General features: G+C 38.7%; 4 protein-coding genes, 2 long non-coding RNA genes and 1 other non-coding gene across 9 annotated transcripts in view; 3 read left to right on the top strand and 4 right to left on the bottom strand.

Annotated features, from left to right (window-relative positions):
* The window catches only part of LOC118662718 (speckle-type POZ protein-like), a 1,539-nt gene extending 1,091 nt beyond the window's left edge, over positions 1–448 (bottom strand). Inside the window, exon 1 of the mRNA XM_036321448.1 lies at positions 1–448. This exon is cut by the window's left edge and continues 1,091 nt beyond it. Within this exon, the coding sequence (XP_036177341.1) occupies positions 1–448 (448 nt within the window).
* A 15,411-nt stretch (positions 449–15,859) lies between these two features.
* UBTFL1 (upstream binding transcription factor like 1) lies at positions 15,860–17,074 on the top strand. The gene has a single exon (XM_036323992.1). It carries the CDS (start codon positions 15,860–15,862, stop codon positions 17,072–17,074), a length of 1,215 nt encoding a protein of 404 aa, XP_036179885.1.
* A 21,466-nt stretch (positions 17,075–38,540) lies between these two features.
* On the top strand, positions 38,541–38,646 carry LOC118665520. The gene has a single exon (XR_004970639.1). It is a non-coding gene; the product is annotated as a U6 spliceosomal RNA (small nuclear RNA).
* Positions 38,647–47,035: 8,389 nt separating this feature from the next.
* On the top strand, positions 47,036–87,153 carry NAALAD2 (N-acetylated alpha-linked acidic dipeptidase 2). The gene is made up of 19 exons (XM_036324718.1): positions 47,036–47,199; positions 48,036–48,147; positions 52,662–52,848; positions 55,801–55,902; positions 56,588–56,713; positions 59,242–59,428; positions 64,491–64,584; positions 65,802–65,900; positions 70,013–70,098; positions 70,377–70,496; positions 70,591–70,673; positions 72,810–72,873; positions 73,772–73,839; positions 76,104–76,195; positions 77,336–77,426; positions 79,000–79,264; positions 81,339–81,420; positions 81,571–81,663; positions 86,735–87,153. The coding sequence occupies exons 1-19, from the start codon at positions 47,118–47,120 to the stop codon at positions 86,922–86,924; spliced, it is 2,223 nt and encodes a 740-aa protein (XP_036180611.1). The 5' UTR covers positions 47,036–47,117; the 3' UTR covers positions 86,925–87,153.
* Positions 71,882–78,011, bottom strand: LOC118664533. Its single transcript, XR_004970352.1, has 2 exons — positions 76,292–78,011; positions 71,882–76,173 (listed from the first exon to the last, which is right to left on the bottom strand). It is a non-coding gene; the product is annotated as an uncharacterized LOC118664533 (long non-coding RNA).
* LOC118664534 lies at positions 79,585–91,020 on the bottom strand. The gene is made up of 2 exons (XR_004970353.1): positions 90,885–91,020; positions 79,585–80,194 (listed from the first exon to the last, which is right to left on the bottom strand). It is a non-coding gene; the product is annotated as an uncharacterized LOC118664534 (long non-coding RNA).
* Positions 91,021–92,485: 1,465 nt separating this feature from the next.
* On the bottom strand, positions 92,486–115,353 carry CHORDC1 (cysteine and histidine rich domain containing 1). Of its 3 annotated transcripts, XM_036324715.1 has the most exons (11): positions 115,152–115,352; positions 110,433–110,482; positions 107,982–108,038; positions 106,476–106,633; positions 104,028–104,128; positions 103,321–103,379; positions 100,323–100,393; positions 99,279–99,384; positions 96,149–96,268; positions 95,639–95,701; positions 92,486–95,420 (listed from the first exon to the last, which is right to left on the bottom strand). In XM_036324715.1, exons 1-11 carry the CDS (start codon positions 115,213–115,215, stop codon positions 95,274–95,276), a joined length of 996 nt encoding a protein of 331 aa, XP_036180608.1. In that variant the 5' UTR covers positions 115,216–115,352; the 3' UTR covers positions 92,486–95,273. The 3 variants fall into 3 exon arrangements, with proteins under 3 accessions (XP_036180608.1, XP_036180609.1, XP_036180610.1); XM_036324716.1 differs by lacking the exon at positions 95,639–95,701 and having other exon boundaries at positions 115,152–115,351; XM_036324717.1 differs by lacking the exons at positions 95,639–95,701; positions 96,149–96,268 and having other exon boundaries at positions 115,152–115,353.
* Positions 115,354–144,179: the final 28,826 nt, after the last annotated feature.

Raw genomic sequence — 144,179 nt, 5'->3', positions numbered from 1 at the left:
GAAGACTATTGTCTCCATCCAAAAGAACATCCCTACGGATGAATTTCTTGAATCCCCAGTCTTTGCCTTGTACAAAGCTATATGCCCGGTGACTCTCCAAACCTTTGATTTCTTCTCCCTTGTCATTCAGGATGGAGAGTTTGAATTTTGCCAAAAATATGCGCTTTGGAGAAGTGACCAGAAACAGGTAAAGTGACAGGTAATCTTTGGTGTCTTCATCTAGCCCTTTTGGGTATACTCTCAAACACCATTTCAGTTGATCAATGGCTTCTGATGAAAAGGTTGAACTCTGAATGACTTCACCCACTTCCTGTGGGCAAAAGCTAAAGTTACTGATGGTCCACATGTGGGAGAATTTCACTACCTTGATCTCAGTGTGGCACCAGCTCTCAGCTGCAGGGCCACTCCACATTTCTGCTGGAGGTGGCGGACTTGGAACCCTTGACATTGCAAGTTTGAAAGTTAAACAAGATTTCCAAAGTCAGAGGACTAAGATTTCTGTTCTCTTTTCACCCACGTTAAGTCAGGAGTGGGAAGATGAAGTTGTCTTGTCCAACAGGAACTCTCTCAGAGCAGGGCCTACAGCTGCTGGTACCTGTCCTTCTGCATTCGCTTCATACTCTCTACAACATCCAGGCTTTGCTTCTGAAAATAACTGTCTGAAAGATGCACCTAAAAGATAAATGCTGTTTTGCTGGCGTGGCTCAGTTCTTGAGCCACCAGGTCAGGGTATATGGCCACGTTGCAGGCTCGATCCCCAGTGTGTGGGGCTTGCAGGAGGCAGCAATTCAGCGATTCTCTTTCTTCATTGATGTTTCTATGTCTCTCTTCCTCTCCCTTTGCCTCTGAAATGAAAATAAAATAAATAAAACATAAATGCTATCATAGTAGACAGATGCTCAACAATATCTAAGATTCATTTAATAATATTTATTGAGTTTTTGGTGAGTGCCAGCCATTTCTTAAAGTGATCCTCTAATCCACAGGTGGGGAACGTCCTGCCTGAGGTCCATATAAGGCCCCCAAAATCATTTGGTCTGGCCCTCCCAAGGCATAGGGGTAATTTAAAGGTTTGACCAAATTGCAGCAGCCTAATTATCAATAATTTCATTTCATTTTTTATGGCCCTCAAATGATGTTATAAATATCCAAATGGCCCTTGGCAGAAAAAAGGTTCCTCACCCCTGTAATCTAATGTATTTACACTTCAATATAGTCCCAGGATTAAATAAATAAATAAATAAATAAATACAAAACTAAAGCCCTGACCAGTGTGGACCAGTTGGGTGGAGCAACATCACCTGTACCAAATGCCCGTGGGTTAGATTCCTGGTCAGGGCACAAGCCATGGCTCAGGTTTCATACACATTCAAGGTGCATGCTGGAGGCAATGGATTCCCCTTTGTCTTTCTCATCAATACCTCAATCTCTCTCTCCCTCTCTCTCCTTAATTCTCTCTGTAAATAATATTAAAAAAATAAAAACACAGGAATCTCTACACTAGGAAATCCTAAGATGCAGTTCATGGAAGCATGACTGGTTCATCGCTATGTCTGATAGTCTCTCATTATGACTAGTGCCACTTCTTGGGAAGCCTTACAGTGGTTGGGATCTATTTTAAAGTTTTCAAATATAGCCTGGAACTGAAGGTATTAAAGGAATAGCAAAGTGGACCTTTATGAGTTTTTTCTCATTGACACATTTTTTTTAGGTTAATGTGTATGAAGATTCTTACATGCATACATTATGTGAAACATTTTAGTTGGTTTATGATTTCCATAATTAGGGAAATCTCTTTTATGACCTAAAAAACACCTAGTGGCAATATGGTACTAAAATAAAAAATAATGAAATAACTTATTATACTAAATATCACTCTATTAAAGTGCTCCAATTCCAGATATTTGAAATATTGATGTCATTTCAATTAACTAGGAAATCTACTTCTCTACTTAGAGAAGATCCCAGTAATTGGAGAGGTAAATTGAAAATATTTGTAATAAGATAAAGTAGGCATTTTTTGAGCTATTTACTCAAAAAAATAAAAACATATTTATTCTAAATTCCATACTCACCAGAGTCTACTATGAGTGCTCCCACCTCGGTGAGTTCTGTGGATATCAGGGTCAGTAGGAATTCTCTTCACTCAACTGGCAGCTCCAACTTCAGTCAGTCTACTCTGAAGAAGTGATGTGTCCCCTGCATCAGATGGGCCTTTTATATGACTCCCCTTAGGCCACACCCACTTGCTGAGATTGGCTAAAATCTACAAAAGGAAGTGAACACCTTAAATGGATTATACAGATTATAGTTTGATAGCTAATTAGGGTTACAACACATAGAAAACACCTGGGGGCTGACACCTTAACAGAATGTAAATGTGTTTTCTGGTAAGAAACATGAAACTTTTCAATATGCAATACAGTATTAACTGTAGTCACTATTTCATAGACGCTGTAGAAAATTATTTTTAAAAGAGGTGCCATGCTACCTGTATTTTGTTGAAACCCATCACAAGTTAAGAAGTTATTGATGCCATATGAATTATTTTCCACATTATCAAATGTTTGGGAATTTAAGTCCTATTTTTAAAAATCTATGAAGATAATGTTGTGAGGAGTTTAAGAAGTGAAAACCTAAGTAACTCTACTTTTAAAATTTATGGAAAAACAAATGTAAAAGCCATCAAAGACCACATATTCTAGAAAGAGGCGCAGCTGCTGCCCTCTAATTCAATGTACAGGATTGTAAACCAACGGAAGGGTCATTGACCTGCAAGATCCCAAAATTAATTAATTTTCAGAAAATTATCTCAAACAGTTATCAACTTGTTGCAAGTCACCCACATAAGCTTATAGCAGAAGAAGTTTCCTTTTTTCAGCAAAAATCAATTAATTCTGTGGGCAGTGTGCCCTCCTGTAGTGTTGTTACCTACTGCTGTCCTGCACAGAAACTTCTCCAACACTCACTTGCACTGATATTTCCTAGATTTCTCATTCTGTCACAGAGCATTTGAACATTCTATAACCCAGGCCCTGTAATTGGTTATTACTTCAGATAATAAATAGACATCCCTAACCGGTTTTGCTCAGTGGATAGAGCGTTGGCCTGTGGACTCAAGGGTCCCAGGTTTGATTCCGGTCAAGGGCATATCCCTTCCTCTCTGTAAAAAATCAATAAAATATATTTTACAAAAATCGTGCACCTATGGATGAGGACAGTGGGTGGGGAGTGAGGGCGGAGGGTGGGGCGGGAACTGGGAGGAGGGGAGTTATGGGGGAGGTGGGAGAAGAGGAACAAATGTAATAATCTGAACAATAAAGATTTAATTTAAAAAATAAATAAATAAATAGAGCAACTAGTCTGGCTGGTGTGGTTGAATGGTTGAGTCTCTACCAATGAACCAGATGGACTTGGTTTGAATTTTGGTCAGTGCTTATGCCAGAGTTTCAGGCTAGATTCCCTTAGGGGGCTTGTAGGAGGCAGCCAATCACTCATTTATCTGTCAACATTGATGTTAGTCTCTCTCCGTCTGCCCTTCCTCTCTCTGAAATCAATTTAAAAAAATATTTATCAAAATACATAAATATAGTAACTAAGTTTTGCTATGTACCATAATAACTTCTCAATTCCCTTAGCCCAAACCCAATCTTCAAAGGTAAGGCAAAAGCCCTAGAATCTGCAGATTATAGTTTAGTGGAAATGATAAATGAATGCACAGAGAAAAAAAAAATTCCTAAGGGCTCAAATAAGGAAGAGGGATCTGCTGTGTACAACTAAAGAAGAAAATGAAAAGCAGATGACTGAACTGAGGATCCTTCCCCCTCATCTTTCCCCAGAAAAAGTCCCCAGGAAAACAATGACAAAATAGGTATAAAGAGGCTTGAATCCCTGCTATGGCTAAGAATGAGAGGGGCAATAAGCAGGAAATAGCTACTCCGCTGCCATGTGCAAGCTCGAAAACATTGGACTAAGCCTTCTGATGGTGCTCAGCCATTCAGCATAGGCCCTGGAAATAAGAGGTCATAGGTTCATTCCCTGTCAGCACACATGCCTGGGTTGTGGGCTCCATCCCCAGTGGGCAGTGTGCAAGTGCAACAAAACCAAAGATTGCCTCTCATCACCGATGTTTCTATCTCCCTTTCCCTTCTTCTCTGAAATCAATAAAAATTTATTAAAAAACAACAGAATTTCTGCTGTTACCACATATATTCAACACTATAATGGGTTCCTATTCAATACAATTAGACACGTGAAAGAAATAACTCTAAGAGGAAAGAAAGCTATAATAATTTATATTATTAGCTCAGCATGATTGCATAATTAGAAATTTTCCTGAAATCTATAATTAATGAAGTTAGGAAGAAATGAGATCAGTGAATTTCTTCTAAACAAACAAAAAAAATTGGAAAGGAAATTTACAATTCATGTTATATGCTCAGAAACTGAAATTCCTAAAATGAAATCTAATAAAAGTTATATAATTCTGTGTATATAAACTATAAAACGCTATTGAAAAAAAAACAACAGAGGAAAGAACTATGAGTCCTGTAAATGGAAATATCCCATATTCATGGGTTGAAAAACATAATATGGTCACTATGTCCAATGTCACCAGACAGACCAATACCATTAATGATTCAATAACTTAAAAAATGTATGTGCATATACATGTGTATGTAATGGGAAGTTGGTTTTTAAATAAGTCTGTGACTAGGACTCTTAAAAGGTGTTTTAGTCAATAAAGGAGAGACACACCTCACTAAAAATGAATTAGTATTGTAGGCATTATCACCTCAATTACTTTCATATCTACATAGCACACATATAACAGCTTCCATATTATGGGGGGGGAATATTTGTGTAAAAGAAGAGATAAACTGTCATAGTCACAGGGTATAAAAGTCTGTCTAAGACAGCGGTTCTCAACCTGTGGGCCGTGACTGCTTTGGGGGTCGACAGACCCTTTCACAGGGCCGCCTAAGACCATCAGAAAACACATATATAATTATATATTGTTTTGTGATTAATCACTATGCTTTAATTATGTTCAATTTGTAGCAATGAAAATACATCCTGCATATCAGATATTTACATTATGATTCATAACAGTAGCAAAATTACAGTTATGAAGTAGCAATGAAAAAATTTTATGGTTGGAGGTCACCAAAACAAGACTAGCTGTATTAAAGGGTCGCAGCATTAGGAAGGTTGAGAACCACTGGTCTAAGAAGATATATCTCAGCTCCCCCCACCTCCCCCCGCAAGCAGTGACCTTGATTTTATGTAAGATAGGGTACCCCAGGCAGCTGCAGTGGATTTAGAATCTCAATAAATCACAATTTCATTCTTTATTCATCAGCTACCTAAAACTTTTGATAGGTTTAAAAGGCCTTTGGGAGGTGATTAGCTTATGAGGCTGGAGCCCTCATGAATAGGATTAGTGCCCTTATGAAGGAGACTTCAGAAAGCTCCCTCACCTCTACTAATTGTTAAAACTGGAAAAGAAAACAGCTGTGTATAAAACAGGAAATAGGACTTTCCCAGAAACTGATTCAGCCAGCATATTGACCTTGGACTTTTCAGCCCCCACAACTGTGAGGAACACATTGATGTTGTTTATAAACCACCCAGTCTACTGTCTTTTTGTTATAGAAGTAAAAATAGGCTAAGACAATGTCCTTGGTAGCCATCCATATATCTTCTTTAGTGAAGTGCCTACTCAAGTCCTCTAAATTGTACAATGATCATTGGATTTTTGGTCTTATTTTGAACTGTAAGAGTTCTTTGGATACAAATCCTTTAAGATACATATGTATTTAAAATATTTTTCTTTCTATTTATGGGTTATCTTTTTGCTTTCTTAAAACATTTAGAAAGTGAACCAAAGCCCTAGTAAGTGTGGGGTTTGGGGGAGGGAATAGATTTCAGCTTGTCTATCCAGGCATGCCACCTCCACACACACAAACATATGCATGTACACACAGCAGCTCTCCTTTGGCTGAGATTCCATAGTCCTGTCCTGGTTACTGCAGAATGGAGGAGCCAGAGTGGGTCTGTCAGGGTCTTGGCTTGCTATGACCTGATTTGTGGTCCAGAATTTGAGCATTGTCAACTACCACTCATCTCATCTATACTTAGCGTTCTGCCACCCCCACTTGAGGATGGCCAGCCCACCTGGAGGTTACTGAAGGGATGTTAAGGGGGCTGGGACTCTCTGTGCATGGAGAGTTATGATGGTTGTTGGTGGTATTTGCTTATGGTATGTAAATAATCTTTCAGTTTAAAAAGGCTAATATGTCATTCTATTATTAGTTAGTTCTGTGGATTACAGTTATCTTTTTTTCTTGTTACCTAATGAGACTGATAATAATTCAAGTTGCTGTTTTTGTTTTGTTCTTTTTAATTCTCATTTGAGGATATTTTTGCATTTTTTTTAGAGAGTCACAAGGACATTTTTTCATTGATTTTTAGAGAGAATGGAAAAGAAAGAAAAAGACGGAGAGAAATATCTATGTGAGAGAACACATCAATTGGTTGCCTGCTGCATGGGCCCCAACCAGGGTCCTGGCCTGGGAGGAGCTAGCATCCCAGGTAAGTGCCCTTGACCTGAATCACATCCCAGACTAACCCAGTCCAAAATCCAATGCTCTATCCACTGAGCCAAACCACCTAAGGTGCTTGGTTTCTTTTTTTGAAAAATATTTTATTATATGTTCAAATCCGTCTACTGGTAAATATTGAGTATATCAAGGTGAAGTTAGTCCCTGGATCCCAGAGGAGCCATGGAAGGGAACATGCATCTCTGAAATCTAGCTCAGGGGCAGTGAACCTGTGGTCCAGGGCAGGTCACTGCCAAGCTTAAGAAGATAGGTACTGTCCCTGGTCCTGCATCTAGCTACTAGTGGGGTCCAAGAAATCCAGCTCAAGGCCTAGATGGGGAGCAGGGCCCTCTGGTGTCCTTGGAGCTAACCAGAGAAATCCCCATTTCCCTGAGCTCTCCTGCAGGGAGTTACCTGTAGGTGGGGCCAGGAACAGAGAACCCAGCTCTTCCAGGGGTAACACCTCAGACACTAGTTCCTGGGACTTGTGAGAGGAAACAGCTCCCATTGCCCAAGGACTGGCTCTCAAGAGGTGCTGAGGAAAGCCCTTAGGCTCCACTAGCCCTGGAAATTGTTAGGAGCAGCCATGACTCAGGGACCAGGAGGGACTTTAGGGAGTAAAATGAGAGGCTTTCCAGGAGTTTACAAAAGGCCAGGTGTAGAAGGGACTGGTGGTAGCAAGGAATCCTGGAGCCTCCTCAAGAGACTGCACTCATTATAATGAAAAAGGGGAAAGGCCAAGAGAGAACCTTTTTATTCCCAACTCTACAGTGTTTTATGTCCTATAGCTCTACAGTAATATATCCAGGCCTTTCGCTACGTAATTTTCATGATGAATCTTCCATATTCTTTTCTTCCAGGTCAACTTAAAGAATGAGTTTGTTTATTTCTCTAAATGTTTATTATTAGATGACTTCTGTTTAGACATGACTCCCAGAAATCCTACTCATATGAAGGTAAAGCAGAGGAAAACCCTGTAAACACGCTGCGTGGTGTGACTGGAGAGGAGTCGGTAGGAGATGGGAGCTTAGAGAATCAATAGGAGACTGTTGCAAAGGCGAAGTAGATGAGGGAGCATTAACTAGCTGGCCTAGCAAAGGGAGATATGGTGGCACAGCCTTGTTGCCTGAAGGGCATCAATAGGATGCAAACACTTCCCTGGGGGTGAGTGGGGTCGGGGCAGAAGCTCAGAAGTACCAGGGAGCACAGTGAGTGGAGGTGTGGGCTGCAAAGGGGCTCAGGGTTCCTTCTCTGTTCCATCCCTGGAGATACCTCAGCCAATGGGAAAGCACTGATAGGAAGAACCCAGTAAAGATGGTGAGGAAGCCTTGGGAGGCTGATGGTGATGATGGCCTGATGTGGACAGGAAAGCGCAGCTCAGAGCTGGAGAGGGGCAGGCACCAGTGCCTGCAAGGCCTCTGAGCAGAGCTCTGTGACCCCCACACGGCCCTGAGCGCAGGTTAGCCCCCTGAGCTCCCCCAGCACAGAAAGCCTGCAGCTGCCAGGACGCCAGGGCAGGAGTGGGAGAAATGCCCAGGAGGCCGCTGAGCCTGACTGAGGTGAAGAGCAGGAAGCAGCAGGTGCCCGGAGGGTTCTCGCCTCCCCCGGCACTCTCCATGGAGCCTGCCAGTTACAAACCAGGAACCCAGTCCTCAGAAAGCGGGGAGCTCAGGAAAGCCCCACTCCCAGCAAGCAGGGCCCTGGTGAGAGGTCACAAAGGGGAAAGGCAAGCCCAGGATATGTGTGCCTGTCACTGCCACCATGGTTTTCTTTTGTAAACTTAATATTGAAAGTATTAAATATGTCCTTTTTTCCCCCCCATTGAACCCCTCCAGCTTGCGCCAGCCCGCTGCCCAGGGCTTCATCACCCTGTTGTCTGTGTCCATGGGTTATGCATATATGCCTACTAGTTCTTCGAATGATCATCACCCACTCACGACCTTCCCCTGCTTTCCCTCCAAGATTCCACACACTTTTTCATGCTTCTATGTCTCTGGATCCACTCTATTCATCACTTTATTTTGATAAATTAGATTCCACATATGACTGAGATCATGTGATACTTATCTCTCTTGAATGGCTTATTTTTCTTAGTGTAACATTCTCCATTACCCTCCATGCTGTCTCAAAGGGTAAGAGATCCTCCTTTTTTCACTGCTGCCTAGTATTCCATGCTATAAAGGTGCCACAGCTTTCTTATCCACTCATCTACTGATGTGCACTTGGGCTGTTTCCAGATCTTAGCTATTGTAAATTGTGCTGCTATGAACATAGGGGTGCATACATTCTTTCTGGTTTCTGGTTTCTTGGGATATATTCCTTGAATTGGGATCACTGGTCCAATGGCAGTTCCATATTTAATGGCAGAGTCCATGAAGACAGGTAAACAAGTGCATTCCTCACAGCTTCATTATTGAGTCTGAAGTGGGTATCAGTGCAGTCAGAAAGGAGGAGATGGAACCCCATCCCTTTGCTGTGCTCTCCTCCAGAATCTAAGTGCTCTGAGGGCACCACTCACCCTGTGTTCCTCAACAGCCTCTTCCACGGGGCCGTGTCTGAGAGCCTGGTGCTCCTGAGCGCTAGAGCAGTGCACACAGCAGGCTCCTGTCGTCTTCACAGAAGATCTGCTTTGTCTCCTCGTGCAGCCCACACCCATTGTCCTCAGGGCTCAGGAATTGCCGCAGACTGGCTTTTCTGGCAAATGGAAACCACATTTTTCAGGATAATAGTGGTTTTGAAGATTTTCTGCTCTGATGGTTCCCTGCACACAGGACAGCAAGTAGAGCTTTCTCCCAGGATACCTAGACACAGGAACAACAGCAGCTGTGCCCACAGCGCAAGGTGACTGGGTCTATACAGTAATTCAGGCAGATGGCACAGGTGAGCTCTTTAGGGAAGTTTTGTGGGAGGTCTGATCCCATTTTTCTGAGGGAAGAAAATCAGGAGTTTCTTCCTCTGCCCTGGAGACACAAAGGTCTAAGCAAAATGTGACTCAATGACTCTGTGTCTAGAGCAGGACAGGCTTTGTAGGCATGTGACACACATGGAAAGCAGACCCAGGAAATCACACAACCTGGAGAAGCCATTCTTAACTATTTAACCAACTCCATCCCCCTCCCGCCCCCTTTTCTTCTGCATAAAGAACAATCCCTCTTCTGCTCATCCTTCCTTTGCCAAATAGCTTGAGTTTCAGGCACTTCACCCAAATCTATAGCTCCAGGTGCTGGGTCCTGAAGGCTCTAATATCCCAGCTAACACTCAATGCCAGTCACTCACTTGGCTCAAGATATTTGACTTTGATTTTCATTATGTCATGTAATTTCAAGCAATTTAACTTTAATTCTATCCCAGAACTATTTTAAGCTTTTAATTTTGATGAACTCAAACTAATCTCTCTTTTTTTGCTGTTACATGTGTTTTGTTTTGTCTTTTTAAATTGATTTCAGAGAGAAGAAGGGAGAGATACAAAAAGAGAGACATTGATGAGAGAGAAACATTTATTGGCTGCCTCCTGCACATATCCCAGTGCAGATGGAGCCCACACCCTGGGCAACTGCCCTCACCAGGAATCCAACCAGTGAGCTCTGGGGCAGGGGTTGATGCCCAACCACTGATCCACACTGGCTGGGATGGACTAGTTTATATTTCCTTAGTAAAGAAAATTCTTGTACTTAACTGAGGAAAAGTTGCTGCTAGAAAAAGTGGTTAATAAAAGAAGGAAAAATGGCCTTTGGCTTTATTTTGAACAATTATGGCCCCCAGGACAGAGTAATTGTGCTTTTGGAGTTCAAGACTATTTTTAAAAATCATAACTGTACTAACTTACTAACTTCATCTACTTTAAGTATATATATGCATTTGTGGCAAAAGGTTTAGAGTCAAGGTTGCAATTCCCATTTCTTACAAAATCTCTGCATTCCCACAGTTGGTTTATTTAGTGAGAAATATATCGAGGATGGGATGCATCCAGGTTTAAGTAGCAAGGTTTGGCAGAGTCCAGATAGGAATTATTCATTTAAAAATATTCTTCCTTTGTCATTTTTCCCCATTGATGTGGGTTTCCATCTTGTTACAGTGAGTCATAAACTAAGTAGTTAAAGGAGACCAAAGTGATTTTCAGAGTAGCTGCCTTGGGAGCAGGCAGCAGGCTGGATAGAGGTGGGTGTCAGGGAAAGTTTCACTTAAGGACTTGTGCAGGGACACCCAGGTGGTTAATTTGACTGTTAATTTTAACAACATGTTAACAATATCTATGATGTCAAGGCCACAGCCACAGCCACGGCCACAACCATGGCAGGACATAGCAGCTATTTTTTCTTTTCTATGATTTCAGAGAGGCATAGAAGGGGAGAGAGATAGAAACATTAATGATGAGAGAGAATCATTAATTGACTGCCTCCTGCATTGCCTCCCACTGGGGATCAAGCCTGTAACCCAGGCATGTGCCTCCACCCAGAATGGAGCCATTACCTCCTGGCTCATAAGTTGAGGCTCAACCACTGAGCTATGCTCCAAGCACCAGAGCAGCGATTTTAGAGCAAGGGGATACTATTTGTGATCTCAGGGCAAGAGTTTGATTCCTGGTCAGGGCAATACCCAGGTTGCGGGTTCTATCCCTGGTTAGAGTGAATACGGGAGGCAACCTATCAATCTTTCTCTTTTCTCTCTCTCCAGAATAAATAAAGATACTATTGGGTGAGGTTTTGAAAATAAAGAGTAGTGGTCAAGGTATTCTTACATTAATATATGACAACAGCCCTGGCTGTTTGAGCGCACTGGTTGGAGTATCAGCCCAGGATTTGATTCCCAGTAAAGGTCAAGCATGTTGATTGAATGTTGATCCTCTGCCCTGCTCTGGGCATGTAAAGAAGACAACCAATCTATGTGTTTCTTTCAAGTGTATGTTTCTCTCTCTGTCTCTCTTTTTCTCGTTATCTCTCCACAAAGGGCCATTGATCAGCAAATTATCCCAAAATTAATTCTGGGAAATTTATCTCAAACATTTCTCAACATGTTGCATGTCAACTATGGAAGCATATGGATGAAGAACTCTCATTTTTCAGCAAAAATCAAATAATTCTGTGAGAGTCTGCTCCCTGTAGCGCTGTTACATGGTGCGCTCCCTTACAGGGACTTGTCCCAACAATCACTTGCACTACTGTTTCCTGGATCTGTGATCACGTCACACAGAATTTTAAAATTCTATAACCTTTCCATCTCATTCCTTCCTAAACAATAAATATAGTAAGTAGCCCAGCTGCTATGACTCGTGGTGGAGCGTCAACCCATGAAACAGGAGCTCAAGATCTGATTCCAGGTCAGGGCACATGCCTGGCATTCAGGCTCAACCTCCAGTAGAGAGCTTAAAAGAAGAAGCAGCTGATCAATGATTCTCTCTCACATTGATGCGTCTATCTCTCTCTATTTCTCTTTCTTCCTCTCTCTGAAATCAATATGAAAATTGATTTACAAATTAAATTTATTTACAAAAATAAATCAGTAAGTAAATACAGTAACTAAGCTACATAGAATCTAAAATAAGAAAGGAATCTCAGGTTGAGTCATTTGCCCTTTTGTTTTCTTCTTCAGGTGTACACAGCAGATTCTTTATTTGATGTTCTGATTTTTTTTTTAATTTCTCTGTGCATATATTCATCTTTTCTACTAACCTATAATCTCCAAATTCTAGGGGATTTGTCTTACCATTGAAGCCTGGGTTTTGGGAAGGAGAATCAAGAAGTTACTATGGTACCTAGCAAAACTTAGTTATGATGGTTTAGTTATTTATTGATATATTATTTATTTTTATAAATTTAGCTTTTATTGGTTTCAGAGAGAGGAAGGAAGAGAGAGAAAAAGATAGAAACATCAATAAAGAGAGAGAATTATGGATGGGCTGCGTTCTACAAATCCCCTACAAGCCAGCATCTCAGGTATGTGGCCTGACCAGGATTCCAACTGTGACCATGGGCAGCCTGCCCACAGAATTATTTGATTTTGGCTGAAAAATGAAACTCCTTCCTCTATATGCTTACGTAGATGACTTGCAACATGTTGATAAATGTTTGAGATAATTTTCCCAGATTTAATTTTGGGATCATTCCTAGTCAATGACCCTTACCTTAATTTACAATCCTACTCATTGAGTAAGAGGTCACGTACTTCACCTCTTTCTAGGTTATGTGGGCTTTGATAGATTTATTATTAATTTTTCAATAAATTTTAAAAGGTGAGTTTCATTTAGATTTTCACTTTTCAACTTTCCAGCATGGTTAGATTATTTTCATTTCATATATTTCTAAAAATCAGACCTAAATTTTATAACTTGGATGGTGTGTGTATCAGTGATTATTAATAGTGATAGGTGACAACAAAATACAGGTAAGCATGGCATCACTATTAAAAATAATTTTCTACAGCATCTATAAGATGGTAACTATAGTTAATAATACCATATTTGAAAGTTTCATGCCTCTTACCTCAAAATACATTTACATTCTGTTAGGATGAAAGCCCCCAAGTATTGTTTTCTATGTGTTGTAAACCTAATTGGCCATCCGACTACTATCTGTAATCTATTCAGGTTCAGACTGGTTACTTCCATTTGAAGACATAAGCCCATCTCAGCAAGTGGGTGTGGCCTTACCTGGGGTGGGATCATATAAAAGGCATATCTGTGCAGAGGCCACTTCACTTCTTCTCCAGGGGAAACTGACTGAAGTTGGAGCTGCCAGTTGAGCACAGAGGTTTCCTATTGACCCTGATATTGACAGAAATTCCAGAGGTGGGACCATTCTTAGTGCACACTGGTGAGTATGGATTTAGAGTAAATATATATATATATATATATATATATATATATATATATATATATATATATATTGGAGTAAATAACTCCATGCCTTCTTTCTCTTACTACAAATATTTTCGATTTACTTGTTGGAGTGCTTGCATCTTTTCTAAGTAGATTTCCTAGTTAATTGAAATGACAGCAATATCTGTGATTAGAGCAATTGTAATATATGGATATTTGTTGTAGTAAATTATCTGATTATTTTTTTATTTTAGTACCATTTGCTACTAGATATTTTAGTTTTTAAAAGCGATTTCTCTAGTTTTTGAGCAATTATGAAAATCATACACCACCTAAAATATCCCACATAATATATGCATGTGTCTTCATACACCTTAACCTAAAAAGTGTTCAATTAGTTAAAAAAAAAAAACCAAAACCTTGTAAAGGTCCAATTTGCTATTTTTTGTTTTTTAAGGCTCATGTGGCCAGTTTCTGATTTTTTTTTTCCTTAACAGGCACATTTTTATTTTTATTTTTAAGTACATTTTTATTGATTTCAGAGAAGAAGAGAGAGGGAGAGTAAATAGAATGATCAATGATGAGAGAGAAACGTTGGTTGGCTGCCTCCTGCATGTCCCCCACTGGGGATCAAGCCCACAGCCCAGGCATGTGCCCTTACCTAGTGGTTCATAGGTCAATGCTCAACCACGGAGCCCGGGCCGGGCTGATTGCTGTTTCAAAAGGAAAGGGGGAAATAATCCCCGTGGGGAAACTAACAAACAAAAACAACCAGCAAGCAAAAACCAAACCAAATCTGTTAAGCCCTTTCAGTCCTGAACCTGTTTCATTTTGGCTTCCTGAGCAGGACGGAGACAACTTAGACAGCCATCCCAGAGATGAGAGGATTTCAGGTTCTAGACCAGAGGGAAAGACTAAATTGGCACTGAAGGGCAGGACCTAAATTCAAACACAGTACCATTCGAAAGAAAGTAGGATGTAGGGGCAGGAATGGGAGTAGAATGTGGGAATATTTGCCATATGGATGTTTAAAATCAATGCCAGGAATGAATTACAAAGGGGGAGAGGGGTAAATAGATGATTCCTGAAATTCCAAAGGAAATTAATCGAATCAATGAACTGTCTTCCCCACTACAAAAACCTAATTAGGGTGGAGCTTCAGGGATCCCTATGTCAATGTGTCTCAAAAGCCAGATTCATTCTGTTTGGAGGCATTTGAAGTTGCTGGAAAACTCAGAAGGTTACTGCTGTCTTTGGGTACAAGAACACAGAGAACACAGAACTCCTGACCTGACTGGGTGGGGGATCCTATAAACATTGATGAGATCAATTATACAATCATAAGATTTGTACACACTTATAAGTAAATGAGTTCTTTCTTCTTTGATTAGAATAAATAAATAAGCACATGTATAGTATTTAACCGAACTATCCATAGGCCTAAGACTGTATTAACAAAATGTAATTACATAATGAAAATTATATAATTATTTTTAGTTTACTCTTGAGCTATAGAATTTTGATCTGTTATTATTTTGACATTTACATAATTATTTTTTTAAGTTATGTTCCTTGTGCATACAAATTGGGATATCTAGAGGGAAAGTTATATATTTTGGGTACTTTTATAATTGGCATGAAACCTAAAGCTTAATTGGAAAACCTTGTTGTAAAATAGTAAAAGTGACAGATGCTTAAGAATGAAAAAGAGTTAACCAAATAAAATAGTGGATATTCCATAATTCTTATTCAGTCCTTGACATTTGAGGAAAGAATCGACATGATTCGTTAGAAATCAGCCATTCCCCTGCACTCCAGATAACCTACAAATTCACCATTACTGCAGGTTCAAGGTTCACTCACAGAAAAAGACCTCCGTGGAATGCATGTCTCCTTGGCTTGTTTCATTTTATTTCAAGCCCGTGCCTTCAGTCGCAGACAGCTGAGCTGCACTGAGAAGGTGGCCACACTCAAGGCTCTAGAGAGCAACAGTCCTCTGCCTTTTCCACATTTCTCTTTTCATTTTAAATTTTTTCTTCTTCCCAAGGCTTTTTTTCTTACATTGAGCCTTGAAAAGCCAGTTATTATTCTATTTAATACAGGCCCTGGTGAAATCTGGCAAAAGGCAGGATAGAATGAAAGTTAATATAACTCTTTTGAAAAGTGCAAATGTAGCATATGGAAGGTAAACCTAAATTTTGCTTCAGAGGTAGGCAGGCCATTTTTTACTTATTTTTTTAAGGCAATTTAATTGTATGAAGGACATATCCCGAGTGAGTTCTGATTTTCTCATTCATTCTTCTATTGCTCCTCAGAAACATAGAACTCACACTGCAGAACTTCCAAAATAGCTCAGCTGCTAAGTCTTAAGCTTGAAGACTTTTGAGTTTCTGCTTTGGTGTTTGCATAACTGGGGCCTCATAAGTGACCCAAAGTCCTAGAAATGGCATTGAGTAACAGCCGAGACCAATGGCCCAAAGAAGACATTGTGATGTTACTGGACCTCATGAAGAATATTCTCCCATCCAATGACAACCACACATTCAAAACAACCCAGTCACATATGGACTGGGGAAAAGTAGCTTTTAAAGGTTATTCTGGAGAAATGTGCAAACGCAAGTGGTTAGAAATTTCTAGTAAGATAAGAAAGTATCGCACTTTGACAGAATTAATCCTGGAAGCTAAGGAACTTGTTAAAAATTCTTACAAAAGCAAAAAACTTAAGAACCATCCAGACATGCCCAAGAAGCCCCTGACTCCTTACCTCCGCTTCTTCAAGGAGAAGCGGCCCTTGTATTCCCAAATGTACCCCAAACTCAAGAATCAGGAGCTGACCAAGGTCATGTCTGAGAAATACAAGGAGCTCCCAGAGGAGATGAAGATGAAATATATTCAAGATTTCCAGAAGGAGAAACAGGAGTTTCAGGAGAAACTGGCTCAGTTCAGGAAAGACTGCTCTGAGCTAGTGCAGAACTCCAAGCCATCTGTTGTCCACAAAAGGAACCCAAACAAAGCCCCCAAGAAATTTCAGAGAAAAGGGAAAGAAGTGAAGTCTTCCCAAAAAAACTATTTTTCTGAGTTTAAATCCCATGGAGAGCCCAAGAAGCCCCCCATGAATGAATTCCAGAAGTTCCACCAGGATTTGTGGTGGAGTAGGGAGCTGCAAGGCCTGCCCCAGAGGGAGCGCATGATGGAGATTAGCAGACGCTGGCAGCACATCCCAAGGAGCCAGAAGGAGCATTATAGGAAGCAGGCTGAGGAGCTGCAGAAACAGTACAAGGTGGACCTGGAGCACTGGCTTAAGAGCCTGTCTCCTGAAGAGTATGCTGCCTACAGAGAGAGGACCTCTGGGAAGCGTAAGAACACGAACATGTTTGGAGGCCCAGACCCCAAGATCATCAGGACAGATGTGCAGTCTCCACCAGCACAGACTCTGCCAGGAGGGCTTACACAGAACCAGGGGCCACGGGCTCCCAGGATGGCATCTTCAGAGACAAATAGGGACTGTCCTCATTGCTCATGGGGATCTGAAGAAAAGAAGGAACATGGGGGAAAGGCAGAAAGCAGCAGCTCCTCAGACCCCAGCAGTAGCGATGAAGATGACAGCAGCTCCACCTCATCTTCCTCAGGAGACACCTCTGACTCAGACTCCAACTGAGCTTTGTGCATTCCTGGATGGCGGGACAGAGAACTTCCCAACAGAAGTCTTTGGCATCTACGTACATTGAAGGGCTCTTTTCCCTGTCCCTTTTTATTGCTTTGCTTCTTCCTTCCTTTCCCCTCCTCCTCCTCAATACAGAGTAGGATGGGTTGGGAAGCAGGGAATTGGGACAGAACTCTCAATATCAGGTCCACACACCTGGGAAGAGAGGTTCCTTCTGGAGAAGAAATATGTGTGAGCCTGTATTGGGTCCCACTACACCATCAGTACCACTACCCCTAGGATCTCCATGCAATGAAGGATCTTGAAATAGACAGTGAGATGATTGGGCAGCTGTGAGGAGCACACTGCACTAGACTGAATATTTCTGAAGAAAGAAGTTGTGCTTTCCTCATTTTCTGTCTGCCAGAAGTGGTCGGGGGCCACCGTGAGCCTGTGACGCCTACATTCTCTGCAAGAACTCTACCTCTGGACTCTTACACTACATCTGGTGTGAGAAAGGAGTTGGTCATTCTTAATGTGAGAGTGGGCAGCATCATGGAGCAGGCAATGTTTATACATGAATGTTGAACTCTTACATCTCTATGAGACTTTCTTACTAATTTCAACTAAAATTATATTTCCTAAGGTTAGCTATTTTCTTTGAATGAGGGCCTCCATGGAATAAGTGTTTTATAATTTGGGGCACTGCTGCTCTAAGTAGTGCCTGCATTTGTTCTTGGCAAATCCCAAATTCCTTTTTGTTGCTTCAGGTTCAAGTGAATCTCTTATTTAGCTTTCAGGGTGGATAGGAAGGAAGGAAGGAAGGGAGGGAAGGAGAGAGAGAGAGAGAGAGAGAGAGAGAGAGAGAGAGAGAGAGAGAGAGAGAGAGAGAGAGAGAGAGAGAGAGAGAGAGAGAGAGAGAGAGAGAAAGAAAGAAAAAAAAAGAAAAGAAAGAAAGAAAGAAAAAGATACCTGGATAGCTCTGGCTGCTGTCCTCAGTGGTTAGAGCATTGGCCTGCACTCCAAAGGGTCTTGAGTTCAATTCCTGATCAAGAGCACCTACCTGGGTTGCAGGTTTAATCCCTGCCCCCTCTTGGGGTGTGTTTGGGAGGCAATCAACTGATTTGTCTCTCACATAGATTTCTCTCTCTCTAAAATTAATGGGGGGAAAATCCTCGGGTGAGGATTAACAACAACAACAAAAATTAGATAGATAGATAGATAGATAGATAGATACATAGATACATAGATACATAGATACATAGATACATAGATACATAGATACATAGAAAGATATAGGCGTGTAAATATACACTATTCTGTTTTACTGGTCTGCCTGTGAATTACTGTGGCAGTACCACATTGCTTTGATTAGTTGGTTTACTGATGTATTTGAAAATCTATTTAATGTGAGATTAAATTAAATCCTTTCCCCCTGTATATTCCTGGCTATTTCCATATTGTGTTCTCATGAATATAAGCTTGATAAAAGTAATTGCATCATTTTCATATGAAAACCATCAAGGTTTGAGCATTTAGATAATCGCATATCTTAGTGAATTATTATTAAGTGTTTTTCTAGATAAAGAGTACACTTTAGAAAATAATGGCAGCATTAACATGTTTTATACCTCTAATCCTTTCTCTTTCTAGAAGTGTTGGTTGGAATATTCAGAATAACGTTACGTAACAGCAGTGATATGTGCTTGTCCTGCTTCTGACTTTCAAACTCATGTTTGAAGGATTTGCAACTATTGAAATTATGCTGATTAATATTACATTTAAAATAAGCTATGCATCCTATTCAGAAAATGCATATGTATATATATTATAGTTTTTATTACATAATGTGTATTATTATTTAACGCATCACTTCTATCATCAATAATATTTTCCTTACGTATATTTGTATCAGGAATTGGGTTATTGCATGACCTAATATTAAACACTCATCATATTCCAGAAATAAACCTGCTTTTTTTTATTCCATATTGAAAAGATGGCTAGAGGCATATTTTCCAGACATTCCTTTGCTGGGAATGTGACATTTACACAAAGCTTCTGGGTATGTTTACTACATTCACTAACTCTTTTTCATAAACTAGGTTTGAATTGTTTTCCCCACAGTAATGAAACCTGACTGGGGGTAGCAGGCTGAGGGAAACAGGGCACATTTATTACAATAAAGCTGAAGGATCTCCCCTCTCTCTCCCCTAGAAAATGAAAAGAAAATGTATTTATGGGAGAGGATCCAGGGAGGGAAATCTCTCAGAACTGTTCCAGACACCTAGACTGGGTACATTAGCACTTAGTCTCTTTCCCTTTGCATAAAATTGGAGAGGAAATGAATGTTAAGTATCAGGGAGCCATCTGAGTGCCGTGATGTGTATGGTGTCTGACAGTCCAGAGGAAGGTGGCTATCACTTGTGCCTGTGGTGCTTGAACTGAAACTCAAGGAGGAAGCAAGTTCAGGAGGGAAAATGAGGCTGCAGAGTGATTTGGCTCAAGCACTCACGCACTTGTTGATTGGCTCTCATTCATCAGGCATTCCTTTCCTTCAAGCACCATGAACTCCTGGTTTCCTGATGGGGCCTCTTAGTCGGCTCTGCTGCTTTCCCTGTTGGGATCTGCATATTCTTTTTTAAAAAATGTATTTTATTGATTTTCTACAGAGAGGAAGGGAGAGGGATAGAGAGTTAGAAACATTGATGAGAGAGAAACATCGATCAGCTGCCTCCTCCACACCCCCTAACTGGGGATGTGCCCGCAACCCAGGTACATGCCCTTGACCGGAATCGAACCTGGGACCCTTGAGTCCGCAGGCCGACGCTCTATCCACTGAGCCAAACCGGTTAGGGCTGCATATTCTTATTTTAGTCTACACACTTTTGTGATATGACCTCACTTTACATATACATCTCCACAGAAATTCAGTTCACAATGTAAAGATCTCATGGACATCTCCAGTACAATTTTCCTCTGAAACAGCATTCCCAGAGTGTCAAAACCAGAAATCAGAATCCAGAACCTGCTCTTTCCTTGAGCATCCTCTCCCCATTGATCCCACCGATCCATCACCACTTGCCCCAATGCTTTTCAGTGTACATTCAGTGATGTTCCCTCCTCATCTCCACAAGCACAGTGAAGGCGACCCACCCTCTCTACACACAAGCAGAAATGGAAATGTGAGTCTCAGGAGGGGTTTTATAGGGCCTGCCAAGCTCTAAGAGAATTTTCCTAAATTATCCTGGCTAGCTAAATTTTCTTCAGGCTTTGCTTGTTGCTAAACATAGAATGAGTTATAAAGACTGAAGGAGCACTGACCGGTTTGCTCAGTGAATAGAGCGTTGGCCTGGGGACTGAAAGGTCCCAGGTTCAATTCCAGTCAAGGGCATGTACCTTGGTTGAGGGCACATCTCAAGTAGGGGGTGCGCAGGAGGCAGCTGATCGATGTTTCCAACTATCCCTCTCCCTTCCTCTCTGTAAAAAAATCAATAAGATACATTTTTTAAAAAGAGTGAAGGAAAAAGTGTAATTCTACAGTTGATGATTATAAATTTGTAGACAATTAAAATACTGAAGGGATATATTTTTAATTAGCCTTATTTTTTGGAGCAGTTGTAGGTTAATAGCAAATTAAATGGCAAGTACAGAGTTTTCCCTTATAACTCGTATCCCCACACATGCATTACCTCCCCTATTGCCAACATCCCCCACCAGCATGGTATGTATATCTATTACAGCCAATGAACACACATTGACATAACATTATCACCCAAAGTCCATAGTTTTCACTATTGGTGTAGAAAAAATATTTTTTTCAATGTAACTTAGATTTTTATTCCAGCTCACCACGTTGATTTTTTCATTTATTTTTATTTTTATTCAATTTATTGGGGTGACACTGTTTAATAAAATTATACAGGTTTCAGGAGCACAATTCCGCAACACATCATCTGTATACTGTATTGTATGCTCACTATCCTCTAGGGAAAATTTTTTGTAGGAAAGTATTTTTAATTTAGCACATCAAGACTTTGACGGTTGTATCTTATCTATATACATAGTGCAGACCCTAAAAAATTTTTGTTTCCTCTTATTAAAACAAATATTAAAGCCAATTTAGAGATTTTTATTGAATTCACATGACATCTAGCATTCAAAGAAAGACTAATACTCTTATTGTCTATAGATTTCTTTTCCATTTCAGTAGGATGCTAAGTGTAAACACATGCATTTATTCTCAAAGTTCCTGGAGATTTTTCAGTTTTCTATGAATGACATATTATACTTATTTGGACAATTCTTTAGCAGATTGTGTCACTTGCCTTCCCTCTTGACATTAAATTTGCAAAATTAGGTTTAAGACATGTTTCTTTTTACTTCAAATCAGCAGAAGTCAGAAGTCATCTTTGCCACTAGGTGGCGGTACAGTTTAGGCTATCAGTGATGGCGAACCTTTTGAGCTCAGCGTGTCAGCATTTTGAAAAACCCTAACTTAACTCTGGTGCCGTGTCACATATAGAAAGTTTTTGATATTTGCAACCATAGTAAAACAAAGATTTATATTTTTGATATTTATTTTATATATTTAAATGCCATTTAACAAAGAAAATCAACCAAAAAAATGAGTTTGCGTGTCACCTCTGACACGCGTGTCATAGGTTCGCCATCACTGGGCTAGATAGTGAGATTCTTAGTCAGTTAGGGCTCTGCTTGTGAATTGAAAGCATGTCTTTTCTAATTCATTCAGCACCTCCTGTTTTGAAAGCCATGTCTCCTCGCATGGGGATCAGAGATGAACGTTATCGTTTCTGACTTCCTAACACTCACAGTCTGGCAGTGAAGACTGACCAATGTAATCAGTAAGAGGAGGCATTATTTGGTTACAAAAAGCACTAACACTGGAACTGAACAAACATACATTAAAATTCTGAAGTTGCTCTTATAATAAGAATACATTGGTTAAAATAATTACCTCTTTATCATCTGTTTCCCCATCTATACATTCATAAACTGGTAATAAAATTACAGTGAGCTTTGATAACAGTAGAGATTAAGCTTAATGCTTATACAATGCTTGGCTCACAGTAGATTTATAGAAAATGTTAGGTTGGTTCTATTGGAGCTGCTATAGCAAAATATCATAGATTGGGTGGCCTATAAACAACAGAAATTTAGCTTTCACTGTTCTAGAGCCTGGAAGTCTCAGATCAGGGGGCCTACATGGCTGGCTGATAGCACTGTTTCCAGGTGGCAGACTTCTTGAGGACTTCTTGAGACTTCAAGTGAGGACTTCTTCCCTCACTTGGCAAGGGACCTCTCTGAAGCTTGTGTAAGGCACTAATCCCATTTCTGAAGGCTCCACTCTCATGACTTACACATTTTTCAAAGACCCCACCTCCAATGCCATCACATGGGGTGTTAGGGTTCAATACATGAAGTTTGGGGCCATACCAACATTAAGATCATAGTTCTTAACTTCTTTTATTCCTTGATTTCATCCATCTTCCAAATTTCTTCTTTACTGAATTCCAACAAGAAACCATTAAATAATACATATCAGATAGCAAGATAATTTATGTGAAAATGCATTTAATGAAATTATAATATACAGACTATGATAACTTATAATCTTCCTGGAATTTGTTTTCAACTCTGTCCAAAGCATCATTCCAGAAATTTAGAAAAGTAGTTCCATTACTATATAGGTAGATTTCTATAAAATAATAGTAGGAGATCCATGGTGCAAGGGAAAATGATAGCAGTACAGCACACTTTTTGAAATATAAAAATTTTACTGAAAGAAAAATTATTCCTGAGTTTGTTCTTAAACAAAAAGGGATTTGGAGAAGGAAAAAAAAGGTAGTGGAGGTGGTGTTCAGATAGAGGTAACAGCGTGGCCAAAGATTCAGAGAGAAGGTGGGCATGCTGTCTTGGAGAACAACTTCCCCTATTCCTTCATCCTGGTTCTCTCTCACACACAACTCCTACAAACCACTAAAATCCCTGGTATTCAGGCTGGAGGCATTCTTCATTTATTCATATATTTCTAAAAATTATACTTAGGGCTCTGGCCTCTGTGTGCTAGCGTTGGCTCATGCACCTCAGCTCCGGCATTACTCAGAATTCAAGAGGCACAGAATGACTCTCAGAACCTAACAGCTCACACGAGTTATTAGACCCCACTGCAGGCCTGCCAATCACTGAACTCTCTCCCCCATGAGCCAGTGCCAGTGGCCAATTCCCTGGCGGAAACACCACCGGAAGTGTTTCTGGGGAATGAACGCAGGCCTTGGGGGCAAACAGCCCACAGCGTGAACAACAGTGAAGAGAGGTGACATTTGAGGGGTAAGTGTCCGTGTGTCCCTTACTTCTTCGTTTACGTAACCCACTCCTGTGGCCGCTATGCCAAGCCTCGTGTAGGCCAGGAACACTGTTGAGGCCCCCCTTTCCCCACGCATGTATGCCCACCAGAGCCAGCCTTACAACAGATACGACCCATGCTGGGAGTCCTTGCAGGGTGGAGCCCCTCCCCCATCTTCTGCACCAGAACGCATGTACGTGCATCCTGGCGCAAGGCACCCCCTCTTTCCCAGCCCCCTCCCCGCCGACCCCCCATCTTCTGCACCAGAACAGGACAAGGCTGAGGAACAGGAGAGGAAAGAACTGGAGGAGGTGGGGGACTTCCTGCAAAGCTTCTCCAGCAAGGCCTCCTGGTCAGGAACCTCCAAGGCTGTCCGTGGTTCAGACCAGGGCGTGTGCAATGAGCACTTAGGATCTTAAAATTGTAACCGTGCAATCCATGCTATAGATCCAGCCCTCACTCCAGAAAGAATTTGGAGAGGTCTGCCTGAGCACATGTCCTCAACTTGGGGCAAGTGCCTTCATGTCCTCTGGACTGCATTTCCGTGGTTTCTAAAAACAGTCATCTTTTCTCCTAGCAAGTCTGAATGTTTCAGTAAACAATTCTGGCCATGAAATTTAGACCTGGGAAACACCATATACTTTCCCCTGACTCCATCCCTCAAGATTTTTCGAACACATTTACTGTACTAGAATGTTTTTTTTTTAAGTTTATTTCTCTAGCGCATGGAGGTTTTTCAATAAATGTTGATTTGCAGATATTTCTATTGTAAGGTTGCTGTTATAACATTGATCAAGACTTGACTGGGCTAATTTCTGTTCACAAAGCAGGTAGTATGGGAAGAATTTCATCCTCTCCTCCCTTCTTTTTCTATGATGTGCAGAATTTGAATTATATTGGAGTCTTTTTCAGGGAATGTTCACAGTCCTTTACCCTACCAGTAGTAGGACTTATGCTGCTACAGCAGGGAGTGAAGCTTGTCTTCCCAGCGATTTGGTTGCAATCCTCCGAAGTCGTCACCCTTCATCTCCATTGACCAATTTCCTAACAATCCTCTCCTCTCACAGCACAGAACACAATTGCTCTTTCAGATCATTGTGTCAGTGATTAACAGACATTTATGCACAGTATGAAAATAAGTATCGAACAAGTTTTTTAAGGGCTGCTACCATGGTTCACACGCAGATGGAACCATGGGCAATGATGAACCTGTCTTTCAAAGAGCAAGGGTGTATGTCACAGGCAGGAAACTTCGAAGTCTATGAGCAGGGCTTCCAGGCTCAGACTGGCAAGCTGGGCTGTAGGTGGATGCAGGTTTCTGAGGAAGGGGGTTGGGCATGGTGGAGAGAGATGTGGCTTTGCCTCAGAGGCACGTGCGTCTCATGGCTAGTGAAATTTTAACAACTTGGGCCAACCAGACTTGGGATGTCAAACCCTGTTAACACATGGAATCACAAGATTTTCTGCCTTCCCGGCCCTTACGTCTGTCTTTTCCCCACTAGACATAGGGACATTCAGTGCTGTCTGATGATGGCTCTCACAAATTCTGTATCTGCCAACGAATGTGCACATGTCATGTGTGTGTGTGCAATTGTGTTTAGTGGTGGAGCCAAGATGCACACCTGAATCTTTTTTTACTTAAAGTTCTCCTTCTTCTAGGAGGAGTAGCTAATAGTAGCCTAATAAGTTACTTGTCCAGGAGATAAAATAGAGGATGCCAGTTAAATGTCAATTTCAGAAAACAGCAAACAAATTTACAGTAAAGGTATGTTCCAAGTACAGTGTGGACCCAATTATCCTAAAAACTAATTCGTTGTGTATCTGAAATCCAAATTCCATTGGGTGTCTATTATTTACTAAATCGGGCCACCTATTCTTTCATTAAAATCATTCAAAAGATACTTTGAATTTTAAGGAACTGTAGAACTTCATGTTCTAAGAATCTAGCCTCCAGAAATAAAGAGGAGCCATGTTACCAGTACAAAGACAATCATTATGGTATACCCTAAGTAAAATTACATATCAAATAAGTATATTAAGACATATATTATTTTTAACCAGAGAAAAAAGCCAAGAGCATTTTTTTAAAAAAAATAGTTTGCATTTGCTCTTAGTTGCATAATACATCTCTGAAAAAATTTAAAGGAAACAGAGAACAGTGGCATCCTATGGGTAAGAAGACTGTGCTGCCAGGGCAAAGAGGCAGGCGAAAGACACGTCACCATATTTTCCATTTTGTGCAGTTACACTGTAAACTATGCAAGGCATTGCTTGTTTAATATATTACATTAAAATCAGTCAAAAGGTTAAAAAGTAAACATTGAACAATGGAATACTCTGAGAAACAAAGGCTAGAGATTTCTGGTCTTGGCCGTGTAGGCTATGGAGCCTTCCCCTGATGGGCTGGAGCAAAGGGGATCATTTGGAAGGCGGGGCCGGCTGCATTCTGCAGAGCTCCCAGCACTGGATGGCACTTGGGGCCACAGGACTGCTCCCCAAAGAATGATGTGCACACAGCCCCCCAATAGGCTGGATCTGCTGAGTCAATCTGGGTTTCAAACACTAGGTTCCACAATATCTTTCTAAGGGATTTCAGTGGCCACAAGTTCCCATTGTTGTTTATGTTTGAAATTTGTTCAGAAAGTGTAGTCTGTGTTGAAGTCAGCCAAGAGCTAGATAGGAAGCAGGTTGAAGGATCCAAACTAGGCTGATGGATCAAGAACTGAAATAAAGGGAACATCAAGTAAAGCTTTTATGCCGTGAATCTGAAAAACCAACATATAAATGGCCTAAAGCGGCACACAACAATTGTGTCATCACTAAAAACTTGAAAGGAGATGCTGGTTCTTGTCTACCTGCCAGAGCCTTCCATGGAATGCCTCCTCACCCCACCCCCACCCAGGCACCTACCTGTCGCCCCTCCCCCGATGCAGAATGTCTGGAATCCTACATTCTGACATTTAAATCCAACCTCTTCCTTCACTGGATCCTGAGTGTCTGTTGGAGCAGGTCACCTCTTGGACCTGGACTTGAATTCTCTCATTCTCTCTCAGCGGTGGTCAGTGCCTCAGCCTTCAGGAATGGCTTCAGAAGGAGGTAAGCCTATAGGTTGGAACGGGAGTTGGGGGTTGATTAGTGACCATGATGTACCTCAACACTTGGGATTAAAATGTAATACTTCCACTGGAGAAACATAGTTCGGACTGAAGTAGGGGAAGGAGAGAGCACTGGCCCCCCAAGAACCTTTCACCAGGGAAGACAGAGTTCGTGGAAACCTGTGACTGGACAGGAGGGCGCCTCAGAGGTGGGTCAGGATGACTTCAGGGGAAATGTCTGGGTGTGGAGGCAGCAGGCACATGGATTCTTTCTAAAGGAGAGACACGCCACTTCAACATGTGTGTAGACAGTAGTGGGCTATGTCATGGTGGTGGCACAGGGAGGGTCACAGGAAAGCCTAGTCCTGTGTCCTGTTCTTCAGGCACCTGGAGTTCGCCCACAATATCTTTCTAAGGGATTTCAGTTTAGGATACCGGAGCTATTGGGGCAGTGAGGAGAGGTAGTCGCAGCCAGAAAGTTGTCCAGTGCTGTCTGTGGCCAAGTCCACAATGAAATGTCCGCCCCGAGGGCTGGGCTGGAAGGAACTCCAGCTGCTGCAGCCCAGGCTCCTCCACTGCTTCCAGCCCAGAGCTCACTTCTGAGCCCAGGGAACTTCTTGTTGTCCTGGACTCCACAGGAGCAGGGCAGCCGGGCAACTTTCACCAACATAGGGTGGAAGAGGGGGACAGTGACCTGGGTGGTCCTGAATTGTTCCCCTTCTGTGGCAAGTCAGTTCTTCAGACCTTCATCCTCTTGTTGTGTATCCTCTGTCCTGCCTTTATTTTTATTTTTTAAAATATATTTTTATTGATTTCAGAGAGGAAGAAAGGGGGAGAGAGCGAGAGAAATATCAATGATGAGAGAGAATCATTGATCGGCTGCCTCCTGCACACCCCACATTGGGGATCGAGCCCACAACCCGGGCATGTGCTCTGACCGAGAGTCCAACCATGACCTCTTGGTTCATAGGTTGATCCTCAATCACTGAGCACCCAGGCCAGGCTCCCCTGCTTTTTATCTTTGAGATGAGGGGTTTGCTCATAGTTCAAATCCCTGCTTTATAGACAGAGAACAAATGTGGAGTGTGGTTGTTTTTCTCTCAGAACACCTATAAAGGCAGATTTCTTTTTTTTTTTTAATATATTTTTATTGATTTTTCACAGAGAGGAAGGGAGAGAGATAGAGAGAGTTAGAAACATCGATGAGAGAGAAACATAGATTAGCTGCCTCCTGCACATCCCCCACGGGGGATGTGCCCGCAACCCAGGTACATGCCCTTGACCGGAATCGAACCCGGGACCTCTCAGTCTGCAGGCTGACGCTCTATCCACTGAGCCAAACCGGTTTCGGCAAGGCAGATTTCTTTTTAAAGGGGGCAAGGGGAGTAGAAGCAGGAAGATGATCTGTATCATTAGTAAACGCTTTAGGACACCAGTCTTGAGTAATTAGGGGCACATGATGTGTACCTAAGAAGCGATTGAACAGGGGAGTGGGGGATTCTTGGAGAATCGGGGGCTCTGCACATCCTCACATTTGACTCTTATGGATGCTTCCCTCGGACCTCTCCCCTCCCATGGTAACATGGCTTCAGAGGTTCTGACCCAGTCGCACCAATGTTACTGTCCCCCCAATACTGCCCTCACTATCGCATGCTCAGGGGGTGGAAGCTGGAATCCCTCACACTCCCTCTTCTTTCCTCTGCCACAGAGTGCATTGCCAAGAAGGCTGTACCCAGGGCCCAAAGTGTCCGCAGCCCCCAGCAGCCCCAGGAGACCAAGGCACCCAAGGATATCCCCCCTGAGGCTGTGGAAGAGAACATGGATGTCAAGGATGGGCTGGTGGAGCTGGCCCCCCCAGCCATGGGGGAGCCAGGTGGAGAAAAGGAAGAGGACAGAATGGAGCCACAGCAGGAAGAGAATGGGCTCTCCCTGGACCCAGAAATGCTGCGTTACATTGACAAGCTGTTCTCCCAGGACGACTTGATCAACAGGGTGAGTTGGCTCCGAGCTCTGAGGTCTACAAGATTCCAGAGCTTGGCACTCCAGCACCCAGATCTGGGTTCTGCCCAGGAGGATTGGATGAAGCTCTGTTCTTTGTTCCTGAGCTGGGTGCATGCATGGGTGATGGGTGTGTCTCTTTGTGCATGTGTGTATGTTGTGTGTGTGGTGTGTGCTTTCAGTGTGTATATGTGGGTGTGCCCTTGTGTTTGTATGTGTATATATTCCTCTGTGTGTGTGCGCTTGGAGCTGATGACCATGAGTAGTAAAACACTCACCTTGTGCAAGAGGATAGGGTGGGTCTTTGCTTTTCTACTTTTCCTCCAGGTCCTGCTTATACCTTCTTCCTTCTGTCCCAGGTGGAGGAGGTCATTCAATCCCGATTCGTGGCACAATTACTTTCCTCAGATTCGCAGTTGGATCTCGTGGCTCTCGCTAAGGAGTTGCTGGAGCTGGAGGAAGGACTCGCTCTTATATGGGTGAGTCAGGGGATGAGGGAAACAAGAAGATGGGAGGGGGGCTTCAGGTGGGCCATGGGAGGGAGGGACAGATGCCAGGTGAGTTAAAGGAGGAAAGGTCCCTATGTGAGTCTTGGAGGGAGGGACTCCAGGTAAACCAGGGCAAGGAGCAGCTCAGAAAAGGGAGCACCTGACTCTGTCCACCCCAGTGCTGCCTGTAGGCATGGCATACCCAGGGGCCAGCTCTGGGGTGGGTGAAGTGCAGGAGGACAAAGAGGAGAGAATTGTAGACAGAAAAGGATGACGGGAAGAAGAGGATTGGGGGCCCAGAAAGGGAGAGAAGGACACAAAGCTGGGAATATGGCAGAGGGATACAGAGGAGAGCCACATGTCTGTTTGGGATTTGAATCATGGTGTCCCCCTTATCACTCCTTCCCCAACACCACTGTCCCATCACCCACGCTCCACCTCCTCTCACATGTGGGCAGAGCATATCACTGTCCCCCTCTTCCTCCCAGCTGTTAGAGAAGCTGCGCCTGGACGAGGAGGAGGAGGAAGAGGAGGAGGATGAGCAGGCACCCCAGAGTGATGGTGCACTCCAATGTGACTCAAGTCCTCCTGAGTCTGTGGCCAGCCAAGATGCCCAGAGAGATGACCACGGCCCCCAGCTGGGGGTCAGTGGCAAAGCCTGCCCACCGGAGACTGACTTCAAGGATGGTCAAAGGCCTGGTCATGCAGATGTCCACCTGTCCAGTCTCCAAGCCTTTGCTGCCCCTTCAGGATGTCTGGAGTGCCCACCCCTCGGGGCTATATGCCCTCCCTCTTCTCCCCAGAGTCCCAGGCGCACTGACTCTGGCCTGGAACCCAGGGATGTCACCATTCCCAGGCAGATCTCTCCTGTCAGGGTGACCCGCAGGCGAGTGGACAGGTCCAGTGAGAAGAAGGGGGACTTCCCCCACCTGGCCTTTACCTTGGCCTCTCCTAAGAGCCTGTCACCCAGTGCTCTCTCTCTGAGTCCTGGCCCCGCCTCGGGCCTTGCCTGCCCTGGAGGTCGAGGGTCCCGGAAAGCTGCTCAGTCCCAGCCTCCAAAGAGAAAGAGTGAGCAGTCTGTCGCGGGGAGGGGGAGGAAGAGGAAGAGGTACTGCAGCCAGCGTGGAGCAGTGGGGGGCCCCTCCTGCCCCCAGTCAGGCGACCCAAACTAAATGGGACCTGGCTGTGCCCCAGAGGAGCCCAGGGCTCCTTCTCATTTCAGAGCTGATCCTGGCTGTTCTAGGGACGTGGGAGGGTGGGAGGGTGGGAGGCTGGGAGGGAGGGCATGGTTGTTAGGGTGGGGGTGGGCCTGGGGGTGGGGGTAGGATCAGCACCTTTGGGACATTGTATTTCAGTTATGAATAAAGATGGTTGTGTTTGAAAATGCTTGGGGGCCATTGTCTTTGTCGAGTCTGCGCTGCTCCTTAGAGAGGGGACCCAAGAGGAAGGGAATGTGGGAGGTCAGGGCATTCTGAATTCACAGGTGAGCCTCAGTCCCTCCTTCCAGATTGAGAGGAATCTCCTTCCGCCTGCTCCTGGCAGCACATGGCTCTCTGATCCCCAGCGACCCCTCCCATCATCACTTCTACTCCCAAGGCCAGGCTAGACGGATGGGGGGCCTACCGGAAGCAGCCAGACAATGGGGCCCAGTGCTTCTCAGCTCCTCCAGGGTTTCCTGTGTGGGTGGCCTGACCCTAGACCAAAAGGCTTGGCCCCAGGTGATGGACTGTCTGCCTCTGTGCCTCCTTACAGGGGAAGCATCCTTTAGTCTCAGTGGGATGATCAAATGTGGAGGGAAGTGGAGGGGTGAGGCTGGAACAAGGGGGTGACAAGAAAGTAATGATGACAAGCCTGTTAAAGCTGTGGACTCGGGAAATGACAGTGGCGGGGGGAGGGGGGAGGATGCCATGTTCCTGTCTGGATTTCTGTGTGGGAGACTCTTGTCCAACTGAGAAAGGAGGACCCATCTGGTGTGGCTGGGGGACTAGGCTCAGGGACAATGGGTCTTCAAGGCCACCCCACAGTACTGTTCCTTCTTTTACAACCATGGCTGGACTCGTGTGTGAATAGATGCCAACATAGATTTCTATTCCCGTGGATAAAAAAGTCCTACTAACAAACCCAGACCCGGTTTCACAAGCACAGCAGGGCCAGCAGGGGCCCTCGGGGAAGAGTCGCACCAGACACAATACTTCCGGAATTGTTTCTTTGTTACTAATGTTGTGGCCCCACCGCATAACAAAGAAACAGAATTTCTGGAGGACGAGGCCCAGAAATCAGGATTTTTTAAAGATTCCCAGGTGATTCTAATGTGCAGCCAAGGTTGAGAACCACTGCCCTAGGCGTACATTACGTTGCATTTCTGGAGTAACCTATCGCTCTCACCTGATTTCCATCGCCTGATTCTACCTTACATTCACCCAACCCCATTAACAACTTGGGGAGGTGTCCCTAAACACGGCTAGGAGAACCTGTGGCCCTGAAAACATTCTGAGATGAAGCAAGAACCTCATATACCTGTGGGGGAAAATATTGCAACTGTATTTTCAGTTGTGCAGTATTGATTTTATTTCAGTAAAAGAGCCACAAAGTACATTAAACCTATACAAATAATAATAAATTAAACCTAAAATAAATAATTGTAGGCTTCCTCACATTAAGCCTACCCCTGTCCCAGCCCAGGGGAATAGAAAGGTAATAGGCAGGTTTCCCAGTCTGTTCAGGATGCCACAATCACTGCAGAAAAACCCAATCCCTGGCTCTTTACCAAAGGGTCATTCCATATGGATCAAGATGTATGTCTCACTCACATCCTGGTGAGATTATTTGTCTGGAATCAGACAAAGTATCCAAAATACAACTGCAGCATCACAGCCCCCCTAGCAAGCAATATATGGCCATCAAGGATACGACAGCTAAAGCTAAGTCTGATGCTTCCCACTGTGGCCACAGCAACATCACAGCTGCTAGCAGCTCTGCGAGCAGCTCTGTGAGAATCAGTCACAACTTTCCCAGGATCACACGTGATTTCAGCAGCGGACAAGGACATGGTCACTGGAAATAACTTGCCTCATGGTAATGTCATCACTAATACCCAACATCGGCTCTTTCCTCTCAGAGGCTCCTGTTTTCTCCTTTCACTCACTATGATCGTTTCTATGTCTCATTGTGTAAAAATGTCTTCTTTGCAGGTTCGAACACACTCACACTGGTGGTGTAAACACCTCCAGCTGTGTAAGTGTGAACGCATGAGAAAATGTGTCGTGTGTCTACCCACTGCTCTATGACTCCGTGAAACAAAGAGGAGACATCCTTTTGGTATACATATTGCCCACCCTTTTAGTTTTCACTTTTCTCAAACAGTAGGTATCTTACATTCAGCATAGAATTGAGTTTTGCGTTTTAATTGGACAGTATCTTTTTGTTCTTCCTAAGAGAATTGAGTGCATTGACTTGGATTCCTGTGAATTCTGTTGGCATTTATTTGGGGTATTTTACACTGTGTGTTTCATGCACATGTGTGTCTTGCACTATCTTGTTTGCATTTGTTGCTTTTGTTTTACTGTTGAGATATTTAGGCAGGTTGGCTTTTTGTTCTGATGGCTGGCTGATCTACTTCCCTACACTCGTCACTTCCTTTAGATAGCAGTTACTGTCTCCAGCCAATGTTCCTTGGACTCTCTTTCTTTACCCTCCCATGTTCTCCTTCATCCTCCAGTTTGATATCATACCAACATTAAGTGTCTCCCTTGGCAGCAGTAAATATGCCTTTGCTTCCACAAACAACTCTTTGACTTCCAGGCATAAGAGATGGACCAGTCAGAAAGCTTATTCTACAGAATTCCTTCTCTTTCTCCTTTTCTCCCATTTTTCATCCTTCTGTCATTTCATTATCAGACCACCTGACATTGCACTCCATTCCTTCAGCTAGATCCTGCACTTGTTGTCTTCTTAGATTTGAAGTTAAATATATTCCAGGCTCACCACCTCCACACTGAAGGGAGGAAGTTGTTTTGCTTTGTTTTTTAATACAGGATAAAACAATAAAAAAAGTACATGCCCATAAAATAGGGGGCACGAAAGAGAGCAAATGAGGGAATGAGTTCGAATGCGCTCTGCACTGGGGGGGATAGCACACAAAGTGTTGGCTCTAAGCAGGAAGGATGGTGGAGTATCAACAGGTGAAGTTAATAGCTTTTTACAGGCGGCAGGACGTGCTGCCCCCAATAAAAAGCTGAGCAGACGCGCGCACTGGTGATATTTCAAATCCACGGGCCGACCCAGCGGTAGGAGTTTGAGAGAGCTCTTTTAGCACTATTTTCCTGAGAAAATATTAGGTACTTTTTGCTGAGCAACTGTCTGTCGTGGGACAGGTCTGAGAAAGAGAATGATTGGATTAATAACAAGAGTTAGAAGATTTAACTTATTGAGCCAAGACTTTTATTATTTATTTCACATTCATGGCTTCTGGTCTTTCTGGAACCTCAAGGTAAGGAAATGACCTGTGCTTGAATTTGCTGAGATCTGCCTCCCCCACCCCCACCCTCCCGCATGTGTAATCTGGACATCTCTTTTCTTGGTCCTTGTCCAACTTCATAACTGACTTTCTGAAGTTACTCCTCAGGAAAGGGCTTTGTTCTGGAAGTGGTTAAATCGGTGAGTTCATGGGGCTGCAGACCACCACTCCGTCTGCTTTTGCCATCCTCTCTCTCCCCTAAGGAGCTGGAAGCCTCAAGCCCTCCTGGCCTCAGCTGCTCTCTCCAGGCCTGCCAAGCAGAGCTCCCTGAACTGGGAGGAAGGGCGTCTGTTAGCAATTGGATTTCTAAGTTTCAAGGGTCCCAGAGCCTTTGGGAACCCTGTGTCCTTTCCTTGTGTCCTCCAGGACAGATGGTGGCTCCTGTGAGTCTTTGTGGATTAGCTCTACTTGCTCAGTGTGGGGTTCACGGGGGTGTGGGGCTCACGGGGATGTGGGGCTCACAGGGGTGTGGGGCTCATGGGGGTGTGGGGCTCACGGGCTACCTCATCACTCTGTGTTGTCGTAGGTGCTGCCTTGTTATCCTACTTGCTCTGTAGGGTTTGGTGGCAGATTCGGAGACATTAAAACTTGGCTGCTGCTAACACATTGCATAGAATCCCTATTAACATGTTTAATGTATGTATGGTTTGAGCCTATCCTTTTCATCTAAGCTATTTGACAGAAATATGAAAGACGGCCTCCTTATATTTCTACCTTTGTAAAAATACCAGATTTTTCATTGAGATGTTATGCGAACAACATAAATGACCCAAAAAACAAACCCATCACCCATTCATTATGAACTGAAATACTATGCAGGTGTTAAGAATGAGGGAAGTAATACAAATTAACATGGGAGTAACTACACTAAATTAAGTAATTTATACTTTTTAAATAACGTCATTTCATTCAACTTAGTTATTTTTCTATTGTGTGTGTGCGTGTGCATGTGCTTTTATTATGTGTGTGGACTCATGGAACCACCAACATAATCAGGATGCAGAATATTACCATATAAGGATCCTTTGTCTTAACCTTTGTAGCTACAGCCAACTCTCTCATTCTTTCTGTGTCTCTAGCCCCTGGCAACTACTCTGATAAGTATCTATATGATTTTGACATTTCAGGAATTTTTTAATAAATAGGATTGTGCGGTATGAAACCTTTGGAGACTGACTTTTAAAACCCAGCATAATTCCCTTGGTAATCCATCCAAGTTTTGCCTGTATTTATACTTTGTTCCTTTTTGTTGCTGAGTAGAATTTCATGGTTTGGTTTGTTTGATCTTTCACCCACTGACAAAGATTTGAGTGGGGATATTATGAATACAAACTATACACACTCATATATATGTGTTTGTGTAAACATAAACCCATTTTATATCTCTAGGATAAATGCCAAGAGTTCAATTGCTGAGTTTAGCAAATATTTAGTTTTATACGAAACTTCCATATTCTCTTCTTGCCAGCATTTGGTATTATCATGATTTTTTTGTTTTAGCTATTCTGATAGATGTATAGTTATATCTCATTGTGGTTTTAATGTGCATTTCCCTAATGGCTAATGATATTGAATATATTTTCCTGTGCTTATTATGAATATCTGTGTAGCATTCTCAGTAAAATGCCTAGCCAAGTCTTTGCCTATTTCCTAATTAGATAGCTTGTTACTTTTCACTGTCAATTCTCTCCATACTTTACATATAAGTTCTTTGTAAAGTATGTGGTATGCAAATTATTTTCCCCCTATGCAAATTATTTTTCCCCCAGGCTGAAAGTTGTCTTTTCATCCTTTATGGGTCTTTCTCAGGGCAAATTCTTTTACTTTGATGAAATCAAATTTTGTAAATGTTTTTATCTTTGTGAATTGTGCTTTTATTTTCAAGCACAAAAATTACTGCCTCGCCCCAAGTCCAAGGATATTTCTTCTATTTTTTTTTTAATAAAAGTTTTATAGTTTTACATTCTCTGATCCATTTGAATTTTTGTTTTAGCTGTGAATTTAGTCAAAGCTCATTTTCCTGCCTATGGATCTCATAGTTCCAGCTGGCTATCCTGTCTCTTTCTTTTTTTTTTTTTAATATATTTTATTGATTTTTTACAGAGAGGAAGGGAGAGAGATAGAGAGTTAGAAACATCGATGGGAGAGAAACATCGATCAGCCACCTCCTGCACATCTCCTACTGGGGATGTGCCCGCAACCCAGGTACATGCCCTTGACCGGAATCGAACCCGGGACCTTTCAGTCCGCAGGCCGACGCTCTATCCACTGAGCCAAACCGGTTTCGGCTATCCTGTCTCTTTCAATTGCTTATGCATCCTTTTAAAAATCAGGTATATTTGTGTGTATTCTTTACTCTTTAACAAAAAGAAAATAAAAAAACAACAAACCCTTAATATTCACCAATTATGGAATGTTAACTTTATTTTAGAGGGGATAGTTCTGAAATTAGAATAAAATACCTTCACATGTCAAATTGGTTAATATGCATAGCTCTATTTCCTTTAAACATATTTAAATGAAAACAATTCAAACCGCTAAAATTACCCAACCATAAGTAATAAGAATATATTAAGTCAAATTGTTTAATTCTATGCATTTGAATGTGTTCAGAAAAGTCTATTTTAACCATAAATAAGCAAAATCTTAGTGTTTTTGTTTGTTTGTGAGGCTGGAATTGACGCACTTTGTGCCAATACTGTCCATTTCAGGTTATTATGAAAAGCAATGAGGGTGTGTCATTCTTGCAAAAGCCATTTTCTGCTTTCTCAACTCCTCAAATGCGATGCAAATTTAGAAAGCCCCTTTTTCCCTTTCTTAAAACACAATTGTAGATATTTGCATCAGTGAATTATTGTGTTTGTGGTAATATATTTAAATATGTTTTGGTAATATATTTGAATAGTTTAATTTGTTAAATAATTTGTGTCAGATATTTTTTAAATATATTTTTATTCATTTCAGAGAGGAAGGGAGAGGAAGAGAGAGATAGAAACATCAATGATGAAAGAGAATCATTGATCGGCTGCCTCCTGCATGCCCCCTACTGGGGATCAAGCCCACAACCCGGGCATGTGCCCTCAACCAGAATCGAACCCAGGACCTTTCAGTCCACAAGCCGATGTTCTATCCACTGAGCCAAACCGGCTAGGGCTGTGTCAGATAATTTTGATTAAAACTAAAACTACAAACCAAGCAGGGTGTGGGGTTTTGTTTTTTCTTTCTTTGAAAAATCAGAGTGGATTCTAACAGTTATGTAAAAGCTTTTGGCAACTAGGAAGCTGAGGAGGTCCCAGCCTCCTGGAGGACTTTGGGTCTCACTGTACTCCTGGCTCTTGGACCCTTCCCATAAGCCCCTTGTACGGACACAAAAAATTCCTCCCACCTTCTAACCTTTTCTGCCTGGGCTAATGATGAAATTAAAATGAGATATATTAACAGAAGAATATGGCCAAAGGTGATCGACGTGGATATTTGAGAGTGCCATGAGAATAGACCACAGACACACTGGGCAGTTGAGGCTTGTATTCCACCTGGAACCAAGGAGAAGGGGGTTTGTGGTTTGGGACTTACAAGGGCAGAAATGCAAGTCATGTGGAGGTATAAAAGCACATGTTTGGTAAATGTCTTCTGAGCTACTGTAACACTGGGGCACAGAGAGGAACTGAATCGAAAGGGCCTTGCTAGGTTCTTCCCTGGCTATCACACACCAGCTCATTTCAAATGGTAGTTATCTGCGATGAGATCACCCTCCTGGAGCAGTAAAGGGGAAGGTCAGAGGGTTTTCCAGAGTCTTTTTTTTTTTTCTTAAAAGTAACCAGCTTTTGCCGAAACCGGTTTGGCTCAGTGGATAGAGCGTCGGCCTGCGGACTGAAGGGTCCCAGGTTCGATTCCGGTCAAGGGCATGTACCTGGGTTGCGGGCACATCCCCGGTGGGGGATGTGCAGGAGGCGGCTGGTCGATGTTTCTCTCTCATCGATGTTTCTGACTCTCTATCTCTCTCCCTTCCTCTCTGTAAAAAATCAATAAAATATATTTAAAAAAAAAAAAGTAACCAGCTTTTAAGAATCAGTATCCCAAAGAAGCATATTTGCTCTTAGCAAACTCTGCTCTCCCTCCCACCCCTCCTCAATAAAATGGTTTGATCTCAGAAAAAAAAAAGTTATATAAAAATCTAAAAGTGTTGCCCAGCCAACATGGCTCAGTGGTTGAGCATCGACATATGAACCTGGAGGTCACAGGTCGATTCTTGGTCAGGGCACATGCCCAGCAGGAGGCAGCTGATGGGTGATTCTCTCTCATCATTGATGTTTCTATATCTCTGTCCCTCTCCCTTCATCTCTGAAATCAATAAATATATTTTAAAAAAATATCTAAAAGTGTTAAAAAGATTCCAGTTATGTGTACTCAAGATGACAGATGTGTACTCAAGATATCGATGTATTTTGAGAACTTGAGTCCCATTGGAGTTTGTGTGTTTTTGAGACCAGAATCTCTGCAAATGAAAGTACATTTAGGTCACCTGGGTACCTTGTCAAACTGCAGATCCTTACTGAGGGAGGCCTGAGGGTGCTCCCAGGTAATGCTGATGCTGCTGGTCTTTGACCAAACTTTGAGTAACATGATTATAGGCTAGTGGTTTGCAGCTCTAGCTAAATATTCACCTATGGAGCTCTTAATTATGCCAGACCCTGGAATCAATACAATGAATTTAGAATCCTTGGGATTAGGCTCCAATCACTGTCATGTTTAAAGTGCAGTCATTATGTTTTAAAACGGAGAGATCCAGTGTGTAGGGAGAAGCTGGCATCTCTTAAAAATTACAAGGATTAGTTCTGTCTCTGTCCTACTCTTGGAAACCTCAAATGAATTTCAAATTTGGGACAGAGGTAGAAACCAAACCAAAATAACCCTGAAAACACCCAACACCAGAGGACATTGGTAGATATTTGCATACAACATGACCCGTATGCCGTGAAGTCAGTTTCCTCAGAATATTAAGAGTAAAGTCTTAATAGTGCTCGCTTCGCAGCACGTATACTAAAATTGGAATGATTCAGAGAAGATTAGCATGACCACTGAGCACGGATGACATGCAAATTCATGAAGCGTTCCATATTTTCTTTTTAAAAATAGTAAAGTCTAACAAATAAGTCAAAAGCTATCGTGTTACTGGTTCAAAGTCCTTGTGCCTGATGCTTTGAAAGGCCAAAACTCAAAATGTCAAAGTTTGGAGCAAGGAAATGTTTCCTGATTGAGAAGGTGGGAGACTCAAATTCATTTTAAGAAAGTAGAGAGTGCAGACGTCTTTAACATCAAGGGAAGGGGGAAACGGGAATGGCAAGAAGTGATTGATGAACCAAGGGGGAGATTTATCTATGTTGTTATCTGCATGAATTTTTATTGCAGAAATAATATTCCTTTGAAAGGATATACCATAGTTTGGTTAATCATGTACCTATTCATAGAAATCTCAGTGGTTTTTCACTTTGGGGATATAACCAAGAAAGCTGCTATGAACAGTCATGTACAAATCTTTGAATGGACACATGCTTTGATTTCTCTTGAGTAGCACTTTGGAGTGAAATGGCTGAACCACAAGCTATCTCTGCTTGTTGACAGCACCCGGTTTGAGCAAATCCCCATTTCCTTAGACCCTCACTCAAATTCCTCAACCAAAGCCCAAATCCTGTAATATGTGTTTTTTTTTTCTAATATACTATTACTGAGACATCTCATGGTTCCCCATTGTAAGTGTGTTTCCTCATTGAAGAAAGTCATAAACTCAACTTAATCTATTGTAGGTGTGTTCTGGTGGGCTGGGGCTGAACTGCCTTTCCAGGTTTCTTTTTTACTTCATCTAAATTGCCTAATTTATTGGCAGAAAGTTGTTTATAATATATTCTTAGTCTTTATTTACTGTCTGTAGAATCAATAGTAATGTCACCTTTTTAATTCCTGTATTGGTCATTTGTATCTTCTCCACTTTTTTCCTGATTAGTCTGGCTAGTGTATTGATCTTATCAAAGATTTTGGTTTTGTTGATTTTTTCAGTTGTTTTTGTTTTCTATATCACTGATTTCTGCTCAGATTGTTATTTCTGTGCTTTGGCTTACTTTGGGTTTAATTTCTTTTCTATTTTTCTTTTTTGTGTTGTTGTTGTTCCCTGGGTTCTTGAGGTGAAATCTGAAGTCACTGACTTGAGACATTCCTTCTTTTCTAATATCGAGATTTTAGTGCTATAAATTTCCCCCTTAAGTGTTGCTTTACTGTCATACCATAGATTTTGATATGTTTCATTTTAATTGCGTTTAAAACACCTTGATATATCTTTTTACATTTTTTTTCTTTGAATCATAGGTTATTTAGAAGTATACTATTTAGTTTCCAAATAATTTGGAATTTCTTCATTATTGCTTTCTAATTTAATTTGTTTTCAGAAAATATATTTTGTGTGAATTTTCATCATGTCAAAGTTGTTTCAATTAGTTTTATGGCCTAAAATATGGACTATCTTGCTAAATGTGCATAATCGAAAAGAATGCTTAAACTGCTGTTATGGGGTGGTATGTTCTATGTTAATTAGCTCAAGTTGGTTGATAGAGTTGCTCCATCTTCTATATCTTTATTAGCTTAATTATTGACAGAGATGTATCAAAATATTCTATTATAATTATGGATTTGTTATTTCTTCTTGTAATTCTATTATTGTTTGTCTCATCTATTTTAAAGGTCTTCTCTTAGTGAATCAATGTTTATGATCATGTGTTCTTTTGATGAGTTCACCATTTTATTCTAAAATTACCTATTTAGTACAATAAAAGAATTGGAAAAAAACTTTTTACTGATATGGCAGGAAACACAGTAAAATAAAAAATTTAATAAATTTTTTGCCATAACCCAAAATATAATATATATATACCAAAAAATAAAATGATGTACCTATCTCTGCCAATGTTTTTTGTTATTAAATATAGTTTCTCTGATACATCAAAAAGCAGTTTTGTTATTTTTTTGGCTTAGTGTTATCAAGTTATATTTTTTTAATCCTTTTACTCTTTAGCCAAGTTGTCTTTATATTTAAAGTGCATTTCTTCTTATAGGCACATATAGGCTAAACTTTTATTATTTTTTGTATGTCTTACTTTACATATATTGTAAATTCCACACTACACTGGTATTATCATTCTTTAAACAGTAAAATACTTTTTAAAGAGACTTGAATATAAAAATGATTAATTGCTACCAGCATGCTCAGCGGTTAGAGCATTGGCCCATGTACCAGAGAGTGCATGCCTCCTGCATGCCCCACACTGGGGATCGAGCCTGCAACCCAGGCATGTGCCCTGACCGGGAATTGAACCATGATCTCCTGGTTCATAGGTAGGTGCTCAACCACTGAGCCATGCCGGCCGGGCTATCCTATTCTTCAGTATGCAAGTTACACTTGGATTTTGGTTCTAGCTTAAAGGATTTTTATAAAATATCTTAATGACATTCTTCTTTATGGAAAGAGACTTCAGGGGGAATAAACAAAATGTCTATGTCAGTTAGAGATTTAGTCTCGTTGTGGAAGGATGACCTGTGTTTCAGGAATTAGGACAGAATGTTGTTTAAAATTTTGATCTTTGCGAAAGTCAGCGAGTATTCATAGAACCAGTTATTTCACATTCTTTGGACCACACCATGTGGTTCTCTTACTCTGTCTCTTCTTCCCATGATCCAGTCCTACGTGCAAACCAGAGTGTACAATAACCACCACTTTAAGCAAGAGCATGAAGGTTTCTGATGACCTGAAAACCTTTCACTTGCTCGCCAATAGCCTTGCTTTCTGGGTCTATGACAAATAAGGCGTTCTGCATGAAAGCTGGTAGTGATAGGAGCTTGGCAAGTACCTGGCAGACTTTCTCAGGATGGTCTGAGGTTTAGAGAGAAGAGAATAAGCACTGAATTCCAAATAATGGCAGTGCAGTTTAGGGAACCACTGGGCTGATCTTTATTGTGGAGATGGCCTGCAGAATAGGAAATAACGCTGCTATTGTCATGAGTTGTTTTGTTCTTGGTCATTCTAGCTGGCCAAGAAGATCTAGCTGTTGAAAGTGTCTCAGCTCACTGGAGTGAAAACATGAAATACTTTCAGTTCTAATAACTGCCTCTAATTATACAATTTGAATTCTGTTTCCCTGCTGTTTGCTTTGTTAGGGACCCTGGGACAATACTGTGGAAGGAGCCCAGGAACGTCCTTGGCCATTTGTCACTTACCAATGCCTCCTCCATTGGCAGACATGTGGATGTAGTACACTCACTGGGAGAGCACAGTAAGTAGCACGGGCCTCCCTTTGGGATTGTCTGGTTCTTTGTGATGCTGGTGACCGCTGCTGATGTGGTGGTTTCCTGGTCTCTATGCATTGGGTTGTCATGTGTTTTCCTTCCCTCAAAGGGAGGCAAGATTCAAAAGCTAGATCAAGTGGGTTTGGTTGCCAGCTTCCAGAAGTCTTAAGTATCATTGTTTTTAAGTTTAATGAGAAAGCTTTGAAGGATTTTAATAATACCCCGATCTGGAAGAAAACTCTACTAAGCCAGAGATGGTCTATATGTGAGCAAGAGTGGGGCCAGAGACCACTGGCGGGGGGCATGGGGGGGGGCGGGCAATTACAGAAGTCTAGATTACAGATGATTGTGCCTGAGATTAGCGGGATCCTGGTGAAACAGCTGGATTCAAGCAGAGCCAATAGAACATACTGGTTTGTTGGATACAAGGTGTGAATGAAAACAAAGAGTGAGGGACCGGAGATGCACCCACATCTACAAAGCAGACATTACTGTAACTACAGGAGGTGGGAGAGCTGCTTGGTGGGAGAGGCTCACTGGGGGCAAAGATGAGAACAGAAAGCAAATGATAATAATCAAAGGTAAAGAACTTCCAAAGGAAATACATAGTAACAGACCATTGGCAGAGCAAGGTTCCATCTTTCCTCCCTGACCCCACAAGTCCCCATGACGTGGACATTTATCTGGTTTGAGGGAAACTGGTCTCATCAAGTGAGGGTAGGTGCCAGGTCAGATGGAACAGAAAGCGGGCTATCAGAAGCAAGATCAAGAATCTAGAGATTTATGCAAATTCTAAAGACACTGAAAGTCCACAGGGACTGAGGATGCAAATGAGACCAGAGATGAAAGAGCTGGAAGAAAAAGCATGAGGGCCCCTGACCATTGCACTATCTGATAAAAGCCATCATGGAAAATAGACTGAGGGCACATGCTGATAAGGAATGAAAAACATTGAGCAAGAAAATTTAGTTTAAAGGTCAACCCGTAGAACTTACCATTGCCAAGTTTCCACCTGGAATGTGAGCATCATGGTACTCACGTACCATGTCAACAGGAGGTCATGGGTGGCGGTCTTCTCTCTGTTTTACAGTTTAACTTGGGGGTGGAGGGTGGGGGTGAGGTCTTTACTAATTTACACATTTACTGTTGAGTAGAGTAATTGTGACATCAGAAGGAAAATATCCAATCATGGTTTTGTGCTTTTCTTTTGAAATTTCTCCTCACTCTTATTAGTCTTTTACATCTATACTCGTGTCTTACTTCTCACCTGCTTTGTAGGTTATGGTATATTGTACAGTGTCCTAACATTCTAACATCTTTAAGTTTCAAATGGATTTTTGGCAGTTTTGTGACCTAGGGTTTTGAAATATTCAACGGGAACACATCTCTTCTCATGAATCTCAGCCATGTTAACATCAATCTTTCACCTTTTCAGAAAGGGGACACTGCTGCCTGCATGACCAGATCATCATCATGTCACCTTGTGACATCATTAATGTCTGGATCATGTCTGGATCCCCGCAGTGAGCATCCAGGTGATCCCTCTCTTATGAAAGACATGGCAACATCGTCAAACAAAATATGAACGTTGACACCGTTAAACATCATTCCTTCTTTATGAAATCTTAACTACTGGTATGTTCGTTAAGGAATTCACCTATATTGCTTTGTTAGGCCACGAGTGAAACTTTGTTTTCAAATCTCCTGTGACCCAGTTGATGGAATTTTAACTTGAAAGTTACAAGAGGGCCTCTCTCAGGATGTGAAAAGGGGGAGAGGTTATGTAAGAGCAGTTTATGTTTGTGAACGGAGAAACTAGTTCTGTCATGTGAGAGCTCACTGAATAATGAGCAGGTCAAGTGTGTTAAGTAGTTTTATTGAGAGTTGCATTTTCCAATACCAAAAGGTTCTTATACACGTTTTAGCTTTGAAGGAAGGATTGAAAGGGGTTGGCATAAGTCAACAATGGTGTTTTGTTAAATGTGCTTATAGGAAGCAAATATTGTCCAAGGACAAATAATTAGAAACTGTGATAGCAACCTTCTGTTATAAGGTGAGTTAAAATAATGTATCATCTGTATCTGTATTAACACAAGGCCAAAGATGTGCTGAACTGGCTAAGTGGACATTTTACGATGGATTGGCAAGACAACGATTGTAGATGCCACCTACTGAGGCAGCGACAACCTTCACATTTAAGGTAATATTGCTCCACCCTAGAACACTTACCTTTAATTACATATTCAGTATTTGCCTTCTCATTGTACCATCGGCTTCCTAAAGGCAAGGATCAGATTCTCAGAATTTTTCACTTCTGGCCGGCGGTAGCCTCTTAATAAATATTGACTTAAGAATAACCTACCTTTAATTTGGGAAAATTAATCAGCTTAGAAAGCTGCTAATTAATACACCAATTTCTTCTATTAACCCAACTTTAGCTATAAAATTGAGACAGGAGTAGGAAAACACAAATTTCACCAATAACAGTCCTTTTAATCAGTACTTTCTAACTTTCTGCAACAAGCCTTTGAATCTAGAGATGGTTTTGATCAGCCTTTTGAGAGGAATGTAGCCAATAACAGTATCCCATGGGGAGCAGATAGAAAAGGCCAAGAGCCTAGAAATTAAGAAATTATATAACCAATCCACCAAAGTTATATGTATAACACATTTTTTTTGAATCCTGACACACATGACATTTGAGATTGTTTGTGGCATTGAGGAGACCCTTGTCGCCCGACTAAAGTATTTTGAAATCAATTAATTCACTAACAATATTTGTTTCAATGCTAACAATCAGGCATTTCACAAAAGTGCCAAGAGAAAAATCATCAGATATATTCATCAACAATTACAGTGCAAGAAACAAGAAATTAGACTCTTCTGGAAACTCCTTAGGAGCAAAATAAAATGCCTTAACTTTGTTAATCTAAACTAACAGGCTGGGGTGATGGGCCACAAGCATTTCTCTGAGATCCAAAAGAACAGCTATTTAGGAAGCACTGATTCAGGCAGAAACCCAGATAGCATTCTGATTAGGGGGTGAAGGCAAGGGGTTTTTATGAGAAAGGGAAGAATAATCACATTAATAGAAGGGAAGGCATTTCTATTGGTGCTAATAAGCCAAGGAAGGAATTTCTATAGGGCAGATAAGCTAAGTTATTGCTTGGCTATACATAGTGCTGCTGATTCTAAAGGATGTCTTTAACTTTCGGTCCTGTCGTCAGACTGTCTGCTTTGCAAACAGTGGTTTGGAATACCATGTAGCTTTGTCCCAGTTATTCTGCTCACTTAAAACATTTCAAAATTTGAGGAGTGAGATGGGTAAGGCAGTTCCTCTAGGTTGGTGACTCCAGCTCCATTTTAAGGTGGATCCATTTACATATAGTTTTTAAAGTATGGTTTTATTGATTTATTTTAGAGGAAGGGAAAAGGATAGAAACATTGGTGAGAAATATTAATGACCTGTGATCTGCTGCCTCCTGCATGCCCCCTACTAGGGATGGAGCCTGTAACCCCGGGCATGAACCTGACCAGGAATCCAGCCAGTGACCTCTGGTTCATGTGTCAACACTCAACCACCAAGCGACGCCAGCCAGGCTGTTTATATATTTTTCACAGCTGAGATCATCAGGGCTTGGAAAATGCAGCAGAGACTGGGAATGTAACCACAGATATACTATCTCTCATAACCCACTCATAGGCATTTTTCCTTTGGCTGCAAAACTGCTTTCAGTTGGATATGAGGAATCCAGTCGGGACTTGCTAAAGATTTCCCCTAGGGCAGCGGTTCTCAACCTGCGGGTCGCGACCCCTTTGGGGGTCTCATGACCCTTTCACAGGGGTCACCTAAGACCATCGGAAAACAAATATATAATTACATATTGTTTTTGTGATTAATCACTATGCTTTAATTATGTTCCATTTGTAACAATGAAAATACATCCTGCATATCAGATATTTACATGACAATTCATAACAGTAGCAAAATTACAGTTATGAAGTAGCAACGAAAATAACTTTATGGTTGGGGGTCACCACAACATGAGGAACTGTATCAAAGGGTCGCGGCATTAGGAAGGTTGAGAACCACTGCTCTAGGGTGAAATGGATGGATTTGGGAGTGCTATTTACAGGGACCTTCCTTGTGCAAACTTTCTAAAACACTTTTGTTGTTGTTGTTCAAAAAACTTACCTTACTATAAAGACAAAACACTTTTATTTATTTTTAAATATATTTTATTGATTCTTCACAGAGAGGAAGGGAGAGGGATAGAGAGAAACATCGATGAGAGAGAGAAACATCGACCAGCTGCCTCCTGCACACTCCCCACTGGGGATGTTGCCCGCAACCAAGGTACATGACCTTGACCGGAATCGAACCCAGGACCCTTCAGTCCAGAGGCCGAGGCTCTATTCACCGAGCCAAACCAGCTAGGGCAAAGACAAAACACTTTTAAAGAGAAGCATCTGTAAACGTGATAGGTGGGGGAGGACAGAGAGGGTGGCATTTGTTGAGACCCTCCTGCCAGTGATGGAGCAAAGCACTTGCAATGGTTAATCTAATTAACTTGAACCCACAGTACTCCAGTGGGGTAGGGACACGCTCCAGTTGCAGAAGGAACGGAGAAGTACAGGAATCTGGAGACCTGTTCAGCTAAGGGGGAAACAAAAGAACGCAAACCTACCAGTTGTGAGTTGATGCCTGAAGGAACTCCTATGTGAGACAGTGAAGCAGCCAGCACCCAAAATGCTTCCCAAGTGTGACCCGTCAGAAATTAGGACAGAATCCGGGGCAGCAGGGTAATCCACAGGGAAGGGAGAGCAAGTGGGACTTCGGTGCATTTCCAGCTGAAACTCAGCAATGCCTAGAACGGGGGTGGCACAGAGGCAGGTCAGCAGAGTGCCTTAGGCACCCAGTAGGACACTTTCAGAGCTCCCACGGCCGACTTTGCTGCCTGGAATCAACAGACTGGAAGTTGCCTGCCAACCTGAACAATGTGTTTCCCTCCCCTGCAGAGCATTCTCTCTCCCTTGGCGGCCCCCTGGGGAACGAAGGAGCCAGGAGTTGCAGGGAGCAGGCTTTCCCTCCTGGATGGGGGGAAATGGGGGGCGGAGGCAGAGCCTGGGCCAAGGTCCACAGTGGCCACGCCCCGCGGGAGCCTGGATGCTCAGCGCCTCCCCACGCGCGCTCTCCCGGTTCCTGTGCACCCTTGAGGCTCCTTACAGCAGCCTGCGCTCCAAGCTCAGCCGCGAAGAGGCCATGGCCAAGTCCAGGGGCCGGCTGTACCTCTGCATGTGCTTGGCTGCAGCGCTGGCCTCTTTCCTGGCAGGATTCATGGTGGGTAAGTGTGCAAACCCCAGCCCCCAGCCCCCAGCCCAGGGCAGCTGCGGCTCTGCAGGGAAAACGGGGTTGGACTGTGCTGGCCTCCTCCCGCCTGCTGAGCTCATCTCAGTCCGGGATGGTGAACTCGAGGAGTTTCAGCCCAACCGGAAGCCTAAGGGAACGCAGTGGGCCTTCCTAATAAAGTGACCGAAGTCCAGGTTTATTAGATGCTCCCAGGGTTCAGGGTACTGATAAGAGCTGTTTAGAGCGTCACTCTCCGCAGGGATGAACATGGAGGTTTCCGTTACTGGCATTATCAATGAGTCACCCAAAGCTAGTAATTAATGTGTGCAGCGCTGCAAAAAGTGCCCTTCCCCCATCATTGATTAAATAAAAATTTGTGGAATGCTTCCTGTGTGTCTGGCATGGTGCTAAGAATTAGCGCCGCCCCCCCCCCCCCGCCCCCGCCCCATCGCGCTCCTTGTCCGTCCCCCTCTCCCCCCCACCCCACCCCCGCCAGAACAAGAGGAAGGCCCAGGCCTTGATATCTAACGTGGAAAAATGAAAACAACTTCCCTGATATAAAAACTCTTTTTAACCAACTCAAAATTGCATTACACAGCGGAATTGGAAGGTTCCCTGCCTTTAATATGAATATTTCTGTAAAGCTCACCGAGATCTATTTCTTACTTAGGGAAGGGCTATATTTGGCTCTAGTTTTTATAAAAGTCTAAAGTAAGTGTGTGTGCGTGTGTGTGTGTGTGTGTGTGCGTGTGTGTGTGCGTGTGTGTGTGTGTGTGTGTGTGTGTGTGTGTGTGTGTGATGTATATGTGCCTATGTGTCTTCTCCCCTCAGGCTGGTTTATTAAGCCTCTCCAAGAAACAGCTACTACCCACCGCTATCATCAAAGTGTGCGGTGGAACCTGATATCTGAGATGAGAGCTGAGAATATTAGGTCATTTCTTCGGTAAGTTCGTTTTGCATATTTGATCTTAACAATGAAGTGTTTAAGATATTGCAGAGTGAAGAGTATACTGAAACTGGTTGTACTCCCATGGTAATCTTTGTGTAAAGTTAACAGGATATCATCGCCTTCATAAAGTGTCCCTAAACCACTATTAGGATGCAATCTATTTGACTGTGGCAGGAGTCTTTCTGTCCTGATTTCATCTTCACAAAAAGTTAGCTGATTGCTTTATTAAGAAATGTTTCAACTTCATGTAACTTTGGGCTGCAACTGAATGTTATTCTTTGTTCCTTGGTCCCTGGGTTTAATCAGCAATGTTATTTAAACATTATATTTTGTCAGGAAGACTTAACTGGTTGCAAACTCTGACTTAGAGGGAAGGAGGTTAAACTTTCAGAATCTCTCTGCCACAGATTAAACCTCTCTCCCATGTTGCAAGTATAAGTAATACAAATAGGACAAAGTGAAAGCAAAAAGATCAGTGCAAATCCTCCGGTTTGTAGCATGAAAAAGAGTAACATTTGAGGGAGCCATTTTGAACTCCTTGAAGGTAATCAGCATGACAGTTATTCCTATATTCAGACTCTTTCAAAGGATACTGTCATAAGAAATACCCCAGCTTTATTGAAGTATAATTTACATAAAGTAAACTGCTTCCATATATAGCCTGCAATTTGAGAGTATTGACAGATGTAGAATAGACTCAAAAAACCACCACCTCAGTCTCAATACAGAAAACGTACATCTTGCCCTTTGCAGTTTATTCCTCCCTTTACCCTTGGCCCTAGACCAGCCGTGGGCAAACTATGGCCCGCGGGCTGGATCCGGCCCATTTGAAATGAATAAAGCTAAAAAAAAAAAAAAAAGACCGTACCCTTTATGTAATGATGTTTACTTTGAATTTATATTAGTTCACACAAACACTCCATCCATGCTTTTGTTCCGGCCCTCCGGTCCAGTTTAAGAACCCATTGTGGCCCTCGAGTCAAAAAGCTTGCCCACCCCTGCATGATCATGGATCAATTTTACATCACTATGGATTCCTTTGCATTTCCTATAATTTTATATAGATGGAATCATACAATAAGTGCTCTTTTGTGTTTATCTTCGTTTACTCAATGTGATGATTTTAGAGTTTATCAAAGTTGTTGCATGCGTTAGTAGTTTATTGCTTTTTTACTGCTGAGTAGTATTACATTGAATGAATACTACAATGTGTAGATGATGGACATTGGGTTGTTTATAGTTTCTTTTTTATTGTGAATAAAGCTGCGATGAGCAAATATGTGCAAGATTTTTGTGTGCACATATGTTTTCATTACTTTTGGATTGCTGTTTTGGGATGATAAGCATATGTTCAACATAAGAAAATGCCAAACAGACTTCCAAAGGGGTTGTACCACTTTCCATTGCCAGGGATCATGTGTGAATGTGCCCGTGCTCCCCATCCTAGCCAGCAGTTGGTACTGTTAGTTGTCTTCTCCAATCTAATGGGTGTGTAGGGGCATCTCGTTGTGCTTTTAATTTGCATTGTCTGATGCTAAGCATCATCTCCAGTGCTTATTAGACACTTGTATATCTTCTTTTATAAAGTCTCTCATGTGGTCCATCTTTGTGAATGATCCACGTGCACTTGAGAAAAATGTATATTCTGCTGCATTGGTGTGAAATGTTCTATAAATGTCAATTAAATCCATCTCATCCAGTATGTCCTTTAGAGTCTGTTTGCTTGTTAAGTTTTTGTCTGGAAGATCTACCCAGTGAAGTCAGAGGGGTGTTAAAGTCCCCTACTATGACTGTATTGTTGTCTTTCTCTCTGTTAAAGTCCTCTAGAAGTTGTTTTTTTTATATATATATTTAGGTGCTCCTATATTGGGTGCATATATGTTTACCGGGGTTATATCCTCTTGTTGGATCGATCCCTTTATTATTATGTAGTGACCTTTGTTGTCTCTTTTGATGGCCTTCATTTTAAAGTCTGTTTTGTCAGATATCTCGCTGTGGTTTTCATTTGGATTTCTGTGATGACCTTGAACATCTTTTCTTATGTCTGTTGGCCATCTATATGTCCTCTTTGGAGAAGTGTCTATTCAGGTCCTTTGCCCATTTTTAAATTGGATTATTTGTCTTCCTGGTGTTGAGTTGTATAAGTTCTTTATAAATTTTGGATATTAACCCCTTATCTGATGTATCGTTGGTAAATATGTTCTCTCAGTGGGTTGTCTTTTCACGTTGTTGATGGTTCAAAAGCTTTTTATTTTTATGTGGTCCCATTTGCTTATTTTCTTTTCCTTTGTTTCCCTTGCCAGAGGAGATATGTCAGAAAAAAATATTGCTACAAGAAATGTCTAAGACTTTACTACCTATGTTTTCTTCTAGGATTTTTATGTTTTCATGACTACATTTAAGTCGAATCCATTTTGAGTTTTTTCTTGTGTATGGTGCAAGTTGGTGATCTAGTTTGTGTCCATCAGTAAATGAATGGATAAGAAAGCTGTGGTACAATTTGAACTATGGCTTCAGTGTTTTCTAGCCTTCAAGATTCCTGTTGAGATTTGGGGGACATTTGATCCCAGTTTCTTTGTATCTGATATCTCTTAAAGGAAGATTTTAGTATCTTTTCTTTTTTTCTTCCTTTCTTTTTTTTTTTTTTTTTTTTTTTTTTTTTTTTTTTTTTTTTTTTTAGAGAGTAAGTGTAGGGAGGATTGGAGAGGGAGGAGAGAGAAAGAGCGAACGACTGAAACATCATTGATGTGATAGAGACACATCAATTGGTTGCCTCCCATACGTGCCCCCAACCAAGGCTGGGGATCGAAACTGCACCCCAGGTATGTGCCCTTGACCAGGAATCAAACCCACAACCCTTAAATCTAAAGGCCAATAATCTAACCACACTGGCCAGGGCTTCCTCATTTTCAAAATGGGAACAATAGAAGAGGGATTGGGAGAATTCAATGAGATAATCCATGTGCAAGTACCTGGCATATAGTTCCTGGCATTTGGTAAGTTTTCAATAAATGTTAATTTTCCTTTTTTGGTTGTCCTCTAGTTGACTAAAAAACCAACTTATGAAAGTATTATTGTTTTAATGGGGAAAGGGGTTTGGGGAATAGTTTTAAAATATTACTTACCTCAAGCAAAATATATCTCATTAAGAACTACATTTGTGAGGTCACGTGAATGTTCCCAATCATTTAAACTCAGAACCGAGAGAACATTGCCCAAACTCAATTAGACAAACCTCTATTGTATAATTCTTAGGTCACAGGCAGGAATTAAGCAGGAGGGACTTTCTCTTTAGTGAGATAAACAATTTCATACAAAATGATAAAGCAACACTATATATATAATGTTAAATAGACTTGCCCAACTGGCCCAAAATGTCCTCGCTTACTGATGAGCAGCAAGAAGGCATGCCGCTGGTATAGAGGCGTGATGTTTGTCTAGGGTGAGTTCTCATCTGAGCCTCTACTGATTGTATGTGTTTACCATGAAATGTGTTCTTTCCCAGGGGAGCATGATGTGAAACCTGTAGCTACACACAAACATTTAAAAACTGGGGTGGAGCAGCCACCTGGTGTGGCTCCAGCAGGAGGTCATGCTTCGATTTCCAGGCAGGGCACATGCCCAGGTTTCCACTTGATCCTCAGTAGGAGGCATGCAGGAGGCAGCTGATCAGTGATTCTCTCTCATCACTGATGTTTCTGTCTCTCTCACCTTCTCCCTTCCTCTCTCTGAAATCAATAGAAACACATTTTAAAAAGAAACAAACTGGAGTGGGGCAGAAAAATAAATTTTCCTCCTACCTTTCCTCCAAGGTCTTCTGGCTGGACTGATAAACTAACATAAGATGGGTTAACAGGAGAAAATAACCAAATTTATTGCATATGTATGCGCGGGGGTCCCATAAGAATATGGGGCCGGAGGACAGATCCCGCAGTTCAGACTGGTATTGCACCTGGAGCTAAAGGGAAGGGCATTTGTGGTATGGGACTTCAAAGGGCAGGAATGCAAATCACATGGGACTTCAAAGGGCACGACAGCAAGTCACCTGTATTTATTGGTAAATACGTATTTTAAACAACGGCACACAGAGAAGACTTTGATCAAATGGGCCTTGCTAGATTCCTTCCTGTCTATCAGATTTGGCTCATAGCAAACTATAGTTACCTGTGATGATATCTCCCTTTCTGATGCAGGTTCTCCATTTGAATTCCTTTCAGGCAGTAGAGGGAAAGGCCAAAGATTTTTTTCTGAGATGTTTATTTCTTGGAAATAACCAGCTTAAAATAATCAGTACCCCAAAAGGCTCATTTTGAGGTGGCCATCTCTGCTCCCCCTCACTGGCACATCGAGAAATGGGTAATGCTCGCTGGGTTTTTTTTTATTTATCTCTGATACAGAAATGGTAAGTCAATGCCTACAGTATGAGTCACGCATCTAGAATAGTTCTTAGGCACATCCTCTGAAAAGAGTAGTCGCTAACTCCCCCTTGTGTTCTCTTTTCATTTTAGTTCGTTTACAAAGCTCCCTCATCTGGCGGGAACAGAACAAAATTTGCTGCTTGCCAAGAAAATCCAAACCCAGTGGAAGAAATTTGGACTGGACTCTGCCAAGTTGGTTCATTATGATGTTCTCCTGTCTTACCCTAATGAGACAAATGCCAATTATATATCCATTGTGGATGAACATGGCATTGAGGTGATGTAGAATTGTTGGTACTTCTCATACTTTACAACTCCACCTTTTCACATGAATTGGAATTTAGGGTCAAGTAAAGATAAATTTGGTAATAGTGCATTGGGACTCAGGTTTTCTAGAAAAGTTAAGTTGCAAACTAATTATTCGGTGTTTACTATGTGCCAGGCACAGTGCTAGGTCCGGTGACCAGAATGAAGACTAGGGCATGGTTCTGTTGCTACATAAGGTCAGGCAGACATTAGAACACATTTCAAATCAACGTGGTAAGTGCTCTGAAGAGTTTGATTGGGTTCTTTATCTACAATGAAAAGGGTCATGTGGCCCAGTGTTGATGTCAGAACATCCAAACCTGTAGAGAATTATTATACGAGTTTGAGTCCAACTGATGTCATATGCCTGGTTGCAACCTTTTATGCATTTGAAATTAAGGAGGAAACATGGGAAGATCACATGGAGGTGTGAGAAAACAAAGTGGGGACTGAATTACAGGATAATTAACAAGATTATGTGCTCTCTTGGGGGTGGTTATTTCAAAGGCGTGTTAACCTAAATGCACAGAAACAATGGACAGTGCTTGCTTAATGCAAAGGTCAGCCTTTTACTAAAAAGTTATATGTCTATTTTTACAAAAGACAATTATGGAGAAATATGTAAATGAACATTGTACTTAAATGAGATAATAAACTTTTTTTAAAAATTTCTTTATTGGTTAAGGTATTACAAATGTGTGACAATAAACTTTTTAAAAGAAATCAACAAATGTTATATGTTTAGGGTGTGACTACCATCATGACCTGCCCAGTTAGGAATTTATGATCAGATCATCTTGTAAGGTTACTTTCCATAGAACCCCCTTTTTTGTTCATACCTCCTTGTAAGTCATAGAAGGCTTCCCAAAAGAGTTGATGTGTAAGACATGAAGATTCTTAGGGTTTTTTTAAAATACATTTTATTGATTTTTTTACAGAGAGGAAGGGAGAGGGATAGAGGGTTAGAAACATCAATCAGCTGCCTCTTGCACACCTGCTACTGGGTATGTACCCACAACCAAGGTACATGTCCTTGACCGGAATCAAACCTGGGACCCTTGAGTCTGCAAGCTGATGCTCTATCCACTGAGCCAAATCAGTTAGGGTTCTAAGGTTTAATTAATCATATAATAAAGCAAGATAAGAGAATTCTAAGCAGAAAAGAAAATATTGGCAAAACTAGAGATGTACTAATTTCATATTATTGGGGAATTTAAAGATTTTCTGTATTTCAAGAGTGTAAAATATAAAGTGAGCCATGAAAAGAAATAAAGCGAGCCACAGTAAGAGAGAAATCAGTATACAGTTGATTCTTGAACAACATGGGGTGCGGAGTGCCAACCTACAATCCATGAATAACTTTGGACTCCCTAAAACTTTACAAATAGCCTCCTGTTGACAGGAAGCCTACTGGCAACATAAGCAGTCAATTAATGCTTATTTTGTATGTTATATGTATTATATACTATACTAGAGGCCAGTGCATGAAAATTCGTGCACTCAGGGGGGGCCCCCTCAACCTGGCCTGCGCCCTCTCACAGTTGGGGACCCCTTGGAGGATGTCCACCTGCTCCCTGAGGGAGCGTGCCTAAGCTGGCACTCAGACATCCCCTGGCAGCCCAGGAGCCCTCCTCCTTAGTGCTGCAGAGGAGGCAGGAGAGGCTCCCATCACTGCTGCTGCGCTGGCCAGCCATCAGCCAGCTTCTGGCTGAGCTGCGCTCCCCCTGTGGAAGCGCAGTGACAACCAGGAGGCAGCTCCTGCATTGAGCGTCTGCCCTCTGGTGGTCAGTGTGCATCATAGCAACCAGTCATTCTCCTGTTAGGGTCAATTTGCACATTACCCTTTTATTATATAGGATTCTTACAATAAAGTAAGCTAGAAAAAAGTTATTAAAATCATAAGAGAAATTACCTTTACCGTATTGTACATATTTATTGAAAATTTTCTGCTTATAAGTGGTCCCTTGCAGTTCAAACTTGTGTTGTTCAAGGGTCAACGGTATGTTTTGGGAGCAGGTCATGGAAGGGCTTATACACTGTCCTAAGGAGCGAGGTACTCCACCTCAGTCAGTGAAACCATTGACAAGTCCTAGCAAAATGGAAAGGTGTGGTTAGAGAGGCACTTAGATAGTTTGGGCAGTCTGCAGGTTAGACCTAGACCAGGCAAGGAGTTAGGGTTAGAGTCTAAGACAACAGTGCAGGTAAAAGATGATGAAGTCCTGAATTAGGATGTTAGCAGGAATGAGGAAGAGGGATAGATTTGAGAAATAGTTAGGAAGCAGTATTGGCAGGACTTGACTAGTGATTGGAGGAAGGAGGGGAGGACAGGGTTCAGTTTGATTCCTGTGGGTAGCTAGTGATGCTGATAATAGCAGTAGGGAATGCAGAAGTAGACCTGTGATGAGAGAAGATAAATGCAAAGTTAAGGAAGTTGAGTTTGGACATCCATGCTGAAATGCCCATCAGGCCCTTAAATACATGTCTGGAAGGCCGGAAATTATAAGCATATCAGGTATGGGTAAAATTTTAAGTCCATGAAACCTCCCAGGAAGGGAGTATGAAATGAGGCTAGCACTGTACTGCAGACAAAACACAGGGAAATATTATTTAAATACAGATGAGAGACAAGCTGAAAGGAATAGGAGAATCTTGAGAGTGCCACCTTCGAAGCCTGTTTTTATACATCACGTGGGAACTTTTAGTTACCCCAAATTGCATGCATGTATAGAAGTTTCCATGATTTTGAAGACAATAACGATGATAAGGCTCTTTCTCCTTGTTGCCAGTGGAATTTATCTATTTGATTACAGAACCTAGTTTCAGGATGCTTAATCTTAAGTGTATACTTGGGGCAAGATGCATTATTCCTTAATAACAATCTAGAAAGTTTCTTTCTAATGTCATGTGTTTCATTGCTTGCTAGATTTTTAAAACATCGTACCTTGAGCAGCCACCAGATGGATATGAGAATGTTACAGATATTGTACCGCCATATAATGCTTTCTCAGCCCAAGGCACGCCAGAGGTAAAATAAAAGACATTTTCTTATTCAACTCTTTAAAACTTCTTTTGTTATACAAAACCTATGTGGAGGACTAAACCGAAGAGATTAGGAGGACCATGCATGCTGATCCTTGAGGTTCAGTGCTATTCACACACTGCCTAAAAAAAAAAGAACAACAGAAAAAGAAAGAAAATAAATAACACAATAATGAGACCCTGATGGACCAAATGCCACTTTTTTGAAATAAAGAAATGCTGAACATGCCTTTAATTCAGTAAGAGCAATAGATGTTTTTACAAGTTTTTTTCTTTGTTCATAGCCTGACATTGTTACAGAATTATAGATGTGATTTTATAGATCAGACTATAGACATTTTAAGATGAACTCCATAGTTGGAAATGAAACATAGCTGGGATTTTAAAATGGCTTTTGTTTAATCCTACTTCCCACGACTCAGTGTACGCTGGTAGTTTCTTCAAAGTAGGATACATGGTTTAAAATGTTTTACGCATTGTCACTTTCTAAACACTTTTGAGCATACTGAAATATTTTCTACTTCTATAGAATTAGCATGGACCTATCTATTGAGCCCAAGCAGGAAAGACAGCATTTGATGATGCAGTGCTGTGGAGCAAACTTATTCTTCGGTTTTCTCTTTAATTATAGCAGTGGTATGTATTGTTTTTCTTTTTTGTTTCTCCTGCAGGGAGATCTTGTATATGTAAACTACGCTCGTACTGAAGATTTTTTCAAACTAGAAAGAGAAATGGGCATCAACTGCACGGGAAAGATTGTTATTGCCAGATATGGGAAGATCTTCAGAGGAAATAAAGTACTGTGTTGTTTGTTTTCCTAGAGTCCTAGAGTGAAGAAGATAAGATATATTCTGTAGATGTAAATGAACATCTTATATTGTTTCCAAAATTGCTTTATAAATATATTTATGTACATATATATGGATATATATATAGCTATTTCCATGGTTGCACAGAAAACCCTGTTTTTATGTTATCTCATATATCTAGAAAGGGAAATTATTTTTAATAATTTTATTACCAAAGCAATATTTGCTTTTCCCCTCTCTTTTTAAAAAATGTGTTTATTGCTTTTAGAGAGGAAGAGAGAGAAATATCAATGCATCAACATTGATTGGCTGCCTCCTGCATGCCCCCTACTGGGACTTGAGCCTGCAGCTTGGGCATGTGCCCAGACTGGGAATTGAACTGGAGACCTCTTGGTGCCTGGGTCGATGCACAACTACTGAGCCCCACTGGCCATGCAGTATTTGCTCTTTTATTTAATTGAAGGGCATTTATATGATTTTTTAAAGAAAGCTTGCCCTGGTCAGTTTGGCTGAGTGTTTAGAGCATCGGCTGGCAGACTGAAGGGTCTCGGGTTCAATTCCTAGTCAAGGGCAGGTACCTCCCTTGAGGGTCTGTTCTCCATCCCTGGTTGAGGCGCATGAAGGAGGCAACCAATCTATGTGTCTCTGTCACATCAATGTTTCTCTCTCCCCACCCCCCTCCTTTCCACTCTGTCTGAAAATTAATGGAAAAAAATATCCTTGGGTGAGGATTAAGAAAAACAACAACAAAAAAGCCCAAAAAGCGCTCCTGCATTACCCAACTTCATTGCCCAGCCATAATTTTAACAGTTCTTTCCAGACCTAATTCTGTGAAATATGAATATAAATACATGTCTCTATAATGATTTTTACATATGTAACTTTTTTAACAAAGAGGGCATCAGACACTATACATTGTATAACTTTATTTTTTCCCTCAGCAATAACTTGTGGGTATTCTTCCACGGTAAGTGTATGGGACTCTACATCCATATAGCCTGGGTTCTGCTTTAGTCTGGACTTCTATTCCCTAAGCCTTTTACTGTGAGCAGGTTGCTTAACCTTTCTGTTCCAGTGTTTCCTCATGTCTGAAATGGAAACGCTAACAATAGTACCAGACTCCTAGAATCCTCGTTCGTATTAAATGACTTGGCGTAGGAAAGCACTTCAGATAGTGACTTATACTTAGTAATTTCTATGTAACTGTTTATCAAGCGAATTTCTCATTATTTTAGATGACTACATAATATTTCACAGAATTGATAGCAACTTATTTAACTATTTCTCTGTTGACAGATGCTTGGCGTCTTAAATTTGTTAGTATAACAAATAATTCCATTGTGACCATGTATTTGAACATGTGTATGAAGACATTTTTTTAGTATTGATTCCTAGAAGTTGAATGGCTGATTCATACGGTACATTGTTTAAAAAGTTTGATATGCACTATCAGATTACCCTTCAGAAAAGTTGTAACAGACTGTGCTCTCTCTAACATTATATATGAGTGCTTTCTGAACGTTTTAGTTGATCAAAACTGATGGTTATCTATCTTTTGCTACAACACTTCTGGTAAAGAATAATTTAGTATCTTATAGGGTATATTCTCTTATTCGTGGTCAGTTTGGATAATTAGGAAAACATTTACAGAAACACTGTGGCCAGTTTTTAAACAATTTGACTATTCTGCATATAATTTTAAATTAGTTTAGTTCCACGCATATTGGGAGTGGTTATTCTATGATGTGCCAGATTTGGGAGGGTAGATAGTTCTTAAAAACACCCTCTGTGCCAGTATTCTCTTATATATAGAATGGAAATGCTAATAACAACACTAACCTCTTAGAATGCTAACCCAGGGGAGAAAAGATATTTAAAAGATCTTAAAATACTTTCATCCATCCTAAAATAGAAATATGTACAAAATATAGAAGTATGAAGAGGGGAGGCATTAATTTTAACTTTTTCTTTCTTTCTTTCTTTCTTTATTTATTCATTTATTTTTAGAGAGGAAGAGGGAAAGATTGAAAGATTGAGATAGATGGGGGAGAGAGAGAGAGAGAGAGAGAGAGAGAGAGAGAGAGAGAGAGAGAGAGAGAGAGAGAGAGAAAGAGAGAGAGAGAGGAGAGAGATTAGTTGTCCCACTTATTTATGCATCTATTGGTTCTTTCTTGTTGTATGTGCCCTGACTGGGGATCAAAACCAAGTCCTTGGCATGTTGGGCCAATGCTTTAACCAACTGAGCTACCCAGCCAGGGCAGGAAACATTAATTTTTCAGTTTTAGGAACAGAAGGAATGTTTCCCAGAAGTGATAACTGATTTGGAGTTGTGTAGAATAAATGAGAGTTGCTAGGTCTACCGAGACATGATATTCAAGGCAAAGAGAACTAAATGAGTAACAGCATGATGAAAAGCAGTGTCTGAATTTGCTTGCATTATTAAGGTGATTTCCGCTTAGGTGAATAAGCCAGTCATTTGCCGTTTCTGCGTCATGGACTGTACGTTGCCCCTGCAGGTTAACAATGCCATGTCGGCAGGAGCCATAGGCATCATCTTGTACTCAGATCCAGCCGACTACTCTGCCCCTGAGGTACGGCCGTATCCCGAAGGATGGAACCTTCCTGGAACTGCAGCCCAGAGAGGGAACGTGTTAAACTTGAATGGCGCTGGTGACCCGCTCACTCCAGGCTACCCAGCTAAAGGTAAGGGGTAAGCCTATCATGGTCTACCCGTTGCTGCAAAAATAGTACTTGCCCTTAGAAGGCATAGAAGCAGGCATCTACAGAACAACATTCAAGCTGTGTGTAATAATAATTCGGATTGCTCTTGCTAGGAATTCAGACATTTCCCTTGTATTATTTTAGTTTTAAATGTTCATGAGGTGTGGACATGGAGAAAGGAAGGTCAGTTCAGTTCTCTCCCTACTTTTAGTAGAGAGGAGGTTCAGAAACACAGATCCTCAAATCCAAACTAGGATGTAGGGTTTCAGAATTGCCTAGTGATGTTTTGCTTCTCTAGATCATACATTTCTATTTTTAAAAATACCAATGAGACTTTTTTGTGGTATTTAATAGGTAAAGTGTCAAAAGTTTTGACATCTATGTAACCATCTCCACAATCAAATTAATGAATGTATTTATAACCCAAAAGTTTCCTCGCATCTCTTTTTTTATAAATATATTTTCATTGATTTCAGAGAGGAAGGGAGAGGGAGAGAGAGATAGAATCATTGATTGCTGCCTCCTGTACGTCCCACAGTGGGGAATCGAGCCCAAAACTTGGGCATGTGCCCTGACCTCCTGGTTCATAGTTCAACGCTTAACCACTGAGCAACACCGGCCAGACTCCTCTCATCTCTTTGTAATGGCTCATTCTCAACTCTTCCTGCCCTCTCCCTGCTAACCCCTACACAACCACTGATCTGATTCCTGTCAGCATACTTATTTTGAGGTCCATGTTGTTGATATGTGTCAATAATTCATTCCATTTTTGCTGAATAGTATTCCATTAAATAGATGTACTAGTTTGTTTATTCGTTTACTTGTTGATTAAAATTTGGATTGTTTGCAGTTTGGGGCTATCCTATATAAGAAAAGCCTAATATGCAAATTGTCCCCACGACTGGGAGTTCGGCCGCTTGCTATGATGTGTGCTGACCACCAGGGGGCGGTGAGGAACATGGCAGGCGTCTGCAACATGCTGCAACCTCTCACCAGCTACCTGGGGGTGGGGGTGACAGGGACAGAGGTGCGGTGAGAATGCGGGGTGTCCGCCAAGCTTGCTCCCACTCCCCCTGCTACCCTCCCCTGGGACACCAGGGCTTGTGCGCCAGGGAAGCCCTTGCGCACAGGTGCCAGGTGCCCACGAGGAGCCCACCCTGCACCCACGCGGCCTCTTCCGGTGAGCCGGGCCGCAGCCGCTGGGACCGCAGGGGGCGGGCGGGCTCCCCATGGGTTTGCACAGGAGCCCGTCTGCGAGGCCGGCTGGGAGAGAGCACGCTGCCTGCCCAGCTTCCATGCAGCACCACTGGGCAGCCCAGAGGCCCACGCTGCACCCTGGCCCATGACGTCCAGTCACGCTCACATCTCCACGTGGGGACTCGGGCACTGTGACTTAGGCGGAGGAGGGCGCACGGGCCCAGGTGCTGCCCGGGGCCCAGAGGTCAGCTGGGATCTGCCCTTCCATGCCAGATGCTCACACTTTGATAGCCAGCCAGGCCTAAGGACGGCACCCATGCATGAATTTCGTGCACCAGGCCTCTAGTAATACATAAAGCTGCTCTAAAGAGTTGTATACAGCCTCTTTGTATGCATGCTTTCATTTCTCTTGAGTAAATACATAGGAATGGAGTGGCTGGGTAATGTGATAGAGGTGTATTTAGCATTTAAAGAAACTTTTAAATTGTTTTCCAAAGTGGTTGCACCGTGTTATATTCCAGCAGCAGTGTATGAGTGCTCCAGTTGCCACTTCCGTACCAACACGTAGTATCATCAATCTTTTAACATTATATTCTAACTAGAGGCCCAATGCAAGAATAGGCCCTCCTTCCCCTGGCTGCCAGCACCGGTTTCCCTCCGGCACCCAGGACCTGGGCTGCTACGTTCCAGCTGCTACCAGGCATCCGGGACTTGGGTTGCTTCACTCCGGCCACTGCCACCACCCACCGTGGGCATGCTCCAAGCCACGCCACGCAGCTGCTCGGAGCATGTCGCCACCCCTGGTGTGTGTGTGTCCACTGGGACTGGGGGCAGCATGCAGTCCCCTCCCACCCATCTGCGTGCGCAGTTCCTCCTGAACATTCATGATGCAGCCTCCTCGAGCCAGTCATGACACCTGGCTAATTTGCATATTACCTGTTTATATATATCGATAGAAATGTGAGTTCTCCAAGTTGCATTTATTTTTCAGAGTTTTTGTGACTATTCCAGGTCAGTTCCATTTGACTTTTATAACCAGTTTACCAGTTTTCACAAAAATGCCTCCTGGGAGGTTGAAAGACATCGAATTAAATCTATAGATCAGTTTGAGGAGAATTGATATTTTTTTAAAATTTGAATCTTCAGATCCCTGGACATGGTACAGTTCTCCATTTATTTAGGTGTTCTTTCATTTCTGTCAGCATGTTTAAAGTTTCACTTTACTAGTACATCATATATATGTTTATTTGCACATTTACCCATAAGCATTTTATAGTTTTGTTATCTTTAAATTACATTTTAAATTTCAGTTTCCAGCTGTATTGCTGGTACATAGAAATACTATTGTATTTTTAGAAGAAATACATTGACCTTGTATCCTGCAAACATGTTAAACTCACTAATAGAGTTTTTGTAGATTCCATCAGAGTTTTGACATAGATAATCATGTCACTTGCAAATAAAAACATTTTGTTTCCAATCTGGATGTCTTTTATTTCCTTTTATTGCCTTACTAGAGGCCTGATACACAAAATTCGTGCAAGGGGCTCAGCCCTTGCAGCCCCAGCTTTGTCCAGGAGGTCGTCCAGAAGGTTGTTCAGCCGTCAGGCCATCTGGTCTAGTGAGCATATTACGCTTTTATTAGTATAGATTACACTGGCTAGTACCTCTAGTACTTAATTGAAAAATTTTATTACAACAGATACCCTTGCCTTGTTCCTGCCTTAAGAAGAAGCCTTTCTCTGTTAAGTGTGATACCATCCTGGATGTTTGTTTGTTTGTAATATATTTTTTTCATTGATTTCAGAGAGGGAGAGAAATAGAAATATCAATGATGAGAGAATCATTGATTGGCTGCCTCCTGCATGCCCCCTGCTGGGGGCGAGGGGTCGAGCCGCAACCTGGCATATGCCCTTGACGGGAATCGAACCAGGAATCCTTTAGTCTGAAGGCCTACGCTCTATCCACTGAGCCAAACCATTTGGGCTGTATGTTTTTTACAGATTGTTTTGGTCAGATTAAGGAAGTTTACTTCTGTAGTAATGTGGGAAGTTTTTATCTTAACACATGTATTTAGAAGTGTACGCTGGATTTTGTCAAATGCTTTTACTCCATCTATTGAAATAAAAATAAGTTATTTATCTTTAAGTTAAATTGATTGTTTGTTTTTTTTAATGTTAAACCAACCTTTCCATCCTTGTTGGTCATATTGCATTATCCTTTTATATATTGGTATATTCCTGGATTTGTGCTGATATTTTGTTAAAATATTAATCTGTAGTCCTCAAGGAGGGATATCAGCTTATAGCTTCGTTTTCTTGTAATATCTCGGTCCTCATTTTGTTGTCACTAATGTTGTCTTCATGGAATGAGTTGGTGACTATCTCATATTCTTTTTTTAAATGCAAGAGTTTATAAGAATGGAATTGATTTTGTCTATGAATGTTTGGTAGAATTCCCAGTAGACCCACCAGGCCTGAAGTTTTGTTTGTAGAAATGCTTTTAACTACAAATTCAATGTCTTTAATATATATATATGGCTATTTAGGTTATCTATTTATTCTTGAGTGAGCTTTGATAGTTTTGTGTCTTCAAGGATTTTTTGTCCATTTCATCTAAGTTATTGAATTTATGGGCATAGAGTTGTTCATAATATTATTTTTTTGTTTGCAGGTACTAGAGTGATATTCTCTTTATTCCTGATATGAGCAAGGAATTAAGTACTTTTCTTTTTTTCCTGATCCATCTTGCTAAAGATTTATCAGTTTTATTAATCTTCTCAAAGGACTATCTTTGAGTTTTATTGATAACCTCTATCATTTTTCTGTTTCTTATTTCTTATATTTGTGCACTGATATTTCTGTCCTATTGCTGATTTTTAATTTATCTTTGCTTTCTAGTTTCTTAAGGTAGAATCTGATGTCATTTGTTTGAAACCTTTTTTTAAAATAGGTGTTTCAGTGTTATAAAATTCTATTTTGGTGGACAGTCAAAGTCCCAAGGAGGTTTTTAAGCCTGATAATATGTTTCAACCTTTCTTTAATGAGAATATGTTTGAATGAGATGTTTACCACTTATTCCCAAGATCTCTTGAATTCCCTTTAAAATTTTTATAGTTATTTCTAGTTTCAGAATACGGACACATTTTCTAGATATCTGGTTAACTGAAGCTTCTCCAAGGATTCAGGATATCCTTGAGAAAATAAAGTATGCTTGTAAAATTCAGGAGAATTGTGTGAAATATCAAAACAAGTTTGGGAATCTGCAATACCTATAGTTGATTTTTAAATTAGAATGTAAATGGTTTAATTTCTTACTGTTGAATTAAATAGATCATATTAGTTAAAACAATCATTGATTTGGGCAGAACTTTAATCCTATATAATAAAAGGGTAATACTGCAAATTGACCCTAATAGCAGAGGGTTGCTATGATGCACACACCAGGGGGCAAACGCTCAGTGCAGGAGCTGCCCCCTAGTGGTCAGTGCGCTTCCTCAGGGGGAGCTCCACTCAGCCAGAAGCCGGCTCACGGCTGGCCAGCGCAGTGGCAGTGGCAGGAGCCTCTCCGGCCTCTGCGGCAGCGCTAAGGATATCTAACAGGTTAGACCCGTTCCCTGGGAGAGCAGGCCTAAGCCAGAAGGTGGACATCCCCTGAGGAGTGCCGGACTGCGAGAGGGTGCAGGCCAGGCTGAGGGACCCTCCAAGTGCACGAATTTTTGTGCACCGGGCCTGGTTTGAATATAATGTCAAATGTATAGCAAATCTGCAATAGTAACAAAAAATATTTTTATACTCCTGGCTCAGATTCTTCAATTGTTTTCATTTTATGCAATTTATTTTTGCAGAGTACACCTTTAGATTGGATGTTGAAGAAGGAGTGGGAATACCCAAAATCCCTGTACATCCCATTGGATATAATGATGCAGAAATATTATTACGGTACAGTTTTCTTGTTGGATATGAGAAAAAGATAGTTTGTACTAATGTGTTCATTTGATATTCTAAAATCAATGTAACCTAATTATGTTAAAAGTATCAGATCAAAATGGCTTCTGAAGTAGAATAAGAAAGCGTACCTTTTCCCCTACCCCCATAAATGCGGTCAGTTTAGTGAAGCCGTGGGCAAACTACGGCCTGCGGGCCAGATCCAGCCCGTTTGAAATGAATAAAACTTAAAAAAAAAAAAAAAAAGAAAGACCATACCCTTTTATGTAATGATGTTTACTTTGACTTTATATTAGTTCACACAAACACTCCATCCATGCTTTTGTTCCGGCCCTCCGGTCCAGTTTAAGAACCCATTGTGGCCCTCGGGTCAAAAAGTTTGCCCACCCCTGGTTTAGTGCTTAAGAAAACATTACTCTTTTGCTACAAATAGTCTCAAAAGCAAAACTGTGCCCAAAGATAAAAATACTTATTTGAGATTTTTGAAGCAGTTGGATTTTCTTAAATATTCATTTGATATTTGTACTTGACCTGCATTTTAAAAATATATTGCCCACCACTTGGATATGTGAACTTAGACCATTTACTCAATCTTTCTCGATTCAGTTCCTTTATCTGTACAATGAGGACAGAAGTAGTTACTCCCTGATAGGATTATTATAAGAAGTAGAAAAGATCATGTATGTAAAGTATCTAAAATATGGTAAACATTATATTAATGTTTGCTGTTATTATATGTATTCTATAATTGATGTTCCTTTCCTTTTCAAATCGCCTTATATATTTTTAAAAGCCTGTATCAATAACATTTAATAATTGCTTTATGAATACCTACTACATGAGTGGCCTCTCTATAAATTAATTTCTTCTTAGCACAGTCATGTATTTCATATTTTTAGGATTTCTTGGACCTAATGCAGCCCTACATAAATATAGTCAAAAGGAGGCCACAGCTTTCCTTTTTCTCTATATATTTTTCCTTAGCTCTTATCACTAACACATGAAATGTTTTGCTTATGTGTCTCGGTTATGACTCTCCTTAGAATGTCAGCTCACAAGGGAAGGGGATTTGGACAGTACCTGGCACTTAGTAAATGCTCAATAAGTATCTGTTAAGTGTATGAGTGAGTATCTCGTTATCACACTTCATGATTTTTTTCTCAGAAATGGTGATGCTCAGCCTTTTTCTGTGTTTCATTTTCTCCTGGCAGCCATATGGGGGGAACCGCTTCACCAGATGACAGCTGGAAAGGAAGTCTTAATGTGGATTACAATGTCGGGCCAGGCTTCACAGGGCGCGATTCTTTCAGGTAATTTCACTGTATTTTAGTACCCTGGAAAAGCATTCTGTGTTTAACGGGAAAATGTCAAGATAACTGTTCTACCAGGTATATTTTGCTTATCTTCTTTTCCTCATTTTTTTAAATAATGAATAACTGATCATTTTATATCACTTAAGAAATACGTACAGAATCATGTATCAAATTTCTTCCAGTAGTGGAAGAAATTTATTTCATAAAGTCTCAAAAATTGAGACTTTTGAGTTATAGGTTCACTATTTTAACTTTCCTTTTCACTTAAAGTTTTAAAACAGTTTCCCTATCACTTTTAAAATGTTACACGTATGAAACACGAGGCTGACTTAAGGGAGAGGAGTGAAAGCGAAAGGAGGCACTATTACTGATCACTTACTGGGTGAGCTAAGTGAATCAAATGGGCAAGCACATAATTATTGTGGAGCTCAATACACTTATTTTAATTATTATTAACACGTTACAGCACTATTGTACAGAGGAGTGATAAGAGGACGTGTTCACTGAGCTTAATTTTACAGAAAGAGTTTATTTTCTACTGAATCGAGACAGGCAGGAACTGCCTGTGAGAGAGATCAGCTTGAACAGAGTAGTGGAACAGCATGGCACGGTCAGATGTGAAGGAGTCTGATTTGCCTGAAATGCAGAGAGAAAAGGCCACGTCACAAGTGATAAATTAGGGAAGATAAAGCTGTTTTCATTAAACCAAGATCATTAATCAGTCTTGTTTGCTAAGAATTTACATTAACAGTGTAAATGTAATTTTTACAGTTTAGAGTTTTTTAGTTTCTGTAATTTCTTATTTATTTGTTATTGATTTTAAAGAAGGGAGGGGGGAAAAGAAACATCAATTTGTTGTTCCATTTATTTATGCTTAATTGGTTGCTTCTCTTATGTGCATTGACTGGGGATTGACCCCGTAACCTTGGCGTATTGGGACAACGCTCTAACCAAGTGAGCTACCAGGCCAGGGCTAATTATTTTTATTTCAGAACTTTCAAAATATTAGAAGTTCAAATTTTTTTATTTTATAGACAGTTTAGAATTTTTTACATAAGTGCTTATTTATCTCTATAACTCAATCTGAACAGAGTTCCTTTGATATGTAAAAATTAAAAAAGATTTTATTATTAATTTATTAATGTCCTCCAGATGTAAGAGAACATACACAATGAAAGATAAAGGCCTTTTTAATTTACAAACAGAAACAGCCACAGAGAAAGCAGAAAAGATGTTGCTTTAGTTCTATTTTTAGTCACAGTTCAAGGGAAAACTCAAAAACATAAAAATTCTCTGGTCAACATGTCAAAAGGCTGACCTCCTTCAACATGGGCACAGAAGTTTTAATTGATTTGAGCTCAAAATGGACAAAAAACACAAAGAAAATTACTAAAAAACACATTTGCTGTCAGATCTCACCCCAAAGAGATCTTGATTATCTAATAATCCATTTACAGAGATTACCAAATGACAGGACATGAAATCAAATTCCTAGCCACAGCTGCCACTGGGGAATAATTTATGTGCCATAAACAAACTAGAAACAAACAAAACACAATCAGTAGAAAAAAATGTATAGGTATGGTCTGTCAGCGAAATTAGAACTCTATTGCTACTTGGATTTACTTTGGAGAGCCAAAGACATGTCTGGGTTGAAGCTGCCCATACCTGGTCTTCCAGGTGAATTCATTGTGCATCACATTGGGATCCAAAATGATAAAATGATTTTTTTTTGAAAAAGTAAAACCACAATTCTTACACAAATATGAAATGAACATGTGTCCAAAATTGAATTTAGTGAATAAGGGAACTTGAAAGGAGTTAAAACTGATTCAAAGGAGAATTCAAAGTTCATACCCAAACATCAGCTCATCAGGATGCTGAAAGGAGTGTACGTAACAGCAGAAAAACAGATTTCGTTCACAGTGGGGAAGGGAAGTCAGTTAAAGTTCACTAGGGAGATTGTGCATTTCAGTGGATGTGGATTATCTGCATTACAGTCATGTTTCTGTAAGTTAATTTCTGTCTCTACAGAGCTGTAAAATTGTCTAAGGACAATAATAGTCAGGGGTAACTCTGATGGATGAACTAAGGTCTTAATTTTTCCTTACAGGAGTGTATTTATTAAAAAAAAAAGTATTTTTTTAAATATTTTTTTTATTGATTTCAAAGAGGAAGAGGGATAGATAGAAACATCAATGATGAGAGAGTATCACTGATTGGCTGCCTCCTGCACGGCCCCCACTAGGGTCCAAGCAGCAACCCAGGCATATTCCCTGACCAGGAATCAAACCATGACCTCCTGGTTTATAGGTTGGTGCTCAGCCAGGGAACCATGCCGGCCGCAAATTTCACAAATATTTACTGAGCATTTTCTATACCCCATGCACCATTCTGGGTACTGGGAATTCAGCAGTAAATAAAACAGGCAAAAATTCCTGCTCTATGGAGCCTACATTCTAGAGTTCAGTTGACTTAGAACGTGATGAGTTTGAAGTGATAACAGGAAAAGCATGTGGATATTTAGGCATTTGGATTCAGTGGTACTAAACATTAGAAAGACATAAAAATTAAAGATGTGGATGAGCTCTTTTGAGAATCTGAGCAGATAGCCTCTGTTCATGTTCATTAAAATAAAATTTTCTAATTAAAAATAACAGATTTTTTTCTCATTCCTCACTGTTGACTTTCTTTAAATTCATTTAGTGACATAATATCAATGAATTTGGGTTTCTAACTAATAGATTTTAGGCTCATATGTTTAGAAACACGTTGAAACATGTTTCTGCTTTTTCCCCCCGCTATTTTAAAAATATCTCTATTTTATTGATTTCAGAGGGGGAGAAATAGAAACATGATAAGAATCATTGATTGGCTGCCTCCTGCACGCCCCCTACTGGGGATGGAGCCCACAACCAGGGCATGTGCACTTGATGGGAATCAAACCTGGGACCCTTCAGTCAGCAGGCCAATGCTCTATCCACTGAGCCAAAGCAGCTAGGGCTGTGCTATTCATTTTTATCAGCAGCAAAAATAAATCTTTTACTTGATGACTTAAAATGAAAAAGACAAAAACACACAAAAGAAAACATCAACCGTTGATTAATTTTCCCCAAAAGCATTTTAGTTGACTATTGCACATAAGTTAAATATGCAGTCAGAAGCGCAATATACTTTTGAAGGGGAAAAAAACTGAATCTGCACTTAACAATTTATAGGTTTTGACAGCTTGTTAGTTCTTCCATTAAAAAATGAACCACAAATTAGAAACTGCTGGGATCCCCACTCCCCCTACCCCGCACCCCTCTATAGGTAAATTTTGTTCCCTTGTGAAAAAGGCTCAGCATTTTCCCATGTCGTTTTTGATTCATGAAATGTGAATGTATTTTCCCTTGTCTTTGATTGCTTGTATTTTCCCTTGAATTCTAATTAAGTTGATTATAATTCATGAATAAATATTTAAAAGATTTCCCCAAATCAGAATCAACAGTGATGGCCTGGGTGGGAGTTTCATTGTATGGTTGTCTTGTACATATTAATAGGCACTTCCCCAATTTCCATTTAATCATAGAGTTTGTCATGCTTCTTACTGGCAGCACCGAGCCAGCTCTGTAACTGATACACTACTTCAATAATCTTGAAGAAAACTATTAAAGAGCAGAAATTAATGTAAATACAAAGACACATGTAAGACTTACTTGTCCTTAAATACATAATGGCTGTATTCCTTCTGTTTGTGATTAAGTAGCCTATACTTAACATTTTAGAATGAATACCCCAAACATTTTGAATAATAGACTACTTTGAATTTTAATTAAATGTCAATACAGTTATAGGGAGGAAGAATATAAAATATTGAGTTTTTAAAATCTTACTGTAAGGTGCATGCTTAAGTAGTTAGGAGTAAAATGTCATGATGTCTGCAACTTGCAAATAGTTCAGCAATAATAACCATTATTTAATTTAGGTGGTGGCTGTATGGCAATTTATTGAACTATTATAATTATAGAGTTTTCTGTACTTCTGATATGTTTCATAATTAAATGTTGAAAGAAAGCTTTTAGAGATAATGCTCTATGTGAAGTAATTTATTCCTTTTGAAATTCTAGGAAGGTTAAAATGCATGTTCATAATAACAATAAAATTACAAGGATTTACAACGTAATCGGAACTATCAGAGGATCTGTGGAACCCGGTGAGTCTGAGAATTTTTAAAAGCACTTTGTTTTTACAAACATTAAAAGAGAGAGAAGATCATTTTACTCAACATCTGATGTTTTCTTTGGCTGATATAAAACAACTACATTTGAAAAAATATTTGTACTAATCTAAAATAAGACTCTCCCTTTTAGCGTGAATGTTTTCCTATGGAGGAAACTCAAGCAAGAGGAAATTTAATTTAAAAAACATGTCAATTACAACTATTTATAATGCATTCGAAGTTGTAGTTCTTTTGAACACATTCTTTTCCAGACAGGTATGTTATTCTGGGAGGTCATCGGGATTCCTGGGTGTTTGGAGGTATCGACCCAACCACTGGCACTGCTGCTTTACAAGAAATTGCTCAGAGTTTTGGGAAACTGATGAGTAGAGGTAAGTGATGTTCGGTGGGTGAGGACACAAGGTGACACACCGCTCTCCTTCATTCTAGGCAGGTGTGCCTAACCGTGTGTGTTAACGATTACAGGATGGAGACCTCGGAGAACTATCATTTTCGCCAGCTGGGACGCAGAAGAATTTGGACTTCTGGGATCCACAGAATGGGCTGAGGTAAACAAGTTCTTATTTTCTTGGTCAACCGGGAACAAGTATCTGTGCCTCCGGATGTCCACAAATAGATTCCACTGCCTAATATGGTTTTAATCTGGAGAAAGTCGAAAGTCTCAAGAGAACTTAAGAACTAGAGTTTGTTTTTACTTTCACATCAGTTTGGCAAGACAGAATAACCTCTTAAAATCTCTTAAGTTCAGAAAAAAGTCAAAACTAGTGAGCTATTTCTGACAAGTGAATTGACTTATCTAAAAACTCGTACAGATCTCTAGAGTAACTTTTCAAGTGTTTGATGTTTCCTTGGAATTCTTCTAAGAAAACAAGAGTTTCTATTAAGATGTCTTGACTTTGATTATAATTTCACATGTATAGACTCCATATAAAATTGCAACCATATGTATATTTTACTATTCACAGAAGTGCCAGATTGCTGACTATGTGGTAATTTTGTACATAGCATTACTTCAGTTAACTGCCTTACTTTAGAATTTCTGAGATTTATTTTTTCTTCGGATATGATTTCCATTTGTGATGGGCTCTTAATGCTTTATCCTTTAGTGTCTCTCCTAGGCCGCCTTCTTTCATCTTTTCCCCTTAGCCTCTCTGTCAAGTAACTAAGTTCTTAAATGTACAAGGTAAGCTCACAATTCTTATGAAGGCATGTGCACTATATAAGCACTTACTCTCCCTCTACTTTCCTCTGTGTATCTTTTATAAGTCCAGGTATTTTTATAAGTCCAGATTTCATAGGGTTGTTTGAAACATGTCAAACAATTCTTGACATTGGCTCTAGTTCTTAAAATGCTTTCGTCCTGACTCACTTTCTCTTAACTTTACTTTAAAATAATATGAATCAAATCAGTATGGGGGTAAAGTCACACACACAGTTACCGGTCTATCCCTTATCCTTTTGACTCATTTTTATATCACAAAGTTTTATTATTACATTGCTTTTATAAACATGCTTTTTGAAAGTTGACTATTTAGATTAATCAAATTTTATTAAGGTCGTTTACATTTAGAAATATGTAATTTCATGTGAATATGTGTATACATAAATACATGTCTCTATAATGTTAGCAGCTTAAAATAAAGATCAAAGAAATCTAAGATATAAAATACTATGCTTTGCATTAATTTAAATACTTGGTGAAAAGATAATTTCAACAGTTTCTAGTTTCCTACCATATTTTTCATCATATTCAACAGCATACTTTATTTAATTAATTAAAAAATCTTCCTTATTTCTAATGTAACTGTTATAATGGAAACTCCAACCCTATACTTGCCCACAGCAGAGGTAACTATCGTGTGGCCTGTGTGGGCAGTGCAGAGAGTGGCAGTCCTCACTGGGCCCTAACCTCTCACAGCTTTAAATGTTTTTATTACAGTAAGTTCTTATAAGTAAGGCAGTGAGAGAGAAGTAAAGGGTGCTCTCGCATATTCCCGTGTGTGTGACATTCATCTTCTCTACATAATCTTTCTTGGGGGGTTGTGGAGAGGGAGAAAGTCAGAAACAGTCTTGTGTTTGTCCTAAAGGTCCTTCCTTTTCTCCCTCTAGTTTTGTTCTGCCTTCCTCTTTCTCTTTTTTTTTGTTCATATTTTCTAATTATCTTTAAAAATCAATGAAATTTTCTATTTTTCAATTTTTTTGTACTTCCTTATTTTTCACTTAAAATGATATATTTATGTGGGTATTCATTATTAGTGGATCTCAAACTTCAGTGCATGTAAGGATTGCCAGGGCACCTTTTGGAAAATACAGATTTCCAGGCCTTGCTTTCAGCAATTCTTAGGTCTGGGGTGGGGCCCAGAATCTGGGAGCCTCGCCCCTTCATGTTCTGTCTGGTTTAGGGAATCAAAGAACCACACTTTGAAAGTACTTTTTCTCTGGGGCTGCCTCTATTGTTGTAAATAAATATCTACAGCAGCATAATCTTTTTCTTACTTGTTTTAATTTCATTTATGTTGTTGTCAACCAACCAGTTATCAGCTATCAGCATTTTTTAGAAATTATGGTTGAAGGCATAGGTATTTGATTCATAATGTACTTGCAGATTACTTTTATACTCGTTTATTTTGTCTCCATTCCCACAATTGTAATACTATGAATTAACAACTTTGCTTCAATTTTAGGAGAATGCAAAAACACTCCAGGAGAGAAGCATCGCTTATGTCAACTCAGATTCATCGATTGAAGGTACATTTAATGTATAACTAAGCTATCAAGCCTAATTTCTTTAGAATATTTACCATTTGGATTCCTGTTTAAAACTCCAGTATTAACTACGTCCTTCCTATAGAGGTATTAAAAGAATTTGGCTAAAATATTTCAGAAGAGGTGGTCTACAGAATATTTCACACAGAAATACTTTCTGGTCCTAGCTGGTTTGGCTCAGTGGCTAGAGCGTTGGCCCACAGACTGAAAGGCCGAGGGTTTGACTCTGGTCAAGGGCATGTACATTGGTACAGGTTCTACCCCAGCTCTGGTCGGGGTGCATGTGGGAGGCAACCCAATCAATGTGCCCTTCTCACATCGAGTTTCTCTGTCTCTATCCCTCTCTTCCACTCTCTCTAGACATGCTGTTGTCTAATGTCTTGCTATATACTAATTGAATGAATGCTGTAGCCTTACCATTATATATATATTTTTCCCACTAAACACCCTCTAAGAGACACTGCATTAATGACCCTTATGACATGGGAGCTGCTGTCCTAGCCACCAAAGTCCACTTACACCTTCTGTGAAGAGTGCACTGCAGTCTCTCTTGCTCCTGAAGAACTATTTCCAGCCTAAATTTTTTTTATTGGTTTTTAGAAAGAAGGGGAGCATGAGAGAGAGATCAATTTGTTGTTCCACTTATTTATTAATTCATTGGTTGATTTTTGTGCCCTGCCTGGGGATTGAACCCACAACCTTGGCATATCAGGACAATGCTCTAATCAACCATCTGGCCAGGGCTCCACCCTATTTTGAATTCCCAGGGAGTGATCCCACTGAAATTTGTTATATAGTTATAATTAGAAAATAAAGTTAAAATTAAATATAAATTGGAATTTCATTGGAAAGTATTAAAATATTCTGCTTTATTTTTCAGGCAATTATACTCTCAGAGTTGACTGTACACCCCTTCTTTACCAATTGGTGTATAAACTGACAAAGGAGGTATACAAGTACATCTGTCTTATGTTTTCTGATGACAGCGAATAAGTTTTTTTTAACTAGCTATACTTATTTTTAAACTGGTGACAGACATAGCTGATTTGTGTAAATAAGTCAGAACAAAGATCTTTAATACACTATGTGACATTACAATTATGACAGCATTGCTAGCGTCTCTGTTCTAATAAGTTTGTATTGTGTCCGCTGAGCTGGAATGGAAAAGCCTTGGTTCAGAGATTGCCTTGACTGCTCATTCATTCAACAAATATTTATTGAGTGGTTACTAGTTACCAGGTCCCATAAAATAAATTATAGCAGCAACAATAAAATGACAAGGTCACTGAATCCAAATACTTTGTAATCTAGAGAAGATACAGACCCATAAATGAGGAATTACAGTTCCCTGGAATATTGGATACTCTATACAATGAAGAACAGTTACAGAAGAGAACCTAAAGTCCCAGGGTAGCTGGGGAAGTTGGGAAGCATCAGGGGATGTTTACAGAATAATTAATGCTTAGGCTGTAGAACAGAAGGATGTGAAGGTGAGGGAGAAGGCGTAAGCAGAGGACACAGATCTCTCAAAAGATGTGGATGAAAGAACATACTTCCTGACCCGGAGGTAGCTCAGTATGACCTAAGCACAAAGTACGTTGTGGGAAGATGGTGAGAAATGGAGCATGACAAATCTACCAAAACTCAGTTGAAAAAGGACTCTTTTATTCTCCTGTAAGCAGAAGATTACAAGCTTATCAACCTCTAATGTGTGTTATAAGGTAAGGTGGTGGGGAGGCTGAGCTTCCCCCCAACCCATTTTAAAATATATATATTTTTTGATTTTGGAGAGGGAGGGGGAGAACATGTTCCTGCATGCCCCTTATTGGGGATCGAGCCCACAACCTGGGCCTTGACCAGGAACAGAACCATGATCTCCTGGTTCATAGGTTGATGCTTAACCACTGAGCTACACTGGCCGGGCTGGGAGGGCTGAGCTTAAGAGCCTCCGTCTGATAGAAGAAATGGGACAATGTGTCCATGCAATGGAGGAGGGTCAGCAACTATGACAGTGCATATAGCCGAGAGAGAAAAATCTGATCCAGGCTGCCCAACGAACAGGGTTCTGGTTAGTGTGAGACAGAGATGACTTGATTCCAGACAATAGAGAATTTTGCAGGGAAATTGACCCAAGCAGATTGTAGGAACTGGAGCAGGACCTCAGCTATTGCAAATTGGCAAGAGCTGAGTAGATCCCAGGCAGTTTTCTGGAAATGAGCAGAACTTCCCTGTAGCACGCTAGCAGGGAAGGGATGCCTCTGTGCAGTAACTCAACTGTATGCTGAAGGCCTCCTATGTGGTGATGAGGGAATAACCAACTCTGTATAAAGGCCAGAGAAGACGGCAGAGATGATTAAGTTGAGATGGGCACCATTCTCCCCATTTCCACAGGTAAGAACATTAGGGTTTAAAGCAAGACACCAAAGGTATCTTAGCTGATAAGTAGGGTCTGCCTTGGGTCCATTTTTGAACAAAGCAGTTATAAATGAACAAACTTCAACCAAAACGTGTGATAGATAATATGGATCTAAAATAGAGATGGTTAAATGTTAACTCCACAAACACATTTTTCCAACACATGCCCCTGCTTTTTCTGAGAGCAAAGAAAAGCAAAGTATAAGTTTGTAAGTATTCTTTTAATGAGGGTAATAAAAATGTTTATGTATACACAAGAGGCTGTTAATATTCCCAAATAGAAATCTGAGGTTATGTAGACATATCAAATCCCAGCTTTACTAAAATATAATCAGACTTTCTAAAATAACATTCCTCTTCACCCACCACCAGGGTTGGTGACAAAACTAAGGTTTATAGTGAGTTTCAAGCTCAGCTTCATAACCTAGATCTGTTGCCCGAGGACTCTTTGCAATTCTTCCCAAAAACAATTTACCCTAAAGTAAATATTATATCAATTCCCTCCCCCAGTACTTCCTACTAAAAGGAATTTAAATTGCCAAATGACATTTATTAAAAATACGAACCTCTATGTAAAAATTTACTAAAATAAGCAGGAAACTTTATTCTAGTTATTAGGCAAAATTACCAATAGGCAGGCATTATAAACAAGAATTTGGGCTGAATATTTTTCCTATTTCCAAAAGCATATTTTTCTACATCAGCATACATATAGTTAGAAGTTGATGATAACATGTGGTTTTATGTTGACATAAATTTAGTTGCTTCTGCTTCTAATTCCCAGTATTTCTTTCCAGATCTCCAGCCCCGATGATGGTTTTCAGGGTAAATCTCTTTATGAAAGCTGGTTGGAAAAGGATCCTTCCTCTGAAAATACAAACCTTCCTAGGTAAGTTACTTGTTTATATATTTTCTACCACAGGATAGATTATGAATTCCCCTTGCCCCTTGTTTTCCCCAGGCATGCAATGCGCAGGTGCCTCACCAACAATCTGAGTCAAGACAATCCTACAGGATTCCTCTGTGCAGCCTTTGATGTGCTGATCAGCCGGAACAGCCAAATCTTTTAACCCACAGTAGAGCAGCAATCTAGTTTCACAAGATTTTAGTCAAGATTAGTTTGCTCCATTATTAAGCATTATTTTGCATTCTTATACAAAATTTCATTTAGACATGTATTGAATACTTAACAATGTAACTTCAAATGATAAAGATGAAGTTAAAAAACAAATGATGGATTATTAGTTTCTAAATTTATTAATGGGCATTATCAGTAACTACCAAATTGTTAGTCAGACCTGTTAACCAACTTAGACTTTAAGTATTAATGTATTTCTTAGTTCATCTCAGTCATACAGCAGTTTTCCTGAATTCATTTTATATTTTCTACTTCAATGCTATTTCTAAAAGCAGCAGATGATGTGGTTTATGGCTTCATTCCATATTCCAAATACATCTGTGAAAGTTTAAATGTGTTTCCATTATAAATGTTTCACATACTTAAATAGAAAAAAAAGTTTAGATTTAGGAGTATATAGTTAGGTTCTTCATGCATATGTAATTTTATATCCTGTTCTATTATGACTAGTTTTCCATGTGATTACATTATTACATGTAATACATATGTATATGCAGAGTGGTTTCTTAATTATATACAAAGAAATATACTGTAATTAGACTTCCTCATTGCCATTTTCTGATTAGTCCATAATTCTGAGGGCAGGAACCATATCTTGTTTTCCCCTCTAAACAAATACCATAAATGCAGAAAATATGGAAGACAGCAGTCACTAGACTGCCGTCTTTGGTGGCATTGCTAAGCCCTGGTTGTGGGCTTTATGTTTATCACACCAATATCCAGCAGATAGTACCAAAGTGTCTTCGGGTGATATACCTTTTCCTAAATCCTATAAATGTGCCATTAAATTCCTTCTATTTTTGGGATGGGATTCACTGCCCCATCTATTTAACTTCATATTATTTATGCATTCTCTCTCTGTATGTGTATGTATTTATATTCTACATCTAGAATCAACAAGCTGGGATCTGGAAGCGATTTTGAAGCTTATTTTCAGAGACTTGGCATTGCGTCAGGCAGAGCCCGTTACACTAAGAATAGGGTAAGCCATTTTATTTTGGATACATAGTATCTCATCCACATCCTTCTTGTTAAGAATTCTGTCATTTCACTGTTTGGTACAGGCACCGGGTGGACATGTGGCCTGTAAAGAATTTCAGGGATAGACAGACTGCATGCCCCTTTGCAAATGGATTAGATAGTAATTTGGGTTGTTTTGTGATTTTCATTGCCAGTTATTCAGTGCTATAGTAGTTGACCGAATAATGTCAGGGACTTAGCTAGTGATCAGTGTTAAGTAGTAGTTCACATACTTTTGCTGACACAGGCATTGTTGGAAAATCTCACGCTCCTAGTCTGGTAAGTTTTGATGTGCTTTTCCTGGAGAAAATGTGCTGGTGGAGAACATTTCTGTTACAGAGAATGCAGCTAAGATTCTTTGTTACAAGCCTCTCTTCACATTCCCATACTGCCTTTCATTTGCGTCCAAGCTCTTGAATAGCCAACAAAACAGGTTTCTTTTAATTTTTTAAAAAAATATATTTTATTGATTTTTTTCACAGAGAGGAAGGGAGAGAGATAGAAAGTTAGAAACATCGATGAGAGAGAAACACCGATCAGCTGCCTCCTGCACATCTCCCACTGGGGATGTGCCTGCAACCCAGGTACATGCCCTTGACCGGAATCGAACCTGGGACCTTTCAGTCCGCAGACTGACGCTCTACCCACTGAGCCAAACCGGTTTCGGCGTTTCTTTTAATTTTTAACTTGATACTGGTTTGCATGATCGCCATTCAAACACATTGATGATATGCAAATACTTAGATATGCCAATATAAAACATGTTTGCTTGCCTATGTTATAAATTATCATAAAGCACACTGAATCTTAGAGTGAAGAAAAGCAATGTATAGCTTTGCAAATTGGCAGGAGCCGAGTAGATTTGTCAGATTTTAATAATTTTCAAATCATATTTGCAATATAACATCTTGCTTATATAGAATACAACTAAGAATGAAGTAGAATAACTCAAAGGCATACATTTGCATAGTGATACTCATTAATACTTTACCTCTTTCATTGCCCTTTCATTTTTATACTCTGTCATCATTCTGAACAATGTTACCTAGTTACTAAGACAATGCAGATTAAAACCAACTAGACAGAAGGATATTCCTTTTAGTGATAACTAAAAGCAGTGAAAATGACAGCCTGATAGCAATGAAGATATCTAAAAACTAAAGTTAAGGAAGACCTAAGAAATAAAAAAAAATATTTTGGTAATACTTAAACAGGGTAAATGGCATTTGGTTATGCACTGTTTGTGGAGACAGGGAAGGAGCTTAAACTGCCCAGTACCTTTCATTCCCAACTGTCAAGTGTGCTCCTTTGCAACTGGAGTATGAACTCCTTAATCTTATCAGAAATACAATAAGGAGAATTTCCAAGCAGTATTTTGAATGAAGATTGCATGAATTATATAATGAATGGTAACTTTTTTGCTTCATTACAATAAAACTCAGAGTGCCATATAGCTGTATTTTCTGCAATCAATTTGAATATATAATGTTTGTACTTGGTCTCCCCTCCCACCCCCACCCCCAACCTTTCTTTAGAAAACAGAGAAGTACAGCAGCTACCCGGTATACCATACAATTTATGAGACGTTTGAATTGGTAGAAAATTTTTATGACCCTACGTTTAAAAAACAGCTCTCTGTGGCTCAATTACGAGGCGCACTGGTTTATGAGCTTGCAGACTCTCAAATCATTCCTTTCAATATTCAAGACTATGCAAAAGCTTTGAAAAACTATGCAACAAGTATCTACAATTTATCCAAGAAACACGACCAACAGTTGAAAGACCATGGCGTATCATTTGGTAAGAAATGACTGAGCAGGTATTCTATAATCTATAAGAGGTTTAAGATATTTTGTATCATCCTAGAGTTTATCCCTGCCTCACTTATTAGTTGTGGCTTCTAGGAAAAAAAAATTTAACATCTAGTAAAGACTGATTTAATTTGGTATTTATAGGCTGAATCCATTTTGCTAAAGGTTGTGCTACAAATGTTGGGCTTTCCCTGTTATAAGACTAATATATAGATGCAGTACACCATCAAACAAATATTGGAAAGTAGAGAAAACCAATTCCACTACATACATAATTATTACTGCATATGTCTTTTAATGTTTGTCTACATGGGGGATTTTTTTTTTTTTTTTTTTTACAGTTTTAAGCATTTTTTCATTGTCCATCTGGCCATTTTGTGGTTGCTGTTCTACAAAACATGGATGAAACAGTGTAGTAGCATTGGTGTGGTTCATATATTGGCTCTACTATTTATTCACTGTGTGACCTTGGGAAAGTTACTTGAACCCTGTGTGTTGTCAATTTTCCTATGAGTGAAATGGTAAAACAATATACGATGTTTCCAAGATTGCTGTGGAGATTCAGTTGACACAGAAACAATGGTGACTGACACTTAATGCTCATAAATGTTACCTATTATTACTGGTTTATTATGCTGAGAGTATATATGAGTATATAATGTAATTATCAAATTTGTACTGAATGCCTATTGTGTACCAAGTATTATTATTGCCTGGACTACATATGGATGTTTAAGACATTGTCCTCAGAGCTTAAAGTCTCATGTGGGGAAGAAGACAAAATGCAAGGGACAAGTTATTATAAAGATACACAGAAAGTACTACCTTAGGAGCACAAAGGTCAGTAATGACTTTTGAATATTATTACATAAGAATTAGTATTCTTCAGAAAGTTCTGATGAGCAGCAGGTACTAAGATCTAGAAATAAATGAAGCAAAGACAGAAAACTGTGTTTAGACATAAGAGACAAAATATAGACATAGCAGGGCCTACAGCAAGATGGATATCCATAGGTCCATGGCTATCCAGCATCCAGTTCTCTACCTAAATGCCCGGATTTCCTCTTGGCAAATTATCTTTTATCAACTTGTGTAAGTCAAATTGATAAGAGAAACCATACAGCTAGGACCTAGTCCTTAATTAATACCTTCCTCCCCATATTTCCAAATTTTCCATCTCATATTAGTGATTCTTTATCAATGTTAAACATTATTATAATCTCTTCTATCTTAAAAACATTTCCTCTCCTGATGTGCCCTACTTCACAATCAAAATTTTTCATTTAGTGCCAGGAAAAAAAATAGTCCCTCAAATGTCTTAAGAAATGGATGATTTACACTCCTCACCTCCAGTTCTTTACCTCCCATTAACCAAACCACTGCACTGTCTTCATGTTCCTACTATTGTAGTGAAATTGCTCTTGCCAAAGTTTCATTCACCTGTGTCACTAAATCCCAGAAACACATTCAGTTCTTATCTATCTTGATTTCTATGCTTTTGAAATTTCTTCAACCCTTTGTCCTTAGTGCCCGTATCTATTAGATTTATACATGGTTTAAAACAGCAACAAAAATGAAAGTTTATAGAATATCTAGGGCTTAAATAAACCTTGTTTTTATATTGACTATACTTAAACTGAATGTACTACACAGTAGGTCCTCTAATAATGCTGTTTCATTAAAGCATAAATGCCTGTGGACCTTAAGTCTAGTTTTTATCAATTAGCCTATGGTAAAACTGGTTTCATTATATGTTGTCTTGCTTAAAGTTAGAGTACCTATCAATGATGTGAAGTGAGGGCTTACTGTCCTTAGTAGCAGTGTGAATTATATATGCCCTAGATTCTTTAAAGTTATTTTCTTAAGAACCAATTTAGCCATTTTCTGTCTGACACTTTGTCACAATACTTTAAACAATTTCCATGGCTCTGCCAGAGGCTCGGTATAAAAATGGTTTCAATATTATTCAGTCATCTCAACCTGGAATGGGAGGGCAGGAAAGCGAACCTCTGAAAGATGAAGCGCTTATACTTATTTCCCTCTTGCTTTTCTTCTTTGGAAAGACGCCTTATTTTCTGCTGTACAAAACTTCTCAGAGGCTGCTTCAGATTTCCACAGAAGACTTACAGAAGTGGATCTTAACAAGTAAGTTTCCAATGTAAAGTCCCCCTGCTATTTTAAAGCATTCAGCGCTAAATCACTGCTACTCAAATTATGGTCAGCCTTATCCTTATTTAATATTTTTAAATATGGCTCCCTGGTAGGAGTGTAATGATCTGTTTCTTGTTCTCCAAGTCCCATGGCAGTGCGAATTGTGAATGACCAGCTGATGCTCCTGGAAAGAGCATTCATCGATCCCCTTGGTTTACCTGGGAGGAAGTTCTACAGGTAAGGAAGCAGCAGGTGTTCCATTAAAGGACACTGCTTTCAACTATTGCCATCACGTGAGTGGAAGGTAAATACGTGTATCGAGAGGAACATGAAAAAGTTGATGCAAATCAGTATAATTTCATGTTGTTTACTGCTCTGCTGTAGATGTAAATCATGATAGTTAAAAAAGAACTCTTCGCAACAAAGTCATAGCATCTTAAAGGGGATTTCCCAACTCATATGGTTCAATATTCTGCAGAAATCTTTTCTATAGGATTTCAGATACAGGCAAACCTCATTGTATTGAGCTTCAAACATTTTGCCCTTTTTGCTGGTAGAGGGTTTTGCCTTCAATTTATAAAAAAGACTGCAAAGCTCTCTGCTTTGGTGGTCTGGAATGGAACTTGCGAAGTCTCCAAGGTGTGCCTGTATCTGGACATCCAGCTGCTACTGGAACCTTCTGGTGGTGGACGGGGTGCTTATTACCTCTTCAAGTTTCTCCAAAATCAAATAGATTAAATCTAGATTTACTTTTATTTAACATTTTAGGCTTTTGAAGATGATTTTCATGTTTCCCCTGAACGAATTGCCTATTTTTCCACCTAGAATTTTTGCTTATAAAGGATTAAAATGATATATTGCAAACACTTAACTAATGGCTATTTCATTGGTATCAAACAAACATTAAGTTCATATTATTTATGATTTTATAAAAATAGCAGCCATTTACTGAGTGTCTCTGTGACCTAAATCCTCTATATACCTTAAATCTGCAAGCCTATGGGGGTGAAAGCAACTATAATCTCCATTTACCTCTGGGGGAACCTGAAGCTTAAAGAATAATTTGCCCAAGTTATACTTAGTATGTAGCAGAGCTAGACTTGAAAATCCTGTGTTTACTATTAGGATTAGTTAAATGTTAATACTAATCCTAATATCTGTAAGAAAGGCAACATAGTGAATATGTTATTTAATGATAAACAGCCTTATAGAATAGTTTTCACCATCTTAATTCAGATGAAAACACCCTGGAAGTCACTTACATATGTGTTGTGAACTAGAATATGGAGTTTCTGATTCTAAATGATAGGTGCCATTTTTCCTCCTCTTACTGGCAGGCACCATGTTTAAGTTCTCCCTCTCTGGAGCTGCAAAGCACCAGTATCTCGTGTCCTGGTTTTTATAGCTGTTGCCCAGGGAACAGTCTGGAAGGTTTGGTTCTAGAGGTCACCACCTACAAGTTACTACACACCCCAGTCTTTCTGAGAAAGCATATGGAGTTGCTCTCAGGGATGGAAGCTGGTGGAAGCAATATTTGTGCTCTCCTTCTGCCTCACTCCAGCTTAGTGGTTTCTCCCAGAAAGGAGGGTATACCCTTTGTCTGGCACAATTTGTGTAGCTACTGCCCAGGGGCAACTCTACCTTGCCTGGCTCTGATGGCTAGTGGGGCTTATGCTGGCATGTCTTAAATAGCTCCCACCCTCACTGCATGAGGCCCAGGAGCACAGTATTCCAGTGAAAGAGGCCTATAAGTTTATCAACTACAGCCTGAGGGGTAGGTTTCCAACTAAACACACATCTAAGGGTTAACTGTAAACCATATCAGACATGCTGGATGGCTGATGCTGTCTTTATGCTTTTCTTCTGTGCTCCAGAGTCTCTTGTGTGTCTCATGGCCCATTTTTACAGATGAAAAAAGTAGTAAAATATGACATCAAAAACATAATGACTGGCTCAGTTGGTTTGAGCGCTGTCCCATACACCAAAAGGTTGCGGATTTGATCCCCGGTCAGGCATGTATGGGAGGCAACTAACATCGATGTTTTTCTCTCTAAAAATCAAACATATCCTTGGACGAGGATAAAACAAAAAACCCCATAAAATCTGTGTTTGGTGGGAGAGTAAATACATTTTTATAAAAGTATAAATTATTGTATGTTAGCCTCATGGCAGTCACAAAGCAAAACCTACAGTATATACACAAGGATAATGAGAAAGAAAGCTAAACATACCAACAGTCATCAAACCACAAGAGAAGCAACAGAGAACTGATAACAGCCAGCAAAGCAATAGCAATGAGTGCATACCAATATTTACTTTAAACGTGAACTTTCCAATCAAAAGACTCACTTGAGAAGGACTCACACAAACTGAAACTTATGGAAAAAGATACACCATACATGTGGAAACCAAAAGGAAACAGAGTAGCTCTACTTATATCAGCCAAGACAGACTTCAAGAATAAATAACTAAATATATACATACATGCACTCAATATAGGAGCATATATATATATATGTGTATATATATATATATATATATATATATATATATATATATATATATCGGAGATTTCAAGACCATACTTACTTGGATGGATAGATTAACAGACAAAATCAGCCTTAAGTGATATATATAAAATATTCCATCCAAAAGCAACAGAAAACACATTTTTCTTAAGTGCACATACATTTTTTTTTCAACATTCTTAAGGATAGATGATTTATATTAGGCCACAAAACAAGTTTTACACATCTAAAATCATATCAAGCAAATTTCCCAACCACAATGGCATGACACTAGAAATCAATTACAAGAGAAAACTGGAAAGTTCACAAATATGTGGAGATTAAAAAACATGCTACTGAACAATAGGCCAATCTAGAAATCAAAGAATACATATCAATCTTTTCAAACTCATTTTATGAATTCAGCACTATCCTGACACCAAAACCAGACAAGGACATCAGAAGAAAAAAAATTTAGAGGCTAATATCCTGATGAACATAGGTACAAAAATTCTCAGCAAAATAATTAGGAAATGAAATACGAAAGTACGTTCAAAGAAATACACACCGTGATCAAGTGGTATTTATTCCAGCGATGTCAGGGTGGTTTACTATATGCAAATCAATGTGATACACCACATTAAAAGGATAAATGTCGTATTTCAATAGATGCAGAAAAAGGATTTCACAAAATTCAACATCCATTTAGGATAAAAACTCTCAACATAACAAAAGGCTATATATAAACAAGTCTGCTATCACATACTGAGTGGTGAAAAGCTGAAAGCTTTTCAGGAATAAGACAAAGATGGCCATTCACGCCACTTTTATTCTTCAACATACTATAGAAAATCCCGAAGACTACCAAAACCTGTTAGGACTAATAAATTCATTAATACTGCAGGGTAAAAAAAAAATCAATATACAAAAACTTGTGTTTCTATATACAAACAATGAACTATTAGAAATGAAGAAAACAATCCAATTTATAGCTGCAATAAACAAAACACTAGGAATAAATTTAAGAATGGAGGTAAAAGACCTGTACAATGAAAACTATAAAATACTGAAGGAAATTAAAGATGACTCAAATAAATAGTTCATGCTCATGGATGGGAAGATTTAGCATCATTAAAATGTCCATATTCCCTAAAGCAATATACAAAATGCAATATTTATCAAAACCCCAATGGCATTTTTTCACAGAAATAGAACAAAAAGTGCTCAACTTGTATGGGACCAAAAGACCCCGCATAGCCAAAGCAATCCTAAGAAAAAAGAACAAAGATGTGTCACACACCCTGATATCAAACTATCCTACAATCAAAACAGAATGGCATTGGCAGAAAAACACACATAAATCAATGGAACAGAAATACATCAGACACAGACAATACCATATGATCTCACATATATATTGAATTAAAACAAAACAACACACACACACACACACAAATAAGCTCGTAGATACAGGGAACAGGAGGGTGGGGGATGTGCCATATGGGTGAAGGTGGTCAAATGTTACAAACTCGCAGTTACAAACTTAAGTCATGGGAATGTAATGTACAGCATGATGACTGTAGTTAAAAATACTGTATTGCATATTTGAAAGTTGCTAAGAGTAAATCTTTACACCTATGGGGCAAGTTTAGAGAAGTTAGATAATTTGCCAAAGACAACAGAGGTATTAGATGCCAGGTCGATGATTCAAACAAGGTTTGATTCCTCTGTCAGTAATGTTTTACTACACTCTCCCTTCACAATTCTCCAGAAGAAGGCAAGTATACTGAGGACTATCTATGACCCGTATCTTTAATACCTCAACTTGTATATAGGTCACTATTTCAATGCTTGCAGTGTAGCACTTACACTCATTTTAGTAAACAAGAGCCATTTGAAACCATAGCAAGACTTAAAAGCCAAGAGTGATAAAACCTGATGTACTTTTGGAAATCTAAGTAATTAACCTTATAAATTTATCTTTGATCATTAACACTGACTTAATACAGTTCCATATTTTTTCATACAGTATTCTCATATAGTTTAAAGAAACTCAGATTTTAGTGTTGGACAGAATTTCTGATGAAACTTTCATTAAATATGTAGCTTGAGCTACTGAGATGAAGTTGGAAATCTATTTCAAAACTTTCCTTCATATGAGAACTTAACTATCTTTGCGGGCAACCCATATATAACAGTTTTATCTTTGTAGAATGGGCTTCATTATCCTTACCATCTATGATATTTTGGGAATAACAAGCTTCTTCAGTATTGCTTTTTAATGGCTGAAGAGTACTGGGAACAACTGTCATTCTTGTTGAAACTCTAAAATGGGCAACACAAAGATAAATTACCGTTTTCGATCTCCTGTCTCACTAAATATACCCATAAAATGTATGTGTGTGTGTGTGTATGTATGTGTATATATATATGTGTATGTATGTATATATATACATACATACATACCCATAAAACATACCTTCTAGCACTGTGGCAGTCTAGGCAGTTAGACAACTAATGCACATACTTAAAAGAACCTAGTCCATTCCAACCATATGGGTTGGTAACATGATATGATTTACGAGACAGCTCTTAGCTCCTTTCTTTGCTTAAAATTACACTGTTACATAAGTGTCTCAAATCAATTATATGTCTTCATTTTGGAGGAATAATAGTGAATGCCAGGAGAGAAAGATTACTTAATGTGTGATCTAACAAAAGGGAACATTTTAAAAAAGGCATATAAGATATATTTGTATAGTTTTCAGCTCAACCTGTCTTACGTTTTTTTTTCCTAATAGGCACATCATCTTTGCTCCAAGCAGGCACAACAAATATGCTGGAGAATCATTTCCTGGGATCTATGATGCTATGTTTGATATTGAAAATAAAGCAGACCCACGTTCAGCCTGGGCAGAAGTAAAGAAACACATTTCTATTGCAGCCTTTACAATTCAAGCAGCAGCAGAAACACTGAAAGAAGTGGTATAGTAAGGTCAGCCAAGTGGCCATCCATTAAAAGTATTACTGGAAGTCTGAGGATAAAATCCGTGTTTCATCTTTCTTTTCATGTCATGTTTGATTTTAGACTTCCACCTTGTTCATCGGCAAAGTGTGTTCTGGTTCTTTAAAAATGCATAACTCCACTCATGCGGCAGAAAGAGACAAAATAACTGAATATTCCCTAAAATAAAAAATGGCATGGAACTTTGAACTCTCAGACAGTCTGGTAGAAATTTAAAATGGTATAACCACTTTCGAAAAACAATTTTGTCAGTTTCTTGTAAGTTAAACATATACTTACTTACTTTATGACTCTAAAATTCCACTTCTAGGTATTTACTAAAGAGAAAAATTAAATATACTTTAAATAGCTTCACCTCTACTGAATAATAAGTGTGATAGGTAAAAAAAAGATCATTGCCACAAATCTTCATATTTTGCCTCCTCTAAATAAAACTATATCAGCACCAGTAAACTTTTATGCAGAAACTACTGACCCAGAATTATGGGTAAACTGACTAAAGCTTCAACAAGCTTGGATGTTCAATTAGCCAAAAAGAGTTGAGAATAAAAATTTAAAAAGCCCTTATAGGCAGGCACACTAACTACAATAAGAAGTGACCACTCAAAGTTTGACTGCAAGAGAAAATTCCCCTGGTACCTTTGCTTGCTAACCAACAAAACAATCAAACAGTGGGCGTACTTAGTTTAAGGATAAACATTTCCTGGGTATCTCACTGATTTCCCATAATAACATAAAAAATAATGGGATTCAGCAAAAGCAGTTCCTAAAACAAAGTTAAAAGTGATAAATGCATTTATTAAGAAATCAGAGAGCCCTAACCGTTTTGGCTCAGTGGATAGAGCGTCGGCCTGCAGACTGAAAGGTCCCAGGTTCAATTCCGGACAAGGGCATGTACCTCGGTTGTGGGCACATCCCCAGTAGGAGGTGTGCAGGAGGCAGCTGATCGATGTTTCTCTCTCATCGATGTTTCTAACTCTCTATCCCGCTCCCTTCCTCTCTGTAAAAAAACAGTAAAATATATATATATTTTAAGAAATCAGAGATCTCAACAATCTAATTTTATATCTCAAGGAACCAGAAAAAATAACAAATTAACCTCAAAGTTAGCAGAAGGAAGGAAATAACGATCAGAGTGGAAATGAATGAAATAGGGATCAGAAAAAAAATACAAAGGATCAATGAAACGGAAAGCTGATTCATTGTAAAGATAAAAGTTGATGAGTCTCTAGCAAGACTCAAAATTAGAAATGAAAAGACACAATTGATTCTACAGAATACATAGGACCAAAAGAGACTATTATGAAAAATTATATGCTAATTAGATAACCTAGAAGAGATGAATAAAATTCTAGAAACACAACCTAACAATATTGAATCCCCCCAAAATAGAAAACCTGAACAGCCTAGAAATGGGTAAAGAGATTGAGCAATCAAAAACCTCCCTCCACAGAAAACTCCAGGAGAGGCGGCTTCCTGGTGAAGTCTACCAAACACACAAAGAATTAATACCAATCCTTCTCAAACTCTTCAAAAAATCTGAGGAAGAGGAAATACTTCCAAACTTATTGAGCGCAGCACTTGAGAATATCATAAAAAAAACTATAGATCAATATCCCTGATGGATAGAGATATAAGAATTCTCAACAAAATATCAGCAAACCAAATTCGTGAACAAATAAAAAGGATTATACACCATGACCAAATGGGATTCATATCTATAATGACAAACAGTTTTACATATGCAAATCAATGTAACAGTATATGAATAAAATGAAGGATAAACATCGCCTATCTGAACAGATGCAAAAAGCATTTGACAAAATGTAACATTTTTTAAATGGTTAAAACCCTCAGGAAATTGCATATGGAAGAAACACTTCAACACAATAAAGGCCAAAAATGGGCTAACATAACACTCAATGGAAAAAAAACAAAGCTTTTTTTCTAACATCAAGAACAGGACAAGGATGCCCACTCCCACTACCCTGATTCAATATAGCATCGGAAGTACTAGCAATAGCAGTTAAGCAATACAATGAAATAAAAGGCATCTAAATAGAAAAGGAAGTAAACCTGTCATTATTTACATATAATGAGATTTTAAACACATTATCTCAACCAAAAGACTGTTGAAAATAATTTTAGTAAAAATTACTAAATACAAAATCAACATACAGAAATCAGTGTCATCTCAATACACTAAAGATGAAACATCTGAAAAAGAAATAAAACGATCTTATTCACAACATCAAAAAACAATTAAAATACCTAGGACTAAACTCAACCAAGAAAGTGAAAAATCTTTATAACAAAAACTACATAACTTTGCTGAACAAAATCAAAGACACAAACAAAAATTTGCAAAGATATCCCATGCTTATGGACTGGAAGAATGCTACTATAATGTCATACAACCCAAAGTCATCTATATATTCGATGGACCCCCCATCAAAATACCAATGGCATTTTTCACCAAATAGAAAAAAAAAACAATTGTTAAATTTGTATGGAACCCCAAAAGACCCCAAAGAGCCAAACCAATCCTGAGAAATAATGAAGCTGGAGGTACCACACTTTGTGTGTGACAAAGCTACAGCAATAAAAACAGTATGGTACTAGTGAGAAAAATAGACACAGACAAATGAAAGAGTACAGTTCAGAACTAATCCCTGCTTACATGGTCAACTAATATTTGACAAGGGAGCAAAGAGCATCCCATGGGGAAAGAGTACTTTGGGAAAATCGTGCTGGGAAAACTGGATAAACTCATGCAGAGCAATGAAATTGGATCCCTATCTTACACCACACACAAAAATTCAAAATTAATCAAAGACTTAAACATAAGACCCGATACTATAAAACTCCTAGAAGGAAACGTTGAGAAGCAGTTTCTTAGCATGGGTATTGGCAAGAATTTATTAGATATGACAACTAAAGCGCAAATAACGTAAGGAAAAACCAACAAATGGGACTACAATAAAATTTAAAACTTTTGCACAGTAAAAGAAACATTTAAAAGGCAACCTACAAAATGGGAGAAAAAAAATACTTTTGTAAACTATATTATCTGATAAGAGGTTAATAACAAAATATGTAAGTTCATAAAGTAAAAAAAAAAATAAAAGCAAGCCTAATTAGACTAATGCTGCTAGTGTTTTTCAAACTTTATTGTATGTCACAATGAAACACAAAATATGCTGCAAATTTTTGGGACATCACCCTGGTTTGGATTCAGGAGGTCTGATGTTAAAGAAAAAAATTAGCATTTGTCACAGATTCTAAGATGCTGATACTGCTGATCTAGATCTGATACTTTGATAACCACTGACCTGGCCTAGAAGACAAAAGCAAAAAATGCAAATGATCCTTCGCTATCTGTCCCTAGGTTTACAATCTTCTGTTTCTTATGTTGCACTCTAAATTCATATTAATGGCTAAAACAAAGGTAAGTTGATGTTATTTCATTACATCTTATTTAACATGTAGATATGAATTCCCATCTATGAGTTACACACAAAATACATATCACTATAAGAATGATAATGGAAAAAAATTTTTTTTCAATTGCTTTTGACTAGAGACCCTAAGAGTTGCCAAATCACAAATGATGAGTTTATTGTTATAACCAAAACCATCCATGCAAAAGGACTACATATTTTATAAATTTATTTTCTAACAAAATATAGGAAACTAAAATTGTGGTCCTGGTGACTAAACACAGTGTTACTAATTTTCCTTGACATGTGCCAATGTTTTAAGGAACCTATTAATTCAAATGACAGACATAACAGCACAGAACACAAAGCCAGGATGCCCGAGTTTGAATTCTCTACTCCACAACTCACTCATTTTGACTTAGGTCAAGTTATTCAACCTGTGCCATAAATCAGTTCTCTCTCCTATTATATAGTAATAGAACCTACCTGATAGGGTTGTCATGAGGATCAAGTTCATATTCACTGAAGTCCTTAGACCAGCCGTGGGCAAACTACGGCCCGCGGGCCGAATCCGGCCCATTTGAAATGAATAAAACTAAAAAAAAAAAAAAAAAAAGACCGTACCCTTTTATGTAATGATGTTTACTTTGAATTTATATTAGTTCACACAAACACTCCAGCCATGCTTTTGTTCCGGCCCTCCGGTCCAGTTTAAGAACCCGTTGTGGCCCTCGAGTCAAAAAGTTTGCCCACCCCTGCCTTAGACAGTGACTGAGCCATCACAAGACCTGTATGTCTTGGTATTTACAAAAGCCAACCAACATGCCAAATATTAAAACATGAGGATGATTGGCCCAAACACAAACAAAGTTATATGCAGTTTATGAGAACACAAAGTTATATGCAGTTTATGAGAAGATACAGACACTGACAAATTAATCATAGAAATAAATAAAATATGAAGTATGGAACTGCAAACTGAAATAAGCATTGTGAAGGAAAGGATAAGCACTTTAAAAAGGCATTAACAGACCCATTTTTCGAGGAGAGAGGTTTCCCTGTTCCCAGGCTTACCACCAGTACTTTTACTCAAAGTATCAGCCTTAAAAAAGACAATCTAATCCAATTATGTGGACAATAAATAGCTTAATCAAAAATGAATGGCAGGTTATTTCGACACCATCTTTAATATAAAAATGTTTAAGGCTGGAAGTTTTATTTCATTTTAATAGACATTAAATGACCTTGTAAATTAGAAAACTAAAATGTCATTAATTAGCATTTAAAAATATGCTGTTCAGGCCGAAACCGGTTTGGCTCAGTGGATAGAGCGTTGGCCTGCGGACTGAAGGGTCCTAGGTTTGATTCCGGTCAAGGGCATGTGCCTGGGTTGCGGGCACATCCCCAGTGGGAGATGTGCAGAAGGCGGCTGATCGATGTTTCTCTCTCATCGATGTTTCTAACTCTCTATCTCTCTCCCTTCCTCTCTGTAAAAAATGAGTAAAATACATTAAAAAAAAATATGCTGTTCAGAAAAACTGTTCTTGAATGAATTACTCACAACTAAGAACTACATAAAAACTTAACATCAAACAATAACTACACAGAAGAAAATGTTGGAAGCCCACTATTTGAAGGATAATGCCACACATATACAACCCTGTGCGCCTACCCTTACTTAAGAAGGCAGGCCATGCAGCAATTCCAGATGAGTTTAAGCTGTAAGATAACTGGACAGTAAGAAAGCAATCAGGTAAAAAACCAACTTCCCAACTACCCAACAAACCAGCAATGAAAATATATGGGGGGGGAAATACAACACACAACAAAAAAAAGCCATAAACCCCCCAAAATGATAACAAAACCTAAAAACAAGACGGACTTAGTTTTTCCATTTTAGAACTGAGGACAAGAAATTATATAAGCAACAGAATCAAATCAAGTACCAAATATGAGTTCTAGATGCAAGTAATTTGTAATGAAACAAAAACACTCATTAATGTTCTGATAACTTGAAAGTACCTGGCTGTTAAAAAAAAGTTATAAGAGTACATACCCAAATGCCCTAAAACTGACATTACACCTTGTACACGAGTTTTTAAAAAGTTTATTGTGCGTGTATGCATGACAAGCATTTTCAAACTGGAGAATGACTGATTTTTTTAAAAGAAAGCAGTGGCAGAGCAATCATCGAAAGTCACTTAATGTATTTTCAAGAATTCTTTAAGGTTCTCTTTACCATAAGATGGCTGAAGAATTGTCTAATGAAAACCAAACAAAAGAAGTTATACATGATAAAAATTAAAATCGATGGTATAAAATTTAAATAATAAAATAGATCATTACAGTCCTGTGCCAGTATATGGTTAGAACAAGAAGTTATGCCTTTGACCTATACACATTTGTCTATGGTAGACTGATTTCAATTTATATTTTTAATGGTTTATAAATTCCTGGCTTAAATTACCAAAAACTAGGATACATCTCAAGAACTACCCTTTAACAGTGTTCCTCTAAAAACAGATGGTCAAAATTAATGTTCTACTTTAGTTAATAGTATTATATCAAGACTAATTCTTAGTTTTGTGAATGTTTTATGATTATGTAAGAGTTTAACACAAAGGGAAGATTAACATAACATATAAAGAACACTGTACTTTTTTTTTGCAACTCCTCTGTAAAGCTAAACTTACCTAAAAATAAGAGGTTGAAAAGAAATAAAAGCTCAACTTCTTAGGACCTTACTTTATACTAGCAAAAGTGGTAGGCAAGAAAAATAATGTTTCCCATGGTTAGTTTAGCTGTCAAATTAGTTACCAAGTATATAATAAACCTAGCTTTGACTGCTTTGCTATAGTAATTACTTGAAATGCTGAGAAAGGCAAAGTCTATTTCTAGAGAAATAACTTAAAGTTAAGCATTTTTAATTTTTTGACAGACTGAAAAAGTAAAACACATTTTACCTAATTATAAATCTGTTGCTATATGTATGTATGTATGAGTTAAAGAGAAGTATCATTTAGATTTTTATCTGGGCAGCAAATTCAGAGGTTCATGGAAATGAAGAACAGAAGGGTCACTAATGTAACCAGACTAAAGATGTATGCTGTATCCAAAAATAATACAAAAGTCAGTGCTTTGTAACTAACTCTTAGGTGTATAATCCACTTGCTTTAAATAATAGTTCAATCACACAGAACACAGTAAGATAGGGTTTGGGGGAAAATAGCCTCAAAGAAGGAAACATAAAAAAGGGGTATATTAATTCATCACCTCAAATCAAAACAATAGCAAACTTTCCCCTAAACAATAAAGATTGCATGTGTCCTATTGAACCCAGGTTCCTAAGTTATGAAAGCTAACTTTACAAAATTTAAATACAATTCACTTGTATACTCTATTTGGAAACCAATTTTACTGCCAAAATATTCTTGCCAGAGTATTTTAGTATCATGAAAGCATAGTTGACATATTTTACATCTTTATTTGTAAGAGAGCTAAGCCATTTAACAATTACATTAACTACATCTAATAGTTATTTATAGAGTGAGATATACTAACTCTTTAACTAAAATTGTATTTCAGCAAATTTTCCATGATAAAAATCCTATTCATCCAGGGGAGTGGGGTGAGGGCTTGGGGGGGGGGGGGGGGGGGAGAGGACCACTCAAAGGGCTTAGGAAATAATCATTTTAATCAATGCAAGCATGATTCATGCCCAAAAATTCTGCCAGAGTTTTGGCCTTCATAACATTTTTTCTTCATTTTCTTCGTGAGCTTTGCACTTCCTCAAAAAGTAATCTATCCCTTAATGGGTTCAATAAGTATAAACAATCTAATATTGTGATACTTATTTAATAAAGTACAATATATAATCAATACTGTATCACTTAGAATTGTCAAACTGTTCATGAAAGCCTAAAAAACCCCAATAAAACAATTACGCTATTTTATTTAACATGTAATAGCTGTCATAAAGCAAAGCTAAAATATTTAGTTTTCTGAAACTCTAGTGTATTTCCATAATGTACTTCTATAATTTTATATAGTTTACCATCAGGAAAGCCAGATATATATATTTAGTTTCTCTTTATATGTAATTAAAAATATTAAGAGGGTGTGGCCTATGATTCAGATACAATTTAGCCATCACACCATACCAAGACCTTATAAATAATCAGGAGATATTTAACATTATTGCTTAGTCTTATAAAATGATGAATTTTAAACAAATTCATACCTCTATATTTTTTATTTATAATGTTTCCTGTATTCTTAAGTGATACAGCCTTACAAGTAATATAGGTATTGATATAAAGTTTTTGCAATTAGTTGCAAACAAATTGCAATTTATTAATCAATTCATATATTCTTAAGTAGTTACTACACTACCTCACAATTAATCCTCCTACAGAAATTAACCGTCGGAGTGGAAAAAAACATTGTGGAGCTTTAACTTTTAAAGAAAGATTTTCAAGTATTATAGGAACACAAACTCATGAAAAAACTATTTAAAAAATTGACATTCCATCTTGCTTTACTAATTATGGAATAGAAAGAGATGATACTTTATGTATCTTTTAACACAATATTATACTAAGAACTACTCTATTTATGAGCTATTTTCTAGCTTCTTCAAGTATGGGACACAACTATAGTTCTATTAGGAGAAATGAATAATCAATCTTAAACCGAAAAAATAAAAAATAAAAGGAGGCACAAAAAGATAAACTGACTTTGGCTTTTAAGAACCTACACTGTTGACCCTGAAATACCAGATTCAACTATAACAACAAGAGATTACAGCAGCAAGCGACTACTTCACCACATATTAAGAATTCTGAAATAGGCAATAACTTTTTATTCCCTCTCAATTTATTCTGTTTTATTTTCTTTTTGCTTTTCCTGGTTTTTGGCTGCAGGCAGTTCAAGGCTTGCCCACTGCATTGGTTCAGCTTTTCTCATGGTGATCTCAATCTTTGTTGCAGTCATAGTTACATAACTTCGCTTTACATCAATCACCTGCAAAATATCAAAGAGAATTAAAGTAAACCTGGGTAGTGTAGTTAGTCTTAGAGGAAAATACTGGTCTTACCTATTTTAATAATAAAAAAAATCCAAGACTCTAATGCCATTTAAATACCTAGATTTCAACTTTTTGGTTAGAATAATTACTAAAGTACTGCCTTTTATTATACAAACGGTATTTTAAATTATTATGCTGGATTCATAATACTTACACCCCATAATTTCACATTTTGATGAAATTCCTTCTCTCCTTCAAATACAATGTGTACATTTAACTGAAAAAGATATTTATAGAAAGCTGAATAACTGATCAAATCCAAACTCAAGGTTTATGATATAAAACAATGATTATGAAAATAAGAATATATTGATAAAAATCATTTAAGCCATTTTAACAAATTGCCAACTGTACTTTTTATCTGAAAAACATCATTAACAGAAAAGAAAAATTATCTGAAGTTTCCCATTGACAGAACTAAGTACCATATTATTTAATACATTTTCTAAGTTACTACAGTGTCTCCAGAATGGTTCAAATAACTATATTATGTAGAAATTTTCATTTAAAATAGTTACTGTAAAAGTAATTTCAAACTATTTTTTCAAATGGGAAAGATGAAAAGATCTTACCCTAAAGCCAGTTCAAATAAGAACAATATTACAACAACATAAAGAATAAATGTATAAAGATACTTTTTACTCAGAAATCTTTATGTACTTACCAATGTACTATTTGCAACTACTTGACTAAGTTCTGGAAGTGAATTTTTAGCATATACTGAAATTGTGACTTGACCCCCAGTTTGATGCCAGTCATGTCTACATGGAACAACTTTTTTCCCCTGTAATATAAGACAAACTTTATGAATTTACAAAGTTCCACGTAACTTCTTAAAAAGAGGAATATTTTTAAAGAAGACCTATCTAAATGAGAAAAAATTATCATGTAATGCTTTAATGCTTGGAAGAGTAAACTTCTAAAGTTGCCATCAAAAAGTTTGAACAATAAAATATATCATGACACAAAGAATCTTTATAGTTTTATGATTTGAGAACACATGTATTCCTTCCATTTTTTTTCTTATAGAGCCGTAAGTATTAACATATTAAAAAATGCAATTTAAGAACGCCTACAAAATTTTATCCAATTTTAAAATTAAGTACAGCCATAAAAACATTTTTGTAGACTGAAGTGAGAGACATTTGCTTAGTGGTATAACCAGATAATATATTAATCTCATGCATGGGAATCTTTATTTTCTACAAATTGGAATTTGGAAAAAAATAATTGACTGCTTACAACTATTTGGTTTTTTTTGTTTTGTTTTAAATATATTTTTATTGATATCAGAGAGGAAGGGAGAGGGAGAAAAATAGAAACATCAATGATGAGAGAGAATCATTGTTCGGCTGCCTCCTGCAGGCCCCCTACTGGGGATCGAGCCTGCAACCCAGTCATGTGCCCCTGACTGGAATCGAACCTAGGACCTTTCAGTCCACAGGCTGATGCTTTATCCACTGAGCCAAACTGGCTAGGGCATAACTATTTGTAATTGAATAATTATTTTCTTCTCATAATAACATGCAGAAAAAGTTGAGAATTTTTGGAAGTAATATTTTGATTAATTATAATTGTGGAAATTATTATCTGCCAGTGGTATATTACTGTTATCAGCAACTATTTTAAAAAGACAAATTGTGATTTGTTTTATAAATGAGGGTTAATTAGTCAAATAATGCAGGAAATTGTGAGGTACTATAGTTATAAAAAACAATATTTACATTTTGGTACAATTATACTAACTGAATTTAAATTACTTTTTTCACTTACATTTTTTTTTTTTTTGGCCATTAGACCACTGGCTTAGACACTTAATATGTGATATATGTATGCATTAAAAAATAATGAAAACCCTGGATATATCTCAAAATAACTGAAAAAGGGACTCAAACAGATACTTGCATGCCAATGTTCATTGTAGTATTATTCACAAGAGCAAAAAAGTGAAAACAACCCAAGTGTCCATCAAGAGATGAATGAAGAGCCTCAGCAGTGGGTCAGTCATTGAGCATTGATCCATGAACGAGATTGTCACAGTTTGATTTCCAATTAGGGCACATGCCCAGGCTGCAGGCTCGATCCCCAGTAGAGGGCGCACAAAGGGGCAACCAACTGATGCTTCTTGCTCATCATTGATGTTTCTTTCTCTCCCTCTCCCTTCCTCTCTGATATCAATTTAAAAAATACATATTAAAAAGAAGGGAGAGATGAATGAATAAACAAGGTGTGAGATATATACATACACACACACACACACACACACACAATGGAGTATTATTCAGCCACAAAAAAGAAGTATTAAAACATGCTACAGTGTGGATGAATACTGGAAATATTACGCCAAGTATAATAAGCCAGACACAAAAGGACAAATATCGAATAATTCCACTTATATATCTGGAATAGACTAATTTGTAGAAATAAAAAGTAGGTTGAGGTTACCAATGAACTGGGGAGGAAGCAGAATGGGGAGATATTGATTTAATGGTATAGAGTTTCTGTTTGGATCAAAAACTTTTGGAGAAAGATAGCTGTGATGATTGCCTAACACTGTGAATGTACTTAAGGCTACTGAATTTCACACTTAAAATGGCACATTTTTAAACAATCTGAACTTTTCTCTCACAGAATTTTATAATTCTGCTTACTTTTTTCTATAAACAGGAAAAATAAAGCTATTTAAATTACAAAAAAAATCTCATCAAGGGTTCTATTCTGAAAAATTTTGCATATAATAAAAAACAAGTTTTATTTTTTCAAACGAAATCTTTCAAATTTTTGGGCCTTGGAGAAAATACAAGGAGGCTTCACTTTTCTGCTAATAAAACACACCTAGGAGTTTTGTGATTGATGAATTATAATTTGAGGGATATACAGTGTGGGACAAAGGTTTAGAGTTGTTCATATGAAAATAATACAACAATTAATTAATAATACAAGAATAAATTCTGTGTTTCACGTAATCACAACTGTAAACCTACTTTTGTCCCACTGTGTATTTATAACCTCCAGCCATGTGCTATTAAAAGGCAGGAAATATAGAATACTCAAATGCAGAAGAAATGAATCCCTACAGCAATCGGAAAATTTACAATTACTTTTTAAGTTAAAAGACATATACTGAAAAGGTTTGCCTTCGATTTATTAGTGCCAATGCAGCACATAAATCTAATTACATTACAAAATACATTAGTAATAGCTATTCAACAGTTATTTAGCAATAAATTGCTTGCCTTCTTACAGCTTACTGGGATTTGGGGGAATTATTTGCAGAGCCCAAGTCTTTTTAAAAAGCTGTCTAGGGAAGTAGGAATTGATGCTTTCTTTTTTCTGCAAGCAGAGGCATTCAAAACAGTTCCAACAAGTCTGCAATCCTCCTCTTTGGCCACCAGATGAAGTGTGTGTGTGCATCTGTAAATGGCTGAATGAACTTCTAAAGAAGCCAAAGACAATCAGAGGTCTACATGATTGATAACATCAAATGAACAGAAAAGTGATTTTTGTTAAAAAAGTGGGAATAAAACACGGAATTACAGAAAAATATGCTCTAATTTCTCCAGGCTTAATTATTTCATAAAAACCTATATACTGGGATCAATATATACAATGACTATCCTGACAAAGGGCATGCTCTGGGCGTTGGACTCAGATTAATTTTAGTTTTTAGGCCCATCAAAACTGTGTGAGAGAGACAAACTTTTATTTTTACTCTAAAGACAGGATAATCTCAGAATTTAAAAAATAACTCAGATGAATATACTTTAATATGTTATCTTGAAAAGGTTACTTACAGCATCTTTTGCCGTCCACATATGTTTCCCTGTTGTACAGCCCTCTTGGGCTAAGAAAGTATTAAAATCAGAAGTTTTTCTTCTACAACAGCTCCAGTATTTCATCCTTTAAATTATCATAGAAAAATTTCAGAAATAAAATCTCACAACCAATTAAGTCCAGAAGTATCGTAGTGACAAATGTGATTTTAAAAAAATCAGTAAGTGTGCAACTTTAGTATCTTAAATCTAAGTAACCAGTTAATATTATCAAAAGACTAATAATTCTAAAACCACAATGCCATTTATTATAACAATTTTGGATCTCCTAAGTAATGGTGCTTAAAAACACCACAAAATTACAAATCAGCTTTTCACTGATAGCTCCAGGGTCCTCATGAAGCTACCAAAGTGTGCTATGACCAAAGGTTTATATCCTCACATTTTAATAACCCAAGAAAATGAAAACATGCAAACAAACTAAAAACTAATGTCTGCACATCTGTGAAGGTCAATCCCAAAGTACTGGGATTGTGAATAATGAAACCCACTATTACATACTTCAGAAAAATCTAAAACGAGAAGGCAAAAATTACAGAACTTTGGGCTTGATTTCTGAAAAATAGTGGAAACAGAATGGAAGATTTCAACACAGTTTTTCTATAAACTACCGGGTAAATAATGGGAGGCTCTCAACTGAGGGCTGTAAACAAGCATGGCTTTTTGCGCACCTCAATGTCGGTGTCATTAGTGCCCTAGGTAAAAAATTATAAATGTCCTGCAATGCACAGAATGGTTCTTCAAAAAACAAAAAAAACCTATTCAGCTAAAATAGGTATCACATTAAAATATAAAATGAGAAACATGAGGTTTGAGTCACAATGGTCACTTAACTGTAATACTTTTTCAGTTTCTCATGAGTAAAAAGACAAAGCCCACATTTCTAGATTATTGTAAAGATTACACAATATAAATAAAAATATCTAATTTACTGCATGGCAAATAATGTTTAAAGGCATATTAACTTTTCTAACCTCTACCATAAAGTTTTAATTAATAAGTTACCCTTCATGGAAAATAGGTACACCAGAATGATATACACAGACTTCTTCTAGACTCTGTAGACCCTGATATGTCTAAAAAAAAAAAGAAAAAAAAAAAGAAAAAAAATATTAGCTTCAGACCTCAAAGTTACATTTCATACATATTTGTAGTATTGGGCACCTTTATAAACTATGAAAATGCTCAAGAAATAACATAACCTAGAACAGTCACAAATTCACCCAGGCCATTTCAATAAGAAATGAAAAATGATTCCTGTTTGAATAGGCTTACGTTTCAGTCCCCTATGAAAAAGGCAAATAGAAAAGTAGGCAATAGGATGTATTAATATGCTTTCAGACCTTTGGGTAGGAAGTCATGTTCAAGCATATTGAGGTATTTAAATTTACAGAATATTAAAACCAAGAGATTAGGAATCTCATCAGAAATGTAGTTAGTTACAGTATGATTTATGTGCATAGTAAAGTCTGTGTGGGCATTATGAATTAATATGGAAAACCTAGTAAACAATTCTGCAAGTTCTAGAATGATGATTTCTTATCCCTATAAAGGGTAAAATGAGCTGCAGATATGTGTGTGTGTGTGTGTGTATCTCTCCCCCCCCCCCCCCCCCCCCCCCCCCCCCCCGGGATCTGTCTGGAAGATCCGGACCCCATTGCTGCTATAGGTGAAGGCTCTACAGATGAATTCACAAAAAGTTATGTTAATAAAACATACATGCAGCCAGTAGTTTATTTTCTATTTTGATATTTACTGTAACCACCTACAGTACAGAAAATAAAAATTCTGTATATTTACTCTTTTGTAAATCCAAAGTCCTGGGTGTGTGTATCTCCTAAAGGTATACCATAAGTACATGAAGCTCAGTATGTTGGATTCTGAACTTATCACCGTTGCCTCACGAACCTCCTATTTGTCTTCCGACCTTATTTGATGGCACCATATCAACTCAATCTCCCAAAACAAAATTCTGTATGTCCTCTTCGATTTTTCCTCTCCCTCCAATCATATTCAGTCTATCAAAAACTGTCAATTTGACTTAAAAATATCAATTTGACTTGCTAATAACTTTTCTCATGATCACCACCAGATTTTAGGCAATGAGACGGCTCGTATCTCGAAAAACTCGTTAGTCGGGACACTTGTAAGTCAAGGCCCCACTGTATATCCTTTTCCTTTCTGTCCATTTACAGAACTATCATTGTTTTTCAAAATTCATCCAGGACATCTTCTTTGTCTCTTTCTTAACTATCCTACCATTTGCACTGACTCTCCTACCCCAAGAATTATCATTTATCTACTACTTCTACCTTTGTGAAGATGTTTATATTTCCATCCCTAAATGAGCAAGGTGATATCAAACTTAACATGAGGCTAAACTATAAACCTGCTCCCCCTAACCCTGTCTTCTTTCTTCATCAATGTTCCCCCAACCACCTACATGCTAGAGACACAAGCCCCCTTCCTTCATTTCCAGTTCATTAGCAAGTCCTACTAATACTTCAAGAAATCATTCGTTCTACATACATTTGCCATGTGGCAGGCATTGCTCTAAGCACTCAAAATACAGCAAAGAGCAAAACAAATATAATCATTTCCTTGTAAACTTTAAGGGAAGGAGGGGAATGGAAAGCTCGATGGAACATTAGCAAAATAAATACGTAAAATAAGTAGTGTGTCATAAGGTGTTAAGGACTAAGGAGAAAAAAAGGAGTGGAAATGCTGGAGGGCATGCAATTTTACATAGAACAGGTGGGGAAAAGCCTCACTGAGATGTCTGATTACATTCCACATTTAACCACTTCTAAAGAACATACTTTCCAGTCTCACTGCTTGGTCTCCCACAATAGTATCCTAGATTTCCTTCTTCAAATTCACTCTTGCCCCATTATATTTGCCACTTAAGCAGCCAAAGACAAATTTTTTAAACCCCTCCTTAAAACAGATAATAGCTACCCATTTTACTTAGAATAAAGCCCAAACACCTCACTGTGGCTTTTAAGGACCTCCATAATGTTGCCCACCTCTCTTTTCCACTACTTACTTACACACCTTTGTCCAAGCCCCACTGACCTTTCTCATAATTCTTTGAACAGACAAGCTCTAAAGACTCTATACATACTACTCCCGAGTCTACTCCAAGATTTACTTAACTCATCCATACATAATTCAGATTTTTGACTTAGTGTCACCACTTCATAAAAGATTTCCCTGACATTCTAATTTTAATAGCTTCCTTCTGCCCTGACCAATTTGGCTAAGTGGATAGAGCATTGGCCTGCGACTGAAGGGTCCCGGGTTTGATTCCATGGGCATTTACCTCGGTTGCGGGCACATCCCCAGTGGGGGGTGTGCAGGAGGCAACTGATCAATGTTTCTCTCTCATCGAGTTTCTAACTCTATCCTTCTCCCTTCCTCTCTGTAAAAAAATCAGTAAACTATATTTAAAAAAATAAAAAAAATAGCTTCCTTCTATTTCCTTATCTTCATAACTATCTGAATTTTTTTAATTATCTACCTGTTGTTCTTTCCTCTAAACTAGACTATCAGGTTCACAAGAACAGAGATTTCTGCTTTAATCTACTATGTTCCTAGACCTTAAACAATGTCTGGCCCATAGTAAACTCTCAGTGAGTGCTGACTAAATTAGGATTTTAGTGGGGCCTTGACTTAAGAGTGTCCCGACTAACGAGTTTTTTGAGATACCAGCTGTCTCTCGGCTGATTTTTTGCATTGAGTTGATAGAATAATTTGAGTTAACGAGCTCGGTCTCGGAACGAATTAAACTCATAAGTCAAGGCCCCACTGTATTTAATCCTATGACTCTATCAGATATGCTCCTCAGACAGTCCCTTATCAATGTTCACAAGCCACAGTCATAGTACAGTGTCCAACATGTAATAGGCAAACAAATGTGTGTTGAACTGATTTATGAAATTACACTTTTTCCCAACATTAATATTTTACTTCCATGACTCAACACAAATTTTACAATAAATACCTTTGTACACCCTCCATTTTTACATGAAGTCCCAATCTTAATTTCATCACTGTCTTCTTCTGAAACAAAAAAATCAAACGAGAAACATTAAAACAGAGCACTTTACTGTAGTACCATTCTTAAAAAGTAACCATTTCCATAAAACAAATATTTTTAAAAAATAATTTAATTACAAAAAATGAACATATTAAAATTAAATAAATTGCAATTAAGCATTTTAGGTAACTAAGTTTTCTATGTGATCTTTTGTGTATTTAAAAAGCTAATATGCCGACTATTGTGATTAGGTTTTACCGATATCTCTAAAAAGCTATGGGACACATTTCTATTCTTAATTCAGTATTAGATCCAATATCTTAACTTGTTTGAAAGAGAAATCATGAAAGGGTACTTTCCTCCCATGGGTATCAAGTATAGGTCAGAGAATATATTTTATCTAGTCTACAAGGAAACATTTACAATCATCAAAGAAATTTATCTTACTGTTTAAAAAATAATGAAGAAGAAAAATAATTTAATTTTTTAAATAAACCACATACCCATTCTGTGTTATTACTGGCATTTAAAAAACAAGTAAGTTCTTTACTACAATGTGCTACATATATATTTTTTATATTTATATTCAGTAAATTATACAGCTCCTTTTGCTTTTAGATAATTGTTTAATTATACAAAAAATAATTGCAACATACAAAACAAAATCTTACCTTTGTTTTTTTCATTCCCAGATGACAGTTTAAGTTTATCAAGTGCTTGTTTTAGGGAGGCAGATACTTTTAATTCCAAATTTGTCATTGGTTCATCTGGGCTGGAGAATTGTGAAATTTTATTATAATCATTGATGTACTAAAATATTTATTTGTACTAAAAATAAATATATTTACGAGCCTATTTATGGAAAGAAGCCAAATCATGTGTAAATCAAGATTTTCCCATTATAAATTTTTTAAATTGATTTTTAGAGAGAATAAGGGAAAGAGAGAAACATCGATGGGTTGCCTCCTCACAGGGCCCTACCAGGGATTGAGCCTGCCTCCTTTTGGTGTATGGGATAACGCTCTAACCAACTGAGCCACACCAGCCAGGAGAAGTTTTTCCAAATAACTGCTATAATGTATGAACATGTGTAAGTTTTAACAGAAAAGGTTCTGATATTAAAATATTAAGTCTCAAATAATCATGGTATTGCCAACAGAATAAATTAACCAACAGGCTAATGGGAAGGAAATAAAGAGTGGCAATCCAAGTTTGTCAAGGTGTGTGTACCCAAGAAAGGGACCATGATGTACTTTTATGTTTCATGCCTAAGCAAAATGTTGAGTATATAATAAACAAGCAATAAATATGTACTAAGTGAATCATATTCCTACTGGTGAAGATAATTCACTTTGTGTGGATACTGATATTATCTATAAATTCAGATGTATCAACAGGCAACTTTAGTAGAGTTAATAAAACAGTACAGCAACCCCTTGCCGAAACCGGTTTGGCTCAGTGGATAGAGCGTCGGCCTGCGGACTGAGAGGTCCCGGGTTCGATTCCGGTCAGGGGCATGTACCTGGGTTGCGGGCACATTCCCGGTGGGGGATGTGCAAGAGGCAGCTGATCGATGTTTCTCTCTCATCGATGTTTCTAACTCTATCTCTCTCCCTTCCTCTCTGTGAAAAATCAATAAAATATATTTAAAAAAAAACAACAGTACAGCAACCCCTAGAATTTTATATGATTAAGTGACGTATGTACGATCTGTTTAAGGCCACTCAATAGATATTAAGACTATCAATAAATGCAGGAATAAAATTATAAATCCTAAGTTATTCATTCTATATCCGTATCTGATGTAGGAGGCCATGAACAAAGTACATAAAAACCTCAAAATCTCTACAATACCACCAAATTTAGGATAAAATATTTATCTCACTTCCTCTAAAGTAAAATTAGTAGTAGTCCATTATTTAAAGAAAATAGTAACTCATATTGACAATTATGGTATTATAAGTACACTGTAATACTTAAGGAGTCATGCAACAATTCTTGTATTTTTCTGATAATTAAAAAAAAAACTTTTTAGACTGCCAAGCAAGGCATTTGATAAAGTCTCATGATTTTTAATAAGGTGAAGTTAGAATAAAACTCATTCTAAGTAGTTTGCTTAAATAATCAAATATTCAAAAAGTCTCTTGGGGTTCTTATCTTGGTCTGATATAATTCAATATGCTATAAATTTAAGTAAGATCAATAAAGGAAAAGCTGGGAAACCCTAAGTCTATAGTGTAAATAAAATATCAACAGGAGCCTTATTTGAGGCCAAAGTCCAATCCATTTTTTGATTCTTGTACTTTGGTTCTAAAACAGTTCAGTACTCAAGTGCAACATGAAAAGCCCTGGTGTAACAGCGGCACCCCATATGCATGTGCAGGAATGTAAGATTGAGTCTAGGTGAGTATGAAGAATCTATATAATCCTACTGAGCAAAAGTGCTTTAACAGATATCCTATCTAAATCAAATACATTAAAAACTTTAACAGAAATGCTATCTAAATCAAAGTCAGTAATAATGAGATTAACAGTTTCAGGCATCTGAAAGTAAAAGATGGCACTAGGCTTCTAAGTGACAAAATATAGACAAATAAAAAAGAGACTTTGGCTCAATGTGAAAATCACATACTGATCTAGTAGCAATATAATAGACCCCTTTGAAATAAAAGGACATTCTTCTTTACTAAATTTGAAAGGGAACTAAAAATTTTTCTGTCAAGAATGTCCTAAAAGATATTCAAGAAACAGTAAAGAAAACGAGAAGGAAGACCTCTAAGTTCTTTTTCAACTCAAACTGATGAAAAGGGCAATTCCTGTACAGAATCTCACTATGTCACAGTGAGAAAGACATAAGCCAAGGCACAAGACGGATGTGTGGCTCCTCCACCCACCATAACTATGATGGTACAGTGACCAACTCTGCAATTAAGTTTACTGTGTACAGGGCCTCAAGTTGAGGAGGAATAAAAATAAAAGATCTATCTAAAGGAAAACCAAATGGTAAAAAAGATGGTGACCCAAACAACTGTTACAAATGTAATTATGCAAATCCATAATACTAAGAACAAATGCTATTATTCAAGTGTGACAAAAATATACAACTGAAAAGCATGTACCTTGGTCTCTTTATTGCTTCTACTGGTTTAGGGGCTTGGATGATGTGCTCCTGAAACTTGGGTTTCAATTCGGATAGTTCTTTCTTCTCAGTAGTCTTGACTTCAGGTTTGACTGGCTCAGGTGGCTTTTCACTATTATGCCTACCTTTTGTACAGCCCTGTTAGTGAAAGGTATTCATTAAGAGTTGCCCTCTCATCTATTTCACATGCCTTGATAAAAATACTATTTTTAATTCTTTATTAATAAGTCCTCTTGTTCACTTTTATCATACTGACTTATTTTAAGAAACTAAAAATAAGACTCCAAATCTGCTTTTATTTGTAAACTAGAGGCCCGGTGCACGGATTTGTGCACACTGAAAGGAAATTAATTAGATCATGGCTGGCGGAGCGGGACTGTGTGAGACCAGATGGACACACCTCCCAAAATCCCTCCCCAGCTGGCCACACCTGGGGTGGCGCCAGGGCTGGAAGGGCGTCTGCAGAGTGAGCGGGATCCTTCCAGCAGCTGGGGTCCCACAGCCTGGCCTGCAGGGATCTGGGCGAAACCTGCAGTCTGACATCCCCCAAGGATTCTCGGAGTGCAAGAGGGAACTCTGCAAAGTTGCTGTCGCTCAGCACTTCCTGCATTTAGCATCTGCTCCCTGGTGGTCAGTGTGAGTCATAGCTACTGGCCAGTCACTTAGCCTTTTATATATATATAGATATTATATCTGAATAATGCATTTTTTTTTTAAAAAAAGCTTCTGAATAACATTTCATAAATATCTACTTAACTATTAAACATACAGCACAAACTTCTTGTTAATAGGAAACAAATTCTGGAGATCTCACAAAGAGAATTCTATAAATTATTTATAAAAAAGGGCCTCAATCTGATTCCCAGTTCTGATACTAACTAGCTACATGATCTTGAACAAATTAATTAATCTTCTGAAATCTCAGTTTTCTCATCAGTACAGGAGATAATGGTAAGATATTTTTTGAGAGGACTAAATAAAATAATAGAAAACGTGGCACGTGTGGCAGGTGGCAAACATTCAATAAATGCTAGCTACCTTTTCCATATCCCACTGAGCCATACATACATTTTAACATCTCTGAAACCATAATATTAATGACACATCAATTAACAGCTCTAGTTTCCTTTCTTACAAATATATAAAATAATGGTACATTTCCATGGTATCTTTGACTTGATAAAAATGTATTGTTCCTAACTGAAAATGCATTAAATTGTTACCTACCGTCTTCCATCTTCCTGATGTTCCTTTAGGACTACTTACATCAAGCATAAATCAAAATGGGAAACTTGAAATTTTAATCTCTAGAACAGGTAGATAAATTCCTACTTTTTAAGACTCTAGGAGGGAGGTGAGCTCCATTAAAAAAAAAAAAATGATCTGCAAGTTAACAGGGCCTCGTCTGAAATCAGACTCCTTAAATCTGGAGCTTCGCAGAATATGCACTCTTCAGGAGATAATCTAGAAAAAATTTAGTACTTACTACAATGCTTAAAAAATCAGTAAAATCCGTTGTTCTTCTCGTACAGCAAGACCAACCCTATGAAACAGGAGAGAAAAAAAACAAACCTGAAAACCGTATTTGCATGAGAACCACAACCCAGTAAAATACTCTACTTGTACTTATCTTCTTGAATCCTGAAGTGACTTGCATCTATATTTATGTAGTTCAAAAATTTCTTAAAAATAAAGTGAAGTGCTTTATTTTAAAAATCTGGTAAACCAGAGAAATAGTTATAGTAACCTAAGCATTGTTAGATCTTTGAAGGTTAAATGATCTTTTCAGTCAGGAAACATAAAAATATAGAAATTATTATCAACTGTGTTAACTTCTGAACAAAGTATCAACTGCTCATCAAAAAATGACTTGATGTTTAATTCCAATGTAGTACAGAGAATGCGGAAATAAAAAGGCAGCAAGACTTTGGAGGTCTGAAATATAGACTAAGGGCCAGCTTTGCACATACCCATCTGGGTCTCACACCACCCCTCTCATCCAAATACACTGCTTGAAGAATTTGGTAGTGATTTTTTTCACAATATGCACTTAGAGGTGTTTTGATTTTGTTTTTTTTTTTAAAGAAAAAAATTAATACATTTCCTTTATTTTGAAATGTAATTCTTTTTTATTCTAAATTGAGATAGAGATGAAGAGTTACTATAACCTTATATAGAGGGTTTAAATAGCATTAATAATATAGTCATCAGAGAAGATATTCCATGCAAGAAAAGGCTTTACTGTCTTAATTACATATGAAGAATTTTATCTAGTATATGCTGGGGATACTGGTCTACATAGATTACATAGACTTGTTGTTCCCAAATGCCAATCTAGGATCCATGGTAGTCCTCAGTAAAATGAGAAAAAATGAAGGATAAATTTAAGTATATGAGTATAAGGTTCCTGTTGTTTCTTAGGAAGGATTGTCCTTTTCTCTAAATATACCTCTTCTAAGTTGAATATTAAAATGTTCTTTCTTTTGTTACTGCAATGTTTAACATCTTACTTGATCAACTATAAAACTGGCAACAGTAGACACTATATTGACTTAATTTGTCTAAAATCTACTGAGCTGTGAATCCAGTAGTCTTAGAAAGTCTAGGTCTTCAAGAAAATGTTTATAGAGACAATAAACAGTAGGATTGGAATAAAGAGAAATAAAGTACTTCAAAGTAAAATCATTAACATTAATTAATCAGAATAATTGACAATGTTTAGTAAAAAAGAGTGATGGACTGAATGACTGGAAAGTTAGTGATATCTAGCAGGAGCAAGATTGAGGGGCAGGCTATTTTTGGAATAAGGGTCCACCAGTTTGCAGTTGCCAATTACACACATAAATGGAAATATGTTGTAGAAGCCATAGAGGTAACATTTAAGGGAGAGGAGTGAATTAACAAAATGAGAGAAAGTAGGAAGTTGAAGACTGAGAAGCAAAGTATGACTATGGTTAATAAATTGGAAGAAAACATCAAGGAAAAGAAAAAAGAAAAACATACAGCAAGAAAACTAAACTTAGAATAAATGGTAGTCCAGGAAAGCTAAAGCATCCGTCACTCCTGGAAAAAAAAATTTTTTTTCCCAGTTTCCATCCTTACAAGTTTGTAAAAAGGCTAAAAAGCCATGAGGAGGAGTCAGGTCTCAATTTCCGCTATTATTTGTTCCGTTTCCCTCACTGAGAACTAATCAGAATAACATAAACTTGCTATTTGCTTGTACATCTTTGTTTATAGTTGGCTATCAAACAGATAAACATCAAAAAAGATTATACTCTCTGAAAGGTATAATTAGAAATTCAAAGGGATCAACAATATTTAAACATTCAAGGAGATTGTTAATGTTCCTAAGAACAAGTAGCCACACCTAAAACCATGGCAGCCATGCTATAACATTTTCTTTTTAAGATATAGAATGGGAAATGTACCATGTTATCATACATTTTAAAAGGCCAAAAAACTCACCATGAAAAGCCTGGACAAACAACATTCTATTATTTCACTATTTCTCCAGATCAAAGAACAGGTGGGAAATAGGTGGCATCTCTTTCCTGTTGACTTTCACTCTAAAGTTACATTCCTGTCCCGAGATTGGCACCATTAAGTGTTTATAACAATCTTTCCTAAAATCAGATCTGCTCTTATTAGACAGCAGCTGTCTGACAGATTGAGATTAGGATTCAAAACTTATTTTCATTTCCCTTCAAAATTAGGAAAAGTGAAGAAGTGAGGGGTATAGAAAATGAGTTAGGATAGCAATAACAATTTTATAACTGGAAAAGATCTGCCCCTGCATTTAGTGGGGTACTTGCTTAAATCATCCCAAAATGGTCATTAAGAAAGCAGAGTCACAAAAGATGAGAAAATATATATTTAGCATTACAGCTCTAAATTTACTCTATAAATACAAAGAGGGTGAAATATATCAAGTTCCTACCTTTAATGCATCATGAAAGACTGGTACACCTGGGTGGTATGTGCAAGCATCTGGCCAAAAACAGAGAAGAAAAAAAATACTACTTTATAATAAAGAAATAACGTTATTTCTGTCAGGTGTTAACATTTGGTTATTGTAGTTGTGAATCTTCACACAAGGATATTTTCCCATTGATTTTTAGAAAGAGTGGAAGGGAAGGAGGGAGGGGGGAGGGAGGAGAGAGGGAAGGAGGGGGGGAGAGAGAGAGAGAGAGAGAGACAGACAGACAGGCAGACATTGATTGGTTGCCTCAGGGGCAGGGGATTGAGCCTACAATCTAAGTACATGCCTTTAAGGAGAATCGAACCCTCAACCCTTCAGTCTGCAGGCTAATGCTCTATCTACTGAGCCAAACCTGTTAGTGCTCAGGTGTTAACATTTTCTTTCCAAATGCAGGTAATACTTTTCCTTTAAAAATTCACTAATGCTCAAATATGATGCATGGCACACAGTGCTTAATATAACATTATATTAAAATAGTAATAACGTTCTAATTCAGGAGTGTGATAGCTATAGGTAAAAATAATGCAGAATTGTTCAAGTATAACAAATTACATTCTATATTCCTCTAATCTTTGTAGTAAAATTTTAGTACCAAAACTTTAAGCTCCAAGATTTTGACTGTTATCTTTCAATTCTGTTTTTATAAAAATACTATCAAACTTTAAGATTACCTATGAGATAATCTTAGGGCAGGAATGAAATAGCAAAAAGATATTTTAGAAGAATAGGTTCAAAAGTTTTAAAACTGTTGTAATATCTAATTTCTAATTTAACTTTCATAAACAGGTATCAATTCTTAGAGATGAACCTCATTAAAAAGAAGCTGAAGTTCTACAGTCTATTTCAGACGTGGGCAAACTACGGCCCGCGGGCCGGATCCGGCCCGTTTGAAATGAATAAAACTAAAAAAAAAAAAAAAAAAAAAAAAAGACAGTACCCTTTTATGTAATGATGTTTACTTTGAATTTATATTAGTTCACACAAACACTCCATCCATGCTTTTGTTCCGGCCCTCGGTCCAGTTTAAGAACCCATTGTGGCCCTCGAGTCAAAAAGTTTGCCCACCCCTGGTCTATTTTCACCGATTGTTATTCTGTATTTCCTTATACCTTTCTTCATCGCACCACCAATTTTTACCCAACTCTCTCATAAAAATGGGCTTTAGTACAGTTTGCAGTACGGACCATTACGCTTAAAAAAAGTCACATAATAGACAGACACACTTATTGAGCCTAGGAAAAAAGCAGGTCAGTTCCATACCTGTGTAATTTTCTTATAAGATGTTTTGCTCAACCTTCATGTCTGTTTGGATTTCAATTGTTACAACCTTTCATTCCTGGTGTTGATTAAATACTGGTACTTATGGAAATCTCCCTATCCCCTCTTTAACAGCCAATATGGTTCCCCAACTTAGTAACCAGGTGTTATCGAGATACTATGCTAGCAAACAGAACAAGAAAGTGTCAAGTATTTTCATGACACAGTAAATAAACCCATGGATATGAAAGAAGCTATTAATTAAGGGTAGTAATGGAATTAAGGACTAAAAAAGGAGGTTCGAAGTAGAAATGAAAGTGCAGAGGGATATGAAATTGAGAGGGGAATCAACGTAGTGAATAGAGACGTTTAAAATGCCAAATTTAGAGAGTCAGGGGCATAAATGCATAACAGTAAGAAGCAGTATCATAATAATGGTCAGTTTTGGCAGAATAGCAGCAGCAATCAGTCAGGTGTTAACCATACAACTAGTATGAACAGAATCGGAAAACAGTTTTCAAAAGTAAGCAACAAATAGATGGACAATGTCCTCTCTAGCCTTTTTGTATCATGTTTACCAGGTTTTCTCCAAGTAATACTTTATGCGTAAGGAGTTACAACATGGTAGTGGTTAAGAGCCAAGGGCTTTGAACATTGGAACTGACCCGGCTCGAATTCTGGCCTGCCTCTTGGCAGCTGTTTCCATCTTCTCGTCTATGTGGACTAAATGAAATGCTGCTTGTGAAGTGGTGCTTTGTCCGGAATAACTGTTTAACATATGCAAGTTACCACTCAGGCTTCCTTTAAAACACTCATTTAGTTAGTTGTGTTTCAAACTGAAATGTTCTATCAGCTTAGAAGAATCTTGTTATTTAGTCAATACTGTACATGTCAGACCTCTCTCGTTATACAGAACTTTCTCCCAACATAGTCCACAGTTCACCCTTTGCTGTTGTCTTCTACTCTCTATCTCCCTTTTCTTAACTTTCCATTCTATCAATCAACCTACTGGAATACTTATTCTGTCTCTAAATCAGGGGTGGGGAACCTTTTTTCTGCCAAGGGCCATTTGGATATTTATAACATCATTCATGACTTGGCAACATTATCAACTTAAAAATTAGCCTGCTATATTTGGTCAAACATTTAATTAACTCACCCTAATGCCTTGGCAGGGCCAGATGAAATGATTTTTCGAGCCTTACACTGCCTGCTGAATGCTCCCCACCTCTGCTCTAAATAATCCCCATTTTGCTAAAGCAAGTAACTTTAGGCACCTTTTTGGCGCTCTCAGCTGATTTTGGTGCTGATCACACGATCCTTGAGACAGTCTATTCCAGTGGTTCTCAACCTTGGCTGCACATTAGAATCATCTGGGAATCTTTTTAAAAAAATCCTGATTTCTGGCCAGGTGATTCTAATGTGCAGCCAAGGTTGAGAACCACTGATCTACTCCTCTGGCTTTCCTGTACCCCACCCCCAATCTCTTTTTGTACCATTCGACACACACGGAGCTGACTTCCAAAAAATGGTGTATCTCTTATTTTTAACACCCTATAAATAAACATACTGTCTGGTACAACCAAGCATCAGCCTTTCACCATTATTTAGTGTTAAGTTAAAGTAGAACACAGGCAGACACTAAAGCAGCATACTTTTTTTTTTTTCTCACCAGAGGATATTTTTCCATTGATTTTCAGAAAGTGGAAGAGAGAGGGAAAGACAGAGAGAAATATCGATGTGAGAGAAACACATCGATTGGTTGCCTCCTGCATGAGCCCCACCAGGTCCCAGGCCAGGTAGGAGCCTGCAACCGAGGTATGTGCCCCTGACCAGAATCGAACCCGGGACCCTTTGGTCTGCAGACCAACGCTCTACCCACTGAGCAAACAGGTTAGGGCAAGACAGTTTACTTTTCACAGAGACTGCCAATAGCAGAGGGCTTTCAAACCCCTCACTCCCCAATTATATCATCACCGAACTCTCACAAGTTCCCCCTTGAATAACTGAACGTTAATATCATTAAAATGTCAACGACAATCGCTTGAGTATTGTACAAAGATTGGAGAGTCTTGCCAAACGCTCTTATTTTAAATGATGTCACCAATTCACCTGGGCACCAAGATAAATATTTTAGAGATCTCAGCGGTGGAAACTATTTTAAAAAACCTGGAATTTAATCTCCTTCACAACGTGGAACCATGTTGCTACCGTGTTGAACTCAGCCTCTCTGAGTAATACCTACTTCACAGCGTTGTTGTGAAAATTAAAATGAGATAATGTTATAATGTCCGGCACATAGAAAACACACACTAAGTGCTAGAGCTGAGTTTGAATAAGTGTCACCTCCCTCAATATTCAAATAGCCAAATCACTTTTTTATCCCATTGGCCCATCAAAATTCAAGTTCGTTGATCACTTTCTATTTTTCCTCTAGTCTAGTGACTAACTTTTACTTTACATCCTTAATGCTACACGTTGGCGTGTGGAGTTAATTCGATCACTTTATCCATAAGATGGCATGTTATTTCATTCATTTTGGTTAGTCTTCACCGGAGGTGATTTTTCCCATTGATTTTGAGAGTGGAAGGGAGGGAGGGGGGGGACACACATCCACTGGTAGCCTCCCGCACGCGCCCCGACAGGGGCCTGGAGGGAACCTGCCGCCCGGGTACGTGCCCCTCGACCGGGAAACGAACCCGCGACCCTTCGGTGCCCGGGGCGAGGCTCTAACCACTGACCCACACCGACCAGGGCGAGAGGGCATGTTACTAAAATGGAAAAGCCAGGGCAAAAACACCCAACACGACCACAGCTGTACCGCCCACCGGGGCGGATGTATCCAATCTTAGGAGATAGAGAATAAATGTTCCTGACCAAGCACACTTACAGAAAAGTAAGTCTACCAGACACGCCGCAGGCCGGCCTTCAGACAAATAAACTTCTGCACCGATACAACCAGGCCGAGCTGAAATGCGGGGCTCACCCGCCCACGGCCCAGGCCCCCCGCCTCTGCACGCACGCACACACACAATCACACACACACACACACACACACACACACACACACACAAACAATCACTGCAGATCGACCGCCCAGGGAGACCGGGGCGCCGGGCTGCCTTTTGCTTCCTCCAAGAGACGCGGCTGCAGGTCAAGGTGTTCTCACTTCCAGGTCAATTACACAGTGAGCGGCCGGGAAACACCTGCGGCCGCGGGGAAAGCCGCCCCGGGGTGCGGGCGGCGGACACAGGCTCCCGCCGAGGGTTCCGCGCACGTGGGAGGCGCTGCCAGGGGGCCCGGGGGGGACCCGATCGGGGCAGCGCGGCGACGGCTCGCGGGGGGACCCAGGGCACCGTGGCCCGCGGGCGTCCCCGGGTGCAGGGGAGCGGGGAGCGCAGGCTGGCGCGTTTCTCTTACCGTCGGAATTGCTCTCGGCATCGAAGCGCTGGCCGCAGCCCCGGTTGTAGCACAGCAGGGCCATCTCCGTGCCCAGCGACCCGAGGCGGGAGCAACGGCGGGGCCGCAGGGCGGTGCGCGGACAGGTCCCGCCGCAAGCACAGCTCGGTCTGCAGGGCGGCAGCCGGCTTCCGGAAACGGCCGCTTTCGGGTCGGGAACCTTCGCGAATTTTCCGGTCGCGCAAGCGCAGAGATGGGGGGTGCGGGGGCGGAGGAAGAGGGAGGGGCGGGGCTTCGGCCGGGGCGGGGCTTCGGCCGGGGGCGGGGCTGCCACTGGTCCGGGTCAGACTCCGGCGGTGGCGGCGGGAGCTGCAGGCTGGGAAGTGAGCCCCGCTGTTACCGGAGAAACGTTGATCGCGGAAAGCCCGGGCGTCCGAGGGAGGGACCAGCTGTTCGTGGCTCCTTGTTGGCTGCGGGTGACTCCGCAGACACTGCCCTCTTACCCCCAAGACTGCAATTACACACCGTTGTCCCTGGTTTTCCCCAGATGCTGGAGAGGATCTGCAGAGTCGTGCGATTTTCCTGCATCCTCTGCCCGGGGCGAGGTTGCTCAGTGATGGATGAGAGGAGCGGTGGCCCACGCTTCCCGTGTGTGTGTGTGTGTGTGTGTGTGTGTGTGTGTGTCCGTCGTCTTCATTCTGAAGCTCTGAAGAACTGTGGGCAGTGGGAGCGATTTTACTAACTGAGTCATTGGGGTCAAGCCGCTGTGCAAATGCAAAGCGCTCAGAGACCAGGGTATCAAAGAAAAGAATGGATCCAAGGCAGTGCAGGAAATGGTCGCTATTGCTCCAAGACCGGGGGTAACTGTTGCTCTTTCATGCGAGTTTCCATTTAATTAGTTTGTCAGTACCTGATCCTTCAACCTTGGGACCTCTAGTGAGAGTTCATCAAGCGCCTTGTAAATCGCATAGTAATACACTAGCAGGCACACGCCTAGGACTCTAGCTCCGACTTGGATACCTGCCCAACGCTTTTAGGTAACAATATTAAAATAGTAGTTTTTCAGTAGAAGTAGAAAGCTATACCATGTTTTTAGTGATCCCAAGTGTGTTAATGAGAGATCAGCTCAGAATTCCGTCCCCCTCCCCCGCCCCGCAATAAAAAAGAGTTTTTACATGTTCTCCTCCCCCCTTTATATTTAGACATATTATATGTAATGTAGTAGCCCTGCGGACTGAAGGATCCTGGGTTCGATTTCGGTCAAGGGCACATGCGGGGGTTTCGAGCTCCATCCCCAGTGAGGGGCATGCAGGAAGCAGACCGATCAATGATTCTCCCTCATCATTGATCATTGATATTTCTATCTCTCCCCTCTAAAAATAAATAAAAATATATTTTTAAAAAAGAAGATCCTTGCCCTAACCGGTTTGGCTCAGTGGATACAGTGTCAGCCTGCGGACTGAAAGGTCCCAGGTTCGATTCTGGTCAAGGGCATGTACCTTGGTTGTGGGCACATCCCCAGTGGGAGGTGTGCAGGAGGCAGCTGATCTATGTTTCTCTCTCATTGATGTTTCTAACTCTTTATCCCTCTCCCTTCCTCTCTGTAAAAAAAAAAAAAAAAAAAAAAAAAAAAAAAAAAAAAAAAAAAAAAAAAATCAATAAAATATATTAAAAAATAAATAAAAAAGAAGATCCTTTAAAAAAAGTAATGTAGTAATTCCAACATAGATATATACAATGTTGTATTCTTCATTTAACCTAACATGAGGATTTTTCTATTTTGTTTCGTTATAAATGATGAAATAATATTCCTTTGAATAACTGAATTATAACCATTCTTCCTTTAATTTCACCAACTTTCTTTATTGAACATAAGCTTCGACAATAAACTTACTGTATGTTGTTTTCTTTTTTTAGATTACTCCTCAAAATAATTGTTGAATACAGGACTGGGGTAAAGGGCATAAACCTTTTAAAATAAGTTAGATATTTTAAAGGTACATATTGCCAATTAATTTCCAAAAGATGATACCAGTTTGCAATTTTGCCAGCCATGGATGCAAGGAATAAACCATAGGAATTGGTCTTACACAATTAGAAATGGAGAAACTTAGTAATTTTGATTGTGGCCAAATCTATTGTCTGAGTATCCTAGCATTTCTGTTACATTATTAGGATTCTTAGCAAATGGTTTTAATATTTATTGTCAATTTTTTTCAACCATAATTTGTAAAAATCAGAAAGTTATAATTGCTTATAATAGATAATTTGAAAATGCAGAGATATGTTAAGAATAAAATCCAGAATGATTCCACCACCCAGCAATAAGTACTAAATCACTAAAATAACTCTTTGATAAATTTATTTTCAGTGTTACCGGTTTTTTTGTTTTTCTTCTTCTTTTTCAACCCTAGGCACTTGTTGGATTACCAGGTACCAGGAATACAGGAACTGTGGTGGTAACATACATAATTTACATAGCCTTTGATTCCAGCGCCTGACCCCTTCCCCCAGTACACAGGTTGAAAATTGCTACCATAAAGAGTTTATGAGATTATTGTTCTTTTCTTTTTTCCTTCCCTCTTTCACTTTATGTTTTGTTCTACTTTGTTAAAGAATGTAACATTTACATGTTAGTCTCCCACTCTGATGCCTAGCTTTATTATTTATTATTTAAATACTAGTAGCTCCGTGCATGAAATTCGTGCACTGGGGTGGGGGTGGGGGAAGGGCCCCTCAGGCTGGCTTTCACCCTCTCCAATCTGAGACCCCTCAGGGAATGTCCAACTACCTGTTTGTGCCCACACTTTTAACAGATAACAGCTCCATTGTTGTTTCTTTCTTATGCTTAAAACCATTAGAATTAGTAGGTATTCAAAGTGTGTATACATTTTGGGGGGACACCCTGTATATCTCTAGTCAGCGGTGAAAAAAACCAACAGCAGATTTGGAACCCCCAGACAGGGAACCTCGCTCACTCCCCACATGTCTCCCCACTTCACTTTCCACCTTCGTGGGCAGCAGGCGAATCAACGTTTTCTCTCATTAATTCGGAAAAGCACGTCCTGTCATCCGCTGCCCGGCTGGAGTGCGCTAGGCCCCAAGCAAGCGAGGCTCAGTCAGGGCAGCCTTCACTCATGGGTGCTAGCACCCAAAGTGCACATTCCTCCTCTACAGTCACCCCGACTATCCCACTGTTTCACTGAGAGGACGGAATTCCTCTCTGCCTCTGGGTTCTTGATCTTGAACGCTGACCGAAGGCACCTCAGCGAGGGCCTCCCATGCCCACCAGGTGTGTCTGTCTGCATCTGCTCCCGCCTCAGCACCTGCATTAAACCCCTAGAGGTGATCTCGTAGCTGCACTGGCCTCCGTGGGAACAGGGCATCACCACTCCGCCCTCTCACTGTCATCTCACAGGCGCCCACCCTCAGCACCCAGAGCACCCAGACACTCTCCAAAGAACGTGAGCACATCAGAGGGGATGTGTGCACATCCTGTGGGGGTGTTAGGCATGCTGGGTTGATGGAAGTGCAGTGGAGAGGTGGGGGGAACTTGTGCACACCTTGGTTTGCAACTGTTGCAGGCGCGGGAGGGTGACAGTGTACTGGGGGATGTTCGCACGCCAAGGGGGGGGATGTGCACACCAGAGGCCTCTGGCTTTGCAGATCTGCAAACCCCCGTGGTGCGACCAGGAGGACGTCAGTCTGTCCCGCCACGGTGGCTGTCCTTGCGATCCTGCACCTTCTGGGCCAGGAGGCGGATCTTGCGCAGCCACTCCTGGGCGCTGATGGCCTGCAGGCGCTACTTCAGCTCAGACTGCAGGCTCCGCTTGGCACACTCACAGCTGTCACCACCGCCATGTGGGGAGTACAGGCTGCCCTCCACAGGCCTGCCTCCCCTGTCCAGAGGCTCTCTGCGCTGCTCACCTGCCCAGAGTGACTGAGGCTGGGTGGAAGCCAGGTGTCCTGCCCTGCCCAACCCCGGCCAATCCGCCCCTGTGCAACCTGCTGCCCCGCCGGGAAGGGTCACGGATCCGGGTCCTGGGACCGCGGACAGGCTCAAGCACTGCCCCCCGCCCGACAGGGTCACAGATCCATGTCTTGGTCCCGTGGAGAGCCTCAAGTGCTGCCCCTGCCCGCCAGGTCATGGATCCGGGTCCCAGACCGCGGACAGCCTCAAGCGCTGCCCCCCACCCAGCAGGGTCACAGATCCGGGTCCTGGACCACGGACAGCCTTGCCTACTGCCGCCTGCCTTCAGTATGCAAATTAGCCACCATCTTGTTGCTTCAGGGTGGGGGTCCCCACTGGGGTGCCTGGCCAGTCTGGGTGAGGGGCTGAGGGACGTTTTCAGGCTGGCAGGCGACTGAAGCTCCCAACTTCTCCTTTTTTTCTTTTTTAAATTTTTATTCTGGGATTTATTTACCTTCTATGGCTGTCACTGGAGCTGAGAGCTGGCTTTAGCTCAGAGGCCTGGCTGCAGCTTTGAGACCTCGGCTGCTGAAAGCAGGGATCTGGGTTTGTTCTATAATTGTAACACTGTTGTGATCCTGCTGGCTGAAGCCCGGCTGGCTGAAAGCAGGTTTCTGGGTTTTGTTTAACTTCTATAATTGCAACATTGTTTCTTAGACTGCAGCTCAGAGGCCGGCAGTGGCAGGCAGGGAACGTTGGCTTCCTCCTTCACTGGAGCAAGCAAGCCTCCTGTTTGCTTCAGCTGCCTGGCTGCCGGCCGCCATCTTGGATGGCAGTTAATTTGCATATCGCCCTGATTAGCCAATGGGAAGCGTGTCGGAGTACGGTTAATTACCATGTTTGTCTATTATTAGATAGGATATTTATTATATGCATTATATGTTAATATATAAATGCATATTCACCAAATATATGTATTTATTTACTCACAAGAAGTATATTAAAAATATATTCACTGCTTACCACTAGTCTTGTGGCTGAAGTTTCCTCATTCTTGTGGTCAGATGAAGTTGGTCTTCTAATAGAATCATCAGGAATAGCTTATGAAAACAATATTCTCTGAGTTCTTCATGTTAAAAATAGCTTTTTCTATAGACCTGAAACTTGAAGGACTTGAGTTATATAAAATCCTTTGTTCATACTTGTTTTCTAAGCATTTTTTAAAATATTGCTTCATTATCCTGATTTCTGCATTGTTCTTTGTAAATATTGGACATCTGACATGTGGAATGCTATTGTAAATTCAATTAAAAAGTTCTACATTGAAAATAAAATTACTTGAATTACTTGTTTTTATTGTAACAATATGGACACTAGGTTTGTTGGAGCACAACGTCATGGCACAGTTTCTTAGCAAATTAAGAAACCTATGAAGTAAAAATATACTTGGGATTAGTGGTGCTGGTGCACATATAATTTTATTTACTTAAGCTGCGATGGCATACAAATTAAAATAGAACCCTAATTGTGAAAATTTGCAAATATTTCCTACATAGAATAACTGAACTGAATTTGTGTGGGAAACCTATGTTGAATGAAAAACAAAATTAGGTGAAAAAAAAAGAAAGAAAAGAAAACCTCATCCTGGAAGCACGTTACTTTTTGTTTCTCTGTGTTAATCAAACTTTTAGAAATGTCCTGAACTCATTTTTCTACTCTGTAAGTCAATATAAATGTCCTACAAGTAATACTGCATATTTTTTAATGATTTTCCCAAAACTTGGTTACTTTGTTTTTCGAAATAAGCTGAACATCTTTAACCAAAATAGTTCATAAAATTGGATTGCTTAAAATTCTCCAGGTTTTGAAGTCCTTAGTGAATTACAATTTTAAAAACAGATTACACGGCCCGAACCAATATGCTCAATTAATATTTGACAAAGGAGGCAAGAACATACAATGGAGCCAAGATAGTCTCTTCAATAAATGGTGCTGGGAAAATTGGACAGATATATGCAAGAAAATGAAACTAGACCACCAACTTACACCATACACAAAAATAAACTCAAAATGGATAAAGGACTTAAATGTACGACAGGAAACTATAAAAATTCTAGAAGAATCCAAAGGAAACAAAATCTCAGACATATGCCGAAGCAATTTCTTCACTGATACAGCTCCTAGGGCACTTGAAACTAAAGAGAAAATGAACAAATGGGACTACATCAAAATAAAAAGCTTCTGCACAGCAAAACAAACCATCAACAAAACAACGAGAAAACCCACTGTGTGGGAAAACATATTTGCCAATGTCATATCCGATAAGGGCCTAATCTCCAAAATTTATAGGGAACTCATACAACTTAACAAAAGGAAGATAAACAATCCAATCAAAAAATGGGCAAAGGACCTAAATAGACACCTTTCAAAAGAGGACATTCAGAAAGCCAAGAGACATATGAAAACATGCTCAAAGTCACTAATCATCCGAGAGATGCAAATCAAAACAACAATGAGGTACCATCTCACACCTGTCAGACTGGCTATCATCAACAAATCAACAAACGACAAGTGCTGGAGAGGATGTGGAGAAAAAGGAACACTTGTGCACTGCTGGTGGGAATGCAGACTGGTGCAGCCACTATGGAAGACAGTATGGAGTTTCCTTAAAAAACTGAAAATGGAACTCCCATTTGACCCTGTGATCCCACTTCTAGGAATATATCCCAAGAAACCAGAAACACCAATCAGAAAGGATATATGCACCCCTATGTTCATAGCAGCAGAATTCACCATAGCTAAGATCTGGAAACAGCCTAAGTGCCCATCAGTAGATGAATGGATTAGAAAACTGTGGTACATCTACACGATGGAATACTATGCTGCTCTAAAAAGGAAGGAACTCTTACCATTTGCAACGTCATGGATGGAACTGGAGAGCATTATGCTAAGTGAAATAAGCCAGTCAATGAAGGAAAAATACCACATGATCTCACTCATTCATGGATAATAGAGACCATTATAAACTTTTGAACAATAATAGATACAGAGGCAGAGCTGCCTCAAACAGATTGTCAAACTGCAGCAGGAAGGCCGGGGAGGGTTGCGGGGCAGGAGGTAGGGGGGTAAGAGATCAACTAAAGGACTTGTATGCATGCATAGAAGCATAACCAGTGGACATAAGACATTGGGGGATAGGGGAGGCTAGGGGATTGTCTAGGGCGGGGGGATAAAATGGACACATATGTAATACCCTTTGTAATACTTTAAGCAATAAAAATATATATATATATATAAAAAAAAAAAAAGAAATTAAGCATACACGGACTGAAATAACGGATATTATACAGACTCCCGACAGCAGACCAGAGGAGCGCAAGAATCAAGTCAATGATTTGAAATGCGAGGAAGCAAAAAACACCCAACTGGAAAAGCAAAATGAAAAAAGAATCCAAAAATGCGAGGATAGTGTAAGGAGCCTCTGGGACAGCTTCAAGCGTACCAACATCAGAATTATAGGGGTGCCAGAAGATGAGAGAGAGCAAGATATTGAAAACCTATTTGAAGAAATAATGACAGAAAACTTCCCCCACCTGGTGAAAGAAATGGACTTACAGGTCCAAGAAGCGCGGAGAACCCCAAACAAAAGGAATCCAAAGAGGACCACACCAAGACACATCATCATTAAAATGCCAAGAGCAAAAGATAAAGAGAGAATCTTAAAAACAGCAAGAGAAAGAAACTCAGTTACCTACAAGGGAATACCCATACGACTGTCAGCTGATTTCTCAACAGAAACTTTGCAGGCCAGAAGGGAGTGGCAAGAAATATTCAAAGTGATGAATACCAAGAACCTACAACCAAGATTACTTTATCCAGCAAAGCTATCATTCAGAATTGAAGGTCAGATAAAGAGCCTCACAGATAAGGAAAAGCTAAAGGAGTTCATCACCACCAAACCAGGATTATATGAAATGCTGAAAGGTATCCTTTAAGAAGAGGAAGAAGAAGAAAAAGGTAAAGATACAAATTATGAACAACAAATATGCATCTATCAACAAGTGAATCTAAGAATCAAGTGAATAAATAATCTGATGAACAGAATGAACTGTTGATTATAATAGAATCAGGGACATAGAAAGGGAATGGACTGACTATTCCTGGGGGGGAAAGGGGTGTGGGAGATTTGGGAAGAGACTGGACAAAAATCGTGCACCTATGGATGAGAACAGTGGGTGGGGAGTGAGGGTGGAGGGTGGGGCGGGAACTGGGAGGAGGGGAGTTATGGGGGGAAAAAAAAGAGGAACAAATGTAATAATCTGAACAATAAAGATTTAATAAAAAAAAAAAAACCAAAAAAAACCAAAAAAAAAAACAGATTACAAACAAGAATACATTGAAACGTATCCCTACAATGCCAGGGAGAAAAGAAAACATACATCAATAAAGAGGACTAGAGATGATAATTTTGTACATTAAAAAAGCACACATTTATGTTTATGCTCTTTAGCACTCACACACACAGTGATCTGAAGAGTTCAACTTTGATAACGTTACCGAATATTCACTATTGGCAGAATCCCCACAGAAGTCATTTATTAAATTCCCACATCCGAATTGTAAAGGACGTTTCCTTACAATAAATTCTCGTTTGTTTTTACTTAAAAAAAAATGTCCATTCTAAGATGGTATGCTTATTTGTTTTTATAGCATCACAACAAGGGAGGTGAGAATCATACACATTTTGTCTCCCACCTCACATTCTCATGGCTCACCATTTTACTCCTTCATTGCGGATGAACCGGAAAACATCTCGTTCCATCTCTATCACCTACCTTTCCCTCTTCAGTCCCAGGCTTCTCTGGTGCGATTGTGTAAAACGCCTGATGGAATCAAACTTGGAAGTAGGAGGAGGAAACATTTACTGGTGCAAGTCTTGCCCAATGTGCAGGTGGGGATTGGTGGTACAGGCTCCTGATTCTTTCTCAGGTGGACAATTCTGAGGTGCAGTCTATATGGCTTCTTGGAGGAATTGGGTCCCAGCTACTTAACTGCAGTAATAATATTGCTCAATAATATATCCTGGGAGTTAATTTTCTTCCTTTCTTTTCCCAGTTTCCCACTCTTCTTTGGAATTAATTTCCTAAAGTAAACTATTTTCCTTTTGTCTCCTGCTCTGCTTTTGGAGAGGACCTAAACTGAGACAAACTGAAATATGTGGGTTCTTACTGAATATCTGTTTTTAAAATTAAAGCTCCAAAAATGAAATTCATCATATTTCAGAAGTTTATAGACTAAATGCTCTATTAGTAGAAAAAGTGAAGGCAACTTTATAGTTTGAAAGTTTGAAGCTATTGTGGATTAGAAAGAATGATTTCCTTGGGCAATAATTGCTTAAATCACATCTCCTTTATTGTCTAAAAGGCCAGCTTTTCTAAACAATTTCCATTTTCATTATGCTTAGGAACTTTACATGGCACCTATGAGGGTTAATGACTTGGTTTGTAGATTTGAATAAACCAAAATTTTAAAATGTGTTGTTGACTCATTTATTTGTAGTCCATTTTTATAATTTTATAAATACAGAAAAAAAACACTAAAATTTTCATTTTCTATGAAATTTTATATGCATGGTTCTAATTTTGGATTATTCTATACTACACTTTTTTCTAAAAAGAAATCCCATTTTAGTGATAGTTTTTTCTATATCATACTTCTTTCCAAATAAGAAACTTATGCTGTTTTTTTAATAGTGGATAACAAAGAACATTTTTAAAGATGACCAAGACATACAAATTTACTTTATATTTCCAACTAAAATGTAAGATCCTTGAAAGTGGGTGCTTTTGTCTCTTGGTTCACTATCATATCCTGAATGCTTAGAATAATGATTGACATAAGATAGGCACTCAATAGATATTTGTTGAATACAGTAGATGAATGAATTTATATGTACTCAGTAGGGAAAGAGCTAGAAGATGGAAAATTCACAATTAAATTATCACAAGTTTTTCTTCAGCCTGCAGCCTTTGGAGCAAAAAATTAAATATAGAAATTAACTTAGAGATATTTATATTATAATTAATAAAAAAATGTTAAACTCCTGAAAGATATGAAAAGTCCATGTATATTGAAAAGTAAGTTTGCATGAAAGCAGCAGAAAGAAGGAATACTTTTAAATGTTTAAGGGTTAAGTTGAAATTTATTTCTTTTTAAAAAACTAAGTATTTGTCCTGGCCAGTGGGATCAGTGGTTAGAGCATTGGCCTGGTCACGGAGGGGTTTTGGGTTCGATTCCTAATCAAGGGCATGTTCCTTGGTTGCAGATTTGATCCCAGTCCCTGTTGGGCAAGTGCAGCAGGCAACCAATCCATGTGGCCCTCTTACATCTCTCTCCTACATCTCTCTCTCTCTCTCTCTCTCTCTCTCTCTCTCTCTCTCTCTCTCTCTCTCTCCTATTCCCTTCCCTCCCTTCCTTCCACTTTCTCTAAAAAAGCAATAAAGAATATATCCTTGGGTGAGGATTAACAAACAAAGTATTTAACTATGGATAATTATGTACTCAAGTCTTGCAAAGCTTAAACATTGTTATACAATATATCAGTAAATGTTATTCACCACAAGATGGCAGCAAAGACTTATTTTTGAGTCACTAGACACCCTCAGTCAATACCAAAAATAATGCATTTTTTAAAAGCTATAATGTATAAGGAATGTAGGGGATATACATATATATATACACACACATGTATTTTTTATTATTCCTTGGAGGTACCACTTCATCAGAAAGATTTTATCATTGGTGTCTAGAGTTTCTATGACTCTTTATACTTGCCTCCTCTCTTTTAAATTCTCTACTTCCATTGCATTTTGTACATTTCCAGATTAATCTTACATTACAAATATTAACATGTCTCACCTTCACTAAAAATTTTTAAAATAATCTTCTATACCATACAGAAATTTAAAAGATTATATTATTCACTCAACCAATTTAGTAACTATACTCTATTTACAAGGCACTGTGATATGTAATAGGGGTAGAAACAAACACGTAAGTTTTTCATTTTGGGAGTTAATGTAAAGATGTAGCTTCACAAAGCACTTACCTAGAAAAAATCTCATTTGAGGACTGTGGAGGAGCAAAAAGAAGAATGGGCATGAGAAGGGAGTTCAACTGTGAGCTTTGAGTCTGGGATTCAGGAATAAAATCTAGGTTTGAGAGAGCAGTTTGGGAATTATCAACATAACAGTAAAACTGAAGAGCATATAAATATAATTTATATGTTACTGACTCTTTAAATTTAAAATGTATATACATGATAGCTGCAAAAATATTTTAAAACTATAGACATGATCAATGTAAAATTCATGCAGGTTATCTTAACTGCTAACATTTTGGTGTACATATTTTCAGACTTATCTCACATATAAACACAACTGATACATGCATAGTCTGAATATCTATCTATCTATATATGTAACAGATCATAAATGGGGTCATAATGCACATCCTGTTTTTATAACTGCAATTCACTTAAGATATAGTAAAGAAGGGGATGGTGGAGATGACAGCAAATGAGACTGAAAAAGAAAAGCCCGGAAGCTGTATATGCATTGGGAGAATAGCCATGTATGACAAGAATTGAGTGACTTTTAGGGATGAAGAATTTAGTGTCAAATTCTGCAGAGTGATTAAATGAGAAAATAAGTCATTTTCCTGCAAGAAGATTCCTTTGGAAAGACAGGATGGTATCTCCATAGAAAGTCTGAATAGAGGAATGGTGTTTATTGATAGACTTATTTAAAGTAGAAGAGATTAAAGTATGAATATAATTTGTGAAAAAGAGCCTGGTAGAGCCCTGGTGGGTATAGCTCATGTGGTTGAACATCGCCCATGCAAGAAGTTGCAGGTTCCAGAGTGCCCAGGTTTTGGGCTCAATCCCCAGTAGGGGGTGTGCAGGAGGCAGTTGATCAATGTGATCCATGTTTCTCATTGATGTCTCTCTCTCTCTCTCTCTCTCTCTCTCTCTCTCTCTCTCTCTCTCTCTCTCTCTCCTTCCCTCCCTCCCTCCTTATCCCTTCCTCTCTCTCTAAAGCCAATAAAAAACATATTTACAACAACAACAACAACAAACAAAACAGAGCCTGGTAGACAAAGAAATCTAAAATGTAAGAAAAGTAAAGAATAAATAATAGAATACTATTCTGAAAATGGTCAGATATGGTCTAAAACTAGGTGAAGCATTTGATTATACACGGAGAAAATGTTTTTGTTTTTCTTTTTCTCTTGAGTCTGGAGAAAATTATGTGAAAATGAGTGTAAATACAATGAAATATTTAGGTATGGGGTGGAGAGTTCATACTCAAGGATCTTCACAAGATGGTCTCAGTCCTTTCTTTGTTAATTCACTTCATGTGGCTTACTACATGATTCAAATGGAATTAGTTCTTACCCCACTATGTACCATGATTTCATATGCTTTGTTTACTGCATTCTCTCTTCCAATCTCTTCTTGTTTAAAGCTTATACATTCTTCAATGCCCAGAGCAAGTTTCACTCCTATGTGGAGACCCCTCACCACCTAATCCAGTTCAAGGGCAACTTCTCATTACCTGGAGTTTATAGGAAAACTAGCGAATGTTATCTCTAAAATAAGAACCAGTATAGAACACTGGAGGGAAATAAAACAGGTGTAAGTGGGATGGAGGTTTAGGGGAGAACCTTCCAGACCTTTCATGGTCTGACATCAGAGAATCTAGGGACAATGGAGGGGTCTCTTTGTTTTAATCTGTTTCAGTCATTTAAGAAAACATATTAAGTGCTCCTAAAATTAATTCAACCCACTGCTTTTTGAAAGCACAGATTTCACTCTTATTATTAAACTAGAGGCCCAGTGCACAAAATTCATGCACTAGAGGGGGTTCCCTCATCCCGGATTGTGAGAGGGCAAAGGCCAGGCCGAGAGACCCCCACTGGTGCATGATTGGGGCTGGGGAGGGATGCAGGAGGTTGGCCAGTCAAGGAGGAACCACGGGAGGGCGCTGGGGCCTGTCCAGCCCATCTCGCTTAGTCCCAATTGGCCGCACCCCAGCAGCAAGCTAACCTACAAGTCAGAGCATCTGCCCCCTGGAGATAAGTGCCCATCATAGCGAGTGGTTGAGCGGCCTTAGCATACATTAGCATATTACACTTTGATTGGTTGAATGGCCGATCAGATGACTGGACACCTAGCATATTAGGCTTTTATTATAGAGGATGTAAAATGCATATTAGATTTGACTCATCATTAACAAATGTTTAATTTTTTGTTTCTGTTTAAGTTTTCCAAGGGTAATTCTAAAATTGTGCTAGTTATTTATATCACATGCAACTTTTTTTTATCAATATGGTAGAATAAAATGAAGAAGAAGAATAAAAGCAGTTGGATATTAATATAATAATAAAAAACAAGGAATGAGAAGAGCCAGATTTGGATGAAGAAGACCTGACATTTAGTCCAGATGTATAATCTTGGGCATTCCACATGCTTTCTAGCCTAAAAATAGGTTGTTGGGAGTATCAATTCAAAGAGTTTCTGTAAAAATGTGTTGTGAACCAACCACTTGCAAAAGTATTAGTACAGTTGTTTTAGAAGCTTTCTTGTAAAAGTATGTCACAGTTTTTATTTAAGAAGCTTTATGATATTTAAATTTCCAATTATAAGTTTTATAGATTTGGATACCCATATTGACAGCAATTTGGTTTTCATTACTTAGTACAAGTTTGACAATTATAAGTCCCATAGCAAATGTTTGTTAAATTAACAGTGAACAACTGGCTGTATCCTGAATCCTATCAAAATTATTTTATTTTAAGCATAAGAGGTCTTTATTATACTTTAGGAATATAGATGCAGAATAGTTTGTTCAGTTTTTAGGTAATAGGTATTTAACTTTACATTTTTCTTTTTGCTCATGCACATAAAATATCTTAATCAGAATTGTTACAAAAATTGATTATTTTTGGTGTGAATATATTTGGAGGAATAGATGTCGTTACATTAGTTTAATCTGTTGGTCACTTTTCTCTACACTGTTAACAATGAATAATTTTGCCATTTTCATTTTAAACTTACTGAAATTATTTTTGCTAATATATTTTTTCTTATAAAGTTTATAACAAGATTTGATCCATTGTGATTTTTTTGGCCTAAATAATATATAATTTATAACATTGTCTTTGGTGACCATTATTTCTACCAGATCCAATGTGCCTGCATCATATTTTATATGTCATAATGCTACCCTGGGAATTGTACCTATTTGCAAATGTATTTGCACCAATCATACTCATCAAAAATTAAAGACTGAAAGTTTATATTTATTTGTTGACTAATCTTAAAAATCTACATATAGAATGATTATCATCAGATGTTTTAAGATTAAACTAATGTCCGGAGCTGCTTTCTTATATGGATAAGCCATTTTTTCCTTATTTTGTCAATCATTCTATGTCCTAGCAATGTTTCTAATTCATATTTTACTATACTTATAATGTACCTTTCTTTTCTTAAAGTCTGAAAAATGAGTCAGCTTAGTAGATATCATTTAAGTAGACACTAAAAAATCATATTTGGTTAATATATGTGGTCCTGAATAATGTATGCTTAGGCTTTCCTCCATTTCTTTGAAAAAGTGAATACAAATTATTTCATGGAAAATATTATAATAAAATAGTCATTAGTTGGCCAAGAGATAATTTAATGAGGATTTCATAAAAATCAAAGCAGAATGTGTTAAGAGGACTAAAGAGAAATAAGATAACATTGTAATATAATAACAGAAAATTTAAATAAATATAGTTTCAGGGAAAATGTTCTAATACTAAAATCATGCTGTGAAATATCTTCCCATGGGAAGTGTGAACACTTCAGTTATTCAAAACCAGCCAGGAAACAGCATTAAAAAATATACCCTTGGGAGTAATTTTATACAGTGGTTGCGTCGATTAAGAGCCTTCTAGGCGTTTACCATATCTACTTGGTATGACTTAAGCAAAATAGCAACTTTCACAGAGTACTTGCCATTGGAAAGTAGAAATTAAAAAAATAATGTGACTAGTGCAGGTAACATGATTCTTTTAATAAAATACAGTTATATGTGATTTTCAAAGAATTTTTAAAATAAAAATGTTACGAAGTGTTGTCAGGCTCCATTACATATTTTTATTCACACATATTACTTCTCTGGAAAAATAATTTTATAGTTGAAAAGTTGAAAAGAAAGAGGGCTAATGAAATGAAAAGAAAAAAATAAATAGTAGGGAAAACAAAAAACATATGTCACACACTCAATGGGCATCAGGCTTTAATGGGACCAATGCAAGGAGTATTCCTACTAAAACAAAAAAAACCAAATCCATATGTTTCTGCTTTGAATGTATTAAAGAAGTAAATAATTGCTCTCTCTGGTTTTTATTTTTATTTTTAGGTGAATACACATCTCTTACTGGTAGTATTATCATTTTTAAAATCTCATGTAAAGACTATTTCATTGGTTAAGTTTCTGAATATCTTTTTCACAATATTTCAGTTCCTTTTTTATTATTAAAGTAACCAAATATGTTGAAAGATAATGATGTAAACTACAACTCCAGATACATAATATTTATGATATTGCATATTCATTAAAAAAAGAAAGTCCAGGGCCCTTTGAAAACAACAAAAGCCAACTAAATAATGTCTAAATATGTGTATGGCAATGCTTCAGTTGAACTATGTAAATAAAATTTCTTAGTTTTTATTAATAGCTAAGAACATGGGATCATTCCATTTTTTTATATTCATTACTACATACGACAACACAACAATTCAGTGCTTACTCTGTTCCTGGCTCTTTACATTAATCTAGAGGCCTGCTGCATGACATTCGTGCACTGGAGGTGGGGGGTTCCCTCAGCCCAGCCTGCGCCCTCTCGCAGTCCAGGATCTGTCGGTGGCGAGGAGTGGGCCTAAGCAGGCAGGCGGACATCCCCCGAGGGGTTCTTAGCGCTGCCGTGGAGATGGGAGAGGCTCCCGCCACCACTGCTGTGCTCACCAGCTGTGAGCCTGGTTTCTGGCTGAGTTGCACTCCCCCTGTGGGAGTGCACTGACCATCAGGGGGCAGCTCCTGCATTGAGCGTCTGCCCCCTGGTGGTCAGTGTGTGGCATAGTGACTGGTTGTTCCACTGTTCAGTCGATTTGCATATTAGGGTTTTATTATATAGGATAGTCCTCTAAGAAACTGAGATGGGTAGGTACTTTATTAACCCAGTTTTTCAGATTAGGACAACAAGGCATAGAGGAGTTAATTAACGTGCCTAAATTATCACACCTAAATTATCACAGCTGGTAGGTCAAAAAGATTAATTCAAAGCCAGGCATTCTGAATCCAAAGCTTATATCTGTAGCTCTTCTCAAAGCATTTTTTTTTTAAAAGATTATCCTATAGTATTTGTGAGTTATAAAATTTGTATAATAGAGTTGGAATCTATTTGGTAGTGCTTGTATAATTTGAAGACACTTTCAGGTAGAAATTGACTGTTACTATCTTCTCAGTAAGTGTTCTATTGTAGTGAAAGTTAAGTCTTACTTTTATTCCTAACCTCCTAGTACAATGTCAGTACAGTATATAATTCTGAGGTTACCCAATGCATATTTTTTGAATATGTTATACATGAAAATTTCACAGAGGAAGTTGCTCAAAAAAAGGGGGCTGGGGTAAAGAGCAATCTTTGAAAGCTACGTTTACTCCATGGAGCAGCTTTTAAAAATAATTAAAAGTTTTATTTGGGATTTATTGATGATTCACAAGCATCATAAAAAATATAATACTGAGAGATCCCATGTGCCCTTCACCTGGTTTCTCCCCATGGTGACATCTTGTAAAGCTATCATACAAATACCATGCGGAGGACATTGATATTGATACAATCCATTTATCTTATTCAGATTTCCCCAGTTTTGCATGTGCTCATTTGTGTGTGTACTTAGTTGTATGCAATTTTGTCACATGTATTGCTGTTGTATGTAACTACCATCACAGTCAAGATACAAAACAGTGTCATCACTATAAAGTTCCCTATTGTTCCTTTATTTTATAATAATAATTATTATTATAATTATTATCATTTTAGTCCTCATTCAAGGACATTTTGTCATTGATTTTTAGAGAGTGTAAGGGAGGGAGGAGTGGGAAGGAAAGAGGGAGAAAGAGAGAGAGAAACATAGATGTGAGACACATTGATTGGCTGCCTTTTGCATGTGCCTTGGCCAGGGCCAGGTTCGAACCTGCAATCCAGGTATGTGTCCTGAATGGAAATCGAACCTACAACCCTTCGTGTGAGGGCCAATGCTCTAACCACAGGGAAACATCAGCCAGGGCCCTACTGTCCCTTTTGTCACCTTTTGACAAAAGTGCTTGGATTGCACTTTTGTCACCAAACCCTCCAGATCCTGCCCCTTCCTTAATCCCTAATGACCACTCATTTGGTCTCCATCTCTGTCCTTTTGTCATTTTTAGAATGTTATATGAGTGGAATTCTACATTAAAAAGCCTTTTGGAACTGTTTTCTCACTCAGTATAATTCCCTGGAGACTTATCCAAGTTATTGCATTTATCAAGACTTCATTCTTTTTTATTGCTGCGTAGTGTTCCATAGTATGTATGTGCCCCAGTTTGTTTAACCTTTCACTCACTGAAGGACATCTGTGTTGTTTCCAGTGTGTACCCACTACAAATAAAGCTGTTATAAACATTTGTTACAGTTTTTTTTTGCATGAATGTTACATTCATTTATTTGGGGTAAATGTCCAAGAGTATAATTGCTGAATCATACGGTAGTTGCATGTTTAATTTTATGAAAAACTTCCATAGTGTTCTGTAGTGGCTGTAATATTTTACATTCCCACCAGCAATGTATGAATGCTCTTATTTCTCTGCTTGCTTGCCAGCATTTGGTATTGTTACTATTTTTCATTTTAGCACTTCTGATAGGTGTGTAGTAATAGCTCATTGTAATTTTAATTTTTATTTCTCTTATGGCAAATCATGTTGAACATCTTTTCTGTGCTATCTAGTTTATCCTTTAGAGTGGTATATGGATGGCAAAATTTATTTTCCACTTATATATCCTCTTGGATGAAATGTTTGTTCATCTTTTGCCTGCTTTCAAATTGTATTGTTCTTCGCTGTCGAGTTTTGAGAGTTCTTTATATAATGCAAATACTTATTCTTGGTCCTTTATATAATCTATATACTAGTCCTTTGTGTAGTTTGCAAATATTTTCTACCACAAAATGGTTTTAAAATCTCTTAACAGTTTTTTTATGGTAAGTTTTAACTTTGATGAGGTTTAATTTATCAATTTTTCTTTTATGGATTGCACTTTTGTCATCAAATTAAGAATTCATCCTCTAGCCGTAGCTGGTTTGGCTCAGTGGATAGAGCGTCGGCCTGCGGACTGAAGGGTCCCGGGTTCAATTCCAGTCAAGGGCATGTACCTAGGTTGTGGGCACATCCCCAGTAGGGGGTGTGCAGGAGGCAGCTGATCGATGTTTCTCATTGATGATTCTAACTCTCTATCCCTCTCCCTTCCACTCTGTAAAAAATCAATAAAATATATATATATATTTTAAAAAGAATTCATCCTCTAGCCTTAGATCCTGAAATATTTTCTACTTTTTCCCTAGAAGTTTTATATTTGTTTATAATTCATTTTGAATTAACTTAAACATTTTATATATCATATGAGTTCTAGGTTGAGGGTTTTTTTTTGTTATGGAAAGGCTATCTTTCTTCCACTGAATCATTTTTTTCAAGTTTATATTTGTAAAAATCTGTTGGGCTAACTCATATGGGTGTATTTATTTATTCTTCATTTTGTTCCATTGATCTATGTAAAGATATTTTAAGATATATTTAATACCAAGATAAAAGAAGAGAAAAATCCTATATCAGAGGTCAGCAAATACTTTCTGAAAAGTTCAGATAGTAAATACTTTTGGCTTTGTGATCTGTGTCACAAATACTCACTCTGTTGTTAGGCAAAAGCAGCCATAAACAGTACATAAATAAATGTGTGTGACTATATTCCAATTATATTTTATTTATAAAAGTACACAGCAGATTAGATTTGGCCATAGGCTATGGTTTGCCAATTCCTCTTCTACAGAAGAAAGTAATAATTGAGGTGAAAAATCTAATTGTCCAGAAAGTATTGGATATTTGTAAAATACTGCTAAATTTCTCCCTATACTACAGTATTTAACATGCTAATGGCTTGTTTTCGTCCTAATCAATAGTTCTCACTTGAGTAACGTATGAAAGCATTTTAAAAGGAAAACACTCTTGTATATTGCTAATGATTATTAAATTACTTTCTACTCTGGTATTATTCAAATATGTAAAAACATAAAAATAATATATTTTTCTTTTGTTTATAGCTCTTATGTGTTTACATAAGCAAAACTATGAAACAAGAAAAATTAATATTAACAAAATTAATTTGCTATAATGAATGCATGTCTTGTTCAATATAAATAACTTTCCTCAAGTTGAAAATGGAATTGTCTCTTTGAAAGCAGAGGTTGAAATGATTATGGGATGATTCAATTCTTCATAACCTTTTCTACTTAATTACTTTTAGTACGTTGTTTATTTTATACATATTTATGATATTTGGCTGTCACTTGGCAAAACTCATCAATTATAGTTAAGTGTTTATTTTGTTGTTAGACTCTGATGATTAAAAGCTTGTTATACTATTATCATAAACACAAACTGTGTATTGAATTTATGAAGCAGTGCTTAGGTTTAAGATGGTCTTCAGATGATCCAGGATATACTTATGTCAAATATCACATAAATTAAACCGTAAAGTTTTTAAAAATCTTATTCACAATAACCCCTGTAAATATGTCCAATAAAACGTCATTCAGGAAATGCTGATCTTTACTCTTTCTATTTAAAAGCTGGCAGCACAGTCTTGTGAAAATAGTTTCTGCTTAAACATATCTATAGGCTGCGGAAAAAAATGGGTGTATGTAATTTACCTATAGGTATTTGCTTTGGTATAATTAATTTATTCTGGAGGTCTCACATGGAATCATTGTCATCAGAATTTAAATTCTAGTTAGTATTATACTGCTTTTCTAAAATGTAGCATTAGGCATTTTTGTATTATTATTAACAGGTATTCCCTGAATGTATGCTAGTATTGGGAGTAAAAATAAAATTAATGGTTGATCCCTAACCTTGAGCAGTTTTCAACCAGTTTAAGAAATAAGCCATTAACATTAAATTTATAATATCTGTAGCTAACATTTATCAAAAGCTTACTATTTTACAGGTTCTATATGTGGATCTTTATATGTATTAAATCATTTTTTTTCATACGAATAACCTTATAAGGTAGGTACTATTACTTTCCATCTTTTACAGAAGCAACTAAACAACAGAGAGTTTAACTAACTTGCCCAAGTTGCCAAGACTAATTAATGGCAAAGTTATCATTCAGACTAAGCGATCTAACTCAATAGCCTGTGCTTTTAATCCTTAATATTGTTTTCTCTGGAAGGGAAGTAAAACCATCAGGTTGGTTGGTGAGGGACAAGTTTGAGTCAACTGATTCTGCAGGTTGTGCTTTACCATCTTATACCCCATACTAACCCAATCGGAAGATTAACACAATCATTTTGGGAAACTGTATAATTGAGGAAATTATTTTGTCATTTATAATGACCAGGTTTTAAAAATATATTTAGGAAAAGCCTCTACCACTTATACACCTTCAACTTTATTTTGGGAGGCTCCTTCAGAATGACTGTCCCTGTTTTTGACTCCCCTGGACAGAATGGTAAAGACATTGCATTTAATGTGATGATTTTATTTCCAGACTGGCCACATTGAAACATAAAAAGACTCAGGAGAACAATGTATTATGATCAAATAAGTCTACTTACTATAGTTGGAGATCATTTTATTTATATTTATATATTTTAAAGGGTGTTAATGTACTCAAGTCTATTTTGATTGTTGACACTTTTAACATTCATGAATTAGTCCAATTAGGGATAGGAGTAGTATTTTAAAAATAACTTCAATAATAATATTAAAAGGACTTTTATTTGATATAAACTATTTTTGACATAAACATTTTTAATAAGTGCATTATTATCATTGAGTAAAAAATTCCAAATCGAAGATTTAGATAACTCCTTTTCAATGATGGCTTGATAATTTGGAGTTTTTCTTCCTCTAAAGCTATGCCACTTAATTAACAGCAAATGACTATAATTTTATAATTGCTTGTCCTTATATTAACTAAACCATAGAAAGCAAATGTTAATAGAATAGTATCTTAATTGCTCTAATAAAAGTTTTATAGTGTTATTGTTTTTTGTCTCTTTAATTGTTAATGTAACAATGAATGCATACAAATATGACTTGCTTGGTTGAGATTCTCAGCAAAGAAATACCATAGATTTGATCCTTTAAAAACATGCCTCATTTTAGTCATTTTAAAACAAAAAATAAAGGTATCCTGGGGTCAGTAGGAATAATCAGAGAAATGGAATTAGAGGAGAAAGAGAATGGGTTAATAAAATGTGAACATTTATTAACATATATATTATATATATGCTAGTATAACATATATCATGTATATGATATGTATACATATATGCTTGCCACCTTAAGCTACATATCAAAATTTTAATTACACATATGGCTAATAAGTAGATATATGAAATAAAATTATTTCAAGTTATATAGCTTAAGAAAGCTATTATTCAAAATGTTTACTGATTCTTTGCAATTTTATTTATTAATTAAAAATTTAGCCAATTTTAGTGACAGTCATTTTTATTTGATTCAGAGATGCATTGTCTCCACATTGAGACATTCGAAAATTGAGGTATATGGTGATAATCCATATTAAATTTCCTGCCTCAATGTCAAAAGTTTATAAAGCATTGTTACCATGTGGTCCTCCCTGCTGTGAAATGAACTATGTGTATGTGCATGTTTATTTAATTGTCAATTGTAGCCCAAAATTCATAGAAATTATTACATTGGGATGCACCATTGAAATGAAAGTATTGGGTTCAGAAGAGCATCACAGATCTGCAAGGTGAAAATTTATTACTAATTGAGCATTTATTTGTTACTGGAGCATTATCTGTATACTTTAAAGCATCAACTGAGTGATTTATAAGTGATTTACCTAATCAGAGAAAAAATACACAGGAAGATAAAGCTGATTTTTAAAAAGTTATTATTATTTTATTGATTTCAGAGAGGAAGGGAGAGGGAGAGAGAGATGGAAACATCAATGATGAGAGAGAATCATTGATTGGCTGCCTCCTGCATGCCCTCTACTGGGAATCAAGCCCACAGTGGGGCATGTGTCCTTGACGGGAATCGAACCTGGGACCTTCAGTTCCCAGGCTGACACTCTATCCACTGAGCTAAGCTGGCTAGGGCAAGATATAGCTGATTTTCATTTTGTTATTGAGGTATTTCAAAAGGATTTCTAGTTACACTCCAGGCAATACAATTGAAAATAGGAGACATTTCCAAATCTCCTGGAAAAGATAATAGAATTTTCAAAACTAGGAAAGGTTGGTATGATGATTCATACATCATGAAAATCTATCCCTCAGATACTGATCATGTAAATTTCAAAGGCTTCTAGCTGACTTCCAAGAGAAGCTATTCATTTCCAGGGATACATACATCCTAGAGGGAGAAAGGGAAACCTTGAATTGAACTAACTAGGAAATGCAGATGACAACTTGATATTCTTTGATAATGCCAAAAATTATATAATCTTAAATGTGCTGAAGCAGTCAGGATCATAAGCATAGAATGTAAAAAGCAGCATTCCTCTGTTAGGTAACTGCATATGCCTGGAAGTGATTCAGGAGAAGCTCTGGATTCTGAATTATTAAGAAAAATTCTGTTTCCCCCTGGGGAAGGGAGCTTTATTACCTCGCTAATGTCCAAAGGCCTCTAACTTATAAATAAGATGTGTAATGTGTTTCCTAAATCCAGATAGTAATTCCAACAATGGCAGTCAGGACGAGAACAAGAGCTAAACAGTGAGAAGGGGATGATGAAAGTGAAGGGGAAATGAAGAGATGGCCTCCAATACTTGAGAGCCTACCAGAAGAGCCAGCGGAAAGAGGCTGAACCAACGTAGGAAGGAAAAATGATGGAATATTGTGTCATGGAAACAAAGCAAAAGTAGTGCTTCAGGAAGAAGGGGGAAGTCAACTGTTAAATGCTGCTGAGATATTGAGTAAGAGGAAAGCTGGGATATGTTCATTGAATTTAGTTTCAAGAGCTAACTGAAACTTAAGGCAAGTGGTTTTCATGGAGTGCTGAGACAGAAGACAGATTAGAATGATCTAAGAAGTTAATGAAATGTGGAGACTAAAATTAAATAACTTTTCTGGTAAGTCTAAATGTGTGGAAGATATGTACTGAAGGAGCACTTGGGGCCAAATTTTTTTAAAAAATATTTAGATGAAAGAATTTAAAGATAAAGAGAAATAGAGTAGTTCACTGTGATTCAAACTGCAGGTTATGAGTTATTCGTGTATAGTAATACTAATTTAGTGAGTGGTAACAGCATTCAAAAATATATCAGTGCACCCTAGGCGGTTTGGCTCAAAGAACAGAGAGTCGGCCTGCAGACTGAAGGGCCCTGGGTTTGATTCTGGTCAAGGGCACATGCCTGGGTTGTGGGCTCGATCCCCAGTAGGGGGCGTGCAGGAGGTAGCCGATCGATGATTCTCTCATCATTGATGTTTCTATCTCTCTCTCCCTTTCCCGTCCTCTCTGAAATATATATATATCTCAGTGCACCATGAATGATAAGGTAATATCTCAAGAAATTTTGTTTAGGTCATTTGTATAAATTGTCTACTATAATTCATAGTAAGAGTTATATTTTACATATGATACTTTATATATGATATATATAGTATACTTATTACGTATGTTCACATGTAGTACATATGTATAATATGTATATATTATATTCTAATATAATATATATTTCTTGTTGTGGGTCATAGTAATAAGACAAAATACACTGAAAGCTAAAGCATTTCATATTAGCATAGATTCTAGAGAATGTGAGAGGGACTAGGACTCATATGTAGAGAAATTTTATTTTTAGTTGGAAGCTTTGAAAGAACAAATGGACAATGGAGGTTAGTGTACTGGTATCAAAATGCTTGAAAAAAAAGATTGTAGAATTTATCAAAAATGTAAGAAATTTAACATTTTTTAAGAGACGGGAGACCTCAATGGACCTGAAGGCTCAAAGCACAGTGAGAGTTGGATTTCCTGGGCAGACAAATGGGAATTTTCATAAGAGTGAAATGTTTGCCATTTGAAGTTATTTTTGGCGATAAGTTATAAAAATGGTGGAGATTATGTAAAATATACCATTAATGATAAACGGTCAGGAAGTGATTATAGTATGATATTAGGTAGATTGTCCATGTGGACATAGAATCTCCTGAGATGATGGCAGGAATCAAGGAGGAAATCAATACCCTGATACGGGTATCGACATCTTTAGTGAATGAGATGAATTAGCCAGGACATTGGTAGATGACAACAATAAGGAACAGGAGGTTTTAAAAGTGGCTGGAAGAGCTTCTGTGGAGCAAAGCAACAATGAGAACTGATGCCCACTTCTAAACCGTGAGCAACCAAAGAAGATATTGCCTAGGAGCGCCAGCTCTGGGTTCAGACTGCCTGGATTCCATGACTGGCTTCCTTTCTCTATATTTCTGTGACCTTGAGAAAGTTACTTAATGTCTCTATGCCTCAGTTTCAGGTCTACAAAATATGGATAAAAGGACCTGCCTCATAGTGATACCGTTATAATTTAACCCAGTTATTAATTAACTGGAAAGGAGCAAAGGGAAGGCCAACTGTTACAGTCATTGGAGCAGCCTTGCCAGGAAGCTGCAGTATAAATGCATGCCCAGTGAAGTCTGGGTGACACGAGGGAAGAACTTGTCAGTCAGCCATACCTGGGAACAGGTCATTGGCCAGGAGACGTGTGGCCACTGCAAGCGTGGGAAGATTTCAAATAAACTCCTAAGCAAAGGACTTTCCTTTCTTGCTCGTGGCCTCTTGTCCCTTGCCTCTTGCGTGCTCCTGACGCCTGGCCTGCAGACCTCTCGCTGAGCTCTCCTGCATTGCCCACATGGCCCACAGCCATGTGGACCCCACACATGATGGACTAATGGACTGCAACGAGCTTAATGCTAAACCAGACCCAGCTGCAATATGGAACGGAAACTTTGGACGCTGGCTTTGCTTCTAGCTCTGCTAAATCTCCAGCTGCACATTTTCCAGGACTGGATTAAGGGGAATGGAACTTTGGAAACCCAAGGCTGTAATTCCACAAAAAATAAAAATCACTCTTTGTCCTGTGTGAGACTCAGAAAATTCCTTTTCTTAAGATATCATAAAGACCTGACGCCCATCACTCAGTGGGGAAAGGGATGCCCCACTTCCACCGATAATAATAAGAGTGCTGTGGATAATTAAATGAAATATATTCATGTATAGTATATGTATAGTGCTTATATATAGAAATTGTACAATGAATGTTTGCTGTTATGATTGGCTATTATTTTCTGAATGTTAAATAAACTTCTACTTGAGAGAGCTATAGAATGTTCCTCAGTAGTCATCTATTTTTCAGTTAAAGAAATATGAGTAAGCTGATAGAGTTGTCGGGATTTGCTGGTTTTGTAGAGAGAGTTCCAGCATTGTGTTTCAAGGGTAAGGAAGTGTGAGTGGGATGACAGATCAGGGAACAGACATACTGAGAATGACAGAGATGAAATGAGAGCTAGGAATCGCTTAAAGAACTTCTATCTTCACAGCGTCATGGCCACATGGTACACTGATCACAAAGGCTACACAGAAGCTGGGGTAGAAAGAAGGGATCTGAGGCATTTCGTGAGTTTATTACCAATAGTCTTTTGAGGGAGGAGGCTATTTTGGACTTATAAAATTCACGCATATGTGATTTGGAAGGGAGGTCCTGTAGGTGTGGGGTGGGTAAAATATTTCCTTTCTTTCTGGTGTCAACAGCTACAATGATAGCAACTGTAATTGTCAACTGTGAGTAAAGGATACACAAGCCACCTTGTCTCACATAGAAGTAAGGGAGGATGTACATTGGACACAATTTCCATATATACCCAGTTGATCTAGTTATCCCTTATCCCAATAAGTATTGTTTCTCTATTTCCATCAAAGTCATTGCCAGTATCTTAAACTAATACATACTCGTTTAATTAATTTTTGCTTACATGAATTTGAGGCCAATAAGAGCAGTGAATCTCCCCCTCTTGTTTACCATAGCATCTACAGAGCCTAGACCAGCGGTTCTCAACCTGTGGGTCACGACCCCTTTGGCGGTCGAACGACCCTTTCACAGGGGTCACCTAAGACCATCCTGCATATCAGATATTTACATTACGATTCAAAACAGTAGCAACATTACAGTTATGAAGTAGCAATGAAAATAATTTTATAGTTGGGTCACAACATGAGGAACTGTATTTAAAGGGCCAGAAGGTTGAGAACCACTGGCCTAGACAGTCACCGTTACTTGTTAAATAAAGATGATCCTTCGTTTCTTTCAATCCAGCGGACTTGCATAATTTTGAGCATGAGAAACCTCAGACTAATGTGTGGAGTTACTTTGCCTTACAAAAATATCATATTGCTGTTAAGTGCCTACAACTTGATTTAATTTACCATTTTGAATTTGTCTTTGTTGTGATACAAAAAAATGGAGTCATGATGAGTCACTAAGCACCGAGTAAGACTTTGTTATGCAATAGTAAAAATAATTATGTTCTGTTAACACTATTTCTGTGAAACTTCACACATTTTTCTAGAAATTAAGTCCTCAGTGAGGCGGAACCTTTGGTTCATCCAAAGTGCTACACTTGAAAGGAGGCAAGGGAAGCATGACAACGTGCTGATGCTCACCTCACTGCATCGGCCTCTGCTAGGTAACAGCCCCCTTGAGTTTCTCTCATAACCCTCACCATGAATTGAAATTAGTTCTAGAACTGGAAAGATCAGTAGCTTCATGAAGAATTCAGAATCTATAACATACATTTTTTTCTGGGAGCAAATGGTCAACTGGAATCCTTTCCTCTGTGCAAGTGAACAGACATTTCAGAAAGCACAATTTTCTGAAAATAATAGAGCTGTCCCTTCATATACACATTTGCTTTGCTTTGATAGTCCTAGGGATTGTGACTGCTTTTCTATAGCAAAGATCACAGTTTGCATTTTTAAATGAGGCATCTGCTAAGATTCTTTTTTATGATTCATAGTTTATAAGAGGACTATAATGCATATTGACAATTCCTATCTTTGGTTTCATACTCTGCTCCTTTTCAGCCTGCTTTGTTGGAGTTCCTTAAGACTTTAACTGGGCCCTATTAAGTTCTCTGTCTGCACTCATTTCTTACCTGTTCACACACACACACACACACACACTCACACACACACACACACACACACATATACATGTATACATATATGCATACACACATATATATTATTTCATTCCTCTCTCCTAAGATTCAGATTCATATATCCAAAAGGGCCAAAGTTGTCTCAAATTTAACAAGTTTCTTTGTCTTTTCCTCACACTACTTGTCACCATAATCTATTCACCCTGTCTCATTAAGCAGAAGTTGAAAATTTTCTTCTTCATTATTTCCATCTATTCCATTAGGAAGGGCAGTCCAATCTCTTTTAAAGATGTTTACAACATACCCACTGCTCTCTATCTCCTGTCACCCATCGAAACCAAGTCAATACCTTCCCTTTACAGATTACTTCTTCATGTCTCCTAATTGCATTGATTTCAGTGTTAGTCAAGCTCTCCTTCCCAGAGAAAGAGCATTTCTCTTTCCTAATTATTTGCTTTAATAAAAGTCTAAGGTAGGGCTTTCATGAGCCTGGTCTGAGTCATACAAGCATCCCAGCCAGAACCAAGTCCTGGACCACAGGAAAACATTGCTCTTACTTGTCAAGAGTAGTTATGTGGGATTCTGGGGCCATCCCTACCAAAACCATGGGGACAGAAAGAAGGAAAAGATTATTCCCTAAAGCAACACCAAGGCATTATTTCCAAGAGATGGGGAAATGAATGTTGGAAGATGAGAACAATGGTGCTGCCACTCCCACTGTTGCCCCCTACAATACAATCTCCACATATCAGATAGTATGCTTATTTTAAAAACTCAAATTATATCATTTCACTACCTTTTAAAACTCTGTTCATGGTTCTTGTTGCAATTAGAATACATTTACAACACCTTTTAATAGCTACGAGCCACACAATATCTGGAACCAGCTCGCTATTCAGTTTTATCCCATGCTACTTTCTTCCTCACCCACTGCACTCTTAGATGAAAGTTTTTTTTTTTTAATAGCAAAATTCTTTTCCCACCTCAGGCATTTGCATGCACTGTACTCTCTGCCTGGAGATATCTTTGTCCTACTCTTGCTATCTCGTTAGTTCTTACCCTTCACGTCTCAGTTCATGCCACTTCCTCAGGGAGGCTATCTCTGCCTACTCATGTCTACATTCTTACTTTTCTGTTTTAGTGTCTCTTTCTTTCTTGCTTATGCATCTCATAGCTCTAAGCATTATTATTACCTATCTTCCCCAATTGAATATAAGCTCTATGAAGAGAAGGGCTATAGTACCATTTTTTTTTTTTCCCATCACAAACCCAGAACTTACCACCATTTCTTTGGGTCAATATAATCTGAGTCATTGAATCCTTATGGGCTATTTCTGTCATGGCTCATTTTTTTTTATATTTTCATACACATCACTGGATATCTGCAATGCTGCATCAGCTACTGTAACATCTAGTTGCTTTTACTATTAATGCCTTATAAAGCTTATTCCATATTGCATTAACAACCTTCTTTAGTCCATTCCTTAAATAAAAAATTCTTTTTCTGCCTTTAAATAATGCATATCTTTTTGCATGATTATACATTTTAAATAAATCATGGAATTACAAAATAGCGTAAAAACAG

The sequence above is a fragment of the Myotis myotis genome, unplaced genomic scaffold (genome assembly GCF_014108235.1).
Source record: "Myotis myotis isolate mMyoMyo1 unplaced genomic scaffold, mMyoMyo1.p scaffold_m19_p_10, whole genome shotgun sequence".
In the NCBI taxonomy this organism is placed as follows: domain Eukaryota; kingdom Metazoa; phylum Chordata; class Mammalia; order Chiroptera; family Vespertilionidae; genus Myotis; species Myotis myotis.
Note: the sequence above shows the minus strand (reverse complement) of the source record. Positions and strands in the feature narration are given on the sequence as shown.

Bases quoted from the DNA above. Each gene is read 5' to 3' on its own strand.
- UBTFL1 (XM_036323992.1), top strand. From the start codon at position 15,860: ATGGCATTGAGTAACAGCCGAGACCAATGGCCCAAAGAAGACATTGTG.
- NAALAD2 (XM_036324718.1), top strand. From the start codon at position 47,118: ATGGCCAAGTCCAGGGGCCGGCTGTACCTCTGCATGTGCTTGGCTGCA. The intron at 65,901-70,012 runs GTAATTTCACTG...TTGAAATTCTAG, and splicing joins ACAGGGCGCGATTCTTTCAG to GAAGGTTAAAATGCATGTTC. The intron at 81,664-86,734 runs GTAAGGAAGCAG...TTTTCCTAATAG, and splicing joins CCTGGGAGGAAGTTCTACAG to GCACATCATCTTTGCTCCAA.
- CHORDC1 (XM_036324715.1), bottom strand. From the start codon at position 115,215: ATGGCCCTGCTGTGCTACAACCGGGGCTGCGGCCAGCGCTTCGATGCC. The intron at 106,634-107,981 runs GTAAGTACTAAA...TTTCACTAACAG, and splicing joins CTGATTTTTTAAGCATTGTA to GGCTGTACAAAAGGTAGGCA. The intron at 103,380-104,027 runs GTAAGATTTTGT...TTTTTGTTTCAG, and splicing joins TGGGAATGAAAAAAACAAAG to AAGAAGACAGTGATGAAATT.